This window comes from Thrips palmi, unplaced genomic scaffold (assembly GCF_012932325.1).
Source record: "Thrips palmi isolate BJ-2018 unplaced genomic scaffold, TpBJ-2018v1 HiC_scaffold_19, whole genome shotgun sequence".
NCBI lineage: Eukaryota > Metazoa > Arthropoda > Insecta > Thysanoptera > Thripidae > Thrips > Thrips palmi.
Window position 1 is genome coordinate 3,485,356 of NW_023144628.1, and position 121,896 is coordinate 3,607,251.

Here is a 121,896-nt window from a genome sequence, read left to right on the forward strand (position 1 = left end):
TTCTTGACAGGAGGTACTGTACTTGTATTAGAAAACGCCTCTTGTCTCTCCATACTTTTCCCACTAATACTATGAAGTGACAGGAAGAAAAGGCATTCAAAGAAGCACACACTTTGGTAACTACTAGTAATACAATTAATTAAAAGAAGCATATGAAAAACATTTCTTATTTTAGAGTGATTATTAGCACTGAGTAAAACTGAACATAGTAAAAACCCAAAACTTGAATAGTATTAAGAAAGTACAAAGAAAGACTAGAAGTAGACTTAAAACATCAGCTCAAGAGATGATAAAAAGCCTAATTTACAAATATATAAATATGTATATGTATAGATACATATATATGGCATACTCTGTACAGGAAGCCAAACAAGGAATGGAACTTCAAAACTACTAAGAATACTAGAAGAGTAAGAACATGATCATAGTTCTCTACACATTTCTTACAACTAAAATAAAAAGCGGCCTTTAAAAGACTTACAACATGACAGCCTATAAAATTTAAAGTACAGTTTGTTGAAATATCATACCTTTTTAAAAAGCAGCCTGCAAGAAGGAAAGAATGGGGTGAAGCAAATTACTTCATGTTTTAATAGGTACTGAATGCTGAATGGTCGGTGGTGCTGGCGGAGCTTGGCGCGGTGGGGCTTGCCTCTGAGGAACAGCAAAGGCTGAGGGCAAAGTGTATACAACTCGACTCTTCTCACTCCTGAAACCAGGCTCATTTATTTCTGGGGATGTTTCCACTTGCAAAGATTTACTCTTGCCACCCAGTCTGATAGGGAATTTAGAAGCTACAGTGACTCTCAAATCCTCACCACTCCGAATCCTATAATGGAAGGATTTTGTAAAATTAGACACAGTTTCCATGAAAAGTTTCTCTTTTAAAGAAATTTTATATTAGTTTCACTTACTGTGAGTATCTGGAGCGTAGAACTCCTACCAACTCTCCAACACGGTCTTCCTTTGATTCCAGGGAAATTACAAGATCATTGCCTTTGCTGGAGTGAATCACTATCAACTGATCATGGCCCGATGTCACACTCAGTCCAATAACCTATTAAAAAACATTTTTAATTTCAAATTTATTTTCCACTTTTGTTTTTTCGTTTGTTGTGTGTACGACTTACCTCTGATATGGGCCACCCTTTCTTCATTGGCTTGAATTTGTTGGATGGATCCAGCTTGTAAATGTTGGAATCACTCACAAGAAGTGCTCTTTGAGCAACTTTCTTGAATTTATTGACTTTATGCACAAAGGATGAAAACATCACCTGAAAATAAAATTTAAATAAATAAACTGGAAGCGTTGGGATAAAATTCTGCTCTGAGTTTTGATACCAACCGCTTTGAGCTTATCAGAGTTACGAATGTTTGTAACACTGGAGTTAAAAACACTGAAGTTGGGGTTTTCCTCCGGCTTCGCAAGATAATTGCCCAACCATTTCCGCTCCTGACCATAGGAAAGTCTCTGGTTTCGTAGGGCAGATGCAGCAGCCACTTTCAGCCTCAACTGAGGCCATTCTTCCCTTGGCGTCTGCCTGAGCACCATCCATGCCCACCAGCGTTCAAAAATAGAACGCAATTTGGGATAAGCAGGCTGGATGGCCACACTCTTGGCAGGCCATCCAAGACTCTTACCATAATCTTTCATGTTTTTAGCATTCCTGAAACATGAACATTTGCCCATTACCATATGAAACTGCATCACTCCAGTATTTTGAGCAACAAATCCTAACTTGAAGAATTTTGATCTAAAAATCTACACACAAGAGGAAAAATTATTTTAAAAGAAACAAGACCAAAAAAGGATATGAAGGTGGTAACAGCAATTGAAAAGAAACAAAGATTGGAAAATACTTATAAAAAGAACATCAAGTTCAACATTCATGCTTGACACCAGCCAGTAAAAAGTAAAGATAAATGCAGAAGGAAGTTGGGGAATAAGTGATTTCATAAACGTACTAGAAAGAAATTGCACAATTTCAGAATTTAAGTGGTTTTTCAGTTACCTGCCTGCTTAACGTTTCCAGACCAACAGTAAACAGAAAAGAAAATAATACGCATAAGCAAACTTACTTATATGAGGAAGCAAGTTGCGAAACATAGGAGCGCAACTTATAGGAATGGTAATACTTCATGATGACAAGAGCAGCTTTCATTTTACGATACTGAAGGCGTGCAAGGGTACCTCTCCAAACTTTTTGGAGAAGTACTACAATGCTCGGTATCAACTCAGCACGAGCCTATTACCAAAAGAAAAGAACATACACATCTAAGTTACATTCTCATGCGTACAGTACAAATACGAACTGAAAAATGCACATGCAATTATTGCATAAATCACAACAAATACACATGCAAACAGCAAGATGAATCAGATGAAACATCCATAATAACTGTAAATTAGGGGGTATAGACCTAAAAGGCTAAAATAATAGAACAATGAAGCAAAATTACCCCCTAAGATTAAACAATTTAACCCTACACAAGCAGAAGCAAACTTTTAAAAATATTGCAAATTACATTTTCCAAGGCAAAGAGTGTTCCTGGAGTTCGAATGAAAAGTTTTGTGTGACCATATTTGACATCATCTGCAAAACCTTTCTCATTGATGAGAACTCTGGTGCCTTCTTTGTCAGAGCCTCCCTTGAAATTCGGCCACGTGTATTGTGAAATCATCTTGTATCTATGGGAGGAAAAAATAATTAATACAATTGTAACAATAAGAATATTCTGAGGAAAAGAACCAATTTACACCTTTTGAGGAAACGGCCATAGGTGACTCTGTGAACAAAACCAGCACGTCGAACTCGAGTATTCTCCACAAGACCCAAATATCTAACTTGATGCTCTACATGTTCATCATCAAAAGCAACTGCAGACTTCATTTCATTTGGCTTGATACAGCGAACATAAAATGGAATTTTGCTAGTCAAGTTTTTGACAAGGGCTACCATAGAGGTTTTGAATAAGGCTCCAGCAGTCAATGGCCTTTTTGTTGTCTACAAGAAAGATAACAAACAACATTAAATTATGATGATCAGATAATTATTGACTCTTTTTTCAAGTAACACGTACCTTCGTAATTTCCTCTGCTCCTTCAGGCCACATAGAACTAATATTTTTGTCAGAAGAATTAAACAACAAACGCTTAAAATCTTGGAAAAGAGTATCCCTGTTCTTTTCAAGGAAACCAGTAATATTGTATTTAACATCGCCAGCATAATGCCGGATTCTGAATTCTTCTTTGTGTTTCAATGTTTTGTCACTGGGAACAATTTGGCGACTGGTGTAATGTGCATGTCCCCTCAGTTTGTTGTCAAAAGCTTCAACTATCATTTCATCTGTGACTTTGCCCACATTGAGACATGCCTCATCAAGCACAGCCAGGACTCCTTTGTGAGGCTGCTCCACCAGGTCACAGATAACTTGATTATTGAAGTACTCAATAGTTTTCCATTCAATACCCTCTCGCTGGTACTCTTCCTGTTCTTGCTTCAAGACCAGCTCTGAAGGAAAAGGCAGAAAGAAAATATCATGTCAGAGGTCGTCAAATGTAAGTAAATTTTGGTAATGAAGGTATCTTACCAATGAACAGCTGCTGTAGTTTTTCATTGCAATAATTTATACAGAATTGTTCAAAACCATTGGCATCAAACACTTCAAATCCATAAATATCTAGCACTCCTATGACAGTGCCCTTGAATCGGTGATACACCAGTTTTTCGTCAACATTGATAGCAGTGTTGATCCTCTTAACAATCCATTGAAATAATCTTTCATATATAGCCTGAAGAATATGGGACCACAATTAAGCAATAATCTCTGAAGTTGTTAGTTTGTTCATTTTAAACACAAAGTAACATTGAACAGAAGAATCCTTCAGCATCTTATCAGTTACCTTGGCTAAAGCATCTCTCCCTGTTTCGGCTTGATTTGTGGTGTGAGATTTTTGCATTACTTCATTGCCAGCAGCAATCACTCTGGCTGTCAATGTTGCATTCAGGTCGCTCGCCGTGACACGAAGCAGGCGTGCAACAATATCAAGCTCTTTCTTAGAGGTGATGTCAGTTGAGTCCTCTGAGGATGCAAATTTGACATTACCCTAAAACAAAGAAACCATACCCATAAAGGGTAGAAAATGTTAAAAGAAGAAGAAGAAGAAGAAGAAAGAAGATTTAAAGAAACTCCCAAGACAATGTGAGTGTTTAATAGCAGGTCAAAATCAATCCCACTCTTATCAGGAAAGCTTATGCCACACCTGAACAATAAAGATAACAGAAATAAGAGAGTTGATTCAAGGCTACACCTTATCTTATGGCTAAAAATCCTGTCTGTCATCAGACCTGCTGGCAATGAAAGACAAACAGAGAAGATTTTTAACGTCTGATGAACCAATACACAACAACAATTTACCAAATGTAAGATGGCCGCAACTAATCTCCAGACGGTATCTACTTCATCATCAGCAAATCCCAAAGTGCGAAATGCAGAAATTGTTGCCTTATGGTCAGACCGATCTTCACTGCCAAGTCGAGTTCCACTGTGTTGGGTGTACATATACTTTGCTGGATCACGAGTCAACTGCAGATTTTTCAATTCAGTTTCACTGCATCCACTTAACAGCTGCAAAAACAAGTAAAGTTAAAAATTAGATAGCAAACAAAATCTTAACCAGAGACTTTAAACATGAAGAAGCACATACTTGATAGAAACTGTGAAAGTTCCTTTCCCCTGGCTGCTGCACAACTACTCGAGATTTTTCCAGTAAATAATTGTTGATGTGTCCACCTAGAGGGTCCCCTTTAAAATCAAAATTTATGTCCATGTACTTTCCAAAACGTGAGGAGTTGTCATTTCGATTTGTCTTAGCATTGCCAAATGCTTCCAAAATTGAATTGGACTGAAGGAGCACATCTTTCACCCTGACAAAAAAAATATTACAAAAACATGTCATTCTTGTCATTATTTTAGGATATTTTAAGGACAAGAGAGAAAAACAGAACTTCAAAGGACATAATTAAGCACCTTTCAATCTCTTTTTGGCCTCCTACGTTGGTAACAGCAGCAATATATTTCATAATAATTTTTGAAGCTTCCGTTTTTCCACTCCCAGATTCACCACTGATGACAATGCATGTGTCCCTTCCTTGCTGTTTCATTTGCTTGTGGGCGGCATCAGCAAGAGCAAAGATATGGGGTGGGTTTTCAAATAGTTCACGACCTGAAGACATGCACATTGGAGACTTAGCACAGATGGTGTGGATGCAACAAGTGAATTCGTATCAAGAACCAAGAATGTTGATTTATTTGTACCTTTGTATTGAGACACCTGTTCAGGACCGTAGATGTTCATTGTACGGTATGGGTTCACAGAAACACATACCTCTCCAATGTATGTGTAGATTTTACCCGCTTTGAATCTGAAGAAAACCGATAAACATTAAACAGCTGATCAATGTGGAACAATAACAATAGCAAGTTCCCAATAAAGCAGGTGGTGGACATGTCAGAGCTTTTTATTAAGCAAGAAATCGTCAGCATCCTTCGACTTAATTCAATCGGTTTGGAAGAGAACGTGACGCACAGCACCACTTGAGGTGTGTGCAGAATGAGTCACTGAGTGATAGCGATGCAGCCGGCATTCAATCGACCTCGTTGCAGCCCCAAACCTCCCATTCAAGATCGGCTTGCAAATCCCATACAAACAGCTTCCTTTGAAATTGATCCGAGAGCCACTGTCAATATTTATCAACACTCCATGTAAATAAACAACGAATATATGCCAAGGCTGTCTTTGCCACACCCCTTAACCAACAAAGTCCAAGCCGTTTAATTCAATTTGGCGATTTGCGCGCTGACCAGACAGCGGATAGAGCTGCATGACAACTTCATTACCTGATTTGCAGATTGTGCATGAATTTTTCCACCGTAATTTCGTCCAAAAGGACGAAGTCGCCGACACCAACTTCTTCGTGACCCGCCATCTCGGAAGACGTCTTCTTCTCCCACTTCTTCTAACACTTCTCCCTGACAGACGGCAACTTCAACTTTCCTCGCAGGCCGACACGTCCGCGACGGTGCTGCCTCCGCCCGCCCGCGGTGGCGCCGCGGCCAACCAAGGCAAGAATTCATTGTTCTTCGCGCGTGCCTCCGCCAGCTAGAGGTGGAGGCACAAAGGCCAGCCGCCGCGAACGGTGGGCTGCCTACGCGCCGGGCGCGACCCGCACACGTTCGATGTGTGGCCTACCCACGGGGCGGGGAAGGCATGCGAGGGCCAGGGCATAAGCTCCGACTTCAGGCCCAACCCAAACTCGGTTTGACCCCAGGATACCCTTGAACTTCGAGTTCGGGGAAGTCCAGACCTGGTACCAAGCTCGGAGAGCGGGCCTTTGCTCTGTCCATGAGAGAATAAGTGTTCTGTCACCGAAACTTCAGGACGAAGGGCGCTTAGGTTTGTCTTGGAATAAAAGGAAGTGTAAGCAAATGGTATTGACTTTATTTCGTCAGTCAAATAACACAATCAGTGCAAAACTGTGCAAGTTCAGACTGCAAATATTTTAAATAGAGGTGAAAAAGTAGATAAGGCCATAATGAGCATCAACATCAAATGAGAAAATGAAAATGTATTTACCCCACCATGAGAAATACTGTCTTTCTTAATTCAAGATTGTGTTCCTGTAAAGTCATGGTGTAAATGAAAGAAATAACTGCACAAAAACATTCAGGACACATTCTCAGAATGCTTAGATGCTTAAGATACAGTATGGAAGACAATTGGGGGTGCTAATCGAGGTAAAATCCCCACTTAATAAGTCCCTTTGTAGAATCTAATTACATCTCAAAAATCAAAAATATATAAATATGAAGTAGTCAAAATATGAACATTAAAAATATTTTACATGAAACAGAGATTCATTTGTCATGGAAAAAGTACATTTGTGCATAGTTCAAATATCTTAACAACACACATGATCCTAATGAATCAAGTTGAAAATCAAAACTGGCACTAGTGCCTCTCAAAATGTAAAATTAGAGTAACAAAATCACATGGTTTACCCTAAGTCAATCACAGTCATTTGCAAGCAAAGCAAACCAATCAGGCTTCTTTTCTTAAGCAGTATTATGTGCATTGCAGTAGTACAGCAAATTTCGGTCAGTTTATAAAAACAAATAACTCCAGAATTGGCAGTTCATTAACTCAGTGTCATAAATTACCCTGATTAAGTAACATTAGCAGATCCTGGCTGAAAAACAGATCTCAACTTAGTCTCTCATAGAATTCACGCGGAATTATGCTGAATATTAGTTGTTGGCTTCACACTTTTTGCCACCTTACTCTTGAATCCTAGTCTGAGCATGTCAGCAACTTCAGCGGTGTCACGGCCCTTTGTCTCAGGAAGATAAAATCTAAAAAATGAGTAAAAAAGTAAATAAAAAATGTCAGAACTATTTTGAAAAACAAAATTAATTACTAGAAAAAAAAATTAGACACTTACTTGAGCAGGATTGCTTGTGCAGCAGTGATTGTGGCAAAGACATAGAAAGAGGCAGGGCCAATAACTGACTGAATGGTTGGGAAAGACATTCCGACAATGAAGTTTCCACCCCAATTCGACAAACTTCCAAGAGCCATACCAATAGGTCTAGGTCCGACATCAAAGAGTTCTGTTACAAGGAAAGGAAAAAAAAACAGCACACTTCATTAGAGGGCAAATACTTCAGATGATAAATTTTTATTCGAGTTTTCTTGTTATACGATGCTTACCTGAACCAATAAAGTATGGAATAGGGCCCATTCCGAGACCATAAACAAGAACATAGAGGAGCACAGAGGCGATAGCTACGTAGGGCATCCATGATATGGAATTCTGAAAAATGAGAATGACATTGAAGCAAAGTTACTACTAGCAATTGAACACAGACACAGAAACGGGCAACTGTAAAATAAAAATGACGCAGTCCGTTCTTGGGGGCGTGCGTGTACGTGTACGTCCTACTCACGATGGTCATGATGGAGGTGCCGAGCAGCACGAGGCAGAGGCAGGCCGAGAGCGTGCTGAGCAGCATGAGCACCCTGCGGCCGCAGCCGTTGACGAGCGGCAGGGCCAGCAGGCTGGTGGCCAGGTTGACGCAGCCGCAGCCCAGGGTGGCGTACTGGGTCTGCACGTCGTTGAGGCCCGCCGTCCGGAACACCGAGTTGGAGTAGTAGAAGACGGCGTTGATGCCGCTCAGCTGCTGGCCGGCCTGCAGCGCGCACACCAGCAGCAGCGGCAGCACCAGCTCGGGGGCGCGGAGGACTCTAAGGCAAGTCAGGAGGGAAGGCCTCAGTGTAGGCAACCGGCATGGCTCGACACCGACACGGCGCCTCACGGCTCGTGGGTCTCACCTGGCGGCGGTCCACTCGCCCTGCTGCGGCTCCTTCGCCTCCGCCTGCGCGTCGTCCTTGCTGGCCATGCGCATGGCGCGCAGCTCCTCGCTGAGGCGCTCCTCCGGCTGGCGGCGGATGCGCGCCAACTCGCGCACGCCGCGCTCCTCCTCGCCGCGCACCAGGAACAGGTACTTGGGGGACTCGGGCAGCACGGGCACCAGCAGCCCGCCCACCAGCGACATGGGGCCGAAGAGCGCGAGCAGCTGGTGCCACGAGTCGGCCGTGCCCAGCATCCAGTCCAGCCCCGCGAACTGGCCGGCCAGGACGCCGATGTTGATGCCGAGCGGGCAGACGACGCCCAGCGCGCCGCGGAGGTGGATGGGCGCCAGCTCGGTGAGGTACATGGGCACCACGCTGGTGCTGAGCCCGGACGAGAAGCCCACCACCAGCCTGGCCAGGAGCAGCAGCTCGACCGAGTTGGTGGCCTTGCAGGCCACGAACATGCTCGCCGCCACCAAGTTGAGTACGATGGTGGCGCCGATGGCGCCCCTCCGGCCGATGCGGTCCGCCGCCCAGCCTCCGGACATGGAGCCCGTCATGCCGCCCACCAGGAACACGGACACGATGATGGACCACAGCACTTCGAGCTGCGTGTCACCCAGGTCGCCGCCGTAGTGCGCCGCCACGCTCTCGTTGCAGAACACCTTGATGATCTGCGGGAAGAACAGGACGAAGATGTGACTGATGCCGCGCCAGGCCGCGCCGGGCTCATTGCTCCAGGATCCCGAGATGCTTCTTACCGCGGCCGGCGTGTTGATGACGCCGATGTTGTAGCCGACCGGCAGCGCGGAGCCCAGCGCCGTCACCGCGGCCGCGACCACGAGCAGCGGAGTCCATCCTGCGACCTGCAAACACAGGTAGAGAGAACAGGCTTCAGTCAGAGAAGAAACGGCACCGCCGCGGTTGGGACTCGAACCCACGTCGTCCCTCGCCCCGTACGTACCTTGCCCGCTCCTCGCGAGCCGACGCCTGCTTCCCCGACAGGAGAACCCTGACCCTGCGAGCCCGCACCGCCCGCACTGGCATAGGTCAGGATGGGGACCCTGCATTCCGACACCAGCCCGTTGTGGTCGCCGTTGTCCATGAGGGAGGCTACGGCCTACTCCGGCAGCCAGCCAGCCCAGCCAGCCCTGGCATGCGCATGCAAAAGGACAGGGTTATGCCTACTTCGCCTACGCCCACTCGCTCATGTGTTGCACTACGCTACTCGACGGATCGAGTTAGATAATTCGTGGCGTAATTTTTGATTGGCGCTATCAGGCCACGGCTGTGTGGTAAGTGCAACCGCGAGCGTCAGTACACTGTACTAGCGTACTAGCAAACACTCGTGGCCTTGGCCTTGATGGGCTGCGGCCAGATCAGTCGGATCTTCCACTTTCGTCCGGCTGGACGGCTGGCCCAGGCGGTCCAGGGTGAGAGGGGTATAGGGGTTGGCGGGGGCTGGCGGGGGCTGGCCCAGCTGAGTGTCAGACAGAGCCGGCTGTGTTCGCCTCCCCAACCCCCCACCCCAGCAATGTTTGTTGTCATTGGCTTTCATTCATTCGCATTCGCGTTCACAGTGGCGCCTCTGCCCGCCAGTCCGCTTCCCGGCTCGTCCTGGAGCCGCCCCGAGCCTCGACGGGGTGCCCCGAGGCCGCCGCCGCCGTCGTCACGGACTCGACGCAAAGCGCCAGCACGGAGGAGCTCGAAAAGCGCCCAGTCGGGCCGACTAACCTCACTCTAACCTCGCTGCCGCAACTCACGAATACCGCCAGGCCTCTGCAGGCTGGAGTTGTCCGGCGCCACGGGCGGTGCGGGAGGACGGCGCGGGCCGCGACGCTGGAGACGGGCGCCGTGTCCCTGTGCGCGTCTGGAAGCTCGAGGAAGGACGCGAGTTCCTAAAGCGTCGCTGCGGCTGTCGCGTCGAGTCAGCCCGGTGCCCCGGTGCAGCGTCGGCGGGTCGGGTCGGCACCGTGCCAGCCCCAGCCCGTACTACACGACGCCCCTCCCCACCCCACCCCCCTCGCGCGTGCTTCCCTCCCTTCTCTCCCTTCCCGCGGAGTACAGTCCGTCCGCCGTAAGCGTGACCTCGCGCTTCGCGCCGCGGAGCCACGCTGGCTTATCCAAGCGCCACGTCCAGGGCCAGGGGCGCCGGCAAACGAAGCGATCAAGTCATGGGCGGGAAGCTTGAAACAGGGGCGAGGCCGCACTGAGGAGTCCCATGTCGCGTCCAAGTGCGCGTCCGCCTGTCTCTCACTTCCATTGAAGTGCAGTGGGCGCGACGAGGAAGGGCAGACACACTGCGGCGCACTGCGGGCTGGGCTGTCTGTCCATAGGGCGCGCGGCGCGGCTAAGTAGCGGGAAGGGGTGGGGAGTGTGGGCGGGTGATATGCATTAAGGCCGGCAGTAGTAGGGTGACCCCGAACAGTGCTATCGTCGCTGTGTCTCTCGCACTCGTGGGGCGTCCCGTCGGGGTGCGAGAGAGACAGAGCGACTCCAGCCTCCAGCACTGTTCGGAGCGAAGCTGCATCAAATTGGCCGCAGACCGTTTGCGGCCAATGAAGACCCAAACGAAATGCCTCGGCGTCGACGCGCTCTCATCGCCAGAGTTACGGCCGGCCGCGCCGCCGCGCCACTGCACGAGGCGATGAGCCGTCAGGCCGTCATTCGAGACGAGGAGCAGGCGGACCTTGGCGCCTTGGCGGCAAAGTACAAGAGTACACGGCTGTGCATGCTGGCTGGACACATGCAACAACAACCCGCAGCGCCAGGCGCGGATCCAGGGGATGTGAGGGGTGTAATCGGGCACCAGGACCAGGCAGTCAGCCTGGAAGGTAGACACACAGTCTACAAGTAGGCAAAAGGCGCTACATTACACCCCCACCCCAGAAAACCTGGATCCGCGCCTGCACAGCATTCCGAACCACGTGCCACTAGTTGCTTCAACTGTTATAGCGGTTCAGTGCGCCCTATCGCGCTCGCTCTCGCCCGCCCCCATTCGCGAGGCAGGCAGGCAGGGAAGGCCAAGCCGAACCCAACGGACCTCACCTTGTGGGGGTCGCGCTCCACGGTGTCCAGGATGTGCAGCTTGGTGACGGTCATGTCGACGAGTGCTGGCAGCCGCTAGGCGAGCTCCGTGGTCTTGGTGGCGAGGGGGCGTGGTGCGGTGTCCGGGACCCTCCGCGCGGCGGTCGGAGCGTGAAATAAATGAGAAGTGCGACCGCCTCGCGCCTCCGCGGCCTACCCCGCCCCGCCCCGCCCCGCCCCTACCCCCCGGCCGCGCGTCACTGTATCGCGGTGTTTATGTATTGGGCATTGGAATCGCGACGCGCCGCGAGGTCGGGCGACCGCCGCGTCCGCGTCGTCCGCGTCTTCGCCTTATCGCCTCCCCTTTCGGCCTTTCGTCACGCGACCCACGCGACCCTCGCCACCCCGGCCTCGCTTTCTATCGCGAAGAAAGCGCTTTCATCCCCTCCGCCTTTTTGCTCTTGTTGCTGCGCGGATCGCTCTTTTCTTTTTGCGATAAGGCGGTGCCGGCGGTGCGATACGGTACACAGCCTTTCGCTATTTTCGGCCGGCCCTCATTGCAATTAGCGCTCCGAGCGCTCCGAGCGGCCCGGCACGAGATGCTTGTTTGGCCCCCCGGCTCCTCTAATCGATGATATCACCGAGAAGATTAAAAAAAATCTAGGGTGGACCAAATTATAGATAAAATAAAAGTTCGGAGAAAAACGGTTAATTTAGTGAGAATTGTGTTCGTTCGGTTGATGGCCTGGAATTTCAAGTTTGACTAAGGACTCTTTCTTTCCCTCCGGCTGCAGCGACAAGGCCGCGCCATCCGAAGTCGCCCGTTTCCCCGTTTTCGCTGAAGCTCTGCCGGGGAATCGAGCCATCAAGCCTCGACTCGAGGGCGAGGGGTATCGGCAGGTACCAGTCGCCGCGCCGTGTCTTAGAGCGTGGAGTATGGCCGGTCTTAGGCCGGTCCGGGCGCGGTGCGGCCGCCCTCCTCGCGCCGCAGTTCGATGGGCGGCCTGCCTCCGCGGCGCCGTGCTGCGCGCTGGGTGGCCTACGGGCGCGGCGCTCCCAGCCACTCCACTGCTATTGCTCAGCCTAGTGACCGGCTGGGAGCTCGAACGGGCTGCTGCAAGTTTACACACACACTAACGCACCGAAAGCGTCCAGCAGGGTCACGTGACATTCGGAGCCGAAGGACGAAGGTGGCCGAAGGGACGTCCTTGCAGGTAAACAAGGGCGCGGCGGCCAGGACAACCCAGGACAACCCAGGACAGCCCAGGACCATGGCACAGGCACGCTCTAGGCACGCCGAGGTCGTTGGCCGGACCGCTCTTCGGCCAGGGTGCGGCTGCAGGCTGATTATCCGAGAGTCGTTGTCGTCGCTCTGTCTCTCTCGCACCTGCACGGGACGCTCCATGGGTGCGAGAGAGACAGAGCGACGAACCAGTCGGCCCGCTTGGCGGCTTTCAGGGCTTGCTGCGCGACGCGGCGACGCCGGGCCGTGGGTGGGCCGCCAGACTGAGACCGAGATAAGGACAGCCAGGCAGCCAACGCGTTCAGGGACAGTCCGTCCTGCTGAATCAAGGTGCGCCGGGTGCGCCAGGCCGCGGACGGCTCCAGAGCCTCGCCGTGGCCTCCACCGCCTCCCCTGGCACTCCATCAACTCTATTTATAATGCTCCCTCTTTGGCGCATTCGCCTCTCTTTGGCACAATGACCGCGGCGCCGAGGCCGCGGCCCACTGCACTGCGAACGCGAAAACGCCTATCAGCGAGGCGGCGCAGCCTTGTAACAGTTGATCGAGTGGTCAACATCTCCGCGAGGACGAGGATGGCCCTGACGGAAGCATGGTGGCAGCATGGCGGCAGCGCGCCGCGGAGTGTCGCGTTTTTATCGTCGAGCGAAGGAGTACAGGGCACCCCGTCCCGTCCCGCCCCGCTCGGCCGTTGACCGGCCGGCGGGCCGCAGCGGGCCGCGAGTGCAAGTGCAGTGATTTCTCATATCGACGGATCGACGGTGACGCCGCGGCTCGAGGCCGCCCAAGCGCGCCCAAGTCGAGCAGGGCAACGCGGCCTCCGACTTTTTTCTCAAATTAACAAAGTGGCACACTGCAAGTCCGCGCGCACTTATCGCACTGTCAGCGCCGAGTGAAGGTGCCCGAAGGTGCGCTGTACTATTCTGCACGCGCCCCGCGCCGCGCCGCCCCGCCACGTTTTGCCACGCGGGGGACCCACACCACAACCGACTTGAGGGGTGAAGTCACGGGTCTCGGTGCACGTGCACATGCGTGTGTGTGCTTGTGTGTGTGCCTGTGTGTGTGCGCGCGCATCGAAGCGCATGAGTGTGAAATGTCACTCCCCCTCCCCCGCCGCCGCGTCGGTTAGAACCGGTTAGGAACCGAGTGTTGAACCGAGTAGCCGGCGGGTAAACAGCCTGACGACACTCTGGCGTGGCCCCGCCGCCACGCCGCAGCCCCGACCCGTTTCTACCCGGTTTCCATCCACTCGAAGCTTATCGAGGCGACGCCCGGCCCGGCCCGGCCCACGGGACACAACACTGGCGCGGCACGGACTGTCAAAGTGGCGGCTGGCGGCGTGGTGGCGCGCAGGATGACGGCGACGTCTAATCCGGTCCTTTCGACACGACCACACGCCGCACACGCCGCACGGCACCGGGATTAGGCCGGCCACTCGTTTACACGCCGGGCGTGTCGCCGTGTCTGCTTCCCGCCATGCGACGCCATGCGACGCCATGCGACCCGAATCCGCATCCACCCGCCCTCGCCGCGTCCTCGTCCCCTCGTGGCGCGTCGTGTCCAAGTTAGTTGCCAAACCGAGTACCTGGCGGCAGGCTTTGGTTTGTTTGCTCTGCGGGCGGGTTCCGAGAATCGTCGCCCTGTCTCTCTCGCACTCATGAGGCGACGCGCTGCGGCTGCGGCGCGGGCTCTACGTACTCCGGCTGCACCGTCAGCCTCCGCTCGCGCTCTCCGCTCCGCTCCGCGCCTGTCGCGGCTGGGCCGGGCGCCTGTGAACTCGAGGGTGGGCCGCCCTGCACGACACCCGCGCGCTGCGTCCCGGCGATTGCCTACCCCACAGGCGTTCTCCCTGGAGCAGTGGAGCAGTACCGCGGCCTCTCGCATCTTCCAGGCTGCGCGGCGACGCTCCGTGTGCCATTCCCACGCGTCACAGAGTCACAGTCACGGCCCGCTGACAAAAAGGCTTCCGCAATAACTCTATTTATTTTGCCCCATCGATACAGTGCAGTAGCGACGCTAGCGTATCGCACACACGCCGTGCCGGCCGCGCGGTTTCACGGTGAGCCCGCGACCGCGGCGGTATGGCCCGGCGGGCTGTATCAATAAAAACGAAAAGAAAAGAACAAAAGCAAAGAACGGTGTGAAAGAATACGCGCGCTACAATCTAGCGCGGGCGGCTGGCACCTGTCCGCCACACTGCAAGCACTGCGAGGCCCCCATCACAGCGTGTCACCGCGTGTCACCGCGTGACAGACGCGCAACTCATCGGGGGTCGTCCGGCACGCGCGCGCACATACACATTGTGTCATAGTTGAGGGGCAGGGCGGTAACGCCGCAAGAGGAGCCCCAGGACCTCCACTCCGGCAGCCCGTGCGCCGTGCGGCGAGACGGGCAGATTGGAGCTAAGGCCGAATTGGGGAAAGGGAGGGGGAGGGGGATCCATTTAATGGTCGCTGTATCTCTGGCGCGGTAAAGCTCCGCAAGGGCGTGGCGGCGTGGCGTTGTGGGTCGGGGGCCGAGGGCTGCACGCGGCCGGGGCGGCCACTCGAGGCGCCGCCGCTGCAGCCGCTGCAGCACGTCACGCACGTAGATATTGACGGCGGCGGCGTCCTCCCGGACACTTCCCTTCCGCTACCCGGGCCGTGTTGACGCCGGCCTGCTCGTCGTCCATTGGGCCGCCCCCGCCAGTGCGCGCCAGCCCTCCCCCCTCGGCCGCCACGCCGCCACTCCCCGCCGCCGGACCGGCACGGACCGGCGAGCCCCGCGCCCACGCGTCCACGCGACGCGGCGAGTTGGAGTCGGACGCGTGCAGGCGGCAGCAGCAGAGCGGCGGACACTAGACTGACGGAGGCCGTCCTCGCCGTGCCGGTGGACGACTGGCCCTGCCACCCCGCGCGCCCCGCGCAACACGTCGACGGCATCCTCGAAGCGAGCCGCGCCCCGCGGAGTGGCGCAGAGACAGGGCGCCGCCATGGGGAAGGCGCACGACCAGCCCGAGACCATCAGCATCCACACCTTTCAGAACGGTGAGCGGTCGTACCTCGTCGCACCTAAAGGCCGGCGAGGCTGACGGACAAGCGGACTGACACACTGCTCAGTGCCGCAATAACGGGCCGTCATGTGCAGCGCACTCTAGAACGCCGCAGACGCGGCAAGAAAGCGCGGCATGCTGCACTAGCTGCACTGTAAGGGGGAAACGCGGGCATGACTTTCGCGTCTCACTTATCTCTCTGACGCGACCGCGCGACCGATTGACTGAATCCGCCTGGATTAGGACGGCGGAGAGCCAGACGGTCAGCGCGCCGCACTTTACGGTGTAGTGGGCCCGGCGAGCCGGCCGGCGTCCTGGCCATGTCAAGTGCCATGCATGCGCTGACGGCGTTGACGCAAAGGGCGCCGTTTAGCCGCCCATTAAGCAGTGACACAATGTGTGTGTGCGTGTGTGAGTGTGAACGCGCGAGTGTGAGTGTGGGCTCGCGCGCACCTGTGTGTAGATGTTTGGCTGTGTATGTGTGTGTGAGCGGGCAAGCTTGTGTGTATGGGTAATTTGTGTGCCTTACGGTGATATAACGAAGGGGAGAGACAAAACAGATGAAACAACAAGTGCATCAAAGCAAGCAAAAAGAAAGGTCAAGGGAGTAGAAAGGGGTGGAAGGGCAGAAACCCGAAAGAGGTTGGAGGGGGGGCAGTAACCGGGCATACCCTGCATTCTAATTTGCATTCTAACGATGGGCCTCAGACGTCCACAATTGCCGTACCGGCACTTTCTCCTCGAAGCAATTCGTCCGCCCTGCACACGCACGGTGCACGTGTCGAGTCGCGGCGCGCCCAAGCGATGTCCGCCGAAAGCTCCGCAGGTGGTGGTGGGTGATGTGTGTTGCGGACTCTCGCGGGGCCGGCTCTAGCAGCTTGCTCTGGCTCTGCGCTGTGGTCGTCGAGAGTGTCATTGTGAAGGACAATGCCCCGCTTCGCTTCCTGCCGAACGCCGAAACGCCGAAACGCGAAACAACGGCGGCGAAATGAAACGTGTGCAGAATGAGCGGCCCGCTTGTACGGAACGCCCACGTGGGTGTGAGAGAGTCAGCACCGAAAGCGCTGTTCGCTTGGGCAAGGGCTGTGACGCGGTGCACTGGTAAAGCGGACGGCAGGGCACGGCGGGGCCCCGATACAACAGGAGGATACAACAGGAGGCCACCGCCACCCACTCAGATGACCCGCCGCCAACAAACTCCTCTTGTTCCTCTTGCCCCGGCCAGGGGGCTCGGGCCGGCTCAGGCTCATGACCCCCGAGGGAGTTGAGGCGGCGGCTCGTTGACACAGTCGGCACTCCCCGCGAAGGCCCCCCGATCGGAAAGTCACTGCCGCGCTGCTATCGACGCCCCGCCGCGGCCAGCACCGGCCCGCCCAGACCGCAATGCGACCTGCTGGCTGGACAGACTCGACAGACTCGCGCCGCCGCGCTGCCGTGGCCAGTGGGTGCAGTGCCGGGCACGGCCGCCTTACCCGTTTCATAACGAGGACGACAGCGCTATCGGTCTGGAGATAGTGGAGTGGCAGTGGGTCAAACGTCAAACGTCGATCATTGTTTTCGGGAGTCAATCAAGGCCCCCCCCCCCCCCCCCGGGCTCGGAAGACGGCAACTTCCTGTTGTTGACTTTTTCTGCGTTTCCAAACCGCGCGAGCCTTCGCCGTCCCAGAACAATAAGCCAGAAAGCGAAACCCTGACGTGACTGCTTCCCAGATCTGCCCAATCTGCTGCTGCACGAGCGCCAAGCGTGGGAGGCGCCATGGAGGCACGGGGACGGAAGCGCGCAGGTCTAATCACTCTCCACTCGGCCCAATTATTCGTCCGAAAACCAGCAGTGCTGGCCACTGGCCTTGCCACTGGCGCACGCGGTGACCACGCCGACAACTGGAAGGGGAGCCGCCGGTAGGACTCGAACCCGCGAATCATTTTCGTCGCCCTGTCCCCCAAACCTATCGCTGTCCTCGTCCTGAGCGCTGGCCAAGCCGCAGTATTTCCTCTCGAGCTCTCGAAGCCTGTGCGCCGAATCATCGAACCCCCCTCGGAAAACTGAGCATCGCCTTTTGTCACGCCGATGGCGTGATTTAGAGCGGTCAGCACGCGATGCAGCTTACATAAAGACGCCGCTCCGGACAAGTCCAGCGGGCGAACCCACCGCGGGCGGCATCGGAGAGCATCGAAGACGCAAAGCGTTTTGCGCGAGAAACGCGGCCGAGGCTGATTTGTTATTGTTGGCGGCGCTGTGCGGTGGACAAGCCGCCGACAGCGCGCGTGACGTAACACCGTGACACGGCCTGCTTGTCCAGCCCCAGGCCAGGCCGTCCCCGGCGTACCCGTCTGGTCCAGTGGTACGCTGGTACATTCGTTGCTCCGTCTCGCTCTCTCGCACCAACACGGGACGTCCCATGAGTGCGAGAGAGTCAGAGCGACGAAAACTCTCGGAATCAGTCCGCAGCCACGCGCTCTTCCTCCTAGACACGGCGACAAAAATGCGGACAGGAAAAGGAACTCCGCACGAGTGGTGTGGGAGTTCCCCGCGCACTGGTGACGGCCTGGCGGGCTGGCACGGCCGTGGGGCTCATCCGGGCTCCCGACTCGCTCGTCGCACCGTCGGACGTGCGTGCACCTCCGCGCGCGGCGTCCTCGGTGGCCGGGCCGAGCCGGGCCCGATTGGCATGCACGCTGCTTGTCTCGGATGGCTTGGGGATGACGCCTTGGCGCCGGACGTGGACGAGCCGCGAGCGCAGGAGTGTTGATGAGTGGGGCGGAGTCTGGAGTCTGGAGGTTCAGCCTTGGCGGCAGGGCTAGGCAGTCCCGCTGTCCGTGCTGCGTCCGGGACTGCCTAGCCGCCGGGCGCCGCGTGTGCCTTGAGGGCCGTCCACCCCTCGACGTATGCTGGGCTTGGCCGGTCTTAGACAGCGCGTTCCGCGGCCGGCCGTCGACGCCGTGCAGCATGAGGAAGTGAGGCCCGCCAGCCCCGCCAGCACCACTGCGGCTCTGGCGCCATTGACCTTTGTTCGTCGCGGCCGTGGCGGCGGGGTTGTTCAACTGGGTGGGCCTGTTGGGCCTGTTGCCTGCTGGCTGGGCCCGCCGGGCCGCACCGCAGTCTGCAGGCACACCGAAAGCCGTTCCCGTCGCTCTGTCTCTCTCCCACCTACTCGGAACGCCCCGTGAGTGCGGGAGAGACAGAGCGACGAGAACGAGTGGCTGCGTTTTCGCACGAGGGCGTCACATCGTCACGTTGTCACGTGGCGCGCACGCCGAGGTGCACGCCGGGCAGGGCTGCTCTTCGTCGAGACCGTGACGTCACGGCAACTTTTCCGACCTGCGGGCGGAAACAATCCAATGCGATGTCGAACCGTCATCAATCGCGTGCCCAGAAAATTTTGAAAGGGGAAGGGTTAACTTCAACACCACCTTTGGCCCACCTTTGGCGCATTTTTTAGCAATGAGCCTTCACCACGTCCGTGACGCCCACCCTGCTCCTCTCCCTCCGGCGCACGCCGCGCGGTCCTATGATCTATCCTGGTCCAATGGAGCCACTCCACCGCTCGTACTCGCCCCTCTGCCTTTCTCGCCCCCATGGAGTGCGCCTTGGGGGTGCGAGAGAGACAGAGCAAAGAGTGCGAGCAGTGGAGTGGCAGCCGTTCGTGCCCACGTTCCGGGCGCGTGCTTTTCTGGAGCAGGGTGTACAGCCCATGCGACAGCCGGACCGCGGACCGGTAATCACTCTTTGAGGCTTTGGGCTGACACGGCATTTGCATAGACATGCGACTCGCACTCGCTCGCACTCCTCCGAGGCCTTGACCCGCATCGCCGGCCAGGCATCGCCGCCCCCGTTCGGTTCGGATTGCACCATGTTTGCACAGATGCCTGTTGGGCTCGCTAGGCAAAGAGCCCTTGGTCCTTCTGGTCCGTGGCCCCGCACGCCACGGCACGCAGGCGACCCCAATACAGCAACCGGGCGCAAACCATTGCAATGCGCAATGCGCGGGGATAAGATAAGCCTCCGCGAGGGCCTTCCTTCCCACTTTCCATTTTCTGCGGGCGGCGGCAAGGGCAGGCGCGGCTTCCGCAAGGATGTTGGCCGTGGGGGAGGGGGTGGCAGCGGTGGCAGGGGGTGGGTTGGGTGGGGGTGTGGGCGGGGGTTGGTGTTCTTCCCGGAGCGGAGCGGCTGCTCGCACTGGGTGTCTCGGACCTTCCCGAGGTTCCTGGTGGATGGCCGCGGATAACACCTCGTACGAGAGGCTGCTGGAGCGGCCCGGCCCCTCCAGCCCCTCCAGCGAGAGCGCCAGTGAGTGTGGTGGGTGGAGTTCCCCGCCTTCCGTTTTGTTTACATGCCCCTAACCTGACCTGCGCCCGCGGACACAAGCAGGCCGATAGATGGACAGGGTCCTGCATGACAAGTTGTACTCGTCCTCGCCGTGACGCGCTCCTCCAGTGCCCCCCTGGTGCCCCCGGTCGCTTTCTCTCCCTCTCCCGTGCAAGGGCCGCGCGCCGCGCACGGTCGACCTGGTCATGGAGCTGGTGCAGCGGCACAGCGGGGTGCTGCTTGGGACAGTTTACCTCTATGTGAGTGTGTGTGTGTGTGCGCGTGTGTGTGAGCGCTTGTGTATAAAGGTGTCATGACATTCCGGGCCATCACAGTTGGCTGAGCTCAGACTCACAAGACTGGTTTTAACAGGTGGCTAAGGTGGGGAGGGAAGGGAATGAGAGAAGGGCTGTATCCCTCTCTCACATCAGTTCCACAGAGGCAGTCCACATGAAAGGCAGCACGAAACCACTTGTGTCGGTAAAGCTCCCCCACTGATAATGGACGATCTCTGTGATGAAACAAGAACGTGCCTTGGCAATGGTCCGACATTAAACCTTAAGGTCTTCAAGATATTAAGGTTGTAGAAATGACGGTTTATTTGAATTTTTTGTTTCAGGAAACAAGCATCTTCACATCGATGAAGTGCCAGAGAGGGAATCACCACTCCGGGAATGTGGAAGATGTGTGCGCAGTCAGTTGGCCTCTATGTGTGCCCGTCATACATTGGCAAGACGTTTACCTATAACACAGTGGCTACCTCGATACACTCTGAGTCTGTTCCTCCATGATGTCATGGCTGGTTTAACTGTTGGCATGACCGCAATACCTCAGGGTATTGCTTATGCTGTTGTAGCAGGACTTGAGCCGCAGGTAATATAATTCATTTCTTTTTAAAAATTACAATTGAATTTATTTATTCATGCAGTCATTTTGTTTTTTTGTTTTTGTAGTATGGTCTCTACTCAGGGTTCATGGGAAGCTTTGTCTATGTGCTCTTTGGAAGCACCAAGGATATCACAGTCGGTCCCACTGCCATCATGGCCCTAATGACGCAGACATATGTTCTCAGTTACGGAGCTGACTTTGCTGTACTTTTAACTTTTTTGTCAGGATGTGTCATCACTCTTTTCGGATTGTTACAACTAGGTTGGTTTTTTACGTAGTCGATTCTCTACTACCCCTTCTGTGAATTCAATTTTTATAAATCGTTTCACCATTTATTTGCAGGTTTTGTTGTTGATTTCATCTCAATGCCTGTGACTGTAGGATTTACCACAGCTGCTGCAATCACAATTGCCTCTTCTCAGCTCAAAGGCTTATTTGGACTGAAAGGAAGCACCGACAAGTTTATGGATTCGATTGTAAATTTCTTTGAGCGCATTCATGAAGCTCAGTTATGGGATTCGGTTCTAGGAATATCAACAATTGTTGCCCTACTTCTTTTGCAGGTAACTTATTTTGTGGAATACATTCATCATTTTTTGAAATTTGAAATTTTGAAATTTGAAATTTTCTGTTGCCACAGAAACTTACTGTCTTTCGAGTGAAAGGAAATCCCCCAGGTCAGACCATTAGTACATTCCGAAGAGTTTGGGGAAACACTCTGTGGCTTCTTTCATTGGCCCGAAACGCCATTGTTGTGTTCTTTGGAGTTGGATTGGCGTATGTCTTGTTCCTGAATGGACACTCTCCGTTTACTTTGACAGGTTTGTAAAAACACCTTTGTCAATTTGTAATTTAAAAAAAAAAAAAATTAGGGTACTGTATCTGTTTTGTTTTTATTATTTTTGAGTGCAACTAGATCTAATAAAATTTCTTGCAGGAAAAATTGGTGAAGGATTTCCACCGATTGGATTGCCACCATTCTCAACGGTCTTTAGGAATGAGACTTACAGTTTTGTAGAAATGACCTCTGCTCTAGGCTCATCTTTGATCGCAATTCCATTGATATCAATTCTTGAGAGCATAGCTATTGCAAAGGCATTTTGTAAGTTATCTTAGCTATGTAGTTACAGTAAAACTTGCTTACAGTATGTTCTGCTCTATTCAAATAAAATTAATTGCTATATCTGACCATTTTTCACAGCCAAGGGGAAAGCGGTGGATGCAACACAAGAAATGATTGCATTGGGGTTGGGCAACATGCTTGGCTCTTTTGTGCGATCCATGCCAGTCACAGGCTCCTTCACTAGAACTGCAGTGAATAATGCGTCAGGAGTTCGCACACCTGCTGGAGGAATTTTCACTGGTATTCATCATTTGTTTGTGCAAGTGGTACCATTTCATTCCAGATTTCTAATGTACACTTAATTCACAGGGCTGCTTGTGATGGGAGCTCTCGGGCTGTTGACTTCAACATTTTACTATATCCCTAAAGCAACACTGGCTGGGCTTATAATGACTGCAATGTTTTCCATGATTGATTATGAAGTTGTGTCACTCCTATGGAGAACTAAACGTAAGAGTGAAGCTGGAAAGCTGGAAGTTGGAAATTTACTTGTTTAAAAATTGAATTACAATTTCTTTGAATTTTTCAGGTATTGACCTTATCCCATTGGGAGCCACATTTGTATTTTGTTTGGCTCTTGGCTTAGAGTATGGAATGATTGTTGGTATTACTGTGAACTTGCTGATCCTCCTCTACCATTCTGCACGGCCACCAGTGAACATGAAATGGGTTGTGGTAAGCCATAATCAAAATTGTTCAAAATTTTCGTATTTTCTATTCAGTTAAAAAAGGATAACATTTTTTATGTTCCTAGGTAAATGGATGTAATGTACTTCTTGTAACACCAGCTCAAAGTTTGGCTTTTCCTTCTGCTGAGTATGTCAGAGAAGTTATAGTTGCTGATTGCAATGAGCATAGAGATGAATCCCAACAAAGTGCAGTTGTTATTGACGGTGTCAACTTGTTCAATATTGACTCCACAGTGGCTAAGGTTACTTTCATGCTTAAATCTATGTTAAAATTTTCCTTAAAGTTTTGCTTTCTACATTTTACCTTTTGTTCTACCAAGTTCTTATTTTTTTCCCATCAGGTTATTAAATTGCTTTCAGAAGATTTAAAAGTCCTTGAGGTACCAATATTTCTTTGGAGGTGGTCTCTCCCTGTTACACAAACACTCCTAGGAATAGATCCAAAAATGAAACCGTTGTTCAGAAATGCCACAACCCTTGATCTGGTTTTATGTAAGTTGCTGGGTACCTCTTTCACATTTTAATTTGTCTGCAGTTTTTTGTTGAATGAAATGAATGTATATTTCTTGGTTTCTTTATGGTTGCAGCTCTGGAAAATCGAGTGAGGCATGAATCCGAAGGGTTAATGGACGAGGACACAGCAGTTTCCATGATGAATGGTGGTCAACATGTGCCATGAGGTGCGGAGGTGGTGCAGTACATCTCGTACAAATTGTGATAATTTTTTTTTTAAATAGGTAAGGATTTTTCCTGTGTGTTTTAAGCATCTAAAAAATTCAGTCATGCATTTACTTTCTGTTAAGAATAAATTTTATCCTAGAATTTTAAGAGCTAGTCAGTTACCATACTGTTACTTTGTAAAGATGTGAGATGAACTTAGATTATGGTTATGTACTTAATGAATAATGCAATAGTGCGAGCAACCCAGAGGGGAGGTAGTAGAAGTTCATGTTTCATTTCTTGTGCAAGCGCACCTACAGCAAAGAGAAGTTGTACATACTATGTATTTTTGTAAATATTTGTATAATAAATTTTTTTAAAAAGTCTGGTTGTTTTGTCCAAAGCCAAATTTTCTTGGTGACACTTTTCTTTACTCAAGTATGAAAGAGAAAGAGGTGCTGAAAAATGAATCAAACTAATGTGTGCTAATTTATTTACAAAATCGCACTTTCTTAAACACACCAATTATCAGTCATGTTTTAGTCATAAATCATCACTTTGGCTTCTCTCAACAAAATAAAAGGTGGAAGCAGAGATAGCCTCCAGACCCACAATACAAAATATTCAACAGGAAACTACATTACATTCTTCTTCAGAAAGACACTCATCTGAATACTTATTCCAAAGTTACTTCAGCTCCCAATGCTAGCAGTTCTTTTTTGATTTTTTCTGCTTCTTCTTTTTCCACATTTTCTTTCAGCAGCACAGGTGCACTTTCAATTAATTTTTTAGCCTGCAAAGATGGAGTGATTAATTATATATCTAAGGCAACACTGTTGGTTTCTTTGTCAGGTTCACTTCAATAAAACCTTACCTGCACAAGGTTCATGCCTTCCATTAGTCCCTTCACACACTTGATAAGAGGCACCTTTTGCTTTTCATCAAACTTCACAATTTTAACATTAAATGAATTTTTTACGGCTTCCTCCGCTTCCTGCAGGATGCAATATTTTATTTACACTATTGTATTTGATTTTAAATGAAAATGTTACAACAATTTAGACAAACCTCTGCCGGTGCAGCAGCTGCAGCAGCAGCAGCAGGAACAAAACCACCCATTGGCATCACTGGAGCATCAGGTAGATTCAGTCGCTTTTTAAGAAGCTCTGAGAGGTCGGCAACTTCTATTAGTGTTAGACCAGCAATTTCATTCACAATTTTTTCTATCTTCAGTGGGTACGTTTTGTGAGCATTATCTGGAGTTGGTGCTGGCATCGCTTCGGCTGACAAGTGCCTAACAGCAACGTTTCCGCAGCTAAATTGAAAACATAGAAAGCATTTTTATGTAGTACACTGAGGTTTGAATGGTGAGCAGAAACATAACCAATAAATTCATTCAATTAATTGATACTTTCAGGGAAAATAGGAGAAGGCAGGTTTTATAATATGATTATAAACGCGACCAGTAACGCAAAACTACGCATATTAGTAACGATTCCTCTATTATCACGTATTGTAACAGTAAATAAACGAAGAGAGAAACCGAACCATGCCTCAAAAGGATATAACGTACCAGCTCTGTACTGCATCCCACTGAGAGAAACATCTTCTCAACGATGTTCTGACGGCTTGCATGATATCCACACAAAAAGGGAGAAGGTTCACAAATTTTAAGGTGAGTCAACAAACCCGCAGGTAAATTCTACACTCGAAACAATGTTCTCAACAAGGTGCACTGCACACTTCAAGAAGAGCGAGTCTACTGCTTCTACAGCGCCATGTTGAAACAAGAGAAAGCTGTGGGAAAGATTTGCTGTCAACTTTCAAATTCTAATGCCAAATCGGTTCAAGAAAGGTATGCAAGCCTCCTGATTGATTTAATTGACATTCAACTGCTTCAAAAAGTGACATTTAATGTAGTGTTTATTTTAGAAGTTGGGTGTATGTTAATTGGCTCGAGATCGTGCTAGTGAGATATTGTTGCTAGGTGGCAACAGTTGTGGCGCGAATCCATGAACGGCAGCGCTAGAGCGTCGAATGATGTTTGACAAGAACGGGTCATTAAATTTTTGAAACTACAGAGATCATGATATTGTAGAGAGAGAAAGACACAAACAACAAACAAAACTTATAATGTCTTTATTACCTGCAGTTTCACATCACTATAGCAAAAGAAGCAATCACTGGAGATCAATCCGTGAATAGAAAAATATGCTTTTAAAAATAGTAAAATCGTATTATACTAAGATGTGCACAGCCTTTTTGGTACATGGTATACACTCATTTGTCTCTTTCAAAAGTGGAAGAAAGCAGGAAAGAACCTGCCGAGAACTGTTGTGACAAACTGAGACACACGTGGAAAAACTAAGATAAAAAGAAAATGAGGTACTGAGAATTAGATCACTGCTTTCAGTTGAAAAGCTTAGCCCTAACACAAAAGTAAACTCAAAAGAAAAAATTAAAAAAAAAACGTGTTAACTTTAGTGGGTATTTTGGTCTTACAGATTAGTGGAATTTAGGTGTCATCTACTTTAACAAGACAATTTTTCTTCACCTTATCTAAATATTCTAGGATTAAAGCAGAACACAAATCTTCTTATGACTGGAGTCTCAAATCATTCGGACAGGTGAAAGCTCAAGAAAATCAAGGAAGAAATATACCCGGTAGTTCCGTTTTTCAATCAATAACCCCCAAAAAATGAACAATCAAGAAACACATTTTACAAACCCCCCTCCCCCCAAAAAATAAAAAGTTCAAATGTTAAAGCTAAATCATCACAAGAACTCTGATTGTCTAGTACTTTCAAAACACATCAAGCCCATTAAATAAAATAATTTTCCATCAATCTTTCAGGGGCTAGCTGAAAACATGACTTAATTAGTATATATCACACAGTATTTTACACAATTTTTCACAGCATAGATTAGCATGCCAGTGTATCGAAACTTGTGCAAAACCATGAACTGGTTCACCCAACACAAACAGACTTTCAGAATATAAAAAATTCTGGTTATATCACAAGTTGAAATTTAATTGACAGGAGGTTTGCACTGAAAACATGAGTTCATGGTGGTGCGGTCAAAGCTCTCGGTTTGAATGGTGCAAAAGTCAATGCCAAACTTGGTTTGAAGTAAATATTGAGCTCTGGCGGTGATAAGGTCACGGTTCGCGGCTGAATCTAAGGGTGGAAATGGAAACCATGAAATCAATGAAAAAAAAAAAACAAACTAAGCACAGGCAATTTTTTTTAAAGTTCCCTCTTACCTAGAGCTAAATGTACCGCCAAAGCGTGTTTTCCTGCAGTTAATGACCACACATGTAAAGAATGCACATGTTGGACACCAGGAATGTCACTTAAGGTGGAAAACACATGACTGTAACCAATCGTTCGAGGGAAACCCTCTAAAAGGATTAAGCCAGTGTCTCTTACAAGTGGTATAGTTGTAGCAAGGACCACAATTGCAAACAAGAAAGTACAGATAGGATCTGCAATTTTAGCATCAGGCTGGAAAGAAACATGTAAGTTAAAGCCAACACAGCTGGGAAGTCAATGTTTTGAATCTTATCCATCACAATACTCACATTAAATTTGATAACAATTGCAGCAATGAACACACCAATACTTTGAATAAGATCTCCAAGTACGTGAATTACAGCTGCTCGAACATTTATATTTGAATGTTTGCTCAAAACATCTGTTTCAAGTGCGGCTGAAGAATTTTCTTGGATGCGGTTCTAAAACACAGACAAAATGTAGAGACAAACATAGCAAAAGTTAACAAGTTAAATAGTTATGGCAGCAGTGAATTACATTTGTGCGATGCTGGCAAGATGGTGTCTGATGATTGTTGTCACCATGGCTTACAGCGATTCCATGACTATGTCCATGGTGTCCAAACCCATGAGAATGGGGTACTAACTGACAACCACCATGTAGAACAAGTCCCATTCTGTTCAGGGTATTATGACAGTCAATTAATATAAATTGGCTCAGTTTTAAGAACCAATGAACTTAAAGCAGTAAGATCAAAATTTTAAAAAACTTACATGACATTTATAACAATACCACCAGCAGCCACAGCCATCATTCTGTCTGGTCTTATGTCAAAGTCTCCATGAATGACTCTGAGAATGGCAATGTAAACAAAAATGCCAGTCAGAACCCAGATTATAAATACACTGAAGAGAGCTCCAAGAACTTCTGCATATGTAACAAATTAAAAAAAAAAACAAAAAAAAACAAAAACAACATAACAAATTACTGAGAAGAATAAAGTGCGGCTCACAAACTCTCACAGCTTAAAATTAATTTCTTATGTAACAGTTTTCAGAAGTAAAGCACATTTTGAAATGACAAACAACTGAGATAAGAATATCACATGAGTATTGAACGCCAACCTGCACGGTAAAATCCAAACGAGAGAGTTTTGGTTGGAGGCCTTTGGCGCAGCCATACAGCTGACAAGCTTACAAGAAGTCCAACAAGGTCGGATAGAAGATGAGCAGCATCAGACATGATGGCCCCACTTCCAGCAAAGAGACCACCAAAAAATTCGGCTATCTGCAAAATGAAGTGAAGAAAGTGTCAAGAGAAGCTTGCACCTTTCAAAATCCATAAATTAAAGAAAGATCTATATCAGTAATATTATACCATGAAGAAAAGGCACAAAACTGTGGCTGACATCAACCGCCTCCATGCTGAGTTGTTGTGGGACATGTCAGATGAGGCATGGCAGTGCCTGGTATCCTCTGAAAAACCTCCAGGAACCCAGCTTTCCTAAATGTAGAATAAAATCAACCATAAAATGTATTTTTAATCAATAAAACATCTGTTACATGACCTTGACAAGAAAAAAAAAAAAAAACCACAGGAGTCAGGTTTTGTGCACTCACACTTGAAAGCAGTGGTGCCTCAGACTCTTCACCAGACAAAGACGATCTGTCCTGCATTAACATGCTGTAAACATTCTGAGTAGACCCTGACATCGCTGCTGTCTTAGGAGCATGTTCATTCCAGGGCTTAATCCGAAACCATCCATCTTGAATATCCGCAGCATTGTTTGGGTGCTCAGAGAAGCTTGAAGAGTGCTGCTTGAGGTGGACTTGGAAGGTGGCTGGTTCATTTTCACTGTCAGCCCATAAGCCACCAGTATTATTGTCGTCAAGAATCAAACTGTCATCACTTGAGCGATTGCTTAACCTAACGTCTAGTGAGTCAGGAGAATCGTCACATAAATGAGCCATCACGGGGCATATATTTAGAATTTAAAAAGAGATGATATAATTAGAATAGCATATGGAGTTAGCAAAATAGTTGACTCTCCCAAATAAATATTGGGCACGTTGGCCATCTGATCAGTTGTCTGCTTCAAAACGTTCAAAACGTGAATATGTCGATTTTCTCATGGTTCCAAAATGAATGCTACACAGAACGTAGAGACAACCGTAAGAAATGAAAAAACACAGATTTCATAAAATATAAAAACTGAAAATCGAAGCAGATCAGACAAAATTTGGAGAAAATGAGTCACTACACTGGACTGAGACGATAACAACAAAGTGTCCAAACCACCCATGCGCATGCGCCCGAAGCTTATTTGCAGAATAGGATCTACCAATACGGCCCCCTCCCCCTCCCCCCTTACTTCCTTCAAGGACCGGGGCCAACGTGGGCAGGCTCAGCAGACTTCGGTCTGCGGTATTTGTTATTGTTTTGGCATTTTAAATCTAATTTTCATCATGGTGCTGTACAATTTCAAGAAAATCGCCGTCGTGCCAACGGCCAAGGTAAGTTATCCTTGCTAATTCTTTTGATTAATGATTTGGGAAAGTGTTATTGTGTCTGGTGCAGCCTTGTCCTGAGACCATGTGCAGCGAGACAAATACTTTATCCTAGTTATGCAAATACCCCTAGCACATGCCAATCGTAGATTAAATTTTCACAATTTTTAAAGTTATTTTCTATAATGTATGTTATTGATTTAGGGTTGGATGGTCTATTCCTGGATTGCAATGGTTCACATCACGGGACAGGTTATATTAACCTCAACTTATTCGTGCTGAGTTTGCTCATAGTTGATTTGTGGTCTTTTACAGGACTTCGTTGATATCACCCTTTCTAAGACACAGAGGAAGACTCCTACTGTCGTTCACAAGCAATATAAGATATCTCGTATTCGACAGTTTTATATGCGCAAAGTGAAATTTACTCAGCAAAGTTTCCATGACCGCCTTTCTCAAATTATCCAAGAATTCCCAAAGCTGGATGTAAGTATTTTGTTTCCACACACGCAATGTAAATTTGACGGCGATATTTCTTTTTTTAAAATCTGCACTGTATTTTTGTTTTCCTCTTATCTAGTTTTGGCTTTGTTTTAGGATATTCACCCTTTCTATGCAGATCTTATGAATGTCTTGTACGATAAAGATCATTTCAAGTTAGCTTTAGGACAGCTGAATACCGCACGACATTTGGTTGACAAGTAAGTAATTGGATGATTTTAAAAATTGGTGTTGTGACATTACATTTGATGCAATTGATACTATTTTCATGTTTGTTATAGTGTTTCCAAGGATTATGTGCGTCTCCTTAAGTTTGGAGACTCCCTGTATAGGTGCAAAACACTTAAAAGAGCTGCTCTTGGAAGGTATGCAATGTGACTGTCACCTCTACTCAAATCATTTTATCTTTTTCTCACTAGTATTTTTATTTCAGGATGGCCACCATCATGAAGCGCCAGGCTCCTAATCTTCAGTATTTGGAACATGTCCGTCAGCATCTTGCCCGTCTCCCATCTATTGATCCCTACACTCGAACTATTCTCATTACTGGTTTCCCTAATGTAGGAAAATCCAGTTTTGTTAACAAGGTAATTCTATGACACCTAACTTCAGCAAACTGAATATATTGTGAGATGTTTGGTTTCTTTCTTCTCCCCCCCCCCCCCCCCCCCCCCTCTCCGTCTTTAAGGGTTGTTAGCTTAATGTTCTTACTTTTCGCTGTACAGATCACTCGAGCTGATGTTGAAGTCCAGCCTTACGCATTCACAACAAAGTCTCTGTATGTTGGACACACAGATTACAAATATCTGAGATGGCAAGTAATTGATACTCCTGGTATATTAGATCATCCTCTTGAAGAACGTAATGTTATTGAAATGCAAGCAGTAACAGCCCTAGCTCACTTGAGAGCTTGTGTGTTGTATTTTGTTGACTTGTCTGAGCAGTGTGGTCACACCATTGAGGAACAGGTATTTTGATTTCCCCATTGGACATATTTTAAATTGGCAGTTTTCTATTTCTGGCTGCGTTTCCATGAAGAGTCTAAGTGATGCCATGTTCCTTTTTCTTTCAGGTTCAATTATATGAAAGTATTAAGCCACTTTTTGCCAATAAACCTCTCTTGGTTGTTCTGAGTAAGTCAGATATTTTGAAACTCTCAGACCTTCCTGAAGATCGCAGAGAAGCTTTCAAACCATTTGAGCAGGAAGGAGTGCCACTTTTGGAGATGAGCTCGCACACAGGTGAAGGTGTAATGCAAGTTAAAACGGACGCCTGCGATGCTCTTCTAGCATATCGAGTAGACCAGAAATTGAGAACCAAGAAAGTAGACAGTGTGCTGAACAGACTTCATGTGGCAATGCCTGCTCAACGAGATGGAAAGCCCCGTCCACCATGCATACCAGGTTAACTTGCTTCCATTTGATCTAGGTTTCTCATACATGTTCTTTCCTGTTTTTATTTATTTATTTATTTTTTGCAGAGAATGTTGTTGAAAAGAAGAATAAAATGGAGGGTACTGGTAAGACCCGTAAGCTAGAGAAAGATATTGAAGAGGAGCTTGGAGATGAGTATGTAATTGACCTAAAGAAGAATTATGATTTACCTGATACTTACAAGTACGATAAAATTCCTGAGTTCTGGAATGGCCACAATATTCAAGATTTTATTGATCCTGAAATTCTTGAGGTAAATTTAGTTATATATGGATAATTGATAACTGTTAATAATGTCTGTGTCGTGTGGGTGTAATGGAATTTTCAATTTATGTGAATCCTCACAGAAAGTGGAACAGTTGGAGAAAGAAGAAGAACTACGCATTCAATCTGGCATGTATGCCATTCCTAAGTTTGAGTTGGATGACACCATGAAGGAAATTAAGGTCTTGGCCCGAAAAATACGTGATCGCAAAAAGATCATGCGACAGCTCTCTGCTACAAATAATACAACTAAACCAACTACTCCAAGACACTTCCCAGCAAAAGCTAGAGATCGTTCTGTTGGAAAGCTTAGGGATGAATTTGAAAATCTTGGTGTTGATATGTCTGGTACAGAAGAGGTCAGTGATTCTGGTTACTTAGTTGATTTGGCATACTATGTCTGCACTTTATTGAATTCTAATATCTTGCCTTTGACGTCAGGCCAACTTCACCAAAACTCGTGGTAGAGCACGTTCTCTTAATCCTCGCCCTATGCTGAAGAGATCACATTCTGAGAATGCTGAAAGTGGTGATCGGTCAAGGAGCACGTCCAAAGCTCGGTCACTCTCTCGGGCACCAACAAAACGCCTTAGAATGGACTCTGAGGGTCGTGCTAGAAGTACTTCGAAGGTACCCAGGGATGAAATGGGAATTAAGGATGTATTGGTAAGTTTTGTCTTTGTTGCAGCACTATTTTGTTTTCAATGGGAAATTTGCATTTGTGTCATTGAGGGGTATTAATTGGAACCATTCTTTTAATTTTAGATGAAGAAGAAGCTGAAGAAGGCAGCCAAGATGGCTATTGGTAAGAAGGTCAATAAAATGGGTCTCAAGGGTGAGGCTGATCGCTTCATTGGTACCAAGAAACCCATGCATCTGTTCTCTGGCAAACGTGGAATGGGTAAAACTGACAGAAGATAATTTGGGTGTGTTATGCCAAGTAACCCATTCAGTAGATTGTTTATTATTCACTACAGTTCTAAGAACTATTATTTTTCTTGTACATATGACTATGTATTCACAATAGTTTTTGAACTTTGTTAAAATTTACCGAAAATACTTTTCTTTCAATTCTGTGCCCACTGTGTATGAACTGTAGTTTGCTCTGTTTAACTGTATATGTTGTAAAGAATAAACAACTGGCACCGATGAAAACAGTATTGTCAAAAATATCCTATGCCCCATCCTTCTACACACGTAATATAACACAACTGCGGGATGGGGCACCATTTGGTGAACTTTGGACCGCCTCCAACTGCTCAAATCAGTTCAAGTTTGGCGCCCCTGGCCTTTCATCGACGCGAATGACGTCACAGCCGTTGCTTCACAACCGATAGGTTTGCCCTTTTTTTGCGATGGGTATGGCTCCTCGAATGCTGATTTCGTAACTTAATTCTACTTACGATTTTCTTTTATTTTATTCGGCCTTTCGTTGAAGATATGATGCAGTTTGTAAGACTTTGCGTCGGTCGGGGAGTGTGCTAAGAAGGGGGAGGGGCGCAAACGGTGTCAAGGTAAGCTGTCTGCTGCACTGCTGTCTGCTACTGATCATTGAGTTGCCCTGACGGTCATCATGCGTATTGTTATATCAATAATCAAAGAAAGTAAACGAGTCTCGCCTGGCTCCATTGTTGCGTTTCACTCGGTGGTGGCCCGCTTCCTCTGAGGTCAAGAGTGAACGGACGTCAATTCTTAAAAGGCAAGCTATCAAACGAGAAAAGTGTGATCCGTCAAGTGCGTCTTTCAATCAGGGTAAACTATCCTAACATCTATTCGAGAAGGGGTTTCCGTTTTTTGACTGACAAATAATTAATGGCTCCGCGAGTGAGACCTTGCACAGTGTTAGGTTGCGCTGTCACAGCTAATTTTTATAACCTCTACAACCAACTAATGTTTTTAGGCTCACCAGAACTTTTCAGTCTTCTTTCAATGATACTATGCCTGGTTGTGAATAGTCCTTGAAAAAGACAAAATACAAATGGGATTGGGTAATGAACTGCATAATTCGGTCTCATTGTTCTTTCAACAACTTAGTTCTGCTGATGAGTGTCTTTAATCTTGTTACGTGAAAATGAAATGGTTGGAACTAATTCCTAATACCGTCTTGTATTGTGTGGTGAAGGTGGACATCGTTCTTTCCGATTGAGACTCCTTTTTTAAGGCCCTACAAAAATGGCCAGTTTCACTGCACAAGCTGCTATCCGATCAAAGTGGACTGATTTGGTAGAATCGTCAACACCTACATTTGATGTACCAGAGGAAGTTACATCTGGTGTGAAAAATGTTGTTGGGTGGCTGAAACAGGTTAAAACGATTTTTATATTGTTTTGTCTGCACTCAGCCATTCTTTTATTTTTGATGAATTTTTGTTTGCTACTACTTTTTGGGCAACAATCCTGATTCTCGTGCTTAGTAGAAAGAATGCCCTTTGCTAGTATGATGTGTTTAATTTGCACACTATGGCTTTAGCTCTGTTAGCGAGCACAAATACAAACTACGCATAACTATAAATAATTTATATGCCTTTAATGTGTTTTCCATTTAAATTGACTATTTATGATTTTGTTTTATGGTCCTTAGTTTAAGTTAACTGAAATCTGCTCCTAATAAGCCGTGAAAGTGCAGAAAATTTTGCTCGCTTCTTTGCAAGAGCTGTTGAAGCTTAGCTTGGTTTGCCTGACTATATTTTACAAAGATATTTGTCAACAAGTGATGTTATTAGCCAAAGTCCTGCTTATATTTTATCTGTTAATTTTACAGGCCTCTCTGGAAGTAAGGCAAGCTGGCAGACGCACTCTTAGCCAGCTTTCTAATACAATGGGTGTTCCAAACCAAGCTCTAACTCTTATACATTTCAATGATGTTTACAATGTGGAATCAAGGCAACAGGAGCCTGTTGGAGGAGCGGCTAGATTTTGCACAGCTGTCAAATCTTTCTCGCATTTGCAACCTCTTGTATTGTTCAGTGGAGATTGTTTCTCTCCCAGTATGTGTAAGTAGATGTTATGGGAATCAATGATTTGTTCTTTTCTATTGAACATTCACATTTCTTATATTATTCATCATTTCAGTGAGTACTTACACAAAAGGAGAGCAAATGATTGATGTGCTGAATGAATGTGGTGTCCTCTGCTCTGTATTTGGTAATCACGAATTTGGTGAGTTTCTTTTAAATATCCCTTGTAAAATAAATTCTTCAATCCTTGCCATAATAACATTGTAATTTGATCTGACAGATTTTGGACTGGATGTCCTTTCTCAGTGGGTGGCAAGGACTAAGTTTCCCTGGTTGATGTCCAATGTCATTGACAATGAAACAGGTAGACCGCTTGGAGACGGTAAAATTACTCATGTCATTGACTGGAATAACAAGCGTATTGGTCTGGTTTGTACTTTTTTTGGTTACTATTTCTTAAAAATTCTAAAAGCAATAAAGTAGGCTATGGCTTTATTTTTTCTGTGATGGTTTACAGATTGGCTTGGTGGAGCATGAATGGTTAGATACTATTGCTACTATCAACATTGAAGAAATCACATTCATTGACTTTGTGGAAGCAGGTAGAAGACTAGGATCGCAGTTAAAGCAAGAGGTGTGCTGTTTGATATCAAGTTAAATTCTGTGTCTAATGATATAAATATATATACCTTTTAACCAAGTTCAATATCCATACTCTTATTTATTCAGGGATGTGACTATGTCATTGCTTTAACTCACATGCGCACACCAAATGACAAGAAGTTGGCTGAAAATGTGGATGAGATAGACCTCATTCTTGGCGGTCATGACCATGTTTATGAAATTCTTCAGGTACTGATTTTAAGCTGAACAGTAATTTACGAGGCATTTTATAATTTATTGATGGCGACCTTTTTACATTTGTTCACAGGTCAATGGACGATATGTTATCAAGAGTGGTACAGATTTTCGTCAATTTTCCAAGATTACTCTAAATTTTGAAGGTAGTGGTGTGGTTGTTACAACTGAGGAAGTTAATGTTACATCTGCTTTTGAGGAAGATCCTGTGGTGAAAGAAGGGCTGGAGAAATTCATAAGTGAGTGAGAACAAATAAGAAAGATACACTTTTTCACTATTTCAACATGGCCAATTTGTTCATTTTGCTGTCTTATTCTTCAGGTCAAATTGAGGGGAAAATGGAGGAGGTATTAGGCAACTTTTCAGTGGAATTAGATGGACGCTTTTCCAGCGTTCGCACCCGGGAAACTAATCTGGGCAATTGGGTATGTGATGTGGTTCTTGCGGCCACTGGAGCTGACTTGGTTATCATAAACTCAGGAACGTTGCGTTCTGATATGATACATGAACCTGGCGCATTCACTCTTGGAACTCTTACAAGTATTGTCCCTATGAGAGACCCCCTTGTTGTTTTGGAAGTAACAGGCAAGTTTTGACCGTAATAATTATGAAAATAGCTTAAGGTTTACTTAAAATTCATCTTGAGCTCATTTAATAATTGCCTTTCAGGACAAGTTTTATTAGATGCTCTAGAAAACTCTGTATCGGCTTATCCAAAACTAGAGGGCCGATTTCCTCAAGTTGCTGGTGTATCTTTTGCCTTTGACCCATCCAAACCCCCTGGTAGCCGGGTAAGTTTCACTGTTTCTTTATTTGGTAATTTTTGTAATGATTTTAATCAAATAGATCATTACTTTTCATTTTATGTGATGCCTAGTACTTACATAATTTTACTGAGTCCCTGTTGTGTTTCTTTGATTTAATTTATAGGTGGATCCTGAGCTTGTGAGGATAGGTGATGAATACCTGCAACCAACCCAAACCTACGCTCTTGCTACAAAAATGTACTTGCATGGTGGTAGTGATGGATACACTATGCTGAAAGATGCCAAAGCAATTGTGAGTTTACTGTATATTTAAACATTTTTATGCTGATTACTTTCACACAAAATTAAACTTTTATTTCTAAATTCAAATTTTTTAATAAAATCTTTAGATGGATGAGGAGGAGTGCCCAGAGCTTGGTCTGGCTATCCAGAATCATTTTCAAGCCATTAATATGCGCCTGGGGAAAACTAATCGACACTCTAAACATCGGCAGAGTCTTGTGACACTTTCCCGAAGGTGCGCCGTAATTTCTAATCTGACATTGTGTAAATACCCAAATCTATTCTTATGTTAAACTTTTTTTTGTCCCCCTTCCCCTTTTGCAGACATAGTTTGGTAAAAACGCTAGATGGTGATTTAGATGGTCCAACACCATTACGGCGATCAAGTACAATTGGAGAACATGGACACACAAACCACTCCTCTCATTCTACCCATGGCATGTGTCATGGTCCCTTACATGTCCATCCAGATAGAAGGTCCCCTCGCAGTCATCTTGTACGAAGAGCTTCCTTAGAGGATCTGGAACAAGAGAGCTGTGAGCTTTGTCCAAGGATAGAAGGCAGAATTGTTAAGTTAACTGAAGAGGTAAGAATATAAGAACTTTGAACAGTATTTTCATTTGATGGCTGGTAATTTTATTAGATAGATACTCTTAACATTTTTGGTTTTGTTCTGTGTTTAGAAACGTCAGGAATTGTTGTTGGAACGACAGCGAGCTGAGGCTGATTTTGTTATTGAAGAAGTAGAAGATGAGTCTTCTCCCCAGGGAAGTATTGACCGTTCCTAAGAAGTTGCAACTTAATTATTGAAAAGCCCAATTAATGATTTATTCATCTTTGTAGTTACCATGTCTCTAACTTTATTTTGTTCCTTAGTCATATTCCCTGACATGCACTCATGTTTCCTGTGAGTCTTGCATATTGTAAGATGTACTAAAATATATACACACACACACAAAAAAAAAAAAAAAAAAAAAAAAAAAGGATCTTGTGAAACTGTATTAAGAGCAGATTGAAGAATTTTTTCAATGCCTTCATCTGTTCATGTATTTTGATGAGCTTGTTTAAAGCCAGACGAATCTTGTGTGTTTCAATGTATGATATTTTTCTTCATACTCATACTAAGTGCTCACACCTACCAATCTTTTCTATGACTCAGGTGAGTCTTAGGACTAATATTTTCCCTTATTTACTAAACATGTGTTTCTTTCTATCATCCTCAAAGTATTACATATGATGAGATCTCTTACATATTAATTGTATGTGCTTTCAAACTTAAGAGCTATATTATGTTCCTTTCTTTATTAAATCTTTGGTTTGACATGCCCATTTTAGAGATGGTTTCCAAAACAAATATATTAGTTGTGGTGTATTTGGTTGTTGCTCAGATTCCTGGTCCATTTACAATGATAAGCGACGATTTTAGCTCTTCTTCAAGATTTAAGACTTTGACTACTGAATCTCTTCTATTTCTTCCTATCACTCAGTGTTTATACGCAAAGACAGTCTTTAGGAAGAGCAGCATTTATTCTGCCGTCCAGCCAAGTATAGTTTCTTCTTTCATAGGCCCTAAACTTAAATATTTTTCCTTGTGCTATGATGGGAACATGCTGCTGTTTGTAAAAGAGTTTCAAATAATTTTAATTTTCTTTTAAATGTATGGGTTTATCAAATTTTGTGTCACAACCCATTTCTCATATTCATTATAACATCTTTGCATGAGTTAAATAATGTTTCATATCATTGTTATGTTCCAGTAGAACTTTGCAAAGTTTAAATTTTAGCTTGAATCTCAATGACCTAACAGTCTTCCATTAATTTCATTACATTGGTTCACTTCACTCAGATTCTCAACAATGACTGTTTGTTTCATCCTCCAAATATTACTATTAATTGCTCACCTGCCGTACATCTTAATGCCTTAAGGTTCCAATTGTTACTGTCTCTTTGATGCTTGACGTCGTTTATGAGATCTTTTCAGAAAAGAATATTGTGTGACATATTTGCTTTTAGTGCCCCGTTCTAGGGAGTATGCAAATTTTAACCATCAAGACATGATGTTTAAACACAATTTCTTTTGTAAAAACAAGGCCTGTGCAAATGGAGGCTGTGTAAGCCATGTGTTTTGGCACCACTGGTATCTACACATTATTGTTTTGTTTTTGTTGCATGCAATGTCTTAGTCTTTTAAAATCTTGTTAAGAAATTTGTTAATACTGTTTCTTAGTTTGTTCATATAGTTGCTATCTGCAATGAAAGGTTTTAACTGAAAGTTGTTTGGTCTTTCCAATTAAAGCATTATCTTTTATTTTTGATGTGCTCTCGAAGTCACCATCAGTTTGTAGTGTTTGATTACCCCAACATTGCTGTGTGTAACTGTTTGGCCTTATTGTGTATTTGTATGTATTTTATTGTACAAGGCCTACAAACATTTAGGTCTTTCTCTTCTGATGTGCAGCTTCTAAATCTCTCACAGCAGCTTCAGAGAAAGTTGTAAATATGCTATTTTTATTGTTAGCTTCTCTAAGATAAAGCTATGTGATATTTTTAGCCATTTGCTTTTTGCAATTTTAAGCACTTACTATGGTTGTGTTTGAACAGTACAAATATTTTTTTTCCTGTGAGTGGTCCTGTCCAGCAACACTGGACACACTAAGTGACCTGGAAGGTCTAGCTGTAATATTTAAGCACCTCATCAGAAAATGGTGAACTGCTTAATAATTTATGTGGAAAATTGCATCTATTCCTAACTTCATCTTGAAAGGTTTTTGTTGTTATTTTTAAGTTAATCTTTCAACCAAGAGGGAGGGGGGATATCCATTCTAAAGACTGCAGAAAACTCAAAGCTTCAATGTTCGCACCATTTTTCTATTCAATAATGCTGTCTTTTTCTCTGGAGCATATCTCAGTTCAACTAATGATCTATTTATAAAGTCTGCTGCTGCTGTCTGTCCCATCCGAGTACGCAGGTTCCTCTATGACGCAGGGTCTCTAATTCAGTGGGAAAATAATTTGATAAAAACAATATATTATTCATGCTAAACTAAATGCTTTTGTTGTGTAATGTTTCCTTTCTGCTTGATTGTTTAGAATGTTAATTGAGTTAAAGCAAACCAGAGAGAAAAAAGTGTCAGGTGTAATAGGCATTATGGAACCATTTGTAAATGTAACGCACAGCTAAATCATGGCTACAGCCATTTCTCACCTCCCTAGATATCAAGCTTCATATCTGCAGTATTTTCATGCTGCTTTACTATGCTGTTCATTACCAGGCATAAGGATAAGAAAACAAAATACTGCAATGACAACCGTCAGAAGATAGTATTGTTCAATAGATCACACACAGCAATAAAGCACCTGGTTCTTTCAAAGTCCCCTTGTACAACAATTATGATTGCAAGTCCATTAAAATTTATGTTGACTCTGACTTTATAGTATACTGAAGCTTCATTTAACCCTACTCCCTAACAGACCAATAGACGATGGTCTGGAAGTGCAAGGACAGCTTTAAGAATCAAGAACTAACAAATAAAATGCAAGCACTGAGCTGTTCAATTTATTACAATAATCTTGTTTTACATGATTGTGGAATGTTTAAAACCTCTATTTCATGGGAGAAGGAATTTAAAATATAATTAGATAATCACTTTTATCTGGTTCAAGGGAAAGGAAAACAAAATGATGGAGGTGGAGCAAGTAAATTTTGAACAGAACTCATAATGTGCCATTCAATGACTGCATTTCTTGTGGAAATTTATCTTGTCGAGTCTAGAACAGACAGTGCCCAATGAAAACTCTATTTAACCACTATAAAACAAACTTAAGAAGAAAATATATGAGAACAACACATACCAGAGCAATGCGTACTTGTAAGTCATCATCAAGGCTCCTCACTGTGTTTAAATATGTCTTGCATAATGAGTCAAAAGGACCATATAAGGCATCATCCAGACGTGGCTTCAGCTTTCGAAGTAAGGCAACTTTCCAAGCAGCAGCTTCTGCCAGGCCTTCTTCAAGAGGTCGTCGGCGCCAACGATCCAAATCAGCAACCTAAGATCAAAAATTTCCACATCAGTAACATTGGCTTAGTGAAAACTATAATGAATTGCCTATCACAGGGATGACTCTTGAAAAAAATAATAGTCTTAAAAAAACAACAACAAAAGAACACATAAGCTCTCACACTCACCTGAGTTTCACAAACAGCTTTAGGTAAGTTTAAATAAATAGAAACGAGGTCCTCAAAATTGGCAGATGATGGAGGGTGACCAGAACTATTTTTAACTACAATAAAATGGCATGCCTAAGGATAAGATAAGAAAAATCATTAAATGTCCAAACTCGTTAGAAAGGTTTAAAAGAATCAAATGCACAAATACTAACATGAGTGTCAAAAACATTTCTTAGATTTATGGAATACTTGTGTTTTAAACAGTCAGAAAGCAAGCTACAATTGTGCACGACTTTCAAGATTCTGTTGGATTCAAGAGTTTTCTTAAGAAAAGAGCCAGCTGCCTTGAAAACAGTTGACCCCAGATTCACAATGTCTACTAAAAAGACTGTGCTGTTAGTGGCAACACCCAAAACTGTTATATGTCCAAAACGGCCTTGATTTGATCCCTCTCCTGTCACAGCAACGCAGTCAACTCTTTCAATGGTTCTCACCTGCAACAAAAAAGTGGTTCAATAATAGCAAACACAAGAAACACCACAAACCAACAAATTTTAAAACATTGCACATGTAGGAACAAGTCAGTTACACACCATTTCAGAGAATGCTCCATCAATTTGATTTACAAACACTAAGTCTTTGACAGTTTCTTTAACTTTCTCGTACAAAACCCCGTCTTGCTTTGTTATAGGGCTGCTTGGTGCAACTGCTTGATCTGCTGTATTTATCATATGATTTTCCTCCTCCAGGCTGGCAACTAACAGAGGGAGAAATGTTAAGTCTCTGGGAGAAATAAGAGTGCTCTCCAGCATAACATAAACCACAACTTACTTTGTAAAATTTCTGCATGTTTGAATTCAAGTTGCTCAAATGGTGTTCCATGATGTGGAATGAATGATACGTTTGTAAGTATTATTGCCTTCCTGACTGAATTTGAACGGCTGAATGTCCCTTCAAGACTTCGGTTGTCTTTCAGTGTAATAAATAGTTTTTGGCCTTTAACAAACTCAGGAAATTCATTGTTTACAGCCATCTTATTGTTCATACAAACCTAAAAGCTAAGAGGAACAGAACAGGTACACTAATCAATTTTTAAACCCACAGTAACTATAGTTTTAAAACTAGACTGGTAGTTAAAGTTGGTATCTTACACAAAAACTATTTAATCTTGCTTGGCAGGTTTGTCAGGCACTTCAGTTGGTTTAGAATACGCCTTGAAAATGTACATTCCCAGAGCAACGTGAAGCATTACTACTGCACACAGAGCAGCACTAATGTTAGCCGTGGTACTTGCAAGGCTTAGTATATCTGAAAAATTAAACAAATATTGAAAAAAACTCTCAAGAATGAAGCACAAACCTTGAACAGCTAAGATATTCCAACAATGTAAAGTGAAGACATGCAATTCTACAAACTGCACAGAAAAGACGTTATTAATGAAAAAACTTACCCTCAAAGACATATTTGGATGAGAAGAATGTAACCACGGGACTTACAATGATTAACAAAGAATAGTAGAGAACTACTCCAAAGATGGACAGATCCGTATCCTGCAATGAAAGAAACAACAATGAAATAAATAAAACTGGAAACAGGCTAGTCTCCTGGTGGATATTGAATATTCCTGCCCGAAGTTGAATCAGCCCAAGAAAATGGTTAGAAATAAACTATCACCAAAATTAAGAACAAATTCAATGAGAGTTACTTTCAGGAGCAGTTTAAGTTTGTATAATCCCTTTAACCATGCTAATGTAACACCTGCAGAACCGCTAAGACCGAATCCTAACCTTCAATCCTGGGCAATAATGTACACAATGACGAGACTAATACATCTATATCCTTACGCGAGCAGGCTGCATAACGGCTGGAGAAAATTGGAACGATTTGGGGCGGAAACGCGTTAAATAAAGTAGAAACTCCACAGAAAAACAAAGGTTAAAGCGGCTGGGCACTGACGATTTAGCGGACACAAGCAGCGGTAGGTTTACGACGTCACATCACATGATGACAGGGCAAGGGGGAAGGGGAGGGGGAGTGAAGTAAAAAGAAAACAAGAAAACAGGCTGCTGCCAACCTGACAACGGGAAAGAACACAAATTTTAAGTTAATTAAGTCTCAATTCTGCAGCTTTGATTTACGACTATTTTCAGCAGTCACGCAATTCCACAGTTGACGTTTTGCCTCATGAAAAAATCCTTTCAGGTAGAAGAGAGGACATGGGAAAGAGGGGAGGGGGGGATCGACTCCTCTGTGGCCTTCCCTCAGGTCATTTTTGTTTTGTTTTGCAAATACTTGTCATGTTACTCATTTTACATTTTCGGTGGTCCGACCAGCCCCTCTCCATTTCAGTGAGTATTGTGCTCCGGGTTCTTCAGTATATCTGGGTTGGCCTTGAGTCATAAACTCATGAACATATGGTTGGAACTGAGGAAATCACAAGACACAGCAACTCAGAGCACTTTATGTTTTAGAGCATTTTATTCAGTTTCTAAGTACAATAAATATAGAAGAGTTCGATTTGTATCACTGTTAAAATAGTATAGCAGATTTTTTTCGGGGGCAATTCACGTTAGCACTATGAATGCGACTCTCTACACGTATAAGTACACATAAATTATTTATTATTTATCATACCTGTACATAAGACAGACAGAAGAGACTTAAAAAAAAGATACAAAAGAGGTGGAACATTGATGACCTAGAAACTCTCTTTTGGAAAATTCCTTTGCACATTTTTTTCATCACATCTCTCAGGGTCAGAGATCAGCGTCAGCTCGACCAGCGAATTTGACCTCGGAGCCTGACCCTTCCTCTTTGAATTAAGAAAGTAAGAGAGTACTGCTGGCAAATCTACAGAACAAAAACTCGAATCCGCATGTGTGGCACTGACCAGCAGCAGCATCCATACGGCCAGCATATATTATTTTTCGAAGGAACGAAAATGGCCATCGCACGTGCATCGCGCCCACCATGCGCCCACGCCTAAGTTCAACCCACTCGAGCCGCAGCGGCCCTAGACGAGGAGGTCGATACAGAGAGTAATCCTAAAAGTATAGAAATTGTTTCAAGTAGAAAAATACACTATGCTAGACTGAACCGAGCGCGGCGAGACACGGAGAAGGCGGAGCTCCGCGGGGCTCTCTCCAACCGGCACCCCGGCCTCCAGAGTCAGAGTGTCCGGTAGCCCGGCAGGGGGAGGGGGAGGGGACCCGAAGGGTGACGAGGGTGACCCGAAAGACCACAAGCCAAGTCCGCCACTTCACGTCAAACGTCACCAGGAGGAACCAGATCGTCCGGCCAACCTGCCACTTTGCAAAAAGGAGCACGCCGCAGCGCACGCAGGAAAATGAATTCTAATTTTTTTCTTCTTTTCAATCTTATGTCTACGTACAAGTTTTAAATCATTTTCACCGTTTATTTTACTATGCAAGAAGTTATTTTTTAATTAGACCCAAGGAGAACGTGACCGACCGTTACGATCCGTTCTCCCGGGTAAAAATAAAACATGATTTATTTTGGCGGGAGGGGCCTAGGATGTTGTGCCGGTCACCCTTCAAAAACAACATCTACAAACATCACAGAAAGCACACACAAAGCAAGATAGATGCTCACAGACATTACGTCACGTTATTTACGTATAGTTAGGTCGATCGACCGTAACGGCGTAATACTAAATGTATGTACAAAGAGAGTTGAATCAGTTCTTACAACGCTACAGAATAGGCCAATGAAACCAACGGCGGCGCACAGCGTACCGCCCCGAGAAGCTCCGACAGTCAGTAAAACACACAAAAGGTACGTCCATTAGAAAATAAATATCAGTCCGATAGAGAAGCACAGGGAAGAGATTTGGCTGCGATACAAGCCAAAGACACTAGCCTCGCAGAAGGGAGGATGACCCCGAAGGTCATTCCCTGCAGGGAGTGCTCTGCACTGCTAGAGCAGTATACATGAAGGGGAAGACCGCGACAAAGATGGTTGCGAACAAGTCACACAGTGTGCGAGCCAAACCCCATCAACAAGCCGATCGACGCGACATACTTCAGAGCGAAGGGGTATGCACTCGAAAAAGCTGTGACCCGACGCAGTCGCCCGCAGCGATATGCATACAAAAGTCGTACGTAACACTCATGTTTGTAGATAAACACCCCCACTAACCAGGTATATGAAGACTCTATGAAGAGACTACAACACTCGTAGGTCAGCCACTACTGCTTCGTATCACCGTGTCGTTTGACGAGAGTCTTAATTCTAACTTAAGCTAAAGACAGACACCCTAACGGCCCATGCGTGGAAATGGACCCCTTCAGAAGCACATCATCAACTATACACAAAAACTAAACAGTAAAACTCCACACAAGGCACGTCCCTTTTTTCTAGGCAAGGAGTTCACTTCCACGATACTCAAATATTTACAACAACAAAATGCCAATGGAGTTATTCGAGATGGATGGCACGAAACTCGTGTTTCTCCTCCGGTTTCTCGATATTCAATATACTGAGAGAAGAGTGAAATCGAATGGATAGTCAGACCTACCCAAGCCCAATAATGAACCACTGCTACGGCACACAAAAGAAATATCTAAAAAAGACCATGCGTAGTGCCAAGAGAGGACCGCCAAGCAGGTCCAGCGCTTCTTTCTCTAAAAGACCGAAAACGTGCCACTCGGATGGACCGTTGGGTCGTGATTCTTTAGGCTCGACTCGCGGCGCTTCAACCAATTATTTCTATCCTGTCAACAAGGCTATTTCTAGATTTATTTTTTGGGCAATAGCGCTTCCGGCGAACTACAGCAGAGAGGCACTGTAAACCACTTGCCGTTTCGAGTCAGGGTTGTCTGCCTGTTGGTTGTTGAAAGTGTAAGACGAGCCCTGTCGGGTCCCGCTTGCGCCTCTTGCTGTCGAGGAGACTCACCGCTGGCAGCATGGCTGGCGGCGGGTTCGACAGGTTTCAGTTCGGAGTACAAGGGCGAGGGGCCCGAAAGGCCGAAAGGAGACGCTCAACCCGAGGCGGCTATGTCGCCAGGCAGGGCCGCGGGCGGGCCGTGGGCCGGGCCATGGGCGGGGCCGTGGGTGGGGCGGGCGGCGCCGGGCCGAGGGCGTGCGTGCGAGGACGCGGAGGCGCGGGCTCGCCGTGGGACCTACACTCTACACCCAGGTCGCCGTCGACGGTTCCACGCCCCCCAGGCCCCCGGCCCGGGGCCGCAGTCAGACGAACACCTCGACGGAGGCGTCTTCGGGGACGTCCTGCAGGTCGCCGAGGGCCGCGCCGAGGGCGGACGGTGATTCTCAAAGCACGTGGAGGTTCTCGCAGGACTTGGACTTGGAGTCGTTGAGGCAGATCTTGTGCAGGATCTCGCGCGCGATGTTGAGCGACAGCGACGTCCTGGAGCCGTGCAGGCGGCTGGCCGTGGAGCCGCGCCGCTGCCGCTTGCGCTCGCGCGTCGCCCGCAGCCGGATCTGCTTGAGCACGCCCACCAGCAGCTCGTCCACGTTGTGCTGGATGCCGGACGACGTCTCGATGTACTTGCAGTCCCGCGACGCCGCCAGCGCCTTGCCGTCTGCAACAGAGGAGAAGAGCGCGCTCAGTGGACGCCTCGCGCCGCCATGCAACAAGCTTCAAACACAATTCTAGAGCGGTGGGCAGTGTTGCGCCACCGACCGACGGGCGGACAGCCTCGAAGCCTCGCAACCTCGCCACCGAGAATGCCGTAAAGATTGAAAATAATTGCGCACGGACTCCCTCAGCATTGCCACGGCACTGCGACATAGCCTTGACCCTTGCGGGCGAGGCAGCGAGTCAGCCTGGCGCCCACACTGTACACGTGCGATGGGACTATAGTCTGTCTCAGGTCGGAACGAGCCTGGCGAGGTTCACTTGCCTCCTCAGCAACTGCAGCAACACCTCTGAAATGAAAAGGGACAGACCCTTCGCAGCGGGGGTCCGGCACAGGCCGCTGCCACCCTCAATAGCAGGTAGCCGCACTACCGCTGCAACAACGCGACCGTCTCCAGGCTCGTTCCGACCTGAGACAGACTGTAGTCCATGCGGCCTCGCGTCATGCGTGTGCAGGTATGTGCAAGTGTGTGTGTGTCTGTGAATGTGTGCGCGCGCGCGCCTGTCATTGCCTCCAATTGGGGGCGAACACGGCGCGCTGTTGGACGCCACAAAACGCGCCGCCCAATGCCGTCCAATGCGAAGCAATGCGAAGCCTCGATGGGGGCAAAAGCGCACCGCGCGCACCCCGCGCACCGGGCCCGAATCGGAGCCTCGCTCGGCCACCCCGGCGCGCAGGGAGAGGGGGACGGCCTCCGTGGCCAAGCGCGGCGCAGCGCGTGTCGGGGTGGCGGTAATCACCTAGAGAGGGTTGCTGCCTCTGCCTGGCGGGGCGAGTGGCGAGGCCTCGGGGTTGTTCGTCCCCCGGCGGCCGAGCGTCCCCCGGTGCCTCGCAGCGTCGCAGCGCAGCGGCCGTGGCAGCGGCCCCGCCCTGCGAAGCCACTTGGTCGCTCTGTCTCTGTCGTACTCATAGGGTGTCCCGTAGGGATCCCGCAGGGTGCGAGAGAGACAGGGCATCGGCCCCGGCCCGGCGGACGGCAGGCTCGGCCACCTGGGGACCTGGCCGTCAAAACGTCACGGCGTCACGACGTCACGGCGCCACGGCCCGGGCGAAGCGCGAAGCAGCAGGCTGCCAAGCGGGCTGCAGGCCGGCGCTGGTTAGAGCACCATTAAACATTCACCGCGTGACGCACCGGGAAAGTACCAGCCCCGCAGAAGGCGGAGGAAGGGGCACAAAAAAGATAGAACTGAAAAACAAACAATCAAAAAAGAATCCACGTATTGACGAGCGGCGGTAGGATTCCGACGTGTTCACCAGTTTCCCAGCCCACTTCTCTGCATATTTTGTTGGTAGTGGGCGGAGGCAGCGGAGGCAGCGGAGGCAGCGGAGGCAGCGGAGGCAAGGCTACCTGGTTGGGAGTCGGGCGCTAAGGTGGCGCTGCGAGCCACAATATCAATTAAGGCGGAAAGGGAATATATTAAAAGGGCGCAGAACACGCCTGTGAGGCGAAGAACCGCCGGCGGCAGCAGAACGGCGCCCCAATGTTATTCTTCCAGAGCACGGGGCTTACAGGGGCTGAGCCCGCAGCGCGCAGCCATGGCGCAGCCCATGGGCTGGAGGCTGGTCCGGCTAGTCCGGCCGAGGCCCGGCCCGCCCAGGCCCGCCTGCCTGCTTCCGCCGCTCCGGCCCGCTCGCTTGGCTGCGTCCCGGGGCCGGGGGCGGGCAGGGGGCGGGCGGGGGGCGGGCAGGAGCCGGGGATAAGGGAGCGCGAGGATGAGGTTTGCCCACCATAACGTAGGGCACGGCGCGGCACGGCGCGGCACGGCGCGGCGCAACCCCCACACCTCCATTGTGCGCCGTGACCGTGGCGCGGCTCGGCGCGGTCCAAGGCCAACCCTTTGTCACGGTGCCCTGCGCGGCCTGCGCCGTGCGTGCCGTGCGTGCCGTGCGTGGCCCCGAGAGGAGCTCGCCGACTTCCCATTTTTCTCTTATCTTTTCGGAATGATGTCACCCTGCCTTCCCCCACAGCCCCCGCACGACCGCCGGCAGGCCATTGTCTCGGCGCGGAGGAGCCTGAGCCTGTAGCAAGCCTGTAGCAAGCCTGTAGCAAGCCTGTAGCAAGCCTGTAGCAAGCCTGTAGCCTGCCCTCTCCGTCCGCACGGTCCCCACCTCCCCGGGGCCGCGAGACTACTTGAAAGTTTCAACTTGTCCTGACAGTGCCTGGCAGCCTGGCAGTCCGCGCGACAGATTCAATTCCCCCAATTGTACGGGCCGACCGATGGGCCGCCACTGGTTGCGTCGCTCTGTCTCCCTCGCTCTCATGGGGCGTCCCGGAGGAGCGCGAGAGAGACGGAGCGACGAAGCACCGCCCCCCTGGACGCGCCGCGTTTGCCGGCAGTGTGCCGAACGCCCCCTTCCACTCGCTTTTTAAAGTTGTGCCTTTCTTTCTTATCGCGCAACAGTACAACGTCAAGGGGAAAAGAAAAGACGATATTCGGGGGAGGCTTTCTCTGCCTCCCTGCCTCGCCCCGGCAGCCTTGGCGCCGCTAGGCGCCGCTAGGCGCCGAGCGTCAGGTCCGTGGACACGACACAATTTGTTCGGGGCGTGGCGGGGCGTGGCGGGGCGTGGCGGGGCAGCACGGGGCGGGGCAGCGATTTATTTCTTTCCTCCAATAAGCCGGGGACCCTTTTCCTGTTTGCGTTTATTTTTTCGATTTGGAGATCACGTCCGTGACGCGGCGTCCGTCATGCAGCGCCAAAACAGCCCCATCTGGGGGCGACAAAGTTATACTGGCGCGTCCCTGCACCCTTTCCAAGTCAGCAAAAACAAACGAAAACGCGAAAACGAAAACGCGAAAACGAAAACGCGAAATCGAAAACGCGAAAACGAAAACGGAATCGCCGGCGCGGCGACGCCTAATAGAGAGAGAGAGAGAGAGAGAGAGCGACGCTCAGGCAGAGGGAGAAGGCAGAAAGAATATTGGAACGGCCTCAATGGGGTCGCCGAGGAGAGGCAGCGAGCGTGATGCTGCTGGCGGGGCGGTCCGAGGCGGTCCGAGGCGGACACTGCGGACGGCGGACGCGGCGCGACGTGCAGGGCCGTAAACAAAAGCGCTAAAATACCAAGTTGGGGCGCTATGAATAAATTTACATAGTTCGCGTGTTTTGTTGCTGTTCTGGTGAGGGTTCTGTCGCTCTCACTTCGCACTTACGGCGTGAAATCAATTTGAACGCGCGCGCGCGTGTGTGTGGTGGCCCACACGGCAGGCCTTGGGGTGCTCACCGTTGGTGGAGATGGCTCTGGAGCGCGCCAGGTCCACCTTGTTGGCCACCAGGATGACCGTCTTGTCCTGGGTGTAGCGCTCGCGCCACAGGTAGTTGAGGATGTCCTCGGCCGTGCGGAAGGACTCCTTGCTGGTGATGCTGTAGACCACGACGCAGGCGTGCGGCTCGTACGTCGACAGCGAGTTCTCCGCCTGCAATCAAGAAGGGTTGCGGTCAAAGGGCGAAACGGCTTGCACACAGTGTGCACACACTCTCCCACCTGAAAAGGGCCGCACTGTTAAGGAAATCCTACAGTGAGGATCCGTTTCTTTGGGCCCCTAGGAGGAGCCCAGCAGTCGTGCTTTGGGAGGTAAAGAGAGAGAGAGGGGGGGGGCAAGCTTCCCACGCACCTGTTGCACCGGCAGCGCAGGGCCACATCTGGACCAAGAGCAGCCAAGAGCAGGGGGTCCCTTACACTTTGTAAAGTTTCGGCGTGTTTGACAGTCGTTTTTATCGGCAGCCTTTACGGCCCCCACCCCGCCCCGCCCCGCCCCGCCCCGCCCCGCCCCAACCTGTCCCCTTCCAGATGGCGAGGACCGCGTTCATGCCGCCCGACGAAGGCTAGAGCACTAATCTAGCCCTCTACGCGACACCCCCAACCCGAGCGACTTTTTATGCCATCCGTGTGGGGGGTGTCTCCCGGGCGTGGGGTATCGACGTCGCCATCCTCCGCGTTGCGCAAGCGGCGCCGACCCCCGCGCGGGACAGGCCAAAGTGTGCCCGGTTAAAGCCCCTGCGACGCAGAGCATCGCCGAGCACGCCGCGCAGCCCGAGGGCAGCCCGAGGGCAGCCTCGCCGCGGCGTGGCGCGTTCCTGGAAGCCACGGCGTGGCATTGTTCCAGCCTTCACGTGCAGGCCCGGTCGGAGGGCCAGGCAGGCCAGGCTGCAGGGTGACGTCACCCGCGAATGGCCGCGACGAAGAGGCGGTGACGCAGGCTCGCCGTGCTACGGTCGTGCTGCTGGCGCGGCCCTGGCGTGCCGCACGGAGAGAGAGGGAGAAAAAGGAGGTGGTGGCGGGTACAGTCGGTGGAAAAAGTTACTGGAGTTTGTGGACGAGTGAGTTGCGCCGTGGCCCCGAGAAGTGGGGGTGGCGTGCTGGCGGGGCCAAGGGCTGGGCTGGGCCGTCCCCATCTGTCAGGCGCCACGGCGGCCAAGCCAGGCGAGGCCAGGCCAGGCGAGGGGCCGCGGTAACGATACGGGCTAATGGCTTGCTAATGCACCTGTACCGTGCCGGCCGTGCCAGCGCTGCGGGGGTTGGGGCAGCGCCTCGGAGGGTGTTGGTCGGCCCTTACGGACGGCCCCTCGGCCCCTCGGTGTCGTTTTCACGCCCCTCGCCATCTGTGGACCAGGGCGCACACCGTGAACCAAGCGACCGCGCCACGGAGCGCCCGACGGAGCGAGGGTAGGCAGTCCCGCGGCACAGCGGCGCGTGGAGCGCAGGGCGTTGCCTACTGCACGGGCGCTCCGTTGCCATTGCCATTAAGGGCCAGACCACACATGATCGGATGCCATTTCGGGTCCGACACATGCTCGCCTGCACTGCAAAACGAGACTAGAGATTCGGGGTACGGAAATATTTCCGGAAAAATTGGAAATATTTCGGATTTATTTCGGAAATATTTCTAAGGCCTCGGAAAAATTGGAAAAATTGGAAATATTGATTTTTATTGTTGTATTAGCGGTTTAACCCAATATCATGCATTATTTACGACACTTGCATAACTTACGACTCATTTACGGGCTAAATGAATGTCAGTGTTGTGTATCTTGACTCATCTAACGTCTGTAAGTACATAAACGTAGGAAGAACATTTAGAAATGCACGGATCATGTTTTTCCAATGGTCAGGACTCTTTTCAAATTTAAATGAAAATGGCGCGAATACTACTCAGAGTCGTCTGAAGTCGAGTACGAGAGGGCGCAGCGCGGGGTGCGGGGAGGAGGGAGGTGAAGGAGGAGGGAGGAGTGTGTGTGTGGTGTAGCGGGAGCGAGGCGAGACAAAGCAAGCCAAGATTTGAGGAAGAATCCTTCCGTTTATGAGTTCATGACTTCAGCTGAGGAACAATGGGTGACCAGGTCCTCCAAAAACTAAAACTTTGTAATTCCAGACTGTCTGTAACTCGAAAATCTGTATAATTCAAGAATAAACTTTAATTTATTTGTTCCAGATTTGTTTTTCTTAATTCCAGTAGAACACTCAAGATTCCAACTAAAAACGCCTGAACTTAAAAGAAAAGTCAATATTTCCAATGTTTCCCTATTTTTCCGAAATATTTCGGAAATATTTCGGAAATATTTCCACCATTTTATTTTTCCGGAAAAATAGAAACTCTAAACGAGACAAAGTCGTCCTTACTAGGGCGACACGTTATGCCGGCGGAGATGGCGGAGCGAGGCTGGCCGCGCAGCGCGAAACAGGCAAAGCGGTTGGCCGCGCGCCGCGTGCGTGGTTCGGTAACGAAGCGGCGACACGCGACACGCGGAACGCGCTCGGTTTACCACTTGCTTTTCTAGCGCCGCTCACTTTGTTCTCTGTTGCTGCAGCGCCTTTTGGCACACAATACGCCGCGCGCGCTGCACTGTTTGAACACGATCTGCGCGCAGCGGCGCAGCACGACGACGAAACACAATATTTCACGCTGCCCGCTCCCCAGCATGGCTGCCTGGCTGCGGGGCTGGCTGCGGGGCTGGCTGCCTGCCCGCCACTCGACCCGGTCCACAAACTGCTGCCCTCAAACTCGCAGTGGCCGTTGGATTCTTGGTTCGTATCCCGCAGCCGTTCCGCGTCTGCTGCGCCCAGCCATTGCCATTGTGTGACTCCGTCTCTCTCTCTCTGTCTCGCTCCCTCTCGCTCCCTCCTGGGCCGGGCCGCCCTTAATTAGCGACAACATCAATTCGGCCGGCCGTCCAAGTCCGCCGCGCCGACCGCAGCCCCCCCCCCTCCCCTCCATGGGTCCATTATGCAGGGACGGGGTGCAGGCCGCCTGGGGAGTTGGGGGTGGGGGTGGGGAGGGCCCCTGGGTGAAGGCAGCGAAGGCATGCAAGGGCCTGGAAAAGTGGCACAGGCCGGCCCGGCTCGGCTCGGCTCGGCAGGTCCGCGCCAGCGAGAACGAGAAAGAGAGAGAAAGCGTTTCCCAGCGCAATAATCTTTGTGCCCGGGGATGAGCAAATGGCGCGGAGACAGATAAAAGGGAGGCTCTCTCTCTCTTTCACTCTCCGTCTCCTGCCTCTCTCTGTTCTTTCCTGCTGGGCGCGCTTCATTCAAATGGAACGGGCAGGACTCGGGCTCCGCAAGCTTTTGGTTTCATTTGGGTTTCACCCTCGATATGAATTCCGTCGACTTTTCCACGCGCCTCAGCCACGGGCACCGACGATAAAGCGAAAGATTTTTTTCCCCGTTGCTTTGGCCCTGGCCAGCACTGGGCACTTGTGGCGAATTCGACTTCTTCCATCGCCTCACCTGCAAACCCCGTCTCGACAGACAAACAGAGGGCTGCCGGCCCCACTCATTATGCTGCGGAGGCCGAGGAAACATAAACCGGCTGAAAAACCCACCGCGGTAATGACGACTTGGGCCGTGGCGTGGCGTGCCGTGCCGTGGCGTGGCGTGGCGTGCCACAACGGCTGCGGCCTCTGGCGGCCCCGGGCGGCCCCGGGCGGCCCCGGCCTCGCGGTCCGTGTTATGCCGAGGTAAACATGGGGCTCGCCGACTCCCGCCAGCACTTTGAATTTAATTAGAGCGACGGTGAGAAGATCGGCCCGGAGGAGCGGCGGAGGGGAGGGGAGGGGGGAGGGGAGGGGGTACCGCCTTCCGCCGCCGGCCCGTCCGCCGGCCGCTCCGTTTGCCTTCTTGATCTCTGGCGCGGAATAACGCCCCATTTTGCCTGCATCAGCGTATCAGCACGGAGACGACGCCGGAGGCTTGCAGTGCCCCGGCCGAGGCCACGGCGGCGCCTTTGCAGCGCCTTGGCAGTGCCCTGGCAGCGCCGCGGGCAGACGGAAGGAAACGAACAAGTCCGCTGACTCGATTTCTAAAAAGTGCTCCTTGTTATTGCATTTTAATTATCTGGTGGCGTCGCGCCCCTCCGGTCGGGCCGCCGGTCTTCCACGTCAAATTAACATCGTCTGCGTTCGACACGTCCATTCCGATGGCGGCTTGCTCCGTACTCCGTACGCCGTACGCCAGGCCGCACCGCTCTGCACGCCCCCGACCTCTCTCTGGTTCCCTCTCTGAACTGGTCAGAGAGTCGTGTTCGTTCGCTAAATTTTCGAGATTCGACCACTTTTTGACCAACTTGGTCGGAAAATCGTTGCGGTCAAAGCCAAAATCGTTGTGGTCAACGTCTTTCCGATTCAGGGCATGAAAGAGAAGGGTCTTAAGAATACTAGGACGTCGAGGGAGGCCTTTTACGGCGACTAGATTGGACACAGTGGCCACCCAAAGTCAGCAAAATCAGCAAATTTCCGAGATTCGACCACTTTTTGACCAACTTGGTCGGAAAATCGTTGCGGTCAAAGCCAAAATCGTTGTGGTCAACGTCTCCCTGATGCAGGGCATGAAAGAGTAGGGTCTGAAGAATACTAGGACGTCGAGGGAGGCCTTTTACGGCGACTAGATTGGACACAGTGGCCACCCAAAGTCAGCAAAATCAGCAAATTTCCGAGATTCAACCACTTTTTGACCAACTTGGTCGGAAAATCGTTGCGGTCAAAGCCAAAATCGTTGTGGTCAACATCTCCCCGATACAGGGCATGAAAGAGTAGGGTCTTAAGGATACTAGGGCGTCGAGGTAGGCCGTTGGCCGCAACTAGGTCGGACGCAGTGGCCGCCCAAAATCAGCGAAAACGGCTACTTTCGGAGATTCAGTCACTCTTTGACCAACTTTGTGACGTTACTGGTCCCAAACCCGAAGAAGGCCCCGGCAGATTTTTCTTCCTGTCTGCTCTGGCCAGCCCGAGCCTGAAAACATTGTCCTTTGTCCTCACGTGGTTTCTTTAATTTATAATAGGGAGTTCCCTTGCGCCTGTGCACACATGCATGTCCTTGTACGTACCGACATCTCGCTGGCTGGGTGGTCGATGAAGACCATCTCGGACTCCTCGTCCTCCATCAGAACCGAGACCGATTTCTCCCCGAACTCGTCGTCTGGAACAGCAGCAAAGACAGGAGTGAAAATTTTAAACAGCCGTGAAATGAAAGGGTAGCAGCCTTGCGCCGCCAAAACGTGTCCCACACTGATGCGCTCGCTTTGGGCAGCGTCCAAGGACATGCCCTCGCCGCAGTGTGGGGCGTGGCCGGGCGGGGCGGGGGGGGGGGGGGGGGGGGCAGAACAGCAAGATGCGTTGGCTTGGCTTGCCGACGACAGCTCTGTTGATAAAGCATTGGGTGTATATAAGCATTGTTCGCGGGGCAATATACTCCACCACGCCTCCGACGCCACCACCACGGGGCACAGGCCACGTGTACAGTGCTACGCTCGCACCTACACACCCACCCAACCACCACACCTACTCATCTACACTCGCTCACACCCACGCGCGCGCACACAGACACACACCCCTCTGCCATGCCTATAACGCCGCTGCCCGTCAATTTAATAAGCCCGCTAACTACCGTCAACATTTTTAATAGAATTTGCGGCCCGTTTAAGCCCATCAAGCCCTCGGCCCAGGTGGGGTGGCGGCGGCGCGGCGAGGCTGATATGACTCACCTCGTGAAGGCCAGTAGAGTGAATCCGAATGGGGGGGAGAACGTGGCGCAAAATTTTGTCTGGTCCACTGTGCTGAGTCCCGGGCAGACAGGCAGACAGGCAGGCAGGCAGGCAGACAGGAAGGCGGGCAGGCACACGCGTCGGAAGCCAGAGGCCAGAGGCCGGCCGGAGGCAGACAGAACCGTTGATCGCATTCATCGTGGACCACTAATTAAACTCGTCTGGCCGGCCGACGGACAGCGAGGGCCTCTGCTTTTTAATCTCGACGCGTAGTACAGTGCGCGGCCTCGCCTCGCCCGGGGGGGGGGGCAAAACGGAACCCTTTCCGCAGAAATATTCCAGCCGCGATGCCATTCGCCGTTTTTCCAGGACGCGTGTGTGAGTGCGAGCAGTCGGAGGGTCGTGTGGACCGGTAATGGGACCAATGAGTTCCGCGTGGAGGGGGGGGGGGGGAGTGCAGAGCTGTAATTTTAGGGGCCTGGCGGTAATAAAGTCTTGAGGCACGGTGCTGCCCCTCGTGTCGGTGGCGCCACCCACGCCAAGCCCTCGCCACGGCCCTCGCCACGGCCCCTCAGTGTCCCGCAGTATGCACGCAACCTTCTCGCCAAGTCCCTTTCCTTTCGCCTGCACTGCAAAAATCACAAAGCGACCCCAGTCATTTCGCCGGCCCCGGACTCGCGTTGCGCTGCGGCGGGCTGCCGGCTCTGCGTGGCTCTGTGATTCGTCGCAACGCGACACGGTGAAGCGTTGACGGATTTCCTCGAGGGTTGCTGCTTCGATTGTCCTCGATCGATGACGAGATTGCTGTCGATGACTGGGAGGCAATTTGGTTTTGCTTTCGAGTCCGGCCTTGCTCTGCCCTCTGCGCAGCGCGGCGCAGTGTGGTGGAATCCAGCCTACGGGATCAACTATGCGCCTCGCCCTCGCTCCACTTGGTTTCGACGAGGCGAGGCGGCCTGGTTGGCCTGGAGGAGGCGCGGGCGGCGGGCATACCTGGCGGTGCTGGCGCGGCTGCCGCGCCCCGGCAAGTCGACTTGTTGTTCGAGGCGAAATAAGCCAAGGGCCGCAATGCCGCGCTGTGCTGGCGAGGCTACCCTGCGCGGAGCAGTGGTTCGTATAGTCCAGCGGTTCCCAACCTTCTTCGGTTCGCGACCCCAAATTTGTAACAAAAAATTTCCGCGACCCCCAGGAAAAATTTCGCGACCCCACGCGACCCCACGCGACCCCTCCTTTAGCATGCCTTTGTTACGGAGTGTGATTATCGGCCTTAGTTTGGGAGCAGTATTGCCACAAAGTTGATCAAAACGCTCAGAAATGTCTTTAAAAAATCGTGTTTTGGGCCGACTTTGAGCAGCTACTGCGTCTGATCCGACAAGGTATTTCGTCCTCCCTCGACGGGCATTTGGTCTTTGGACCTTCCTTTAGCATGCCTCTGTTACGGAGTGCGATTATCAGTCTTAGTTTGGGAGCAGTGTTGTCTCAAAGTTGGCCGAAACGGTCAGCAGTGTCTTTGAAAAATCGTGTTTTGGGCCGATTTTAAGCAGCCACTGCGTCTGATCCGAGGCGGGCATTTTGCTCCCTCAACGGGCAGTTGGTCTTTGGACCTTCCTTTAGCATGCCTTTGTTACGTAGTGCAATTATCAGTCTTAGTTTGGGAGCAGTATTGTCTCAAAGTTGGCCGAAACGCTCAGAAATGTCTATGAAAAATCGTGTTTTGGGCCGATTTTAAGCAGCCACTGCGTCTGATCCGAGGCGGGCATTTTGCTCCCTCAACGGGCAATTGGTCTTTGGACCTTCCTTTAGCATGCCTTTGTTACGGAGTGTGATTATCGGCCTTAAATTGGGAGCAGTATTGTCTCAAAGTTGGCCGAAACGCTCAGAAATGTCTATGAAAAATCGTGTTTTGGGCCGATTTTAAGCAGCCACTGCGTCTGATCCGAGGCGGGCATTTTGCTCCCTCAACGGGCAATTGGTCTTTGGACCTTCCTTTAGCATGCCTTTGTTACGGAGTGTGATTATCGGCCTTAAATTGGGAGCAGTATTGTCTCAAAGTTGATGAAAACAGTAAAAAATGCCTTTGCATGCCATTTTGATCCACTTTGAGACAATACTGCTCCCAAACTAAGGCCGATAATCGCACTCCGTAACAAAGGCATGCTAAAGGAAGGTCCAAAGACCAAATGCCCGCTAAGGAAGGACGAAATACCATGTCGGATCAGACGCAGTTGCTGCTTAAAGTCGGCCTAAAACCCGAATTTTCAAAGGCATTTTCGACCGTTTTGAACAATTCTGCCAGCCGGGAAACAGCCGCAACCCCAGGCGACCCCAACCACCTCGCCGCGACCCCTCGAAATTTTTTCCTACATCCCCTTTTTTGCCGAATCCATACCCCGTTCTTGGCTCCGTTCCGACAGCTGCTTTTCTTGCCTGGGCGAAAACCAACCGAGAGATCGATTGATCCAACTAATCGCTTTTGTCCGTGAGATTTTCATTTTGCTGCGTTTTTCATCGCGGGTGAAAGCCTTTCGAAACTGGCTGGACTCCGCAACCACGCCCTTTCGTTCGCACCGTCGCGGTGGCTGGACCACACCCGCCACCCTCAGAATGAGCCGCCAACCCCGTGAGTCGCCAGTTCATCTCGGAGATAAAATAAGCCAACAACAAAAACAACAACAACACGATGTTGGGTGGAAGTTCCCCGCGGCGTTCCTGCTTTTCTCTGAATGTAGATCCGGAAGGAAGTCGGAGCCCCCCCCCCCTCCGCCTTCCTCCCCCCTCCCCCTTTCCATCAGGCCCCTCCAGGGGCATAGGGAAGGGATCCAGCATCCAGGCGGCGGCGGTTTGCATGCTCTATCGGGTTATCTTCGAGAGGGGGGCCTTGAGGGGGGCCTTGCGGGGCGCCTTGCGGGGGGCGGGGCCCACGGCGGGAGCGGCGGCGGTCGGCGCGGCGGTCTGGGAGAAGACGGTCTTGTCGAGCAGCAGCGGGCCCCGGCCCCGGCCCCGGCAGGCCTCGGGGGAGTCGGCAACCTCATTCGGCGCCGCGCTAATCGCAGAATCGCCGCCAACTTTTCCATGTCCGCCGAGATGAAGGGGACACCGCGGCTACACTTTCAGAGAAAAAGGGGCGTGTACCTGCCCTCCGCAAAGTGCGTCGAATATATGCGGGGAATAACGAAATCGGCCACGTGGACTGCCGGGGCTTGGCGAGGCTTGGCAGGGCAGAGCGCCGCGGCCACACGCTGGCGGCCGAACACGCCCCGGGGGAGTGGCTACCTCCTCGGGCCGGGGCGGGAGCGGGGTGGGGCGGAGCGGAGTGCCCACACAGACCCGGTTTAAGTGCGCCATATTTTTCGGCCCTGCTCCGACCGACCCACGCCCAAGTTATTGCAAAAGCGAGCCGAGCCCGACCTGGCCGGAGCCGCCGGAGCCAGGGCAGCACGCTGCGCACCACGCAATGGCGGCGGACGAAAGAGTTGCAACGAATGCCGCCAGCAGGAGTCGTAGGAGTAGGCACGCGGGGCGGGGCGGTCCAATCAGGGCGGTGGCTCGCAGTGGCTGGCAGTGCCGAGGCCCAGGGCCGCGGCAGTGGAGTGGCTCTCCACGGGGCGGCGAACATGAGTGCGCCGAGGCCCGCTAGATCCGCTGAGGGCCCTTTGGCGGTCGCAGTCACAGTGCGGGGGACGAGGACGACGAGGACGACGACGACGACCGCGAGGATGGCGGCCTCCTCAAAGTGATTCCCGAGACCGCGGCGAGACACGCACGCGCAAAAATGAAAGCCATGGCCGCCACTCGAAGCGGCTCGGAGCGACTCGAAGCGACGCGACGGGGATGGGGCCAAGTCACGCTGCTGCAGCCCGGCCGCCGACGGCGCGACTTTGGCTGTGTTTGAATTCCATCAGGGGGGCTTGTTGGCGGGGGAAGGGGAGGGGCCGGGTCAAGGAGGTGACTTTCGTCCGGAGAGAGGCGCTGCCGGGCTGCGCCGCCTGGCTTCTGCCCCCACAACCACGCCGGGGCCGCCGGGAATGTTTCAGCGCTCTCTCAATTTCATTACCGCGACCATCCTTTCCCCGCCGCCGCCGCCGCCGCCGCCACCAAGCCAGGTGAGGTATTGCAGGCCGTCCTTCATTCGCTGCAGCAGCCCGCCCAGGCTGTGCGATGGGCGGGGGGCGTGGCGGGGGGCGGAGGGTGGCCGCGCCGAAGACCTCCAGCAGACTCACCCAGCGAGGCGTCGTAGGTGTGGATGTACTCCGACGTCATGAACTGCGACACGAGCGCCGTCTTGCCCACGCCGGACTCGCCCAGCAGCACGACGCGGAACTTGTTGATCTGCTCCTCCTGGCTGGCCGTGTCCGAGGACACGTTGTTGTACGACGAGCCGCAGCAGGAGCCCTCGAACGGGGACCGCTCGCCGCTCAGCCCCGACGCCCTGCAACAGACCCGGTCCAATCAGTTTACCTCCACACACACACACACACACACACACACACACACACACACACACACACACACACACACACACACACACACACACCACATCCGTTTGAACTTAGAGACCAGTTTCTGGCAGTGACAATCTGCCCCTGTGCGTTCGATACCCCCGCCGCTGTGCGCCCTGCGCGGCACTGCGCGCCTGGCGACGACAGGCTGCTGAATCGTGCAAGCCGCTCTAGTTTCCCGCCTCCTTCGCCCGCCGCGTTGCTGCACTGCCGCGCTCTCGGCCTCGCCATGGCTGCGCTCTGCTCGGCTCTGCTCTGCTGACGATGAGTCGAGTTCGGAGCGGCCTCTGGGAAGAATGGGGCAGATTCGGGCAAAGCCGGCAAAGCAGACAAGTGGAAATCGACCGGCCGGATCTCGAACCAGAGTCTCCTTCTTCTGCTCATGATAATGTCTGGGAGTGTGTGAGTCGGGGGGTGGGGAGGGGATTATGAGGGAGACGGTGTGAGCCCCCCGTGGGCCCCATCCACGTGTACCTCCCCCCAGCGCTAAGCCCCCGTTGCGGCCCTCATCCCGTCCCGGGGGATCCTGCGTCGGGATCCTGTCGCTAGGCCGCCGAGCTCGCAATTGGCGCAATCCGTCTGGATTGGTGCGCGAGTGCGAGTGGCGAGGTGCGAGCGGTGAATGAACGCCCGGCCGCCGCATTCGGCCGCACGCAGCGAGCCGTTCGGGCCATCGCTCACAACTCGGCACTCCACTCGCACCCCCAAAAGTCGGCACGGTAATCCCTCCGCAGCCCCCTCCTTGCCCCCTCCCCTCGGGGCCTGCACACGGCCCGGCCCGGTCCTCGAGGTAATCAAGGGCTGGAACACTTAGGCACGAGAGCGGAGCAATCCGTCTCCGAGGCGCCGGGCGGCAAGCGGGGCGGCAAGCGGGCCAATCCAGGCCAGGTAGGTACAAGCTGCTACCGCGCTAAAAATGGGCTAATTAATTTTCTTTTCAGGGTGGCGCGAATAATAGCGGTCGGCCCCCTGCCGCCGGCAAGGCTCGCCGGCCAGGTCCCGGACTACCTGAACGGCCAGCCCGTGGCCTGCAGACTGATTCCGGGAGTCGTTTTCATCTCTCTGTCCCTCTCAAACTCACGGGGCGTCTCGTATGGGTGGAAGCGAGGCTACTGCCGCGCGAGATGGCCGGCTCCTTGATTGGCCGTGCACGCGGCCAACGAGCCGCGGCGGGAGTGGGCCCCAATGCCGCCCCAGTGGCCGCCCCATTGCCCCATTAGGGGCACCTCGATTCGCGGCTGGACGGGCTGGACCGCCAGGCAGGGGCCTCGGTGAAAACAATACGAGGGCTGCCAATCAATACCCCATCAACCGGAGTGTCCCTCTGCGCCCAGGCCGCCCTGGCCGCCACCGCACTGGGCCGGGCCTCACTCACACTGTCTGCCACCATGCCCCCCCCCCCCCGCTTGTCCGCGTTTATTCTCATTAAAATATCTGGAGCGGGTCTTTCGTCCGCCCCGGTGACAGTCACGTCGTCGTTCGCAGTAAGCCGCCCCTCCCCTCCCCGCCCCCTCCCCTCCCCTCCCCGCCTCCTCCCCTCGTCGCGCACTAATCTGCCGCCCTGTTCAGCCCCTTGAGCCTTGATCCCCGAGTCGCAGGCAGCCGTCAGGCGGCAGCCACTTCGCCGGCCCACTTTTGGCAGGCACACTCGAAAACCCAGGCGACCCGAAGCTCGCTCACTGTTGGCGCGACGTCCTGGTGCTTGGGCCTGCTGCGGAGGCTGCAGCAGACAGGGGCCGGTCCGTGTGTTGTCCATGATCGGCTCTCTGCCGGGTGGCCGCGTGCCGCGCCGCCAAGCGTGACTTGAGCCGTCAAAGTTTCCTCCGCGCGACAACGGGGCCTGCTGCTAAGCCCCTCGCCGCGCTGCCGCGCTGCCGCGCCAACGCGCCGGGCCCCCGCACCGCGACACATCACCGTGTCCTCTGGTCCTTTGAGGACGTCCGCATGTCAGCGCGGCAAGGCCCCCTGGGCCCTACCCGCCCCGCTAAACTAAAGACCTCGGTGCCGGCGCGTCCCCCGAAAGTAGGTCACGCCGCCAACAAACCGGAACAAATAATAATTGTTTGTGGAAATGTTTGGCGCGCGCGGGGAGCTAAGTGGCGCGGCGTGTGGAAACCGTGCGCACTCTACGGCTGGAGCGAGGCACGGTGGGGCCCTTTGATGCGCCGCCGCGCCCCACCAGCCGAAGGGCTCCAAGGCCGACGGCATCCTGGAATCGGTCTCGAACGAGTAATTATCTGGAGCACGGCGGGGTGGCGCGCGGCGGGGCGGGGTGGAGCCATTATACGACATGTATTATACATGAGTCAACGGACGCACGGCCGCACTGCATGTGTGCGTGTGTGCATACGCATTACAGTATTCAAAGAGACCCTCCAGGTGTAGCGTACACTGCGTACTCTCTCTCTACGCAACCCTCCGGAAGAAGACGGAGGTAGAACCGGTGCTGTGTAGCACCGCCCCGCCGACCGCGGCGACCGCCTCGTGCAGAGGCCCTGGTGGAGAGGAGTAGCCTGTCGGCAGGTCGGCCCTGGAACGGTCGCCAGGTAGATGGGGCCCCAGCCTGGCCCGGCCCAGGCCAAGATTGGCACTGTGATTGCCATCGGTCTGGTTCGGGCGAGGTCTAGGTTAGGTTTGCAGAGCGCAGCGGGACGGATAAGACCCCAGAACAAACTCGCAAAAGGGAAAAAAACCAACGGCGAGAAGGAGAAGGGCTCAGACTACACCGAAAACAACGCCGATGTCGCCGTCTCGACGTTGGTGGCGAACCACTTCGGAGGTCAAGAAGGAGGGGTGGCTGGGCAGGCTGGCGTGGGTGGCCCGGCAGGTGTCGGCGCGGCAGTGCGTGTTACACCAACGTTAGGCCCTCCCAGCCTTCCAGCCGCCACGGCCCCCTGCTCCCGCGGCGCCGCCGCCAGAACTTCGATCCGCAGGGATCACCAACAACACTGGCAGGGAGCGCTAAAAGTCAGCCGACTTGGTCCGACTGAGGAGGGACAATGAACTGCCTGCTGCCGGGGCGCTGGGCCCGCTGGCGAGGCCTCAGATGGGGTCGAGGGGAGCGTGGAGCGGGGTCCAGCAAGTAACGGGGGAAGGGGAGTGAAGGGGCTTCTCACGTTTCGACTGTAGCAGGGCCAGCCGGGCAGGCGGGCAGGCGGATCGGATTCCAAACCGTCCGCACGCACGCAACGCGGCCGCCTCGCCCCGCCTCGCCCCGCCTCGCCCCGCCTCGCCCGGCCGGCCCTGCAAATTAAATCAAGCCCCATAATGAAGAGGTGTTTCCTCGCGTTTTAATTCGCGCTTATTTGAGCCGCGCCGTGGCACCCCCACACCGCGGCTCGCCAGGGACGTAATTGCCGTGGCAGGCCACCTGTTGGCTGCGGCCAGCCACCATTATACAGCGATTGGCCTGTGCACACACACGCGCGCGCACACACACACACACACACACAGGCACACACGGACGCCAGACGCACGCACACAACCCTGACGATGCACTCTGCGTGGAAGCCTCCTGCAAGCACCCTGCTTCAATTCTGAATGCCGAAACAGTTTCGCTCCAGAGGTTGAACGATTCATTTTTCACGAGAGAGTATATTGGCGGGCAGCACAGACCAGGCCCAGCACCAGCACTGCTGGGAGCATCGATCGCGGAGCCGTGGCGCGGTCGGCGCGGTCGGAGACCTGACTCGAATCCTTCCTGGCTTTGGACCAGCGCTGCCACGCCGTCAGCCGGCAGTCAGGACCACACTCGTGTGCACATCGACGGGCATTTCAGGCTCTCTCTCTCGGATTACTGACGTTTCACAATTCTATTCTGGTAGGTCGAGCATTGATGGCTTCAGTTCTGAAAGTTTGCGTGTGAAATTCTGATGGCGCATCTCAATACTGCCTATAATCAGAACGTTTAAAAACTCATTTTCATGGCACACATTTTGTCACGCATTGTGTCAACAGGAGTGAAATCACCACAGTGGGGCTGCCTGGGGGCCGTCCTGGCTGTGCTGGTGGGGCCTGGAACCACAGCCACAGCGGCCACGGCGCTCAGGGTCGGCCCCCCAATCAGAACACTTCCGGTGGGGAACGTGACAGGGGCGCTGCCGACTCGCGCCGACCACCACCAATGGACCGCGCTTTCAGCGCTCACGGAAACGAAATCGTAGTAAGAACTCCCCCGAGTCACCCTCCGCCATCTTGGATACCCCAGGTCTTTCAGCGCTCACGGAAACGAAATCGTAGTAAGAACTCCCCCGAGTCACCCTCCGCCATCTTGGATACCCCAGGCCTTTCAGCGCCCACGGAAACGAAATCGTAGTAAGAACTCCCCCGAGTCATCCTCCGCCATCTTGAATACCCCAGGTCACCCACCGCCCGAGCCGGTCATACTCTAGGCTAGGTCATTTCAGGAAATAGACAAAACTCGTAAAAAGTACAGAAAAGTTCTAAAATGCCTGGTCAATAATTTATCCTTTCGGCGGGTGATTTGGGGCAGTCCTTACTACTCATCCTATTCCCACAAATGTTTGGATTGCAGAGCAGCAAAAATATTAGCTTCCTTTTTATCGCGGTCAACATCGTTGATCACTCTTTTTATTCGTCTGGATGGACATGGAGTTTGATGGCTCGGGGGCCGATAAGAAGACGGCGATTTCGGGAGGCCCCATTATGGGGAGGGCTGAGGACGACGAGCGAGATGAGGGAAGAGAGAGGAGCAGAGGAAAGCCTCTTCCTCACTCTCACATGCGCACACACCATCTCTTTCTCACTCACACAAACACACCCACACACGCACACACGCGCGCAATCGAACGGCCAAATACACGCAAAGAGACTTGCGCAATAAAGGTCGCCTCGTGATTACGGCGGGACTCAGTGGCTTTGCCGATTTCCACGCTCCTCCCTTTGAAACGCGCACGCGCGCGCGCGCGCGCGCACACACACACACACACACACACACACAAGAAGATCCCGCAGTTATTCTAAGCGAATGTTTTGAATGAAACGATCTATCTGCGGTGGTATGGTGCACCACCACACATCGTTGCACAAGAAAATGATCATTTTCGTGTCTCCAGCCCCAAAGAAGAGCATCACGCGTCAAAAGGGGTCTTTGTTGTGTTGGAGCGTGGCGCTGGGATGACTGGCTCGGGGAGTAGTATTGACACAGGCCCTGCCTGCCAGTGGTGCGGTTACAGGGGCTGTGATTATGGATGCCCTCTTACGAGTGTAGCGGCAGCTCGGGCCGGCTGCCCCGCCTTACCGCGTCTTGCGCGGGCTGAGCACTGAGCAGGCTTCTTGGCAGCGCGTTCGCCACGCATCGCCACTCCGTGCCAACATTGCCGGCAACGACGGGGTTTACATTGGATTTCCCATGGGAGGATCTGGGCCTGCCGTAAGCACGCAATAAATTTTATCGGCGGCACACACACACACAGTCGAGGGTGTTTGCTCAGCTTGGTATGTAGGTGTGTTTATTGCCGCGTCACTTACACGTTTACAACTCCAGCAGCTGACAAAAGGCCCATACATTTCCCGCCAAATCATCCCGGGCACATGAAACGCGGCCCTTCGCAACGATATTGTAACTGATGCTGACGCGGCGCTCTTTCTAGCCGCGTACATCCGCCTCGTGTGAGAAACAGGGGGCCCGGCCAGGCCCTTTTCCGGGCCCTATGCACGCCCTGCAGCACCGGTGGCCGTGCGGCGACGCACGAAAAAAAGAGGGTTGTTTGCAGCTGGTGCTCCTCTCCCGCCTGTTGCACAGAGGGAATTCGGCGCTACACTGGATGACAAACGACGGTTAAAAAGTGGGCAAATGACTCCCTCCCTCTTTTGCACGTCGCTGCTTTACATCGCTTATCGGACGTGGGGCCGCAGTGACGCCATAGCGTGGGGTGGCAGTACACCGGGGTTGGACCGGGACCCCCGAGACTACTGCGGGTGACCCTCTGGCACGGCCGGGCACGGCCTCTCTCTTACTACCACCGGGGGAAATGTCTGCCCCACTCGCACAAGCTGCACGGCCGTGACAGGGGGGCGACGAGGCGAGCCAAGGTGACATCGCGACCGCTGTGTGAACTTGGGGGAACGTCAACGCACCGAGGCGCGCTGACGCTTTCTGTTTTTGAGGCTGCTGCATTCTGCCAAGCTGAGCTGAGTGGAGCGGGAAAGCACGTTAGGCGGCCTGTCGTCGCGGTCCTGTCACTTGTTGCTCTGCCCTCCGCACCCTCTGCACCCTCCGCACCCCGCAGCACCGCCGACAGGGAGATAGCGACATGACGGAGAATATCTCGACCACCTGGCTGTGACATTCGATCGAGTCTGGGGACGCAAAAGGCTTCAAGCGGGGGCACATCAAGTACACCGCAGAAACACAAAAAAGACGACCGCGTTCGTTTCCCGTTTTGACAGTTACATTAAAGCCTGCTTGAGTTTCTTCCGGTGTCCCCATGCCAACAGACTAAGGGCGATCGGTGCTAACTTGGCGGCGGGGCGGGGCGGCAGGCTTCCTTTTTACGACCCCGCCTTAGCCTTTCGGCCAGCCTCCTGCCCAGCCTCCTGCCCGCCCAGCTGGATGGCCGCGAAAAATAACGACGACCCCTTCTCGTCTCAGGGGGCTGCGGGGGCCGCCGAGTCGCTGGACCGAGAGATACGAATTTGGGAGGCGGATACAACTGGCCACCGAAGTGCCCCCCCCCCTTTTCCCCGTCGCGGCGTGGCGCCACCCTCCAACTCCACGGGGGCCTCTTGAGCAGATGGGAAGATGTCGCTGCCAGGGGGCAATAATATTCGGTCGCATGACTCACATTTTGCCGACGTCATGAACCCTCTCACATATGTGTCTCTGGACCCACTGGGCCCCGCGCCGGGCCCCCCACTGGGCCCCGCACTGGGCCCACAGAGAGCACAAAATGAGCCACAATATGGGCAGCGGGCGTGAAAACAGGGAAAGGGCAAACGGCTTCTGCCTCCCATGGAACCTAGATGGCCGCCTGAAAGGTGGGCAAAAGTCTGTTCTTTGCCTGAAAGCGGGCAAAAAGTGCTCCCACACCCAAAAAAAAAATGCCGCTTCTGGGTCCGCTACCGGCTCGGGCCATAGCGCACGCGCCCTCTGTAAGCCAACCGCACTCCGTCTGGTGGCCTGGACGCCCGCGAAGCCGAGGGTAGGCAGTCCCGCCCGACACGCCTGCACCCGGGTTGCCTGCCCCGCGCTCCGCAGGCGCTCTCCACAGCACAGAGAGGCCGTTTTTTTTTGTTTTGAATTGTTTTGCAGCTTGCCATCGGATTTTTCCCGTGCGGACACCGACCTTCCCTTCGCCCATCACTCCCCCGCGGTTCGCTGACGCGTCGGCGCGCGAAGCCCGCGAGGGTGTAGACGACGTGCGCTGACAACCAGGACGGCCCCTGCCAGCCCCGGCCAGCCCCTGCCGTCATCGGAATCCGATGTTGTTGAGCTCCGCGCGGTACACCGTGCTACACACCGTGCCGTGCCTTACCGTGCCGTGCCGTGCCGCCCCTGCCGCGCCGTGGCGAGCTGCCGCTGCCGGGACGTTGTGTGTTGGCATCGTGCCGCATTCTGTTTCGAGTGCATTAGACGCGAGCGAGGCGCAACTGGCGCGATGGTTGAAAATCAATAGAGGATGCACACAGTTTCCCCAGAGGACTCCGGCAGGCTGGCCAACCAACCAGCGGGCCGGCCGGGCCAAAAATGGTACGCAGTAAGTCCCGATCCGCCCTTCTCTTCCGTTAAATCAATCGCCGCCGGCCAATTTGTCACGCTTGTCAGGTTCGACGCCCCGGCCGCTGGAGGCAGGGCTGGAGGCAGGGATGGAGGCCCACGCCCACGCCGCCTACACCACCCCCTGCCCTCTCTGGGTTTTTCCTTGCACCGCAAAAGCGTTATGGTATTAGCTTCGTTACTTCCTCCGCCATTTCCCCGTTTATTCCCTTGATGTTGTTTGTTGCTTTCTTTTCTTTTCGCGCGGTGAGGCGTCTGACTGACCTGCTGGCCGTGGAGTTGACGCTGGTGTTGGAGCGCGACCGGCGGTTGATGATGGAGTCCCCGCAGTTGACGACGCCGCCCTTGTTGGTGATGGAGAAGGTGCGCAGGCGGTACAGGTCGTCGCCCGACCGCGGATTGTACGGCTTCTCTGGCAGCGAGCACACCCGGGGCCGGATGTGGTCCGGCACTGCCAACAAGACAAAACATACACGGGTTGCATTTTTATTGTGTTCAACTGGGAGGGAGGCTGCTCAGCTTTAGAGTGCGCGAAATTGTGAGGAAAAATTTCCGAGAACTTCTTTGAGAATTTCACAAGGCGATTCAATGACCTTGGAAAAAAGTGTTCACGCATGCTTCTGACGGCGAGGAGGGCCTCTCACTGTCCGTCTGTCGCCCCGCGCACGGCGCGCAAGGCCGCGGCGGCACTGCGCACGGCACGGCACTGCCGGATCGAAGGCCACCGCGACGTCCCAGATCAAGGGTCGCCCGCCACCCTAGAGGGCCCGGGGCCTCGAGCCGCCTAACAGACGTCCTGCCTGGGGATGCCGCGGGGCACGCCGATGGGCACGCCTGGCCGGGGCGACTGGTCGGGCGGGCCAAGTTGAGGGCAACTTAGCACCACCTCGCGCCGCCGAGCAGCCCAGGCGGACCCAGGCGCACCCAGGCGCCCAGCAGCTCAACATCAATATTTGGAGGCAACAACTTGGACTCGGACGGGACCAGACGCGGTTCGATACTCAGACGACGGCGCGCTTGTGGTTGCCTCGGCAAGCGCCGAATCCCCTCAAGCGTGCCCCCGCCACACACACACACACACACACACACACACACACACACACACACACACACACACAACGTATGACGCACAGACACAATGCGTGCTTAAAGTCAAGGACGTTATAAGCTCCCTGCCGGCTGGAAGCGCTGGAAGCACAACGTTCATTAAAGTTAATCCGTGGCCGCGAGGCCGCGGGGACGGCGCCGTGCCTGGCAGTGCCTCCACCGTGACTGCACCGCGCCATGACTACACCGACTCGGCCCTGACGACGACGAAGACGTGCCCTGTGGGACTTCCTTATTGGCAACACGAAACGCGCAGCGTCGGCGGCGGCGGCCCGGACCGCCCCAAGACCGACTTAAGCATCCGCCAAGGTGGCCAGGCTCAGCAGGCAGCCAGGCAGGCGGGGGGCGGACGGGCGGACGGGCCCGAGGTGGCCCCAAACGAATGGGCTTCGCTGGAATGTCTCAGCAGAGAATCCCGCGCGGGTCGCCGCGCTGGACATAACGGCGTATCTCGACGGGCATCGCGCATCACGTGCGCGGTTCCATCCGACGCCGCCGACGCCGCGCTGTCGGGGATCGAAACACGCGACAGAGTCCTGCGGGGGAAGGGGGTGGCTCCTGGAGAGAGCCAGCCAGGACCCTCGAACGGAGAGGAGGCAGGGAGAGGCAGCTCCAGGGACCCAAGCACCCTGGCGCGCCCTCGTTGAACTCCACCGTAAAATGAATTACCAGAGCGGTATCGTCCCCCTCCTTCCCCCTCCCCCCTCGTCCCTTTGGAACACACGGGATTAACCCCGCCGCCGCACTGGCCGCTCTGCTGCCGTCACTCCACCCACCCCACCATTATCAGTGCGCCGCTACGCGCCGCTAATGGGCATGAGCGCTGGGCTCGGCTCGGCAGACTCGGCCTGCTTGCCCTGCTTCGCGGAGGCGCGGCCCCTGCCTCGCTTCACGCCGCTTCGCCATGGCTTCACGCTCTGGTCCGGGGAGCGCGGGAAGCGGACTAGCAGATTGTTCCCTTGATTGGCCGCTCCGCCTCCGCCTCGGCGTCTCGGCGTTGAGAGCGGTTGGGTCGGCTCGGCGTCCGGCCAATCATAGGCCGGCGAGTAATGGGCCGAATGTACTGCTCGAATGGCCCGGCCCGCCCCCGGTCGCCTTGTTCCGTTCCGCGTCAACCCTTTGGCGGCCACGGCGGCGGCCACGGTGGCGGCCTCGGTGGCGGCGTGAAGCAAGGCGTGAAGCCGCTTGCCCGGCAACTTGTTGCGTCGCAGATTTGGTCGACCATTCGACCAAGTTTGCGGGGGCAGTGCTCCTGAACTGAGGTTGTTAATCGCACACCACAGTCAGGGCACAAAAGAAGGTCGTTACCACAGACACCCGCGTCGAGGGGTTGGGGCGGGATTAATAGACCGGGAGCACTGGCCGCGCAAAGCCGCCGATTGGTGGTACACATCCGCCAGCGTTTTGACCAACTTTTCGAGGACGGCGGCGGTCCTTGGGCTTCGACTTGGCGGTCTCCAACCAGATAAGAGGCAGTGGCCACCACAGCAAGCAGATGTCGCCATTTACAGCCTCTTCGCGGGAACGTGCTTCGCAGACAAATTGAGGCAGTTTAATATCTTCTCTCGGCTTTTGCTGCCTGCTCTCCGCGACCGAACACGGAGGGAGGCATCGGCCTTTTTCTCCTGCAGCTCTCTGCAGCATCGATCCAGAGGGGGCGGCGTCGCGGCGTCGCGGCGTCGCGGCGTCGGGCACCATGCAGTCTCCCATTGTGCAGAGCGGGGAGGCGAGGCGAGGCGCGCGAGGGGCGTCAGCCTCGGCGTCAGCCTCGGCGTCAGCCCGCCCCACACTCCTGTAAAAGTTGGCACACAGCCGCTGGTAAATAGACAACTGCGAGTGGGTGTCGCCGGCTTTGGGAACTCTTGGGGTCGCAGAGGCGGGGTGGGGCGGGGCGCGGCGGGGCGCGGCCTGCGACTTTATATTGGAGATCCGATCGCGTGTGAGAGCGCCCCACCCGCACCAAACTGGGATTACCCAACTTGGCTTGCGCGCTCAAATTCGCTAAAGGTGTCAATTTTGTCTGTTCCCCGACTTGGGTCGCCGAGCGCGCCGAGCTCCAACTTGGTGGCGGCTGGTGGCTTTTCTGAAGGCCGTGCTGAGCAGGCTGATGATGTTCTCGGGAAGGGGAGAGGGACGAGCGGTGTAGTGGGTGTCACACGGCACGAAGTTGGTGCTTGTGGTGGTGGCCTCTACAGGGGGATTTGATGAAAAAATTCCGGTGGTGAAAAGTAATGATTTCGCACTGGGTCTTCGTCATAAGAGGCATCAGCGGGGCATGTAGGGGTAGTTTTGGAAACGGGATGGCGAGACGAGTTGAACGAGGCAACGGGGCTCGACGGAGGGGCGGGCGAAAGGTGCTTTTGGACGTGGTTGTGGGCCGTGCGGCCAACCTGCACTCTTTGCAGTCCGACTGCCGCCCGACTCAGTACAGCCGGGCCGTACACCAAGCCCTACACCGTACAGCGGCCCGAGCGGCCCGCTTTGTCCCTGTCCTGGAAGAGCCAGCCAATTAGCCTGCTTCGTGGAACGGCCTGCGTAGCGGGAATCTGGGGACTGTTTCCGCACACTCGCTGAGCCTTTCTCTCTGTCGCACCCGACGAGGCCCCGTGAGTGCGACAGAGACAGAGGGCGGGACGCTGTTCGGAAGCATCCCGCAGGGCGCAGGGGGAGCGTGTGTCGGAGGAGACAAAGAAAGGCGGCGGCAAAGGTGGCCCACCCGAGCGATCCAGAAGGGCCGTCCCGTCGCTCTGTCTCTGTCGCTCTCGTGACACACTAGTGAGTGCGAGAGAGACAGAGCCGCTGTTCCGAATGGCTTGGCTGGCGGTGGCCGACCCCGGCCGCCTTTTTCATCGCGGTTATCTCGGGGGCATAATGGTGGCATGGAGAGGGGGGGGGGGAGAGGCATGCATCACCGGGTCGCCGGGACGCGGGGGCGACACCCGCGGCGTGGAGCCTCGCCGTCCGGGCGGCAGCCAATGGCAGCGTGGCCGTAATGCGCGGCTAACGGCCAGCGGGCTGCTCTGTCTCTCTCGCACGGCGAAGGGTAGCCCACGAGTGCGAGAGAGAGGGAAAGCACACTGCCATTCGGATTCGCCCCACGCCCGGAAAAAAAGGCTGGGGACTCGCTGCGTCCAGTTATCCGACTCTTGCGAGGAAGCCAGCCGACCCAGCGGTTTCGAACCTTCGTCGGCGCACGCCAAACGGCCTTCAAATTATGTTCACGCGGCCGTCGGATAAATGACAAAGTTTTGTAAATTTTCAGCGACATCAGCTGACTTGTCCGGCGGCGTCTGCCGGAGCGTTGTCTCCTTTCCTCGCGCTCGTTGGGACGAAGACCCTCGTCCGCAGTCCGGGACCGCTGTGACGATGGCGGACCATGGCGGACCATGGCGCCCCGATCGCCTCATTATTTCCAACGGCCCGGACTGTGGTGGCGCCGCGCCGGCCACGCCGCCGGCCGGACGCGCGGCCCGGACCAACTTTTGTCAATTTTTTTTCGGCGCGGCCACGGCCATCCATAACCCGCGAGACGGCTGGGGAGTCCCATCCCAGGCCGCACAGCGCCGCACAGGCTGGCCAGCCGACCAGGCCATCCGACCAGGCCAGCCCAGGCCGACAACGAGCGGCTGGAGCCAAGGCTGGAGCAGCGTGGAACTGCCTGCAGGGCGGACCGACCCCACAAACCAAACAGTGTGCATGAATGCTCCGTAGGGGTACTCATACTCAAAGCATTCTGTGTTGTGTTCCCACCATGTCGAGGGGCACGATTGACCGGCTTGGAAAGTGCGCAGTGGCCGCCCAAAGTCAGTTTAGTTCGCAGTGGAGTCGGGCTAGGACCGTGACGCCTCTCCAAGTTCGTTTTGCCGTCGTGTCGAAGCGTGTCGCGCCATCGAGAGTTGACGGCGGCGCCCGAGCGACACGCTGACACGCCACGTCGTCGCCGAGGCCGTCGCGTCGCCGCCTGGCCGTGGCAGTGCATTAGCAGCGAATTCGGCAAATGGAGATAAGAAATGCTTTTCCAGGACTGTAATTGGATCCGAGGAGTGCAGCGCTTAGCAACGCCGCCTTCCCCTCGCCGAGTCCCCCAGCGCGCCCCAGCGAGTCACACGATTGCCCGCTTTGCCCCGCTTTGCCCCGCTTCGCCCCGTTTCGCCCCGCTCCGCGCTTTGTTGGCCCTGCTTGGCCGCCGGCGGGGCGATTGTCCTCTAGAGATAATTTTTCACTCGGGGACCCTCCGCGCCGGCGCCCCTGGCAGAGGGCCTCTGCCGCCCCCAGGTCGCCGCCGGCCGCGCCGCAGGCAGTCGCGGGTCGGCCGGCCGGACGAGGCTGGCTGACGGCTTTAACGAGATTCGTGGCGTGGTGGCCCAGGCCGTGGCCCAGGCCGTGGCCCAGGCCGAGGCCGCCACCTGGCAGGCCTGAACGGCCTGCATTGTCGTGGCCGCCTCATTGCGCCTCCATTGTCCGAGGCTGGCACGCTCCAGGCTCGCCCCGGGCACGCCCCGGCAACCAGCATCCGTCACCCGCTCCATGGCGGTGGCCGCTAAAAGACGGAGCTCAGGAATAATCGAATCCATCGAACGAGAATCGAGAATCGTTCGAATAATCGAACGAGACTACGAGGCGCCGCAGGCTGACTCCAGAAAGGGGAAGCCGGTAGCCAAAAGCCGCACCTTCCCACAAAAAAAAAGTTCATTACAAGTCAAAGCGATTCTGCTTCGCAGACACTCGCTTTCCCACGCAGTGTAATCAGTTTGCCAAGTCCTGCCGGTGGAATGAATGCTGCGAGCCCCCCCAGTAATTAACCCAGTCCATAACATAAATAAATAATAAATAAATTCTCGTTAAGTTGAGCCGCGGCTGGTCGCCGCGTCGCTTCCCCTTTCCCGTGCGTATTAACGAGTCGTCGAGCCGAGAATGGTGGAGGGGGAGGCGGAGGGGAGGGGGGAGGGGGAAGGGGGCAGTGCGTTTTCCAAAAGGTCGCCACTCCGGAGTTAGCTCACTCCAGCCCTTCCAGGTCTTCTAGGCTTTCCAGACGACAGCCTGCGACAGCCCCGGTACGCGCGAAGCGAAAGGGCATCGCGGCGGCGGAGGGGAAGGGGGAGGGGGGGGGGAGGGGGAGGGTGGAAAGGTATGACGTGCTTAGGGAGGGGCACCAAGAGCTTTAGCGGAGGGCAACGCTCCCGTATAGGGATGGGGAGCCAGAGCTGGCAGAGCAGGCAGAGCACCGTTAAGGTGAATGGCAGGGGCGGGCCGCGGAAGGGGGGGGGGGGGCAGAAACATGAAAGCAGGTAGCCGGGAGAGGTGGGGGAGAATAGTTGGGGGAGGGGGTGGGGGTAGTGGTGGTGCCCCTAATAGGACCGTGTAAATAGCAGTCCGCTGGTCCCCGAGGTCCACGCACGGCCAGGGCGAATAACCCAGCCGGTTTCAATCAACCGTGTGCGTGCGTATACGTGTGTGTGCGTGTGCGTGCGTGTTTTGGCCAGTAGCGTCCCTTTAAGCCGGGCCGGCTCTAAAGTTACACACTATAATATAGCCTAGTGCGCGATATGCTGATGTGCGACCGAGCGTTGAATAAAGCAAAAGGGGATTTAGGTGCGTGTGTGGTGGCGGCGGCGGTCTGTGTGAGTGTGGTGCGCGAGCCTCTGTGTGTGTGTGTGTGTGTGTGTGTGTATGTGTGTGTGAGTGTGTGGTGTGTCAGAGAGAGAAAGAGAGAGAGATTTCGGCTGGCGCGCTCAATCTCCAGGCCGGAATCTCGCACGAAAAGCACGGACAAAGTAAACAGTGCGTTATCCGCACAGCCATCTCCATTCTCCACTCTTGCCGCCCTCGATGCCGGGCGAGGCAGGCGGGCCAGGCGAGTGTGTGGCGAGTGTGTGGCGAGTGCCAGCGGCCCTCGATTCCATAGCGGCCATCGCGCACACTGCTCATTACCCGCCGCATTGCTGTTTGTTGTTGTTGTTGTTTTCGCTGGCCGTTCCGCCAGTTTGTTCTTTTTGTTTTCTTTATCACTGTCGGTGGCCCCACCCTGCTCCGCCCCGGCCATCTGCTCGTTATCGACGGACACTTTATTATTATCATTATTCGGGCCGCGGGCCATGCTAATGTGGCGCGGCGAGGCGCGCACGTCGGGGGGGGGGGGGGAGGAACCCGATTAAATTTTATCGCCCGCGATGCAATTTCTTCCACTTTGAGCGCGCGCACACCACACACACACAAAAAGCGCGCGCACACACGGACACATTCTTAGACTCACACCTAGATTCAAGCACCTACACACACCTACACGCCTAGACGCACTATAGACACACACACGTGGAGACACGCGAACAACTAGACACACACGCGCGCACAATCGCGTGAGCATTCCCCCGATATGAGTACACCCCTCATCACCATTAGGACCCCCTGCATAATGCATGGCCCCTCTCCACCACTGCTCCGCCTCGCGAGAGTGAGTGAGTGAGCACAGCGCGCCGCCCGCGGAGTGCGCGAGTGAAACGGGGGCGGGTTTGAGGTTGGAGGCGGCGCCCTGCGTGGCCGGGGCCGCGGCGAGGCCGCGAGGAACAGGAAGGCGGAGAGGTGTGCACAGCCGCAGCTGGAAGGGCTGGAAGGGTTGTGGCTGGAAGGGCTGGAAGGCTGGACAGACTCGCCCATGCGAAAGAATGGTACCCCGGCTACGAACCCCCCCGCGGCGGGGCGGCCAGGGGGCGGCCACTGAGTGGCTTGAGTACTGGGTCCCGGCCGTCCCGGCCGTCCCGACCCGCAGGCCACTCAGCGGCCGCTCTGCCCGCTCTGTTCTCTGGAAGGTCAGAGGGCCTGCAGCGTGACGCGTGCGCCGCGTGCGACGCGTGACCTCACACCACACCGCCCGGGGCAGTCCGGGCAGCCCGGCCGTGCGGGGAACAAGGGGAACAAGGACTGGGCCGCAATCCCACCACCGTGGCGGCGAGGCCCGCCAGCCGGCCAGGCGTAGAGGCCAGTCGGGCTCGACGAATGTCCGTTTCTGTGTGCACGGCCTCGGCCCCGCGCCGCACCGCGCCGCACCGCCCCCGCTCGCACGCACGGCCCCTGGCGCTGCCTCTTTCATGCCTCGGCGAGCCAACCCAACGCCCCGACGGCCCTCCGACCTACCGACCCCACCGACCCCACCTAGCCGAGTGGCGCCGTGTGTCTCACTTAAGGGCAGGTCGGAGTGCGCAACGACAACAACAGCAGCTACAACAACAACAACAACAACCCAGCCAGCCAGCCAGTGGGAGAGGCAACGCAGCCAGGCGCTCTGCTGCGCTCTGCCCGGCCCGCCAAACTTGCTGTCGCGCGAGCGAGTGCGTGAGTGCCTCGAGAGTGTGTAAGTGAGAGAGTGAGTGAGTGGCGGTCTCGCTGCCACTGTTGGCACGCCTGTTTAGTGGCGCCCCGCTTTTGCCGACGCCCTAATGAGCGCGCCACGTCTGGCAGGGAAGTTCGTCCTGGCGGGCGGGCGGGGCGGGGCGGGGCGGGGCGGGGCGGGGCGGGGTGGAGCCGGGCGGCTGGGGCGAGACCTTGGATTCAGTGGAGCGGCGCCTCTCGCCACTTCGAAGATGGAGATTGTTGATCGGTTATTCGAGGATGAAAAACTGATCCGTTCGGCGCGTTGAGGTCGGAAGGAGCGCCGCCGCCCCGTTCAACAGCGCGCCCACCTGTTTCCAGGAAGCTTCAGGGCAAGGCAGTCTCCCTGCAAGTTTCGGTCGGTGGGTCCATTCCCGTCTTACCTCTCTCTCTCTCTCTCTCTCTCTCTCTCTCTCTCTCTCTCTCTCTCTCTCTCTCTCTCTCTCTCTCTCTCTCTCTCTCTCTCTCTCGCTCCTGGGTTCCCCGCTGGGCGCCCCCCTCGCGCGCTCAAAGTTGTTAATTAATTTTCCAAGTCGGAATAAGAGGAAGATGATAAAAACACGCGCCGTTATACATAAAGTACACCGTAACACTGAGAACGAAAGAGTCACAATCATGGACTCAAATTTCGGGCAAGGAACCCAAATTTACCCAATTTTTAAAGATTTCTTTCCCAAATGTGGATGATACATGCAGCAGTAGCAGCAAAAACAACAACAACAACAACAACAACAACAACAACAAGTGGTCCTTCGTCATCCCGGACCCAAGGCACCGCGTCGCAGCCCCGCCGCCTGTAGCTCGCTGGAGCTGGAGCGATGCGGGATACTTGTTGGCGCGTTGTTCGAAGCCACCTGGTGCCTCGGAAGCCGCGGAGAGTGCCGTTGCGCGTGTGTGCGTGTGTGAGTGTGAATGTGTGCGCGCGCGCGCGTGGCGGATATTAAATCGCACCAACAGCCCTACCCCCACTCGCAACGGATTCGATGGTGAATGGCGATGAAAATGGTCGAATATCGCTCGGCTGGGCGGGGGGAGCCGGGCCGGCGGGGAAGCCCGGGGGAAGCGCGCGGGAGTGGCTAACGCGCAGTTAAATTTGAAATAATGAAACCAGCGCGAAATCACGCGCAGCGTGACGTCATCGGGCGGGGTCGTTACCTCACACACACACACACACGCACGTACACAGACACACAGGCCCAAATTTATTCCGGCGCCCCTCCCCTTGCTCCGTTCCCTGCTCCTCGGCGAGGCAGGCCGAGGCAGGCAGGGTGCCTCCACCCGACATGCCGGAAGTAGGAGCGGGTCGGAAACGCGACGCGACGCCCGGCCACCTGATGGGACAGGCGACCTCGCCCGCCCCTCCGTTATGCCCCGGACAATCGCGCGCGTCGCCACGGCACGGCACGGCACGGCACGGCGCGGCCATAGCAATTCCCAGGGCGCGCGCTCGACACACCCGAATCAAGCTCTTGATCCAATTTGCAGCGCGATAACGAACGGCAGAAAAACGGCACAGCTCCTCTCGGCATGAATGACAACAACCCCAACTGCACACACGCGCGCGCACACACACACACACACACACACACACACACACAATCGCGCACAACAAACCGCTGCGGGCGCTGGCTCCGCTGCCAGACGGGCTCCGCACTGCTCCGCATGGCTCCGCTCGGCTCCGCTTTCCCGGCGCAACCCTCCTTCATTACGAATTCCTTCAGCGTTTTGTGTGTGCCGAAAATCTATCATATAGAAAGAAGGGTGCGGCGCGCGGACTGGCGCGGCGAGCCGCTTGGCTGGCTGGCTGGCTGGCTGGCTGGCCGTGCCCCCGGCCCGAGGGAGGGGCCTCGCCTCGCCTCGCCTCGCTTTGCCTCGCAGTGCCGTGGGTGTGGCAAGTGGGAAGGAGGTGCGAGTTCGAAAGTGAGGAAGGCGGTGGCCTGGCCGTGGCCCGGCCGTGGCCGCGCTCCATTAGAACTTGCGGCGCCGCCTTCCCATTCACTTTCCGACGCGTGTGTGCGTGTGTGTGAGTGTGAGTGAGAGAGGGGGTGAGTATCGAGAGCATGGCCAGCATCACCAGCAGCGCGGGCGGTCGGCAGCGGAGAGCGCCCGTCGAAGCCAGGGTAGGCACCACGCCGCGCAGCGCTGCGGCAGTGCGGCCCGCCTCACAGGCGGCCTGCGCGCTTGACTAAACCCGACGCTGTTCCTCCTGCTTTTGACCTGACGCAGTGTGTGAGTGCGTGTTGGTGTGAACGCCCGCGTGCGCGCGTGTGTCTGTCTGCACGTGTGTGTGTGTGTGCGAGTGTGTATGCATGTGCGGCCGCGCGTGTGTGTGCGCGCGCCCTGCTGCTCCCTCGAGCCCAAATCCCTCTCCTCAATAATGCAGCAAACGACTGCTCTGTCGGCGCGGGCGGCGGGGACGGCGCGCCAACAAGACGGCCGATGAATTTCTCATAGCGCGGCTCTTTCAGCAGCAGCGGGCCGCACGCGGTGACGGCGGCAACGAGCCGCAGCGACGCTTGCCGTGTGCTCTGCTCGCCTGGCTTCCCGCCTGGCTTGCACCGCCTCACTGTTTTGCCTCGGCCGTGTCGCCAGCGCGTCTCTTTGGCCGAGTGGCGCGTTTTGCGCGAGTCCCCGCGGTCCCTCGGCGTGGCCATGGCCGCCATGGCGGCGATGAGGTCGGCCGCAGCCTAGCGCAGCCTCCCGGGAGAGGGGGCTAATGCTCGGGACGATGAAAAATTCAGCAGCCTTTCGGGCGGGCTGCGCTCCAACAGGTGAGCCTGAGCCTCCCCTTCTAGCGAGCGGTTGCGAAGAGCCGTCCCCCGTCGCTCTGTCTCTCTCGCACCCCTGCGGGACGTCCCCGAATGAGTGCGACAGCGACAGGGCGACGACGCGACCCCTCGGAATCAGTCTGCTGTTTCAAGCGACGCAAGCGGCGCCCGCCCAGCCTCCGCGGCGTAAGTAGCCTCCTCCACAAAGGGCCCATTCGGGACAGGCGTACACACACACACACACACGGCGCTCAAGCCCAGCATAAACCGGCCGTAAATAGGCCATCACGCGTCGCGTCCGGCACGTGATGATGGTCCCCGTTGACGCGATCCCCGTCCGCGGAACGCAGACACGCGCGTGTGGTGGTGGAACCGCGGACCGCCACGCCGTCGCACCGCGTCGACCGCGGCCTCGTCCGCCAGGGCAGCGCGTCGGTCGTCACCGAGGTCGTCACGGACCTCGTCACGGACCGCACGCCGACGGCTGTCTTCTGGAGCCGTCGCGACGGGGGCGGGGGAGGGGGGGGGGGTCCGTGGCGCGGCTTTCGGCGCGAGGATGAAGCGGCAGCGCGCTGATGACGTCATTTAAATGCATTGAAAGACCGCGAAGGCGCTCCTCTCTCAAACGCGACTCAAACCGAAGCGCGCACGCCGGTCGACGGGCGTGTGGAGTCGTCGCTGTTCCGATCGGCGGGAATAAAAGAATGCCGCGTTCGGGTCCACCGGCCCTCGGCCCCCTGCCTCGAGGCAGAGGCGCTGGGGCGCTGGGGCGAGGCGGCTGCAGGTTCAAATCAATACACTCATTACGACGCCCGGCTGGAGGCGTGAGGCGCGCCGAGGCGAGGCAAGCGGCGGGGGCACTGCTAACAGGTTGCCTGCGACTCGCCTGCGACTCGGGCACGCGTTAACGACTTTACAGGGCGAAAAACTAAAAACACGCGAAAACAACATTAGCAAGGAGAAAAAACGTCCGGATTAGAGGGCCCGAATTAGAGAGCTCGGCGGCGAGGCGCGGCGAGGCCGAGACAGGACCCGCCGGTCGCTTTGACCTTCGACCCCGACGACGGCGGGGGTGTCTGTCACCCGGCCCCTCGCCCGGCCCGCTCCATCTTGGCGCCGAAAACGGAATTAAAGAGTGGCCGAGGGACGGCCGGGGGGCCTGGATTCGCCCGACGGGGGGAGACGGGTCATTAGCTGGAAGACGAACCCCCAAAGGGTGAGCAGAGCAGAGAGCAGCCGGCAGCGCGCCCTCCGCCTCGGGGATCATTCCGAAATTAAAGAGCGGCCCGGGCGGCGCCAACGTCACAGGTGAATGGGACAGATTTAAAGCAAAGCCGGCCCGGAGGGGCTGGCAGTCCAGGCAGTCCTGGCAGTCCTTTCAGGATGCCACTTCCGGCCGGAGAGCCAGCCCAGCCAACCCAGCCAGCCCGTCATCCGCTGCGAGCAGCGCGTTTTGTTCGCAGAGATTAATGGGACCGGGTGATTGGGAGCCATCGGGAGCCATCAGCCCTGAGCCCCGCCCGAGGCCCCGCCGGCCCCGCCAGTCGGGACGGCCGCAAGTGTTTCCAAATTAGTCTCGTCTCCGCAGTGCTGGCAGTGCCCATCCAAATGGGAGGCCGGGCCGGCCCCCGTGCTCACCGCCCTGTGACTGTGCCGGCCGGGCCGCTCCACAACAGCACCTCGTTCTCCTTATTCCGCGGCCGGAATGCTGCGCTCTCTTCTTCCTTTCTTTATTTTTCCCCCCAAAGTTTATGCCGCAACTTCCATTGAAAGTTTGGCGGCGGCGCTGCGCCTTCTCGGCTCCACCTAACCGCGGCCAGCGCGCCGCCATGACGCAGCGAGGCGCAGGCAGCGCAGCCCCGCCTGTCCTGTCTCTGCCGCCCTTTTCCGCGGAACCTGAAAGGATTGGCCCAAACTCCGGCCGAGCAAACGAGTGGGGAGGGGGGCGAGGGGGGCGCGCCCGGCCGGGAGGAGGGATGCTCTCTTTACCTGGATCCATTCATCCTCTGTCAACCTTTCGCCGCGTCATGCCCACCCTGTTCAAATTCAAGCCAAATAGAAAGCAAATGGGACCATTAATTATTCGCAACCGGTGGGGGATCCCCGGGCAGACTTGCTGCGGGATGTTACTTGGCCGCCAGCCCTCTCTCTGTCTCCCTGCTTTTTGCGTGGGAAGTCGTTAAATTGACAAGGTAGAGGGTCGGCGACAGCCTGCGGGCGCGCTCGCATCGACCGCTTTTTAACAGTGTCCGCCCCACCGGCCCCGCGGCCCCACCGGCCCCACCTAGGCCAGGCCGAGGGCGCGCCGGGGCGAGGGCCGGCTAGGCCGTGACGCACCACACCGCGGCACCGGGCCAAGGCGGCAGGGCGGCAGGGCGGCCGAGCCGCCATCAAGGCATCAAGCATGGCGCCAGGCAATAAAGGCGGGAATAAAAAGAAAGGCGACACCGCAAAAGACAATCGACGAGCGGCTCTCGAAAGGCAAAGTCGACCCTCGATGGAAACGAGAATCAAAATCAAAGATGGTTTAGAGGAATTTCATTCTTTTATAGTCAGCGCCGGTGACATGCTCAATATTTTTTTTTACGAGAAAAAGACAGCCGCTTTTGGTTGCTGCTTCCTTTTAGCAGGGCTAAGACGAAGGCGCGCGTGTACCAATGCGTATGTGTGTGCGCGCCTGTGCGCGAGTGCAACATTTGTTTGTGGCTGTCTGCCCCCGTGTTTGGGGCTGCCCATCACGCCTGCCTTGGCCTGCCTGCGAGCGCTGCGAGTCAGCGCGCCAAAGCGGAGAACCGATCGGTTGCCTTACGGCCTTACGGACGGCCCCGGGGGAGGGACGGGCCGGACGGGCCGAACCGCTATCTGAATGACATAAAAGTGCAGTAAACGCGCGGTCGATACAAGACGGGGCACTGGCCGCTCCAGTATGTCTGTGTGGAGGGGGCGGAGGTTATGCACCGCGTGCTATGGCGGATCCAAATAATCAAACGGCGGCCCCGACAATGCCTGCGCAAAGCGCCGCGGCCGCGGCGTCGGGTCGCCGCCGTCGGGTCGCCGTGGGTTCGTCGTCGGGGCCGTCGGGTTGCCGCCGGGACGCCGTCGAATGACAAAGCAGGAAGCGGCGCCACTCCTAATCGGCCTCCCCCCCCCCCTTTCGCGCGAGCCCCTCCGCGAGCCCCTCCTCATCCGGCGCTCTTTGGCGCTTGGAAGCCCCTTCCCCCTTCCCTCGTCCAGAATGTGGGGCACCAGGGCGCTGCCGCGCCGCCGCCCTGGTGGACTGCGGAATGTCACCGCGAGTCCCCCCTCCACGTGGTGATGAATTGACTTCGGCCGGAAAACAATACAACGATGGATTGCCCGAGCGCAGCGCTGCGTTAATTGACGTTCGAATTCGAGCGCCGCGGAAATTGCAGCCGAGCAGGGGTGGTGGTGTTTGATCCGCAGCCTGGTTTGGTTCGTGCCCTCGTCGACCACGGCCAGCACCGGCCAGCACCGTGCCAACCGCTCGCCGTGCTCGCGCCAACAATAGCGCTCCACGCGCGCACCGCGAAAACGATGTGGCCGGAGGGGAGGACGACGACGGAGAGGGAGCTTCGCGCCCGGATGCAGGGCAGGGCTTGACCAATTTCCTGGCTATTTTCTCTACAACGTGTTCGGGGGCGGGGTGCGCGACGGCGAGATTGTTCTTGAAAGGAGTGCCGTGCGTGTGTTCGTGCGTGTGCGTGTCTCCCCGCTTTCCATACCCCTCCCCGTCCCTTCCAGCGCCGCGGTGCCGCCCCTCACTGCGGCGGCCGAGGGGGGGGGGGGGGCAAGGGCGGCGCGCTGCCGGGGCTCTGCGGCACCCATTGGGCGGCACGGCGCTGGGACGGCGGCTCCAGGACGACATAAGCCCCCAGCCCGACGAGGCCCGACGAGGCCGTTCGCTCCCCATCTCCAAGCAATGGCCCTGTCTCGGACGCCGGGCTGTGGGGCGCCGGGGCGGCCACTCTCCAAGTGGCGCGATTCCGCCGCGCGCGAAACACGACACCTGCGCGCCAAAAGTGGCCCAATTTTGTTCTAAAAAGTCAAAGTAAAAGATTAAAGCGTGGCACGCGCGGCGGCTCGAACGTGACGCCGTAGGCGGGGACACTGGACGCCCCAACCCACGCGGCCACGGCCACGCGGCTCGCGACAGCCGAACCAAAAGAATTTCGGATTCAAAAGCTCCGCTCCGCCGCGCTTCCATCACACTGTCGTCGCTTTATGCACAGAGGTTGCCATTGGTTGACATCGCCACCCGCGTCGGAATCCGGCGAATCCGCAACCAGCCGTCGGGCAGGACGATGACGGACGACACTCCCACGCGTGGAGGCGCGAGCGCGCGATTCCGCGTGGAGGTCGTAATCCCCGCCCCTGTCTCTGTCTCGCTCGCACTCGCCGGCCCGCGCGGAGTGCCACACGGACAGGGACGGCCGCGGCCCAGTGTTCCCCGTTTTTCCGTGCAGAGCCGCGACGGGCGGCACACAAATCCACAAATCCCTGGACAAGCGCTGTCAATACTGTCGCCACTACGGTTCAGTCGTCCGGGCCGAGGGCAGGGCGGGGCAGGGCGGGGCAGGGCCGCCCATTGGTTTCCAACTTTTCTCTTTCTCTCTGTTTGTATTTATTTATTTATTGATTTATTTCTCCCATTTTGTCTGTCTGTGGTGTGGGGACTGCAAAGTTCATCGGGATTACCTCAGCAAGGATTAGCCGATGACAGTTCGATTCGTCCTAGCTCCCGTTCGCTTATATTTATTTGATTTTGTTTGCGTCCTTTTCCATCATTTTATCGGGGTTTCTTTGTTCTTGCTGGACCATCCCTCTTTCCCTAACAGCTTGTCCTGGCTGGCTGGCTGGCCGGTTGCCTCCAAGGGTCCACCTCACTGGCCGCCGCCACACCGCCACGCCGCCACGCCCCGCGCGACGGGTTATTGATGCTGATCCGGAACACGGCCATGAAGGCCATGAATCACGAATGCCCGCCGGCTGTCCGTCGCGAAAACGGTTTATACCGCCAAAACGAGTCACGTTTCCCCTTTTGCCGCGTCTGCCATCGTGTGTTCCCTGTTCTTCGTTTTTCGTTTTTCTGTCTGCTGCGCTCCCGGAAGCGCTACTGGCATGGCGGTCGGACTTGGCTGCCTCGGCCAGTGACACGTCTGGCTTTGCAGTGCACCCGACCAAGCGCTGCCAAGCGCTGCCAAGCGACGCAACAAGAAGGAACGGACACGTTTTCCCCGGGGCTTCATCAGTGTCCATTGAGAGACCTTTTTTTGCAGTGCAGAGGGCCGTCCCGGTCCAGGGCGGGTGGGCCGCTCCGCCCCACCTCCAGTGACCATGTCCACTGGGGCGACCCCGGTCGACACCAACCCGGGACGTGATAAGCCAAGTCCACCGGGGAGGCTCTGCCGGGCTCTGCCGGGCTCTGCCAGCAGCAGGCCCATTCCGAGAGACAGGCCGCGTCGGCCGTGTCTCTCTCGCGCATCCGCACGCCCCACGAGTGCGGCAGAGAGAGGGACCGCCTACTCGGAAGCAGAGAGGCTCTGCTGGCAGAGACCCACACCAGCAGGCCATTTGGGGAGAAGGGCAGGGGTGCACCTGGAGGCAGTCGAGAGAGATGGCCGAAGAGGAAGGAGAGGAAGGGGGTGGTGGCCAAGGCTGCCAGGGCCCTGGCTGGGTGGCGCAGGATGCGGGGGAAGGGCCAAAGGCGGCCAAAGGGCTGCAAGCAAGGCAGACGAGTTGATCAGGTGGACATTGAATTGAAATTGTAGCGCCGAGTCCTTCCCTCGGACCCTCGGACCTTCGGCCTGCACCCCGCCCGCCCTGGGCCTTGGGCCTTGGGAGGAGGGGAAGGGCAGAGGCGGCACAATGGTGTGCCGGCCGTCCCCGCCGTCCCCGCCCTGGCCCCGTCCCCGGCCGGCCTGACAGCTTCATTCGACCATTCGAGAGAAAAGGGACAGAAAGACGCACTGCCGGGCCGCCGGCCGCCGGGCCGCCGGGCCGTTGGGCCGCTGGGCCTAAAGGGGTCCGCATCAACGGCAAACAATGCCGCGCTGTATCTGCAGCGCCTTTTAAGAAGCCGGACCAACAAACAGATGCCTGCTGGGCTGGGGCCCGGCCGTGCTGGGCCGTGCTGTGCTGGGGCAGCGGCCCTCGGGACCGACAGCCGAGAACCACGTCCACTGCCAGGCATCTGGAAGCGGCCAGGACATGGTGGACCTTGGCGACGTAAAGTCCAAAATGGAGGCTAATTTTGAACGCGTTCTTCGATCTGCCTGGTGTGGGAGGAGGAGGAGGCCGCGGTCTTAACGGCCCTGGCCATGCCGTGGCGCTGGCCGCCGGGATGAATTCCTTATCGCGGTGCCTCCCCGGGGACCACGACCACGTCCACGTCGACCCCACCCTGGAGAAGGAAACTCACCGGGCAGCTCCAGGAAGTTGGACGTGCGCCGCTGCCGCTGCCGCGGGTTGGCGCTGAAGTTGAGCGGGCCCACGTCCTCGATGGAGCCGGCGGGCGAGGTGGCGCCGGACAGCCCGGCCGCGGACGCCCCGGAGCCGCGCCGCGACGCCAGGTACGCCAGGTTGCCGGCCTTGATGGAGCCGGAGCGGCGGCGGCCGCACGGCGACGACGGCCGGGACGACGGCCGCGACAGCGAGGTGGGCGTCATGCACCCGCGGCCGTCCTCCAAGTCCGTCAAGTCGGACGTGGACCTGCGGCGACAGAAACAGCCTGGGTCATCGGGGAGAACCAATCGTCAACCCAGTGGTTCTCAACCTTAGGGTCGCGACCCCAAGCGGGGTCGCGAAATTTTTTTAAGGGGTCGCGGCGATGCTGGGGTCGTGTTTTAGGCCGATTTTAAGCAGCCACTGCGTCTGATCCGAGGCGGGCATTTTGCTCCCTCAAAGGGCAATCGGTCTTTGGACCTTCCTTTAGCATGCCTTTGTTACGGAGTGCAATTATCAGTCTTAGTTTGGGAGCAGTATTGTCTCAAAGTTGGCCGAAACGCTCAGAAATGTCTATGAAAAATCGTGTTTTGGGCCGATTTTAAGCAGCCACTGCGTCTGATCCGAGGCGGGCATTTTGCTCCCTCAACGGGCAGTTGGTCTTTGGACCTTCCTTTAGCATGCCTTTGTTACGGAGTGCAATTATCAGTCTTAGTTTGAGAGCAGTATTGTCTCAAAGTCGATCAAAACGGTCGCAAGTGTCTTTGAAAAATCGTTGTGACTATTTTGGTCAACTTTGAGACAATACTGCTCCCAAACTAAGACTGATAATCGCACTCCGTAACAAAGGCATGCTAAAGGAAGGTCCAAAGACCAATTGCCCGTTGAGGGAGCAAAATGCCCGCCTCGGATCAGACGCAGTGGCTGCTTAAAATCGGCCCAAAACACGATTTTTCATAGACATTTCTGAGCGTTTCGGCCAACTTTGAGACAATACTGCTCTCAAACTAAGACTGAAAATTGCACTCCGTAACAAAGGCATGCTAAAGGAAGGTCCAAAGACCAACTGCCCGTTGAGGGAGCAAAATGCCCGCCTCGGATCAGACGCAGTGGCTGCTTAAAATCGGCCCAAAACACGATTTTTCATAGACATTTCTGAGCGTTTCGGCCAACTTTGAGACAATACTGCTCCCAAACTAAGACTGATAATCGCACTCCGTAACAGAGGCATGCTAAAGGAAGGTCCAAAGACCAACTGCCCGTTGAGGGAGCAAAATGCCCGCCTCGGATCAGACGCTGTGGCTGCTTAAAATCAGCCCAAAACACGATTTTTCATAGACATTTCTGAGCGTTTTGGCCAACTTTGAGACAATACTGCTCCCAAACTAAGACTGATAATTGCACTCCGTAACAAAGGCATGCTAAAGGAAGGTCCAAAGATCAGTTGCCCGTTGAGGGAGCAAAATGCCCGCCTCGGATCAGACACCGTGGCATGTTAAAGGAGGGGTCCCGTGGGGTCGCGAAATTTTTCCTGGGGGTCGCGGAAATTTTTGGCTTCAAATTTGGGGTCGCGAGCCGAGAAAGGTTGAGAACCGCTGCGTCAACCTGTCCGCCAGGAATGAAGGAACGACTCGGAGAGGCCGCTGAGGCCGTGGAGTCGGTGTTTACTCGTCCAGGCTCGTTTGATTGGCCCGGCCCTTGGCCCGCTCGCCCGGCGACCCCAAGAAGTCCGGCAGGCAGGCCGGGCAGGTGCGCCCGAGCTCTCGGCTGGCTAAACTGTCATGAGGGGACGTGGTGGGAGAGGGAGGGCTTACGGGGCGCCATGGCTCGGCCGCCGTGATCCTCCGAGTCCCACCGTCCCGTCAAGAGTATACCACCCCTCCACAGCCTTCTTTTCGCAGGGATGTTCCTTCGGCTCACCAACCTCTCCCTCCCCCTCGACCAGGTTCCCATCCGAACTGCCGGGAGAGGGTCGTGGGGTTCAATTTTTTATGTTTTTATATGACTCCGTTGTGGGTACCATGTGTTGTTTTGTCGAGTGATGACTGACTTCTTTTTTCCTCGCCTTCGCGTCCCTGTCCTTGAAGCGCACCAGGGTAGGCGCGCTTCCTCCTCCCCTCCGCGGTCGAGACCGTCGAGACCGTCGCGTCGTCCCTGGTCGCCAACCGCCACCGCCTTGCTCCGAAGTTGAGAAGTGTCAGCACAAGCTTGGCGGTGTTGGTCTTCGCCGTCAAGTCGGGCCGAGGCAGGGAATCCAGCCCCACTCGGCCCCACCGCCACTTATCCGTGCCTCGGCCCGCCTCACCCGCCCTCGCCCCACCTCGAAGAGCCAATACCACTTTGCTCGAAAAACAAGAAAGTTTGGCTTCCTCGCTTAGGGACGGGCCCGCTTCGCCGCGAAGGGAAAGGGTGGGGGAAGGGGTGGGCATCGTCCGGTAGAGCGAGGCGGGGTGGGGGCGTTCCTTTACATCCCGCCTGTTTGCGGAAGGCAGAGAGTGTTTGCGGGTGTTGCGGGAGGTCAGCCCGGCCGGCCGCCCCTCGCCGGCCTCGCCCTCGCCGTCAGCACCGTGGCCGCCAGTCGCCGCGCTTGCACGCCACCGACGCCACCGAGGTTACAGTGTTACACCGACGGCACGGCGCTGCCATGGCGCTGCCAGGGCCGCGGCCGCGCGTGACCCGCGAGAGCAGCGACGAAGCCACCCCCTTCATTATGCAAAGGGCGTCCTAGACGCCGTCGCCGACCTGGCGGGGCTGGCGGGGCTGGCGGGGCTGGCGGGCAGAGCTTCCTGTTCGGGGCGCCGCGGCCCCGGCCCGGTTATTAGGGACGTCGCGTACACGAAACGCGCAACACGAAAACTCGATTCATCTCCGCCAATCCGCCGTATCGGTGTCGGGGCCTAAGCGCTTTACACCTCGTGACAAGCGCTCTAACTCAGTTTGCAGCCTCTCCGGCCGCCCCGCCCCGCCCCGCCCCTCCCCGCCACGGACCTGCGCCGCGGCGTTCCGAAACGGCGAAGCGGGCGCCAACTTTATGGCCAGGTAATGCGCTTTGTAGGCCGCACTTCCGTGTGTGGGCGCGGGTGCGGGCGGTCGTTCGTGTGCGTTTGTGTAGTGTGTGTGTGTGTGTGTGTGTAGTATGTGTGTGTGTGTGTGTGTGTGAGTGTGTAACTGTAAGTGTAGGTGGGTGGATGGATGTGTGTGTGTAGGAGCCGAGAAGTGAACATAAACCCGCGTCCAAAGCCCGTCGAGTCAACGCTCGCTGGGGTAGTGGGTGGGGGCGCCCCCACTGGGTGGACGGACGCAAAACAAGCTCTCATCGTCGTGACTAACACCCCCTCCCCCTCCGTGACTCCGCCCCTGATATCGGCCAGCTGCGTAATGATGCATCACGGGGCCGACTGCCTGCCCGCCTGCCTGCCTGCCTGCCTGCTCGCCTGCCCGCCTGCACGCCTGCCCGCCCGCCTGCCTGCCTGCCTGCCTGCCTGCCTGCCCTGCCTGCCCTGCCTGCCTGCCTGCCTGCCTGCCTGCCTGCCCGCCGCTGCCCTGCCTGCCTGCCTGCCTGCCTGCCTGCCTGCCTGCCTGCCTGCCTGCCCGCCTGCCTGCCCGCCTGCTCGCCTGCACGCCTGCACGCCTGCCCGCCCGCCTGCGCTGATCCGCCTGACACCCGCATCACTGCCTCGCACTTGGCTGCGTCGCGGCCCTCGCACTGCGGACTCTGCGCCTGCCTGCCTGCCTGCCAATGGGCAGCCGTCCGTCGTCGGAACGCCACGGCCGCCAGCCACGCGCGCCACGCGCCGTCGTCGTCGAAGTAAACGGACGGAGCCAACAGTCAACAGAGCGCCCTGCGGAGCACTGCAGAGGGATTCCGAGAGCGTCGTTTCCGTAGCTCTGTCTCTCGCGTCCCTCTTGCACCTCTGCGCGACGCCCCATGAGTGCGAGGGAGAAGACAGCGACGAAAACGACTCTCGGCATCACTGTGCTGGCTCACCGCACCAAAGGCAGCATGCTTTTTAACTTTTCAACGAAAAGGTGGAATGCTCCCTTGATGCGCGATGCGCTCTGCACCCCGTCCTGCACCCCTTGCCCTGCACCTGCACTGCAGCCCGACTCCGGCCCAGTCGGACTCGTCGGACTCACCGGACTGGCCGCCTAGCCCACTGACCCTTCCGCAGCCCCCGAGCCCCCATCGACCCGGGCGGTGCCGGCGGTGCCCCTGGAACGCGCTACCCCGGTCGCCCGTCCCCCGGCACCGCCGGGATACTCCACATTGCGTTTTAGACGCCGTGTTGGTTAAATAAAACGACAGTTGGTCGAGATTCCCACGGGTGCAGGAGAGGGAAAAGAAGAGTTGCCCGCGATTGCAGTCTGGACCGCGTCGCGGAACACCGCTCCACGGAGGAGAGGCAGGCGAGGCCGAATGGGTGTACACTGCGGTGACAGGAGAGTGGAAAAAGAAGCGACACAATTTGCTGCCAGCGTTGCCGTCTAGGACGGATCGGCAGTGATAGACGGGTACACTGACTAGACGAGGTGAGGGACCCCTCGGGGCAGGTCCCCACGCCTCGGCAACCCAGCGGGGGTCCGCACCCGCACCACCTGCTGGCTGCGCTGCTGCGCTAGGTGCTTGAGTACCTGCCTTCATTACTTCGTGTTATTGCAAGCCCGAGGGTTTAATTCCCGCTGTAACTCCACCCGGGGCGCAGAGGGGTGGCGGAGAGGAGACGGCTCCATCCCGGCAGAGAGAGGTGCAAAAGCAATTTCAAATGCTAGCGAATGGCCGTCGGCGAGACCCCACGCATTTGTTTGCATTTTAATAGGCCAGTTCTCTCTACCGCGGCGCAATGATTCAAACTAAAACTAATTCAAACACGCACACGGTTCGTGCGGCCTACCACCACGCCATACGTCGGCGCCGCAAATTCTTTTCTTTCGCTGTGTCCGGCCGACACCGGACCGCGCCGCGGCGATGGTGGTGCTCGGGGGAAGGGCCAGACGCCTGCAGGGCGCCAGCGCCGCCAGCGGCCAGGGCGTGCCCCACTCAAGAAGGTGGTTGGCCCTCGGCCCCGGGGCCCTTGGGTCCGCGCGGCCCAGCACGCCCAGCCCGGCTCGGGACGCCCCCTGGAAGGCACTGGACGGCACTGGAAAGCAAACCCAGAGGCCGCCAGAGGCACAAGGCCAAGGGAGCCTGAAGGGCCTGCTGGAGGGCCTGAGGTGGTCTCGGGCTCGGCTTGACAACCTCTGAAAAGAATGACGAATAAAGGAGTGGGGCGGGCTGCCGCTCTGCCGCTCGGGACGAGGTGAAGACGGTAAAGACGGTGAAGACGGCGGAGACGAAGACGAGGGCGGCGGCCCGGAGGCGGGACGCGCAGGGCAGGCCGCCAGGTCGTCAATCCTGCCCCTGCCTTCCCTCCGCCCGTTCCGCCTACACCGGCAGTTCCTCCCGGTCCCACTGACTCCCCGGGAGGACGACGCTGGCCTCCTTTCCTTTCCATATCTCGCAAATATGACATTTCCCATTGTTTGCAGGGCCAAGGGCGCCAAGGGCGAGGGCCGTGCTCGGTCCCCTCGGGCTTGCCCCTGTATGCACGGCAGTGCTTCAAAAACAGCGAGTGCCAGATTGACACACAGCAAGCACAGCAAGCACAGCAAGCACAGCAAGCCCGCCTTGCGTGCGCGGAGCGCGGACTGCTCGAGGCACTTGTTGAGCGCAGTCCGACTGCGGGCTTGCCCGGGGCCCGGGACCCGGGGTCGTTACAGCAGAAGATGGCAAACAGTCACAGCACGGTGGGGCAAGGACAGCCAACGGCGGCCGCGACAGAGTGGCAGAGTGGCGGGGAAAGCAAGTAGGCTTGAAGAAACTGGAAGGGCTGACGCGTTGCGCCCGCCGAGCCCAAGTGCCTCGTCCTCCGTCAGGGGTGGAGGAAAAGAGTGAAGCCCTTTGCAAGTGCAACGAGTGCAATGAAGGTAATGGGCTCGTGTCGCCGAATCCCATCCCAGTAGTAGTGCCAGCCTGGCCACCCCGTTCTAATGACTCGCCGCGCAGCGCAGGCCGCCTCGCCCTCCAGCGCGCCTCGCCGACGCGCTGCTGCCGCTGCAGGCGCTGCCCACCGCAGCCTCGGGACTCACCGCCTGCACCGCGACGCGGGATGAGGATGAGGGTCGCCGTCCACCTGTTGACCCTGGCCGTCGACCTGTTGAGGCGGCGGGCCGGCCGCCTTGTGGCCTTTGGGCGAGCCCTTGGAGCCCTTGGAGGACGAGCCCCTGGAGAGCTTGTCGCATGGTGGCGCCGTCACCCCCCAGTCGAAGCAGGGCGAGCTGGCGGGGCTGCGCGGTGGACTTCGCGGACTCCGCGGACTCCGGGGACTCCGCGGGCTGCGCGGGCTGCGCGGGCTGCGCGGGCTGCACGGGGGCGGTCCGCCACTGCCGCCCCCAGCCGAGAACCGTCGGCTGGAGTAGCTGTGCGACGAGCTGCCCCTCGCGCTGGACGCGTACGCCAGCGGGTCGCTGAACTGCGTCGCGAAGGTGAAGTGGTGCGGGCGCGCGGGGCCGCGAGGGCTGCGCGCGGGCGGCTGCGGCGACGGTGACGGCGCGGCGTGGTGCTGCTGCGGATGGTGCGGGTGGTGCGGCGCCTTGTGCGACGACCGCGACCCCGGCCGCGACAGCGACGACATCTCGCTCAGGGTGGTCATGTCCGTGGCCTGCGTGTCGGTGCTGGTCAGCGAGTCCGTGCGAACGCGCTCTGACCGCACGGCCTCGGAGAGGGACATCGAGCAGGGCGTCGAGCAGGGCGTCGAGCAGGGCGTCGACCGCGCCGTCCAGGTCGTCTTTGGCTCAGGCGGCGGCCGCGGCCAGGAGGCCCGCCTCGGACGCCGTCCCCACCGCCGTTCAGTAGCGCCACGGCGCCGAGACCGAGCACCCCGAGCACCGCGACGACAACCTCGTGCCTCCCCCACGTGGCACCGCCAGCACCGCCAGGGGCGCCGCTAGTTGGGAGGGAGGGGGTGGTTCCGGCGCTGTCGGCTCGAGGTCCGCGACGCTCCGCGACGCCACGAGGCAGACGAGGCCACCCCCGCGTGCTTCGCGCTTCGCGTGCTCGGCGACTTGACGCGCCACTCCACGGCCTCTACGGCTCGCAGCCTCTCGGCGTGCTGGCTGCCCGCAGACTGAGTGCCTTGCCGGCCATGCCGCCCTGCCCCCGCGCGCCTCGCGCCGCCCCCTCGCCGCCCCCTACCGCCCCTAGCCCCATGACCGCGGGCTGCGGGCCGGGGGCAGCCGGGGGCAGCCGGGCCGGGGCAGCCTGGGCCGGAGGGCGGCCCGGCCCCATTCACACCGCCAGCACTACATGCCGCCATGCCAGCATGATGCCAGCCGTGTAGTTGTTGCGTAGGCTCGGACGGGGTCATCGGAGTCATTCCTCCTCGATCCTCCTACCGCTCCTGCCCCCAGCCAGCCCCAGCGCGCTTGCTCCGTTTGCCAGGCAATCCGTTTGATTAGACTACTGCAGGGACTAATGGTGCTACTATAGAGACGATGGAAACGCACTTAACACACACACTGACATACTTTTGGCTCATTTTTATTGAAGGGCAACTCAACTGGTTCAAAAACCACCTGCCTGGAGGCTATATCAAGTTAAGAAAATTCACAATTCACAGATAGGGTGAGGGGTGAGGCGGGGAGTCTTCACAATTCATAATTCACAGTTCCCCACCTCACCCCTCACCCTATCTGTGAATTGTGAATTTCCTTAACTGGATATAGCCGGAGTACTCGCTCAGCTCACACAATTAGGAGGCGTCGTCGGAATGCTCTCTTTTCAGTGGAGGGTTGATGAGACGACCACTGTCTGAAGAAAATCTGGCGGACCGTGCGGCGCAGCGCCACAGTGTCAAAAATCCCGCCGTGACAGATCGAGTCGACTATCGAAGGCCCCGCGATACTCTCGACGCGTTTGCGCATGCGCACCGCGCACTCTCGAATTCCCCCACCCTCCACACCCCACCCCACCTCCTCCTCCTCAACCCCCCATCGTCAAAATAATTTCCCCCGTTGCGCTCCCACAGTGATTCACATTTCCCCATTTTATATAACAGACTTTTCATCTATTTTCGTGTAAGTGTTCATCAAACAACGATTCTACTTCCAGGGTAGCATTTATGACTCGCAAAAGAATATCGTTCCTTCCGAAAATGAAGTACGAAGCCTAGGGTGAACATATTGCACTAGTGTGTTGATGCTTTAGGTCGAGGCCTTCGCAGAAACAAAAGGCGCCTATCTTATGCTTGAGGTAAACGACTTTTGGACAAGTTATTTGGATTTGCTATGTTCTTCGTCATCTTTTCATTTTACACTCTCTGAAGCGATCTCAGGTGACAAACTATACATCGTTTCTCTGATACCAAAGTTGCACTGTACATCTAGCTCCCTCCCTTAAAAGGCAATTTATCCCTCAATTTCGGTGGAACTCAATTTATGTTTCACTTGTTTTGCGAAGAGCCCTGTTTCCACCCCGTTTGATGCTGTGGGCCGCACATTGTCTGTCCGTTGAAGGAAGTACTCGAATTCGAGCTCTTTGTAGTGCAGGTTACACAGGTTGATTTCACTTCCTAATTTTGCAATCCAAGGAAACGCTTGTATTTGAACCAACTCGTCTCTTCAGTATCAATTCAAGCCAAATTGTAACTCAAGATTTCTTATTTTCTGCAATATTTCCATATTCCTTTAGGACTTTCTTGTAATCCCTATGTTTTCTTCTTCTCCCGAACATAACCTCTATGTTTGGCTTAGTGAACAATGATGACATACATCTTCAATGGGTGCACCTGTTTACACAACCAATGCATTTTTCATGGATTGTCTTGTAATGTACAGAATGATCTCAATGAGTCTAAACGATCTCATCCATACCAGTTACACCGTTTTTTTCTTTTGTTTCCTTTTATTATGTGACCATAGCTTAGCAACTACTTCGATAGATCGCCACAGTTTTCCTGAACACTTTGTAGTTTAGACCTTTCTGGCTTTCTCTTTAATCTCTTCCATAATTCTATTCTCAAAATGTATTATGTTCAATCTTGAGAAAATGGTGCTTTGCGCGTCATCCTTAAATTTAGGACCACTGTAATTCCGATTTATTACATCAAAACTAGTTATTGTTCAAACGGCTTACTAAATTATCTTTATTTGTTTTATTTCCAGATTCTACGGAGGTACCACTTGTTCAATATGGCTGGGCGTCCTTCAGGTGGCTCAAGCAATCCAGGTTTAAAACAGATAGATCTCGACCAAATCTGGGGTGATTTGAAAGATGGCATACAAGAAGTCTATAACCGTCAAGACATGCCCAAGCATCGTTACATGGCACTTTATACGTATCCTTTTCCATCGACCAGTTGCCTAAGAGATTGAAATGAATTGCACCAATTATTTTATTTTAATCCCTTTTTCAAGGTCTCCCTTTTTCAGTTTTCCTCGGTCATTCCTTAACTTTGATATCCAGACATGTGTATAACTACTGCACGAGTGTTCATCAAAATGCTAACCGCTCTTATAACAATAAACCCAAAACAAAGTCAGGAGTGGGATCAGGAGGAGCTCAATTGGTGGGTCTTGAACTTTACTTAAAACTGAAAGGATTTTTGAAGCAGTATCTTGTCAGTCTCTTGAAGGTCAGTTACCTGAAAACTTGTTTTCTTGTTAATGCAGTTAACTCCTGCCATGGTTCTTAAGGGAACTTATTCTATGTATATCTCTCCAATTACAGAGTGGTGAAGATTTGATGGATGAAGATGTTTTGCAGTTTTACACCAAACAGTGGGAGGAGTATCAATTTAGTTCAAGAGTTTTGAATGGAGTATGCGCATATCTAAATAGGTAAGCTGTAGTGAGATGTTTCCATGCTGAGTTCTAGTTTTGTTCATAAATGGTAACCTCTCTTATTCACCATTATTATTATTATGATTTTTAGGCACTGGGTGCGACGGGAGTGTGAGGAAGGTGGAAAAGGAATTTACGAAATTTATCAATTGGCACTTGTGACATGGCGGGACAATTTATTTAAGCAATTGAACAAACAGGTGTGTAACCTTCTAGAACTGATGCATGTCATTTGATGTATTTGTGCAATTGGTTTTTTTTTCTCTGTGGATCAAATCTTTTTGTTGTACAAGCCAATTAAGCTTCTTTTTTAAATTAAATTTTGCAGGTTACAAATGCAGTATTGAAGCTTATTGAAAGGGAGCGCAATGGAGAAACAATTAACACAAGACTTGTCAGTGGTGTGATAAATTGTTATGTTGAACTTGGTGAGTTCTTATTTGAACAATCTTTGAGCATTCTCTTGTATTATGAGATTTGACTAAAAGAGTAGGAATCTCATATTTTTTAACATCAATGATAAACTTTTTCGTTTTTTTTCTAGGTCTGCATGAAAATGAACCAGGAGCTAAAGGCCCCAATCTGTCTGTGTACAAGGACTCGTTTGAAAATGTTTTCTTAGAAGACACAGAGCGATACTACACTAGAGAAAGCACAGACTTTTTACAACAGAACCCTGTGACTGAGTATATGAAAAAGGTATAAGGTCGTTTTAATCAATTTTTTTTCTTCTCTTATTTGTTTTGTAGGTTTCTAACTTTGAAATCTTTTATCATCTATAGGCAGAGCAGAGGCTATTGGAAGAGCAGAAGAGAGTTCGAGTGTATCTTCATGCTACAACCCATGACAGGCTTTCTAAAACATGTGAAAGAGTACTTATTGAGAGACATTTAGAAATCTTCCACCAGGAGTTCCAAACTTTGCTCGATTCTGATAAAGAAAACGATCTAGGACGAATGTTCAACTTGGTTGCTAGAATTCCTGATGGCTTGGGTGAATTACGTCATTTACTTGAAGCACACATAGCTCATCAAGGCCTCTCAGCTATCGACACTTGCGGTGATGCGGAAGGGAATGTAAGTTTTGTCTGTTCTGTGCCATTGCCTCTGTCCTATCAAAAGTTTTATTTTTGTCTAATGTCTTACCCTGTTTTAGGACCCTAAGATCTATGTCAACACTATTCTCGAAGTTCACAAGAAATACAATGCCTTGGTTCTGACTGCTTTCAACAATGAGGCTGGATTTGTTGCTGCATTGGATAAAGCATGTGGCAGATTTATTAATAACAATGCTGTTACCAAATGTGCCAACACATCAAGTAAAAGTCCTGAGCTCCTTGCTAAGTACTGTGACCTTTTGCTCAAAAAGTCAAGCAAAAATCCAGAAGACGCTGAGCTAGAAGATACTTTGAACCAAGTGGTAATGTACTGCTTGTAATAGTTGCTTTTACTATTTATTTCATGTACCTCAGTCATGATTTTTTTTTCCCTTTGTGTTGTAGATGGTAGTTTTCAAGTACATTGAAGACAAAGATGTATTCCAGAAGTTTTACAGCAAAATGTTGGCTAAGAGATTGGTCCAACATATGTCTGCTAGTGATGATGCTGAAGCATCAATGATCTCAAAATTGAAACAAGCTTGTGGCTTTGAATATACCTCAAAATTGCAAAGAATGTTCCAGGTAATTTTGAGAATTTTCCACTGTTACAAATTTTAATTTTGTTATTGTTTGTCAGCCTTTTGAGCTGTAAATGATTGCTTTTCCTCAGGATGTTGGAGTTTCGAAGGACCTCAATGAGTCTTTCAGGCGCCATCTGAACAAATCTAACGAGCCCCTGGATATTGACTTTAGCATTCAAGTCTTGTCATCTGGGTCATGGCCTTTCCAGCAATCCACCAGTTTTTCTCTTCCGTCTGAAGTAAGTTTTTTGTTCTTGTTTTGGTTTTTTCCAAAAGTAATCGGAATATTTAGTGAATTAGTTACTCAATGTAATTGTGGCCTCACAACTTCTATTTGCAGCTTGAAAGGAGTATTCACAGATTCTCGAGTTTTTATGGTAATCAGCACAGTGGACGCAAACTCAACTGGCTTTACAACATGTCTAAAGGAGAACTAGTAGCCAATTGCTTTAAAAACAGGTAAATTTTATGGTGTTATTACTCTAGATAAATTCCTTTTTCATAAGTTTTAAGTACTTCTAATCACAATTTATGACTTCCAGGTATACTCTGCAGGCATCTACATTCCAGATGGCTGTGCTTCTGCAGTACAATTCAGGCTTATCATGGACACTGCAACAGCTGCAGGAATTAACACAATTGAAGGCCGAGTTCACTCTGCAAGTTGTCCAAATTTTGCTTAAAGCCAAGTTATTGCTGTCAGCTGATGATGAGACCAACCTTCAACCAGGCTCAGCTATTGAACTTAATACTGGTTACAAAAAGTAAGAATGTGTGGACAATTTTTACTTAACTGTACTGAATCTGAGGCATATCTGATTTGACTGGTTTTCAACGCTATGAGATTTTTTTGTGTCATAATGCACTAATTTTGCAAACTCTCCTCCAAATAAAAAAATGTTCCTTTCATTTTCAGCAAAAAACTTAAGGTTAACATTAATGTACCTATGAAAGCTGAGCTGAAGGTGGAACTGGAAACCACCCACAAACACATTGAAGAAGACCGCAAGCTTCTCATACAGGCTGCAATTGTTCGAATAATGAAAATGCGGAAGATGTTAAAGCACCAGCAGCTTGTGGCAGAAGTCTTAAATCAGTTGTCAACACGGTTTAAGCCACGAGTCCATGTTATTAAGGTATAATTCACAGTGATTTACATGTAATTATTGTGTTGTGAGGGCGCCAACTAATAATTCTTGTCTTACAGAAATGCATCGACATTTTAATAGAAAAGGAATATCTGGAGCGTACTGAAGGACAAAAGGACACATACAGCTACTTAGCATAAGTTTACTAAGTTTTTCTCGTGTGGGCCTGCTGAATGAACCGTGGCTGTTACAACCCAGCTGCGTGTGATTCAACCTCTGAATATTTTAGTGTGTGTAGTCTTTCAATATCTCTGACACACAGTGCAGTATTTGGAGGACAAATGACTATTCCTGTGTTTTGTGATTTCTCTCTATTTGAAAAGATAAAAAGAATACATACGTTTATATTCAAATGTGTGTCTGAGTTCAGCCATCCACATCTGAAGTGATTGATATGTTAGTGGAAGTTTAGTCAACTTTGTTTGCTGTTCATGAGAGTACAGTTCTCACTCTGTCGACCCATTTGTAAATATTAGTGCATAACTTTGTTTTAAGCTAGAAAATTAATTGTTGATTTACTATATTATGTTACTTTGTTTACTCTGAGAATATTTAGATGTATTTCTTGAAATTTTAGGCTGTATTTTGTGTAGTACTTTTTAGTAGAAATTTATTCTGAATTCAAGTTAACCCGGTTCTCTTTGCAAATCATCGTTCTGTCATCAGTGTTTTAAATGATTTATTCACCACTCTGTGGTGAAGTACTTGATTTCATGCTGGTTGTGATGGATCATCGATGTTCAGAACTCTGTCTTTGTTTATTTCTGTTGATTTGTGATTAAATTTTTCATTTAAGTTGCCGTGAGCAAAAAAAAGAAAATCTACGTTTTTGTAAAATCTTGTGTATTTGTTATGCTGAGCAAAGTTCTCAAGTTCTAGTGATAACACTTTGTTCTTTTTACTATTAAGTTGTGGGTGAGTGAGGAAGGCAACATTTTGCCAACTTGTGTTGTAGACTCTCAACATTAATATTAACCTTTACCATGCACAATGCTTCCTCTGACTTAATGCTGGTTGTATATATTTGCTATTCATTTTGGAAATTTTCTAGTTTTCTTTTAAAAAAAAAATAAACAAACATTGAGGCCTATCTATCATCTATCACTTTGTCATATTTGCCCCTTGAGCCATCATATCTGTCTTAACAGCCCACAAAATCTGCCATTTTCCAATATTTGTCTCAAGCTGAATTTGGTTTTAATTACTGGTCAAGGACATATAGGCACTCCTAATAGATAAACCTCTGCTGTAACATTTCATTCTAATAATAACTGTTGGTGCATGTAAATGTCTTTGTGAAATCTTTAATAAGGATGCGTCCATGTTAGTTTCATAGGTGTAAAGTGTTTCCCATTTCGCAAAGACTGTATGACAACCAGTGAGTTGTTTTGTTTGTGACTAAGTGAGGGAGAGAGTTTGTGAGTTTCATTGGATTCCTTCATGCAGACATGTTTTGACTGCCAAGTTAAGAGATAGGCACCAGACTTTTTGAGTGGTGAACCATTTGAAGAAAATCTCAATACAACTAAAATTCCTGTATGCTCAAAGACCACTGTTTGTGTGGGTTGAGTGTATTTCCTTATGTTTATTTGGTCACAGGGATAATTGATAATAAAAATACAGCAATTATTGAATGTGATATGCTATTTATTTATTCAACATAACCTTTGTATTGCGTTGGGGTTTTGTTAATTTTCTTCCCACTTGGGTAATTCAAGCAATATCTCCAATCAGACTAGAAAAAACAACTAAACATGAGCAATTACCACAGCTACTCCAATATTCTTGCGATCACCATTGTAGAAAACCAACAACTAGATTTATTGTAGAAAAATACTAAGAACATAAAGAACATAACATACTGGACAAACCAATAACAACGATAGAAAGAATGATAGAAACACTGATCTAGGCAATGAGAGTAAACTTAAAACATAAGGAGAAACACCAACAATCAATTTAATAACATATATCACATACACAGAACATGCTTCTCTGAGGCAAATTCTACAGAAACAATTAAAGGCCTAGCATTATTACTATTGAAGGTAGGCAAGAATACCTCAACTAATCACATCTTCTAAAATACCTTAAAATGACTCGTCAAATTGAATCATCCTTATCACAACTACCGAGTCAAGTCAGTTTGTCACTGCCTCTGCTGGATCGGTTCCCGCCTTTTGAAGTGGCACATAGAGAATGTTAGTCTGTGAGCAGTCAGTTCATGCATGAGCAGAAATAGAAACTATTTCCTGAAGCAGACTTCTAAATGCAGTAACACGACCACAATGGTCATCCAAATCCTGTTAGTTACCTTTGAAACCTACCAAACTAACATGGCCATTTTACTTCCACAAATAAAATGAATTCAATTTTAAAACGTGATGTTTTAAAAGGCTTCAATTTATTCTTATTGCCTTGTTTTAGGAAGTCAATTGCATGTTCTTAAATCATTGAAGTGGTTTCATTTAGTCATTAAAAGGACATAAATCTTACTGATGACTCAGCAATGTACATGCTGAAACCATGCTGACCAAACAGTTGAGACTTTCTAAGTACTAAAGCAAATTGTAGTTTCAAAGCTTTTCGCTCATTAATTCCATCTCTATTGTAGTATGGCCTGCGAGGCCATTTGTTTACTTAAAAAGTAGTGTAGGAATGCACACACACAAAGCAGAAGGAAACCTGAAATTCATGACTAGGAACAGAATGACACACAAATAATTCATGGGCACCAGAAACCACTCGAACCCACAAATGACCAATTCTTAGCAGAACAAAACAATTGTGTTTCTAATGGGATGTAACATTCAATAAATTTGAAACACTTCAAACTTAAAGAAGGTAGGCGGATCCACCACATCATTGAGCAAGAGTAAACAGACCCTTCAAACAACATAACAATAACAACAATTAAATCTTGTTTCCTATTAGGTGCGGCACCTATCAGTCACTACCAATGGCACTTCCTTTCATAATTAATGATTTCAATAAAATTCAGATAATACAATTCAAATTAATTTAAGAGCACTGTCAACTTTGATATGCTAAGCTACAGATGTGAAAGAAAAGTTTCTTTTACCGTTTATCTTTTTTATAAGACACATAATTTAGTTAATAAATATTTTACAGTTAAAAACAGCAAATCATTGAATATGTTTATCTTCGAAAATCGAGTAACATAACTTCTTTAATGATTAAAGCAAGGACTTTGTAAAGACATAAAAACTTGGTGGGACTGGATTGTCAAACACTCTACAGCTTTTAGAATCCTTCTTCATCTTCTCACAAGTTAGCTTGGATGTAGTGTTTAACACCAACAATCAATGATTTATCATTTCAGAACACAGCCATTTCACCAGAGCACTAAATGTGGCCATAAAGTCGACCTCGCTCTGTATCGTTATCACATCATCATACGAAAGTGCAGTGACTCAAAGCTTAAAGTGCCATCATTCAAATTTGTCCTCTATCTCTTAGGCTAAATGGAGAAACTTTTTGAGAGAATCTCTATCACAAAACATTGTTCCTGTTTTAAGAGGAATTTCTCCCTAACTCTCTTTAGCATCCTTCCCCAATGATGGTGGCCTTGAATGTTTTTGGTCTTGGTATGATGAATGATGTTGATGAATGATGCTATCTGCTTGTTGCATTCGATCTTCATCATTACTGACTATAAGCATAGTTAATGCTTCTAACGACTTCCGTACCTAGAAAAAAAATATTCAAAAAGATAAGTAACCATCAAGTACAATTTCCTCCTATATTTTTTTTAGGAAAAGAATTCATTACCTTTGCTAATTGGTCTAAATGTGTGTTGAGAAATTCTTCCACCTGCCCTGCAGATCTTGTGTGGAGATGATTTTGCCAGCGTGCTAAGTCTTGGTATAAGTTGTCCCTGTAAAGCAAAAACAGAAAGATAGTGTTACTTACTTTCAGTGTGAGAGGGGAGCCTTTTGAGTGCCGTGCCGGTCGACGGGGAGGGTCAGCATGCTGACAGCCAGGCACGGGATACATACCCAGAGTTTATTCTGAACTGGTCCTGGATGCGAGACATGCGGTAGTACAGGAACGCCGTGGACACGAGCAGGAAGGCGACCAGCACAGCGGACACGGAGAGGACGAACGTCTGTCGGGGAGACCGGCCCCAGTGCGCGTCGTGCAGGCTGGGCCTGGCGCTGGGTCTGGAGCTGGGCCCTGCGGCGGCGTGCGAGAGAGTGTGTGTGGCGCTCGCCCCGGGCACCACGGCCAGGGCGCTCACCGCCGACGCGCTCCTCGCCACGGGCAGTGTGGCTGCAGACAGGAGGGAAAGGAACGGTCACCCTGAGATACCCTGAGCTATGAGCGTCGGAACGCCGTGTGGTCTGGCCCTTAATGGTAATGGTGGGCAGGCAGTCCCGTAGAACAGGGGTGCGCTGCGGGACTGCCTACCCTGCCGTCGTAAGGCGCTGAGACGCCTGGTGACAGGGCTGTGTTGCGGGACTGCGCGCCTTGCTGCAGCGGAGCCGGTTTGGCTCGGTGCTTACCAGCCACGATGGGGATCTTGTCGAGCGGCACGGGCGGCAGACCGGCGTCGCCGGAAAGGCTGGAGTCGTCGTCCTCCTGCAGCACGTCCCCGCTGGCGCTGGCGGAGTCCGCCTCGTCCTTGAGGTCCTGCACAGGCAAAGCAAGCGGCCCGCGGTGAGTTGAGGAACAGCGGCCGGCATGGCCGCCTCTGAGGCGACGCTGGCGGACACGCGGGCAACGCTCGGCTTCGGAAACAGGGGAAGGATGGGCGGGACAGAAATACCCCCGAGCTGCACTTTCGTATCAAGGCGTGCCGCGGGCCGGGCCGGCCAGGCAGTCGGATATGGGGTCGACTAAAATAAAGCCCGCAGAGCGACATCGGCGACGGCTGTGGCTAGAGCGAGAGAGACTGGCCGCTTCCGGGCGGGCGGGGCGGCGGGGCGGCGGGGCGGCGGGGCGGCGGGGCGGCGGGCCGGCGGCGGCGGCGGGGCGGCGGGGCGGCGGGGCGGCGGGGCGGCGGGGCGGCCTACCTTGGCGACGGGCAGGGCGCGGGCTGCGGGCTGCGGCGACAGCGAGGGCGGGTGGCCGCTGGAGCCGAGCGCCGTCTTCCACACCTGCACCATGAGCTTGTACGTGTTGTCGCGCGACAGCAGCGACCCGAACACGTGCTTCTCGTCCGAGGTGGCCACGCCCACGGCGTTGGGGATGATGCGCGCGGTCTTCTCCTTGGACACCTTGAGCACGGACGCCGTGGGGATCAACACCTGAAACACACACACATTTCGTTAGTTTATGTTTGTGGTGCCCCAAAAAAATTAAAATCTTACTATCTTGAAACCCAGAGAAATGGTGGCTATATAAGCACATTGATTTCGTTTTATGTGTGTACGAATTCCCGCATACACTCCAGCAAAATTCATTGAGAGACTTTTCGTCAAAAGTGTACTTTTTAAAATTGCTTTCGTTGCGTAACCAGCAGGCTCCTGTGACCCGTCGAGAGGCCCTAGTGCCTCGCCTAGGCGATGTGGCGGTGTGGCGGTGTGGCGGTGTGGCGCGGCTCACGTCAAGGCGACGTAGCATCGTCGCCACGCGATCAATCACCCCGACCCATCGCGACCCCGCCCCGCCCCGCCCTGCCCGACTCAGCGAGCGCCTCGGCCTAGCGCCGCCTAGCGCCCATTATGCATACACCGTCGCGTTGTTTGCCTGTTATTGCCAGACCGCGATACTGTCGCATCGACTCCAGGCCGCGCGCGCGCCAACAACAAGTCCGTGTTGTGGGCCTCGCCTTGGGCAGCCTTGGGCCCGCGCCACAGGTCGGCTACGATCTGCGTTTTTGGCGGCGCTATATTTACCTTGGTGACGTAGCCGAACACGTTGGAGTAGAAGGCGAAGTAGTTACTGGTAATGTAGAGGTGTCCCTGCAGCAGGATGTCGCTGATGAGGGCGCAGGAGTAGTCTGGAAAAGAGCAAGCCGCGGTCAAACTTTTGTCGCAACTGGTCCAGGATCCAAAGAGGATGTCTGAAAGGCATGCAAAATGTCCCTCTTTGCCCCAGTAAGCAGGAACAATGGACCTCTTTGCACAGCCCTCCTCGGGGCGGCCCCGGATCCGCCCCTAAACCGGTTGAAAGAACGCGACTTACAGTTGAGGACGCGCTCGTCGGCGGCCACGCTGTCGAAGTGGCGGTGGAACTTCTTGTGGCGCGCCTTGGAGGTGGCCGGCGACGGCAGCGGCACTAGCGTCGGCGTCGACACGGACGGCGCCACCGTCGGCGGCCCGGGGGCGCGGCGTCTGCAACCACACAAGCAAACACGTCCATTCAAGTCCAGGCTGGACAACGCGGACAGCGACAACGTCATGCAGGACAAGGTCCACGACGCGCGCCGCGCGGGCCGCGCGTGCCACGGCAATCCGGTCTGCTCTGGTTCTGGCGTGTTGACGGCGTGTTGAAGGCGCCCACGCGGACGCGCTGGCCGCGCTGGCCTGCACTCGGGCCTGCACCATCCCCGGGACGCGGCCAGCGCTGCGTGCGGCAGTCTCACGTCGAGAGTCCGTTTCGTCGCTCTGTCTCTGTCGCACTCATGGGACGTCCCGTATAGGTGCGAGAGAGACGGAGCGACGAATGCGACTCTCGGAATCAGTCTGCTGTCGACCTTTCAGTCATTACCGATCGGACGGACGATGAGGCAGGCAGACAGACGGACCGGCAGAACGGCGAACGTCTGGCGAGGACGAGCCTATAGCTCCTTCTCCATACCTATGGCCTGGATCTCGGCCAACCGGCAGCAGCGGGGGCAATGGCAACGAGGGTGTTGGCTGCAGTGCATCGCAAAGCCCTTGGCAAAGCCCCTCCCTGGAATTGCATCCCAGCAGCACAGGCAATTTATTTCCAAGCCACCCCTTGCAGTGGGGGCAGCTGAGCTGCCTCTGTGCAGCGCAGAGCCGGCAGAGACCCTCCACGGAATGGCAACACACGTGTTTTGAGGTTTTGAGACCACCCCTGCAGCCTGCATCCCCAAGCCACAGCCCGCGCAGTGCGTGTGGCTGGCCCTGCGGACTGCGGACTAGGGGCACGCCATGGGCCATGGGCCACGCCCTGCTGGGATCCTGAGGCGGCCGCCACGCCCCGCCCTATTTTTATTCGTTTTTCTGACGCCCCGCCCAGACGCTTCCTCAACGCCGAGGCCCTTGCCCTTGTGGGCAGTGGCTTGCTGGCCCTCCACGTGCACCTCGGTGGAGCCGAGGCGGAGCCAAGGCAGAGCTTCACCCTCGGCGAGCCCCAGCACGCCCAGCACGCCCAGCACGCCTCGCGCGGCGGCTTGCATCTCTCAACACTCCAGGGTGGCGGCGCGCTGCGTTTTACGGGCTCGCTGCTGCGCAGTGCTTCCCAGTGGGAGCAGTGGTGCTGGCACCGCCTTGCGCGCCCTCCCGCCCGCCCCAAAACTCGGCCCCGGCACAGGCCCCGGCACAGGCCCCGGCACAGGCGGTCCCAGGTCGGTTTATTGCGCAGCGAGTGGCTCTCTGCTAGTTCTCGAGCACCACTCGCGGACGGCCGGGGTTCTGGTGGCTGATGCTGCGGTCTGCCTCCAAGTTATGCAGACCCGCCACCATCGCCTCGGCCACTGCCTCGGCCACCCCAGGGACTAGAGGGCCTCGAAGCGAGAGGCGACAAATCCGAGGGCGTTGGCTGAACCATCGAATTGAATCACAGCGCTGGGGAGGCTGAACCCAATGAGAGCGCGCTGTCGAGTGGTTCAGTAGAGTGGTTCGTCGCTATGTCTCTCCCTCTCCGTACGAGACAACCCCGGCAGTGCGCCGCAGTGCGTGGTGCTGGTGGTGCGGTGCCGGCCGGCTCGTCCTCCTCACTACTCACTTGCGCCTGAGGTTGGCCGCGCTGGCCACTCTGGGCAGCAGGTGGCGGACGCTGCCGACGACCCGGCCGCCGACGCTGCCCCCGTCACTCGCAGTGTCCGTCGCGGGCGTCGGCGGCGTGGTGCACCGCACGTCGGCCACCGACGCCGACGTGTCGTGATGCATCGTCGCGACCGCCGCAGCGTCCACCACGGCGACGGCGGGTGCTGCTGAGGCCGAGGCCACCGACGACGGCAGGGACAGGGAGAGCCGGAGCCGCGGACGCTTGGGAGACACGAGTCCCAGCATGATGTGGCCCGGCACGTCCAGCACGTAAGGCCGCCACCGCCAGCCAGTCTAGGACCAGGCAAGTTAGACGATCACCAGGCGCGCTTAGCGGCACTTCGATTGGTACGGCCCGGCGGGCCCGGCGTCCCCGGCCCGGAGACGCGACGCGACGCCGCGTGTCTGGTGACTGCCACCGCCGGGCCGCGTCGCCGCGTCGCCGCGTACTCGACAGGCATCGACCTATCGAAATGAAGTATTGACAGGCGGCCGCCGCGTCGTTCGGGTGCCGACGCATACACTATAGGCCGCCAGGCCGTACAAGCGTTCGGGCCGAAATGAAAGCGTGGCCCCCTCGAACCGAACCGACTTCGAGGTCGAAACGCTCGACACATCGCACGTCCCCGGCGCGGCGGTGGAGGCCCGGAGGCGCTCGGCCAGACAATGCCGTCCCAGCCTACCTCGCGGGGCAGCCCGGGCAGCCCCTCATCGGCACGGGCGCGGCAGGCAATCGATGGGACGGACGCCCGATGCCAAAATAATGACATACTTTGTACTGCGGGGCGCGCCGAACAAGCTAATCCGAGCCGCACCGCGCCGACCCTAACCTGTTGCACGCGCCCTAGGCCGCCGCGAGTAAAGAGGCAGGGTGGCCGAAATCGTGTCCGCGGCCACGCACACCCTCGCCGTCGACGCGGTGCTCGGTGCAGCGGCCGGACGGCGGACTCCAGCGGACCGGCGGCGCGACGCGGATGCCTGGGGCAGCCTGGGGCGGCACACTGCACACTGAGCCGACGTCGGCGAGCCGCGAGGTGGCCGCCAGCCCCTGCCGCCTGCCGCCCCGGCAGCCCCGGGCAGCCCCGGGCCAGGCAGTCCTTAATGCATAATGGCTCATACTCCGCGGCGGCCTCAAGAGGGGAAGGGGAAGGGGAGCTAGATGTCACAGGTGTCAACCCCAACCCCCCCGGCCCAACCCATTATCCCTAAGCGCCCCTTCAAGAATGCACGAGTGTGTGTGCGTCTGTGCGTGCGTGTGTGTGTGTGTGTGTGTGCGCGCGCGCGTTCCACTTGGCTGCCTGTTTGCAGCGGACACACACACAACGCCATCCGAGAGGCAGGCCGGCGACCCAATGCGGCCCCGGCAAATGAATCCATGCACGACGTGCCGCTGGGGCTGTTAAATTACTGAGGCGGTTTGAAGCAAAGCGAAGCAAAGCGACGCAAAACGTCCGCCTCCAGGACGTTCGGCGCTGCATTATTAATCCGCCTTGTCGTCACGGCGATGGGCATGCGCGTGGACAGGGGCCGCGCCGGCCGGGCCGGGACGGCGGCCAACGTACCACTCCGTGCCCAATGGGAGTCCAGCGGGTCGATGGATGCCACGCCATGCCACTCTGACAGCCGTGGGACGGCAGGATAACTCATTGTCACACAGCCAAAGCGTGGAGTGTCTCTAGCTAGAGTCTCCGCAAACCGATTCCAGAGAGTCTCTGCAAGTCTACTGAGTACCAGAAAGTCTCTGCAAGTCCTCCTAGAGAGTCAAGCCTCTCTCCCTCCCCTCTCTGAAACCCCATAGAGTCCCTAGTCTGTCTGTCCGCGCCGCGCTGCACGACTGCCTCGAGGACTGCGACGAGGACTGCGTGGACGTCGTCTAACGGGCCGCCGGCCGCCGCGACGGAAGCGGTCAGCTTCCGGCACGAGAAACCCCCGCAAGGACATCGTCGCCGGCAGTGCAATGCCGCGACACATCGACATGCACGCCGTCCTGGCGGCCGGCCAGACCGAGGGCCAAGCCGAGGGCCAGGCGCGTACCCAGGACTGTGCAGTCGGCTGCCTGCATTCAGGCGGACTCTGTGAGTGAGTTGCCAGGGGGCCACGACCGCCGTCCAAGCCAGAGCGATTCGGTACTGCGCCCACCGCGGCTGCAGTCATAGTGCTGCTGGCGGGTCCGCGACCCTGAAGAACCCGGCCGCGGCTCCTTAAGGTGGGATTCCCCCACGTCGAGAAAGGGGAAAGGGGAGGGGGATCTGGAATCGAATCTAAATTGCGCTTTTGGCACGCAGCAGCGCACTCCATCATGTCCGCCCCTTTCAAGTTCAAGGTGAGCCGCTCCTCGTCCTCGCCATCGATTGCCGCCAACAACAACAAGGGAAGCGCACAAACAGAGAGAGGCTTCCCGAAGGAAAGTAATTTGCGTGGCTGAGAGTGCGAGGCCGCGGACGGCAGGGCAGGGCAGGGCAGGGCAGGGCAGGGCAGGGCAGGGCAGGGCAGGGCAGGGCAGGGCAGGGCAGGGCAGGGCAGGGCAGGGCAGGGCAGGGCAGGGCAGGGCAGGGCAGGGCAGGGCAGGGCAGGGCAGGGCAGGGCAGGGCAGGGCAGGGCAGGGCAGGGCAGGGCAGGGCGGGCGGCACGCCGCCGTGGATGTGTGGAAAGTTCGATCCGTGTCCGGCCGGCCCACGTGGGGCCGCGGAGAGAGAGAGGGGGGGGGCATCTTGACCCCGGGGCCCCGCCGAAACCGCGAGAAAGCCTCCGCGGCGTCGCGGCGCGTCCGCCGTACAGTGCCGGTGGCGTCGACACGGCCACACGGCCCGCCTGCACACGGCGACGGCGACGGCACGGACGCCGACATCCCTGGCGTCTAGTCCCCCGAGTCCCGCGGCACCAGAGCGAGTGGAGCGTAGCGCGGAGCCAGTGATTATGCCGTGGAAAAACACTGCCGACGCGCTCACGCTGACCGAGACCGTCAAGACGAGGCAACGACACGCCGCGGAACACCGGATGTCCCCGCCGTGGCCATGGAGGCCGCGTCCGTGCCCGACCCGAAGGGACCGGTGGCACTGTCTTTCTTATTCCGCGGGCATCGCGCAAGAAGAGGCACGGAACGACATCGGTAACCCCCACTGCCGCCTATTCCACACACACAGACACACCGCCTTGCGGATGCTGCTTTTCGAACGCAGCTCTGCAGGACGGGACGGCGGCGAACGAGACTCCTGCTGCATATTTAGCAGGCCGCAGCCCGTTCTCTATGGAGCCCCAAGTGGCCGTGTTGTGTGTGTGTGTGTGTGTGTGTGTGAGCGCGTGCTAGTGTGTGTGTAGCGTGCCGTGGGGTGTGTCCAGCGCAGGCCCCTGGGCGCATCCTCCTCGTCATGGCGCGGGCCTGCTGCGGACACAAGCATCCCGCTGCTTCGCTGCTACACTGCTGCGCCGCTGCGCTGCCCGCCTTTCGGCATTTCGACAGGGCCAGCTGCTGTCCGGGCTGTCCGGCCCTCCGCCGCATTGCCTGGCATTGCCTGGCATCGACATGCGCCTCTCCTCCTCCTACTCCCCCTGTACTCCCCACTGGCGGGCCTGACGGGCCTGACGGGCCTGGCGGGGGGCCGGAGCCCCAACAGGACGGTGGCGGCGGTGGCGCCAGAGATTGATTCTCTGGGAAATGGAGGCAAGACGTCCAGCAACCTGCCCGTCCCGTGGCGTGGCGCCGCTTTCCTTCAGGTTCCACGCCCGTGTCGCGCGCGTCTGTGTGCGCGCGCGCCAGTGTGTGCGCCCCTCCCACCTGCCGCCGCTCCAGAGTGCTGGCGTCCGAGGTGGGAAGACGAAAGAACTTTCCGGGCGCGCCAACTCGTTATCATATCACCGAGTACACAACCAGCCAAAACAACAACAGCAGCAGCGCGACAGCGAAGCACGGCGAGGCACTGCGAAGCACAGCGAAGCAGCGACGCGACCACAAAACGAGAAGCCTGGTTTTGTCGTCGCGCTCGTCGCGCTGCGCCGCGTCGGCTGCATCGTGATAGGCATCGGTGGCGCGGCCGCAGACGGGCGGCACGGCACGGCACGGCACGCCCAGTCCGCCAGACCGGGATGGGGTCGCTAACTCGATCAGCCCGCTGGGCCCCGCCGCAGCCCCAGCCAGCCCCAGGCTGCCCCGGGCCGACAGAGTAGTGCGCGTTGCCGCCGGCGACTTCCGCTGGGATGACGACGCCGTGCGCCGAACGCACACACACTAAACTCTACACGCATGCATGCATGTCGCAACGGGGCTGATTGTGATAACGCCAAGATAGCGCGCGGGGCGTATGTAGCGCATCGCGGACATCGCGGCCTGAGCAGGGCGAGGGAAGGGCCGGCCGGTCGCTCCGGTAATTTCCAGACAAATCCTCCAGTGCGGCGACAGTTTTCGCTCCGACACACTGATAATGCGTTCGCAGTTCGCACGGAGTTGGCGCCAGCGGGCGCTGCATCTGTCTGCATCTAGCGGTGCCGCTTCCTCGCCTTGCGACACGTCGAGTCCGTTACGGGCCGTTGCCTAACTGCCAGGGGTTCTGCCGGGACTTCTCGGCCCGTAATAACCGTTCCCCCCACCATGGTAATGTGCATAGCGCCACAGCCGCAGCCGCCACAGCGCCGTGCGGCCGTTAGTGCCAATGCACCCGCAACACACCACCACGTGACCACCACACACGCACTCTCCCTGTCTCTCTCTCACCCACGGCGGCCACGGGGACCACGCGGCTGGGAACCACTTTCGCGCCCAGTGTTTGGATTCGTTCCCGCCGCTCGGCCGCGCGGCCACAGGCCACACACGGCTGGCGAAAACAAATGAAGCCGCACGCCGCGTCGTTCCCAGAGTCGTTCCCACGAGTAACCTGGAGTAACTAACCGACGAACCGGCGACGAGTCATTAGTCGTTCCTACAGTCGTTACGCGGAGGGCGCTCCCGCCTCTGCGGTAATCACGTTCCCGGCGGCTCCACCCAAGTCCCAAGTCCATCATGGCGGACAATAAACCATTGACGTCAAAAGCAGGGCCCCTTTTTTCCATACAGCTGTTTACTCATGTCGGGTTCAAATACCGGCCCACCTGTTTTTTTACGGCCCAGCCGATCGCCGCTTATTGCTGGCTCAGGTAGCGTCACGACGACGCGTGGCTCCCAGAGGTGGAGATGGAGGGGGAGGGACAGACCGGGCCAGGCGTCAAAAGCACACGTGTAGATTCGCACTGCACTGGGCGCGGCGCGCGGCGCGCGGCCTGGCGGGCCCAGCGCGGCCTGGCGGGCCCAGCGCGGCCCAGCGCGCCCGCGCCGATCGGGCGACCAGCAGAGTCAATGACATATTCATTGTGTGTGTATCATAACCATGACACGGAGGAAAATGACTCGAGCCGTCGTCTTGGATCGTGAACGTCGCGTCGTGTACGTCGCGTCGTGCACGTCGCCCAGGTCGGCGCGCTGGCCGGCGGCAAGGCTGCCGAAGCGAACAGCTCCTCCGGCCATCCGCCATTGTATCGTCTCGGCACGCGGCGCACGCACACAACACAGACGCAGCGCGTGTCACACACAACACACACGCACGCATCGAGTGCATGCAGCACCTGTCAGCGGCTCGTGTCTATGGCCCGGCCGAGAAAACTAATGCGCCAGTGTGTGCCACTTGGTAAAAAATAGGTCGGTCGCGCGAACCGTTACGCAATCTCGAATCCTGTATCAGCCTCGCGAGGCGCGGCGTGGCGCGGCGTGGCGGGGCGGGGCGGGCGTGGCGCTGGAGCACGGTGCCGCGGTTTGCGACTGCCCGAGCACAGCGACGACTCCACTGGAAAGTGCTGGAAAGTGCGCCACACACTGACGGGAAAACGAAATCGTGAACCTCCTCCAGGCGGGTAGAAACCCAGTGGAGCGAATCGCTCTACGAGACCATCCCGAGGGCACCGTGACTGGACAAGTCAGGACAAGTCCTTCGAGGCCCCGCGCGAGGTGCGCGTCGGCGCCACCCCTGCGACTACGACCACTGCGACGCGACCTCGCCAATCTAAAAGCGTCCGAAACGGAACGGGGCTACCTGTTCGGCCTGAATTCGCACTCGCGTCGCAGCAGACGCAGGGGGACGCGGCGTGGCGGCAAGGCGTGGCGGCAAGGCGGGCCGGCAGGGGCTGCTCGAGGGCTGCGACGCTGCGACGCGGTCTGCCTGCGAAACCTTGGACGCGGTCCAGGACCTTAATTACAGCGTACAGCCCCACCGGGCTGGACACCCCCGGGACGCCCCCAGCTCAGCCCGCACAGTGCAGCCTGGCCGAGGGTGGCCATGGCCCGGCCATGCCGTGGCGCCGTGGCCCAGGGAGCCGCAGGGGCGGGGCCGGTCGCTGCTTCTCGGCTTCTCCATCAGCCGCACCAGCACCATAACACGCAAACGTGCTTGGCTCTCGGGGCAGCCCCCTGGCCTCGTCTTTACGGACAGCCCCCCTTCGGGAACACGGAACCACGATGCCACACGATAGCTGGCCGACGCCGCGCGTCTTAGGAAATTCGAGTCCGCGGCCGCGACGAGAGCGGGGGTGGGGGCGGGGCCACCTCTCTGCCGGCTCAGCTGAAAAGAGAACAACGCACGCAAAACGGCGGCAGGCGTTGTAGGCCGAGCACGAGCCCGAGGGCCACTTCCACTCCGCGGACGCGTCGTGGACGCGTCGACGCCGCCTTGCGGCGCGCTGGCGCTTCTTGCCCGAGGTCGCGGGGGTCACATCACACTCTGGATGACGTGCTCCGTGAACATGAGCCCCGCGCTCCGCCCCGCGCTCCGCCCCACGCCGCGGCGTGCTCGTTTGTTTGGCATTTGGTTCGGTTCTGGCCGGTTCGCGGCGCGCCGGGCACGGCGGCTTGGCCAGGGCGCGACGGCCTATAAGATCTTGCGTCGCCGCGGCTTGCCGCCGGCCTTCACTCCACAACTCGAACCGGACCGGCTCGGCTCGGCTCGGCTCCGCGCACGCCCGGACGCACTCGCGCGCTCTGCGCTCCTCTCGTCTCGCGGTGTCTGCGCGGTGCCGTCGTGCGTGGCGCCGCGGAGTGCGTAGCCGCGTAGCCGCGTAGCCGCGTCGCTGCGTAGCGTACCTGGAGCTCGTCTCCTGCGCGCTCTGACGGCGCCGCACCACCCAGCTGGACGACATGCTCGCCCTGTAGCTCGACTCGCGGGTGAACGTCCACGGTGACTCCTTCCTGGCCAGCGCGGGTGCCGACTTGGGCCCCGACATGGCTTTCGTCGTGGACGCCGACGTGGACAGCGGGCTCTCCGAGGGCGACGTCGACGACCAGGACGCGTCGTCCAGCGCCTTGCTGGGCCGCGGTATGGCGATGGAGAGCATCTTCATGTTGGCGGTGGCGGTGGGCATGGCGGAGTCGCGGTCGCGGCTGCACAGCGCTCATCCCATGGCGACACTGCGCTACTCGGCTGCTACGCCTCCTGCCGCGGCATGCCGGGCGCGGCGGCAACCGCAACGCTCGAGATAACCGGTGGATGATAACCCGGACGACAGTCTCACAGACGATCTCACCACACCATGGCCACCAGGACCACACACTCACTTCCGCACCCACGCGGCACTGGGCGATGCACCAACGAGAGCAACAACAACAAAAACAACACCCGCGGCGCGCGGCACAGCTCGACGACGGCGCGACGGCGAGCGAAGCGCGGCCGTCCGTGTGGATGCGAGCGCCGCCGGCAGCTCACTGGCCGGCCGCACGCCGGGGCACTGCGTGGCACACGGTGGGGCCATGCGGCTGGGCCGCGGGGGCTCCGAGGGGCCGGGCCGAGCCAGCCGAGGCGCGGCGCGGCGGCCCACAAGGCCCACAAGCAGCCCAGCACCGCTGGCCGCTGCCGTGGCGTGGCGTGCCGTATAGCGGCGCGCGGTCTCGGCTTGGGCCCTGCCCCTCCGCCCCACCACGCGGCCCATTCCGCGGCGGACAGCGCGGTCCTGGGCTGCGCCGCTGCGCTGCCAGCGCGCCAGTGGCGGAACCAGCGGCGTGCCATTCGGAAGAAGAGCAAGCCCCGCTGTAAACTTACGAACATCGCTAACGTCGCCGCCAAGCCGCGACGGGCTTATCAGCCACCTGCAACAATGAGGCGTCCTTGCCCCACCTGACGGCCTGAGGGATCGAGGCCAAGCCGGCCAAGCCGCCTGGCGCTATCGGGGGAAGGATTGGTTCATCGATACGCCACGCCGCGCCAAAGACACAATGGCAGCCCTGCGGCTAGCCTGCGGACAAGGCGACAAAGAGACAGACTCACCGGACCCGAGAGTCACTGCCTCAGAGAACCTCTGGCTGGACAGTCTTCACCGTTTGCCGTCACAAACTTGTCCGGGATGACGCCGCCGCGGGGCGCGTCAGCTGCAGCGCTGGGCTGGATAAGCGTATCCCTGGCCGCATCGAGCAAACGAGTTTCAAGCGCGGGGGCTGCCGCATAGGCACATGCACTTGAGTTTCAAGTGCGAGGCCTGCCGCATAGGCACATGCACTTGTGTTGCAAGTGCGAGGGCTGCCACATAGGCAAATGCACGCGAGTTGCAAGTGCGAGGGCTGCCGCATAGGCACATGCACGCGAGTTGCAAGTGCGAGGGCTGCCGCATACGCACATGCACGCGAGTTGCAAGTGCGAGGGCTGCCGCATACGCACATGCACTTACGGGCGTGGCTGCGCACGCGTCGCGGGGCACGCACGCCGAGCAGCGGCCGCTAGTTGTTGCTGCAGCGCGGTGCTAAGGGTCCCTGGAGGACCGCGGCCAGGCCCAGGCGGCAGTGACAAAGACCGCTGCGAAACCGGGACCGCCACGGGCAAGCCACGGGCCCGGCACCAAGGGAATTGGGGGCACGGCGTGGCACGGCCGGGCACGGCGCGCTGCACGTGGACGTCCAGCCGGGAGCCAAGCTCGGAGCCAAGCCGGTCCGGGCTGCACGACCGCACCGCCACACTCGTTGGCCACGACGCGGTACCCGGTACCGGTTCGAGGGAACTAACGCCCCAAAATTGCGCCCATTAGAAGCGGCGTGCGTCGAGCCGGCGTCGAGCCATCGCCAGGCGGGTAGGGGTCAGGGGCCTCGTCGCGAGGGAAGCCCCAGGGGTAGGCGACCCGGCGGCCGCGCCAGCTCTGCAGCGTACTCACGCCGTCCGGCCCTGCTTCCTCCGGCTCTTGAAGAAGCGTCGAATCTTGGACGGCAAAACTCCGCCGCCGCACCCCGACATGCTGTCGCCGGCACGGCGTCGTCACCACCTCGAGGCAAGAGGCCCGTCGCGTCGCGAGCTGCGTGCCGCGCGGTGCCGCGCGTCCGGGACTCCGCGCCGCACCGCGCCCGGACACGCACCTCTCGAATGTCGCCTCGGTCGGCATTCGCGTTCGCGCGGCGCGTCCCCGCGGAGGTCCCGGCCGCCACACTGGATACGTTCGACTGTTTGACTCGGATTGACTCGGAATGATGCCATTGGCAGTCAGCAGCCGGTGCGGATGAACCGCCACCGCCATCAAAACAACAAAAACCGACAGCAAAAACTCGGGTCTAAAACGCGTGTTATTTTGGCACACGCGAAAATTGGCACTCACCGCTGCGCTTTACGATGACGGGACGAAACTCCAGTGTCCCTGTCCCACAAGCACAGCCCTCGGCCCTCACGTGGGGCGTTTTGTGGTCACGTCGCTACGCAGCGCGGTGCGTATCTCTGGCAAATGTTTGCCGTTGATACGCCTCGTGCAGTTTCGCCACAGAGACGCATCGCGGCCCGCACACCTGCGTCTTGTGCTTGTGGGATGTCTTTGTCCCCGCGCGCGCACGTGTGTGTGTGTGTGTGTGTGTGTGTGTGTGTGACTGTGTGTATGTGTATCTGTGTCGGGGATAAACAACAACCAGAGCGACCAGAGAAGCGACAAGGCGGGGCGCGCGCTCGTTTCACACAATGCAAACGAATCACAACGTGCTTCAACAACTTCAAGAAGAGTGTGACATAAGGAGCGGACAACACATTTATCAGCACAACAGGCAAGAGGGAGAGAGAAGGAAGGGGCAGAAGTTGGGGGGGGGAGACGCGGTTCACGTTCCTAGTGCCGTGTCGGGAATCGACAAGACATCGTTGAGACGCCTCGCCGCCGCGGCTGCCGTGGAATTTGCCCCCACCCCCTTTCCCCCACCGTACACAACAGAGGATCACGCGCGCCAAAATATGCGGGTGAAAATGGACGTGGCAGCTCCCTGCGTCTTTATGTTGCCCTTGACTGTTTTGGCTTACTTTTCATGTCTGACGCGCGCGGGCGTTTGCACACCAAACGACGCAGACACCCCCCCCCCCACACACACACACACAGCCGTAGCCCTCGGTGGACCACACGGGGCTGGAGGTGAGTGGCGCTAAAGGAATGTTGTGCGACGCTCGAGGTCGGGGGTGGGGCGCGGCGTGGTCTCTTTATTCCCCACAGACGGTCGCAACTTTTAAAAGGACCGACCGCCACTTCGAAAACCGATGGTGGCTCGGAGACTCGGAAACACCCTCGAGCCGCAGCCGCACCGCCCCGATCCCCCCTCGGAGTTAATTAAACTCTAGGGAGACAGCAGGAGAGAAGGCACAAGGACACTTCGGACCGTCATTTTATTTTCCCCACAAGCCCGATGCCGCAGAGTTGCCCGCCCCTCCCTCGAGGGCCTCCTCGGCTATTTAGGCCTTTGGGCCCGGACTGCTCGTTCCGAAGGGCCTGAACGGCAGAGAACACGGCAAGCACGGCACACGTCGACGGCGGCCTTACCTGGTGGTGCCGCTGGTGGTGGACGGCGTGCCCGCCGCGCCCTGCAGGCGCTCGCCCACGGGGGTGGCGGGCGCCGACTTGGTGCTGCTGAGGTTGCCCGACGACCTGGCGACACAGCAAAACAAAGAGCAGGCGTCAGTGACGGCACACAAAATCCTTGAGCGGCGGCGGGGATCGAACCCGCGTCACCTTCGACGGTGGGCGATAGCGGGCCCCAGGCGCCCGCATGCGACTTGAACGGGCCAGTACGTACCTCCCGCTGGCCTGCAGGAAGCACACCATGGTGGCTCACAGCGTCATGGAAGTCATGGCGGCAGTCGGCTACCTGCAAGCAACGCGTTGTTTGTCTGGCCGTCGAGGCGAGTGTCGACGCGGACATGCCCCGTCGATCCGTCAGGCCGTCGGGCCGTAGTCCCTCGGGCCGTAGTCCCTCAGGCCGCCGCTGCTTCCGACAGCGCGCTACGCGCTGTGGTCTCGAAGCGCGTTTTCGTCCGAGTGATCGTTTCACCACTTTGATGCTTCGCCGCGCGGACTCCGCTCGGCTGCTGAAGGATTTCCAATGCAAAGGCCCAAAGGTCACCGCCATCCGCCATGGGGATCGTCCGCTCGTCCAGCGAACACGCCACCGTATAAATAGCCGCCGTCGCTGTCTACCCTTCACGCGGCAGCGGCGGCAGCCCTCTGGCTGCCTGCACGCCGAGAGGGACGGCCCCCGCTCCCGCTGGGCGATTCAAAAGGACGTTCCGTCTCTCTTGCACTCGTACGGAGAGCCGCATGAGTGCGATAGAGACAGAGCGTCGAAACGGCCCTTCGGATCGCTCAGCTGGCGGCGCTACAGCATGCCTTTTTAGTGACCTCACAGAAGTGAGAGTTACCCGTCTTTGCCCGCTCTAGCGCCTGTGAGGTAGGCCTCCACCCAGTCCCGCGACGCACCGCTGTGGAGACGACAGGGGCGAGGTAGGCCACCGTCTCCACAGCGGTGCGTTGCTGGACTCAGTGGTGGTCTACCTCACAGGCGCTAAAGGCCACAAGCAAGCGTTGCTCTAGAGGGCAGCTGCCAGGCCCACTCGGAGAAACAGTGATTGTGCGGCACAAAGAGGGAGACAGAGGCGTCGCGACCGGAGGGTAGGCGGCCCCGGAAGTGGCCCTTACGTCGCCAGTCTGCGTCACCGCCGCGGACACAACGAGGCAGCGTGTTCAGCACACGACGGGCACGGCGACGCGGCTACGCGGTGACACGGCGACACGGCGACACGCAAACGCTGGGAATCAATAGGCAGGACGTGACGCGGGCCGCGGCAGAAATCTCGATAACCGAGGACGCGGAGGACATATGCCGTCCGTGGGCCCTGCCCGGGCGGGCGGCGGTGCGTTCACGCGAACACGCCGGCCATGCGCTGGGCCAGGACTAGCCAGGACTGGCCGGCGCGGGACGGGGCCGGGCAGGGTGAGGCAGGGCGTGCGGCGGGGGAGGCAGGCAGCGCCCGGTCGATTGATGGGGCCACTTGGTCACGTGTGTCCAGTCAGCTGATTTCACAAAGGCCCCCTGCCTCCCTTTTGCCACCGAGTGTACACTGGTGTACACACCACACAGCTCGCTGGCCGCCAGCGCCGCCAGTACACTGCATGCAGCGCAAAGGTGCAGCCGGCGGCTCATCGCCGCAGTAAAACTCCCCAGGGGGGCAGTGGCCAGTGCCGGGGGCCGAGGTGCTGGCGCCGGGGGCCGGGGCCGGGGGCCTACACCCCGTAATGGGATTGCCGCCGGCTAGGCCAACCAACCAGTCCACGCGCTGTCCGCCCTGCCAGCCGCCCAGGCCGACAGGAAGGAGGGGGTCACGCAGGGATTGCTTGCCGAGCCATTCAGAAGAGCCGTTTCGCCACTGTCTCTGTCGCACTCATGGGGCTCTCCGTAAGGGCTTGAGAAGGACAGCGCGACGAATAGCGCGGCTGCAGCTTGACGCACTGCGCGGCACCGACCTCTCGAGGCACAGACGAGAGAGGGAACGCACCGAGCCGAGAATACGCGCTTCCCTGTCGTCGGTGAGGTGCTGGGCGTGAAGGTGCACCCCCGGGCCTGCCTCCCCCACCAGAATAACTCCCTGACCCCTGCTTAATTAGTGGCAGCGTCCTCGAGTCCTGAAGGTCCTGAAGGAGGCGGTCGAGTGGGTCCTCCTGCCGGATAGGCCGGGCCACCCTTGGGGACTCCCTCGGGGGCTCCCTTGGGGGCGCGCTACAGCCCCACTGGGTCATCGGGGGCGCGGGGCGTGGCCGGTGCTGGCGTGGCCCCGAAAAGTCACGTGTTCCTCGCCACGCTTGGCGGTGCTTCGCGGTGCTTCGCGCTTCGCTGCGTCGGTCGGCTCACGCGCCACTACGCCCCAACCCCCTGGGGCCCGACCCCCCATGGGGACTCTCAGCACGCACGCCGAAAGCACGAAGGAACGGACATGCGGCACGCGTATTTCGGGCCCCTGGTCCATCAGCACTGACCCAGCCAACGCCCCTGTCTGCCCATGACGGGCGGGACGGGCCGCAACGCCAGCCTGCGCCAGCCCACAGGTCACCACCACGAGCAAACCGCGAAACGAAGCAGAGTGTCCTTGATGCTCGCGGAAGCGTCGAGCGCACTATACAAACAAGAATACAAACTATATGTCGCGCTTCGGCTGCCGCGACACTGTCGCGCTTCCCCTGCCTCGACACTGTCGCGCTTCCCCTGCCGCGACACTGTCGCGCTTCCCCTGCCGCGACACTGTCGCGCTTCGGCTGCCGGCGAAGCGACGAGACGAGGCGCACCGGGCGCGTCCGGTCCGGCCGGTCTGCAGCTGCACGGCGCACTTGGCGTCCACGGGCAGCACCCACGTGCGGGAGTCTGCGGAAACCCGGCGCCGCGCCTCTGGCCGCCACCGGCCGGCAGCACTCGGCCCACTGAACACGTCGCGCCCGGGCCCCGGGGGCTTTGGCCAGGCTTTGGCCCAGCGCGTCCCGAGAACGTCACAAGCACGTCACCTGCGCGTCACCACGGCGTCACGGCACGCGGCGTTACCAGAACAACGGCGTTCTCTCCGCTGGCACGGCGACGCACCAGCTCGGCCAGCCTGGCTCGTCTCGGCGTGGCTTGGCTCAACTGAAACCCCCTCGGGGCCGCCGCCCCCGCCGCTCCCCGCGGCCCCCTCCCCCGATACGACGCGCGGACGCGCGGGAGGAAGGGGGCATGAATTGAGAACAGCGGCGGCGGCCTGTCTGTCTGCCCGCAGTTGTTGGCCAGGACTCGGCTCGGCTCGCGCGTTCGACTAATCGTCAGCCTCGGCTCGGCTCGGCGGCCTCGGTTCGGCTCGTCACGATACTGCGCCCTTTTATTCTTCGACTGCTGTGCTGTTTCATGTTAATACGGCGCGCGCCGCACGTGCTACGTGACTTTCGAAGCGTCGCTTGCCAAGCAGACGACACGGCGCTGGGCGTGGCGCGGCGTGGCGGGGCGTGGCGGAGCGGGGCGGGGCGTGGTCGCCGTGGTCCCAGCGGACGTGCCAATTTATAACGTGGCCTAGACGTTCCTGCAGCCATCCAGCCATTCAGCGGCACCAGCACCGCTCGGACACGACCGTCCGTCTCCCCGCCTCCGCCTCGGCCTGCCTCGGCCTGCCTCGGCCTGCCTCGGCCCTCCGCGCGTAGGACACGAGACACATTAAAAACGACGACTCGAGGGCATAGGGCAAAGGGCTCGACCTCGGTGCACCATAACAACAGTCGAGTACTTCCAGCTTCCCGCCTCCAGCCTTTCCCCTGGGGGACAATGCCGCTGGGAATCAGTCTGCAGGGGGACACCCACACAGCTGCACATTAGGGTCAAGTATTTGCACCAGCGGTGGTGTTCAGGCAATGCAGGCACTACTACGCATTGGGGTATGCAAGAACGGCGGCGGCGAGCTGACAGAAGCCACGCCCCCCGCAGGAACCGCCACCGCGGCGTGCACCACGGCCCACCCTGCCGGCAGGCCGCCGAAGATGCAAGGGTCCCCGACGACGCCGTCCTTCTAAAAGCGGCGTGGCACGCGGCCAGGGCAACCGCCCCTTCCCGGTTCGAGCCGCAAACCGGGACCTGGCCAGCGTGGCCGCCGTCTCCGCCGGCACGGAGATGATGGTCGTGATTACCAGGTGGGCCGCGGGCCGTGCCAGTTCAGCAAAACAGGCTGTTTACTCAGAGACCCTGCTCGGCGCGCGACACTGCGTGGCGACTTCACTCTATTTACGCGGGAAGTTCGAGACCGACGACATCCAGTTCGACAGTTCGGAGTCGTTCGTGGCCTGGCGGCGTCGGCTGGGGGGTTGTCGCTCGAGCTCGCCATGAAGGGTCTGTCCATGTTCCCCGAGTCGCGTCGCCGTCTCCAGCCGCGCCCCCCAAGGCCGAGGGGCAGGTCGACGTGCGAACGGAGGCTGCTTCTGGGCAGCCAATGGGGACGCTCCCTTTTGGCGGGAAAGGCGGGCGTGTGTGACTGGCAGCAGATTGTCTCGTAGCGTGTGACTGGCCGGGCCGCCGGGCCGCCAGCCACACCTCGGCGGAGTGAGAGTCTGAGTCACGGGGATGCGGCTTGCGCCTGGCTTGCGCTCGCTTGTGCTGCCTGGCGATGACGCTGCCAGGGCAACGCCCTCCGTGGGAACCCCGCCGCCACCGCCGCCACCGCCGCCACCGCCGCCCCAAACCGTTCATCCTAGTCGCGGTTTTATGCGTGTTTCCGAGACCGCGGCTTCTCGAGTCCGACGCGGATGGAGCGAGACAACAACAGAGAGGGCGGCGAGGGTTTCCGCGCAGGCCGCCAAATACACGGAGCGCGGCGAGCGCGGCGACGCGACGGCACGATAAGGCGGTGGCGGTGATAAGCGCGGACACCTGCAGATGGCGGGGCGGGGCGGGGCGGGGCGGCTCGCGAACGCTATCTACCGGCCTATCAGCACCGCCTGTCTAGGGTCCTAAAGCACGCTCTTATTGCCTTGCGCCGGAACAACGTGCAGCCTAGGCAACCCGCTGGGCAAAACATGCCAAACTGCCGTTTTCTGAACTTGCCATTTCGGCGCCGCGAAAGTCGTGCTCGCCCGGTAGGGTGGCGGTAACATTGTTGACGGCGTGCAGGACTCTGAAGGTCGCCGAGGGCCGAGCCGAGGGCCGTCATCGCGGGCGCCAGATCCGTGTCGGACGGGCTCTGGAAGCCTCCAACATGCAGCGGGCGATTCATCATGCAGCCCCCTCGCCCCCGCCTGTGATTCGCTGAAAGCCTGGAAGCGCTTTGCGGCGCGCGGATTGCCGGGGATGCCCCTGCACTGTAACGCGGCCTTTGTGTACACTACAGTGTACACCGCCACGCGGTGTTTCGCGAAGGCGGGGGGCGAGGCAGCGGATGGCAGGCAAGGGTGGTGGCGGAGGCAGGCGAAGGGCTGCGGGATGGGACCGGCATGCCCTTGGACACACTCCTCGTGCCACACGCGAGCCACGCCGCCCCCACCGACCCCCGACCCCCACGCCGCCCCCAGGCAGCGACCAATTTCAACTCGCCCAGATCTAGCTCCGCAGTGCTC

General features: G+C 55.2%; 12 protein-coding genes across 26 annotated transcripts in view; 4 read left to right on the forward strand and 8 right to left on the reverse strand.

Moving 5' to 3' along the window:
- The window catches only part of LOC117645924 (unconventional myosin ID), a 7,029-nt gene extending 954 nt beyond the window's left edge, over nucleotides 1-6,075 (reverse strand). The window contains exons 1-15 of the mRNA XM_034386487.1: nucleotides 5,902-6,075; nucleotides 5,320-5,426; nucleotides 5,032-5,227; nucleotides 4,709-4,928; nucleotides 4,420-4,629; nucleotides 3,905-4,108; nucleotides 3,592-3,793; nucleotides 3,082-3,512; nucleotides 2,761-3,005; nucleotides 2,527-2,689; nucleotides 2,080-2,246; nucleotides 1,346-1,667; nucleotides 1,131-1,274; nucleotides 915-1,057; nucleotides 1-829 (exon numbers count right to left, since the gene is read on the reverse strand). The exon at nucleotides 1-829 is cut by the window's left edge and continues 954 nt beyond it. Coding sequence (XP_034242378.1) covers nucleotides 583-829; nucleotides 915-1,057; nucleotides 1,131-1,274; nucleotides 1,346-1,667; nucleotides 2,080-2,246; nucleotides 2,527-2,689; nucleotides 2,761-3,005; nucleotides 3,082-3,512; nucleotides 3,592-3,793; nucleotides 3,905-4,108; nucleotides 4,420-4,629; nucleotides 4,709-4,928; nucleotides 5,032-5,227; nucleotides 5,320-5,426; nucleotides 5,902-5,990 — 3,090 coding nt within the window. The 5' untranslated portion in view covers nucleotides 5,991-6,075 and the 3' untranslated portion in view covers nucleotides 1-582. The remainder of the gene's footprint in view (nucleotides 830-914; nucleotides 1,058-1,130; nucleotides 1,275-1,345; nucleotides 1,668-2,079; nucleotides 2,247-2,526; nucleotides 2,690-2,760; nucleotides 3,006-3,081; nucleotides 3,513-3,591; nucleotides 3,794-3,904; nucleotides 4,109-4,419; nucleotides 4,630-4,708; nucleotides 4,929-5,031; nucleotides 5,228-5,319; nucleotides 5,427-5,901) is intronic.
- A 407-nt stretch (nucleotides 6,076-6,482) lies between these two features.
- Nucleotides 6,483-11,621, reverse strand: LOC117646193 (solute carrier family 2, facilitated glucose transporter member 1-like). 3 transcript variants are annotated; one of them, XM_034386999.1, is made up of 8 exons: nucleotides 11,462-11,598; nucleotides 9,378-9,564; nucleotides 9,175-9,279; nucleotides 8,393-9,087; nucleotides 8,008-8,305; nucleotides 7,772-7,874; nucleotides 7,503-7,671; nucleotides 6,483-7,413 (listed from the first exon to the last, which is right to left on the reverse strand). In XM_034386999.1, exons 2-8 carry the CDS (start codon nucleotides 9,516-9,518, stop codon nucleotides 7,287-7,289), a joined length of 1,638 nt encoding a protein of 545 aa, XP_034242890.1. In that variant the 5' UTR covers nucleotides 9,519-9,564; nucleotides 11,462-11,598; the 3' UTR covers nucleotides 6,483-7,286. The 3 variants fall into 3 exon arrangements, with proteins under 3 accessions (XP_034242890.1, XP_034242888.1, XP_034242891.1); XM_034386997.1 differs by lacking the exon at nucleotides 11,462-11,598 and adding an exon at nucleotides 10,148-10,367; XM_034387000.1 differs by lacking the exon at nucleotides 9,378-9,564 and having other exon boundaries at nucleotides 11,462-11,621.
- Nucleotides 11,622-15,552: 3,931 nt separating this feature from the next.
- On the forward strand, nucleotides 15,553-23,765 carry LOC117646487 (sodium-independent sulfate anion transporter-like). Of its 5 annotated transcripts, none has more exons than XM_034387474.1 (12): nucleotides 15,553-15,708; nucleotides 20,639-20,892; nucleotides 20,973-21,168; nucleotides 21,250-21,470; nucleotides 21,548-21,728; nucleotides 21,845-22,009; nucleotides 22,109-22,270; nucleotides 22,340-22,480; nucleotides 22,560-22,705; nucleotides 22,785-22,961; nucleotides 23,061-23,211; nucleotides 23,307-23,765. In XM_034387474.1, exons 1-12 carry the CDS (start codon nucleotides 15,654-15,656, stop codon nucleotides 23,396-23,398), a joined length of 1,941 nt encoding a protein of 646 aa, XP_034243365.1. In that variant the 5' UTR covers nucleotides 15,553-15,653; the 3' UTR covers nucleotides 23,399-23,765. The 5 variants fall into 5 exon arrangements, with proteins under 5 accessions (XP_034243365.1, XP_034243364.1, XP_034243363.1 ...); XM_034387473.1 differs by lacking the exon at nucleotides 15,553-15,708 and adding an exon at nucleotides 19,863-20,001 and having other exon boundaries at nucleotides 23,307-23,398; XM_034387472.1 differs by lacking the exon at nucleotides 15,553-15,708 and adding an exon at nucleotides 19,867-20,010.
- Nucleotides 23,766-23,855: 90 nt separating this feature from the next.
- LOC117646490 (39S ribosomal protein L12, mitochondrial) lies at nucleotides 23,856-25,175 on the reverse strand. Its single transcript, XM_034387480.1, has 4 exons — nucleotides 24,953-25,175; nucleotides 24,448-24,694; nucleotides 24,254-24,373; nucleotides 23,856-24,172 (listed from the first exon to the last, which is right to left on the reverse strand). The coding sequence occupies exons 1-4, from the start codon at nucleotides 25,012-25,014 to the stop codon at nucleotides 24,056-24,058; spliced, it is 546 nt and encodes a 181-aa protein (XP_034243371.1). The 5' UTR covers nucleotides 25,015-25,175; the 3' UTR covers nucleotides 23,856-24,055.
- Nucleotides 25,176-25,495: 320 nt separating this feature from the next.
- Nucleotides 25,496-28,955, reverse strand: LOC117646488 (zinc transporter 2-like). The gene is made up of 8 exons (XM_034387477.1): nucleotides 28,274-28,955; nucleotides 28,032-28,157; nucleotides 27,779-27,941; nucleotides 27,428-27,581; nucleotides 27,192-27,330; nucleotides 26,963-27,115; nucleotides 26,645-26,885; nucleotides 25,496-26,558 (listed from the first exon to the last, which is right to left on the reverse strand). Exons 1-8 carry the CDS (start codon nucleotides 28,622-28,624, stop codon nucleotides 26,410-26,412), a joined length of 1,476 nt encoding a protein of 491 aa, XP_034243368.1. The 5' UTR covers nucleotides 28,625-28,955; the 3' UTR covers nucleotides 25,496-26,409.
- A 51-nt stretch (nucleotides 28,956-29,006) lies between these two features.
- LOC117646485 (nucleolar GTP-binding protein 1) lies at nucleotides 29,007-32,514 on the forward strand. The gene is made up of 11 exons (XM_034387464.1): nucleotides 29,007-29,167; nucleotides 29,477-29,647; nucleotides 29,759-29,862; nucleotides 29,944-30,027; nucleotides 30,096-30,249; nucleotides 30,388-30,630; nucleotides 30,735-31,065; nucleotides 31,143-31,348; nucleotides 31,443-31,718; nucleotides 31,801-32,025; nucleotides 32,125-32,514. The coding sequence occupies exons 1-11, from the start codon at nucleotides 29,120-29,122 to the stop codon at nucleotides 32,278-32,280; spliced, it is 1,998 nt and encodes a 665-aa protein (XP_034243355.1). The 5' UTR covers nucleotides 29,007-29,119; the 3' UTR covers nucleotides 32,281-32,514.
- A 149-nt stretch (nucleotides 32,515-32,663) lies between these two features.
- LOC117646486 (trifunctional nucleotide phosphoesterase protein YfkN) lies at nucleotides 32,664-39,658 on the forward strand. 6 transcript variants are annotated; one of them, XM_034387465.1, is made up of 14 exons: nucleotides 32,664-32,873; nucleotides 33,482-33,663; nucleotides 34,120-34,351; nucleotides 34,431-34,517; nucleotides 34,596-34,744; nucleotides 34,833-34,949; nucleotides 35,045-35,167; nucleotides 35,247-35,412; nucleotides 35,496-35,759; nucleotides 35,844-35,965; nucleotides 36,105-36,233; nucleotides 36,331-36,458; nucleotides 36,548-36,809; nucleotides 36,907-39,658. In XM_034387465.1, the coding sequence occupies exons 2-14, from the start codon at nucleotides 33,532-33,534 to the stop codon at nucleotides 37,009-37,011; spliced, it is 2,016 nt and encodes a 671-aa protein (XP_034243356.1). In that variant the 5' UTR covers nucleotides 32,664-32,873; nucleotides 33,482-33,531; the 3' UTR covers nucleotides 37,012-39,658. The 6 variants fall into 6 exon arrangements, with proteins under 6 accessions (XP_034243356.1, XP_034243359.1, XP_034243358.1 ...); XM_034387467.1 differs by lacking the exon at nucleotides 32,664-32,873 and adding an exon at nucleotides 32,882-33,111; XM_034387466.1 differs by lacking the exon at nucleotides 32,664-32,873 and adding an exon at nucleotides 32,882-33,058.
- Nucleotides 39,659-39,752: 94 nt separating this feature from the next.
- LOC117646489 (piRNA biogenesis protein EXD1-like) lies at nucleotides 39,753-41,452 on the reverse strand. Its single transcript, XM_034387479.1, has 6 exons — nucleotides 41,226-41,452; nucleotides 40,988-41,151; nucleotides 40,607-40,888; nucleotides 40,413-40,526; nucleotides 40,076-40,273; nucleotides 39,753-39,991 (listed from the first exon to the last, which is right to left on the reverse strand). The coding sequence occupies exons 1-6, from the start codon at nucleotides 41,437-41,439 to the stop codon at nucleotides 39,938-39,940; spliced, it is 1,026 nt and encodes a 341-aa protein (XP_034243370.1). The 5' UTR covers nucleotides 41,440-41,452; the 3' UTR covers nucleotides 39,753-39,937.
- On the reverse strand, nucleotides 41,312-44,012 carry LOC117646235 (vacuolar ATPase assembly integral membrane protein VMA21 homolog). The gene is made up of 5 exons (XM_034387068.1): nucleotides 44,007-44,012; nucleotides 42,182-42,217; nucleotides 41,845-41,944; nucleotides 41,546-41,702; nucleotides 41,312-41,452 (listed from the first exon to the last, which is right to left on the reverse strand). Exons 1-4 carry the CDS (start codon nucleotides 44,010-44,012, stop codon nucleotides 41,557-41,559), a joined length of 288 nt encoding a protein of 95 aa, XP_034242959.1. The 3' UTR covers nucleotides 41,312-41,452; nucleotides 41,546-41,556.
- Nucleotides 44,013-45,547: 1,535 nt separating this feature from the next.
- Nucleotides 45,548-92,500, reverse strand: LOC117646236. The gene is made up of 8 exons (XM_034387069.1): nucleotides 92,490-92,500; nucleotides 91,053-91,250; nucleotides 84,904-85,193; nucleotides 67,489-67,675; nucleotides 59,208-59,416; nucleotides 54,331-54,422; nucleotides 49,236-49,428; nucleotides 45,548-45,955 (listed from the first exon to the last, which is right to left on the reverse strand). The coding sequence occupies exons 1-8, from the start codon at nucleotides 92,498-92,500 to the stop codon at nucleotides 45,684-45,686; spliced, it is 1,452 nt and encodes a 483-aa protein (XP_034242960.1). The 3' UTR covers nucleotides 45,548-45,683.
- Nucleotides 92,501-92,915: 415 nt separating this feature from the next.
- LOC117645753 (cullin-1) lies at nucleotides 92,916-99,269 on the forward strand. Of its 4 annotated transcripts, XM_034386142.1 has the most exons (16): nucleotides 92,948-93,038; nucleotides 93,169-93,213; nucleotides 94,125-94,297; nucleotides 94,426-94,594; nucleotides 94,690-94,799; nucleotides 94,894-95,002; nucleotides 95,131-95,230; nucleotides 95,347-95,501; nucleotides 95,585-95,878; nucleotides 95,958-96,221; nucleotides 96,304-96,483; nucleotides 96,572-96,721; nucleotides 96,823-96,941; nucleotides 97,025-97,246; nucleotides 97,399-97,618; nucleotides 97,690-99,269. In XM_034386142.1, the coding sequence occupies exons 2-16, from the start codon at nucleotides 93,205-93,207 to the stop codon at nucleotides 97,768-97,770; spliced, it is 2,355 nt and encodes a 784-aa protein (XP_034242033.1). In that variant the 5' UTR covers nucleotides 92,948-93,038; nucleotides 93,169-93,204; the 3' UTR covers nucleotides 97,771-99,269. The 4 variants fall into 4 exon arrangements, with proteins under 4 accessions (XP_034242034.1, XP_034242033.1, XP_034242036.1 ...); XM_034386143.1 differs by lacking the exon at nucleotides 93,169-93,213 and having other exon boundaries at nucleotides 92,916-93,038; nucleotides 97,690-97,829; XM_034386145.1 differs by lacking the exons at nucleotides 92,948-93,038; nucleotides 93,169-93,213 and adding an exon at nucleotides 93,278-93,295 and having other exon boundaries at nucleotides 97,690-97,829.
- Nucleotides 99,257-113,252, reverse strand: LOC117645754 (GRAM domain-containing protein 2B-like). Its single transcript, XM_034386147.1, has 8 exons — nucleotides 112,652-113,252; nucleotides 103,781-103,929; nucleotides 103,492-103,595; nucleotides 102,667-102,900; nucleotides 102,157-102,283; nucleotides 101,650-101,923; nucleotides 101,423-101,528; nucleotides 99,257-101,340 (listed from the first exon to the last, which is right to left on the reverse strand). The coding sequence occupies exons 1-8, from the start codon at nucleotides 112,927-112,929 to the stop codon at nucleotides 101,182-101,184; spliced, it is 1,431 nt and encodes a 476-aa protein (XP_034242038.1). The 5' UTR covers nucleotides 112,930-113,252; the 3' UTR covers nucleotides 99,257-101,181.
- Nucleotides 113,253-121,896: the final 8,644 nt, after the last annotated feature.

What these genes read in the sequence shown, in the direction of transcription:
- LOC117646193 (XM_034386999.1), bottom strand. Translation starts at nt 9,518, where the DNA reads ATGGACAACGGCGACCACAACGGGCTGGTGTCGGAATGCAGGGTCCCC. An exon ending in GCTCGCGAGGAGCGGGCAAG is followed by an intron (nt 9,280 to 9,377) that starts GTACGTACGGGG and finishes CTGTGTTTGCAG; the next exon opens with GTCGCAGGATGGACTCCGCT. An exon ending in TCCATACTTTATTGGTTCAG is followed by an intron (nt 7,672 to 7,771) that starts GTAAGCATCGTA and finishes TCCTTGTAACAG; the next exon opens with AACTCTTTGATGTCGGACCT.
- LOC117646487 (XM_034387472.1), top strand. Translation starts at nt 19,926, where the DNA reads ATGGCCGCGGATAACACCTCGTACGAGAGGCTGCTGGAGCGGCCCGGC. An exon ending in TGAACATGAAATGGGTTGTG is followed by an intron (nt 22,706 to 22,784) that starts GTAAGCCATAAT and finishes TTATGTTCCTAG; the next exon opens with GTAAATGGATGTAATGTACT. An exon ending in TTGACTCCACAGTGGCTAAG is followed by an intron (nt 22,962 to 23,060) that starts GTTACTTTCATG and finishes TTTTCCCATCAG; the next exon opens with GTTATTAAATTGCTTTCAGA.
- LOC117646490 (XM_034387480.1), bottom strand. Translation starts at nt 25,014, where the DNA reads ATGCAAGCCGTCAGAACATCGTTGAGAAGATGTTTCTCTCAGTGGGAT. An exon ending in CAGCTGCTGCACCGGCAGAG is followed by an intron (nt 24,374 to 24,447) that starts GTTTGTCTAAAT and finishes TGCATCCTGCAG; the next exon opens with GAAGCGGAGGAAGCCGTAAA. An exon ending in AAGGCATGAACCTTGTGCAG is followed by an intron (nt 24,173 to 24,253) that starts GTAAGGTTTTAT and finishes CCATCTTTGCAG; the next exon opens with GCTAAAAAATTAATTGAAAG.
- LOC117646488 (XM_034387477.1), bottom strand. Translation starts at nt 28,624, where the DNA reads ATGGCTCATTTATGTGACGATTCTCCTGACTCACTAGACGTTAGGTTA. An exon ending in CTTGCCAGCATCGCACAAAT is followed by an intron (nt 27,116 to 27,191) that starts GTAATTCACTGC and finishes TCTGTGTTTTAG; the next exon opens with AACCGCATCCAAGAAAATTC. An exon ending in CAATTGTTATCAAATTTAAT is followed by an intron (nt 26,886 to 26,962) that starts GTGAGTATTGTG and finishes GTTTCTTTCCAG; the next exon opens with CCTGATGCTAAAATTGCAGA.
- LOC117646485 (XM_034387464.1), top strand. Translation starts at nt 29,120, where the DNA reads ATGGTGCTGTACAATTTCAAGAAAATCGCCGTCGTGCCAACGGCCAAG. An exon ending in AAGAATTCCCAAAGCTGGAT is followed by an intron (nt 29,648 to 29,758) that starts GTAAGTATTTTG and finishes GCTTTGTTTTAG; the next exon opens with GATATTCACCCTTTCTATGC. An exon ending in GTCACACCATTGAGGAACAG is followed by an intron (nt 30,631 to 30,734) that starts GTATTTTGATTT and finishes TTTTTCTTTCAG; the next exon opens with GTTCAATTATATGAAAGTAT.
- LOC117646486 (XM_034387465.1), top strand. Translation starts at nt 33,532, where the DNA reads ATGGCCAGTTTCACTGCACAAGCTGCTATCCGATCAAAGTGGACTGAT. An exon ending in AGGGCTGGAGAAATTCATAA is followed by an intron (nt 35,413 to 35,495) that starts GTGAGTGAGAAC and finishes CTTATTCTTCAG; the next exon opens with GTCAAATTGAGGGGAAAATG. An exon ending in CCAAACCCCCTGGTAGCCGG is followed by an intron (nt 35,966 to 36,104) that starts GTAAGTTTCACT and finishes TTTAATTTATAG; the next exon opens with GTGGATCCTGAGCTTGTGAG.
- LOC117646489 (XM_034387479.1), bottom strand. Translation starts at nt 41,439, where the DNA reads ATGAACAATAAGATGGCTGTAAACAATGAATTTCCTGAGTTTGTTAAA. An exon ending in ACATGCAGAAATTTTACAAA is followed by an intron (nt 41,152 to 41,225) that starts GTAAGTTGTGGT and finishes TCCCTCTGTTAG; the next exon opens with TTGCCAGCCTGGAGGAGGAA. An exon ending in TACAAGTACGCATTGCTCTG is followed by an intron (nt 39,992 to 40,075) that starts GTATGTGTTGTT and finishes TGTCTGTTCTAG; the next exon opens with ACTCGACAAGATAAATTTCC.
- LOC117646235 (XM_034387068.1), bottom strand. An exon ending in ATTATTGCCCAGGATTGAAG is followed by an intron (nt 41,945 to 42,181) that starts GTTAGGATTCGG and finishes CTTTCATTGCAG; the next exon opens with GATACGGATCTGTCCATCTT. An exon ending in ATCCAAATATGTCTTTGAGG is followed by an intron (nt 41,703 to 41,844) that starts GTAAGTTTTTTC and finishes TTAATTTTTCAG; the next exon opens with ATATACTAAGCCTTGCAAGT.
- LOC117646236 (XM_034387069.1), bottom strand. An exon ending in ACCCAGCCAGCGAGATGTCG is followed by an intron (nt 49,429 to 54,330) that starts GTACGTACAAGG and finishes TCTTGATTGCAG; the next exon opens with GCGGAGAACTCGCTGTCGAC. An exon ending in CAGAGCCATCTCCACCAACG is followed by an intron (nt 45,956 to 49,235) that starts GTGAGCACCCCA and finishes CCTCTGTTGCAG; the next exon opens with ACGGCAAGGCGCTGGCGGCG.
- LOC117645753 (XM_034386142.1), top strand. An exon ending in CGTTACATGGCACTTTATAC is followed by an intron (nt 94,298 to 94,425) that starts GTATCCTTTTCC and finishes TTTGATATCCAG; the next exon opens with ACATGTGTATAACTACTGCA. An exon ending in GTATGCGCATATCTAAATAG is followed by an intron (nt 94,800 to 94,893) that starts GTAAGCTGTAGT and finishes TATGATTTTTAG; the next exon opens with GCACTGGGTGCGACGGGAGT.
- LOC117645754 (XM_034386147.1), bottom strand. Translation starts at nt 112,929, where the DNA reads ATGCCCACCGCCACCGCCAACATGAAGATGCTCTCCATCGCCATACCG. An exon ending in GCGCAGGAGACGAGCTCCAG is followed by an intron (nt 103,930 to 112,651) that starts GTACGCTACGCA and finishes GTGTGGTTGCAG; the next exon opens with ACGCCGCGCCCCCGGGCCGC. An exon ending in CGACGAGCGCGTCCTCAACT is followed by an intron (nt 103,596 to 103,780) that starts GTAAGTCGCGTT and finishes GCTCTTTTCCAG; the next exon opens with ACTACTCCTGCGCCCTCATC.